General features: G+C 33.9%; 1 long non-coding RNA gene across 1 annotated transcript; it reads right to left on the bottom strand.

Annotated features, from left to right (window-relative positions):
- Nucleotides 1–17193: 17193 nt before the first annotated feature.
- Nucleotides 17194–91943, bottom strand: LOC149775270 (uncharacterized). Its single transcript, XR_016416517.1, has 3 exons — nucleotides 91794–91943; nucleotides 18703–18810; nucleotides 17194–17207 (listed from the first exon to the last, which is right to left on the bottom strand). It is a non-coding gene; the product is annotated as an uncharacterized LOC149775270 (long non-coding RNA).
- Between the last annotated feature and the right edge of the window lie 29420 nt (nucleotides 91944–121363).

The following is a 121363-nucleotide window of genomic DNA, read 5'->3' as shown; positions in this document are numbered from 1 at the left end:
ATGCTAATGAATTTATATTAAATGTAGAGAATTACCTTTTCTAATTCAGCTTGCATATCAACATGTATGTTCAGGTCACTGAGCAGTTGAATCATCAGATCAATCCAACTGTCTTTATCACCATCTACAACTCTCATGTCACCAGAATGTAAAAGCTTATTTCGAATATCTATCAACTGAAAAATAAAATATAAATCTAAGTCAGATTGATGTTTCTGGGTAGTTACTTTAGTGACAAAACTGACTATATGAGAATACTTAACCAATAGGAATATTACATTAGGAATATTAGCCTGCTATCTCGTGAATCCAGCCCTACTTAAAGATGAAAATTCATCTTTTCCTGTCTATATTGATAGACAAAGGGCAATAACTCTTGCCCATTACCTCCCCTATATATCATCTGGTTTTGCCAGTTTTTCTTTGAGTGAGATACTAATGGAAGGATTTTCAAGTAATGTGATTGGGTAAGTATTCTCGGAAAAGCATAATTAACTTTCTCCTTCAAATATGTTTCCCAATCACATTACATCAGGGGAATAAAGCAATACCTCGGAAATCCTTCTAGGGAAGAATGGCTGAATTCCTGATGCTAACAATAACCCGTTCTCCTAACTACATAAGCAACAATGCCTGGGGTAACATGACCTGTGACATTAACATATGTTTAAGAAAATGATTACTGAAATCTTGTTACCTACAAAATTTCACCAGCAAATCCAGCAAAGCTAACAGGCTATGTTGATGCTCAAGTTTGAGTCTGTTGGCTGTCTGTGCTGCCGCCACTGGACCCACCAGATTCTAGGCTGCTTCTGCGAGGCTCCAGAAGGTTGACTCTGCCTGCCAGCCAACAGCTTTTATAATATCTCAGTTTGTAACGTTTGCAGAGAGTGCTTGAAACTTCTGAGCAGTAATCTATCTGAGGCTACTCTGATCTGGTGAGACGTCAGAGTAAACCCAATGTACGACTCACTTTATCCATGAAGAAAGGGCTTGAAGCACAATATCCTGTGTTCTGGCTCAAATAGATTTCTTGAAACCTGAATCTTCATCATCCACCTTCACATGTGGTCCTTCCCTGCCTGGACCGTCCTCTTCTTCTACATGCTTGGCTCTTATCAGGACACCCTTGCAAGTCAAACAATTCAAACCTTAAATTTTGAAGAGAATCTCGAGAGCAACCACACCCTCCACTCTGAAGGCTCATTCGGAAAAGTGGCATGTTTTCAAGGACTGGTAAAATACTAACTACATCGTCCCTCTGCGTTCCTCTATCCGTCAACTGTCCAGCCTTTGTCTGCTTCTTTGAGGAGAAACAGTTGGATGCCAATCACTACCCAAGGTTATCACCACATGATATTGGACACATTCTGGCATCATGGCAAACATGTTTTGGGGTGGGTAATAGACCTAATGGATCTTTTAGACAAAAATGGTCTCATTAACCAATACCCATTTGAATCCCTTCAAATTTCTAGCCGACACATCGCTAAAGTCAATATCATACATACCATGTTAACTGATAGCTTTAGCTTCTGCACACAGGGTAAGAGAACTGCATGTCTAATGGAGAGGCGGATTGACCTCGCCGTCTCCATCTTGAGTTGGGTGAGGCAACTTCAATGATGGTGGTTCTCAACTTGCTGTTTGCCTTCCAAAAAAGAAACAGCCTTGAGTAAAACACTGGGAAATGTGTCCTTAAAAAGCTCCCGCACCTTTTGTTTAGATGTGGGATTGTATCTCCTGTAGAAAGGCATCCATTCCCGATCTGATGGTGTATTCGTGTAGAGGGGAGAGGAGAATGTTGATGAAGGAAACCCGAAGCCCCTCCGAATGACCTGGTTCAGCCCTCCCCATAGAGGTCCAGTGAGTTCAAAAATCGGTTTTATACTGCTACTGTCCGATTGCATCCTAGGGATAGATGTTGGTACATTTATGACTGAGGAGATCCCACCATCTTGATGCCTCTGAACATCCCTTCACACTGACGGTGACTGAGTGGTTCCAAACACCTGTACTGGTTCAGCGGCAAGATGGCAGGACAGTTCATGAACTGCCTGCCTCCAAACTTCCTTTTTCTCCAAAGCAATGGTGACTGAACAGGGTCATCCTGAAAGGAAGGGAATGACAAGGTAGGAGAGATATGGATCACACACATGCAACACGTCGTATCAAGAGTAGACTGGCCGAATCCGTCAAAGACTTGGCCATGGTATGGTGAGCAGCCCTGGTCAATGACATTAGCAATCCTGTCACCTCCCAAGCATGGCTACTGCCAGGTGTCTGCAATGACATTCCTAACCAGCTCTGATGGGATTGGAACAGATTTGTCTACCCTAAAAAACAGACAAGCATACATATGAACTGCAACTACATTCTTGTCAAGTGGCGGGACATCGGTTCTGAAGGCTTCTGTCGCCATAGGTCTGTTTCTCCCAGCTCAGCAAGATTTACCGATTATTCAGAGCAGTGGTAAGGATGGGGGCATTCTGAAGTAGCCAACAACCGAAAAATAAATTGTCCTCGATGGCAGCTTAAAAGCTAACTTCAGTCCATTCATGGTGGATTTGAAGAAGTTCCATTGTATGCACTGTGTGTCAAGGCCTAACTGGGTCTACTTACAGCACAAGAGAAGGTATACTAAGTGGTATGAGGACTCAATTCCATGTTCAGTAAAACTTCTCTAGCTCTCATTGTGGACCAGCAGAAGTCTTCCACTGCTGTCTGGTTTGCCCAGTGAATGGTTGGCCTGGAAGCTGTCTGTATAGAAGATGGTCTGGATATCACCAGTACCAGTCTCTCCAACGACCTTGCTGGACAGACATATTCCTCAGTGAAGTCTCTATAATAGAAAGGTCATGTTGCCGACAGTACAGTTGGATGAACCGATTTGTCACTAAGATCCCTGTAAATTTAAGTAATGATAAGATGCCGATGGCAAAGCAGTACGGATGGATCTATCATTAAGATCCATGTATCAACTATGTGGCTGGACCATTTCAACAAAAAGGTCCCCATGCTGGGATCGCTGGTCTGCCCATGTCAGCTGGACTGCTGGTGTCCACTGGACTGCTGGTATCAGCAAGACAGTTGATGTCGGGACGGCTGGCAATGGCATGGCATTATTAATAGTTAGATACAACAGATCCAGCATGAACCGCAATCGCCCGGACTTACAAGCCTGAAGGCTATGCTCGGACATGCAGGGGGACTTATGCCTTCTGGGCCATCTAAAATTGGGGAATACTTCCCAATGAATCGGTATCACCAACAAAGAACCGTATATTGTCTTCCTTGATTTATTCCATCTTTCCTTCCTTTCAGTGCCAAAAGGATGATCTCTCTGAACATGCATTTCAGTCATATAGTAAAAATTCCTCCTGAAATGACACAAGAAGAGAAAGCAAAACATTGATTAGCAAGTTAGCATGTGACTAGCTAGCTACTAGCATAATGGCAAACCATTACCGGGTATATCACAGATTACCTAAAACAGAAGCTCAGACTTCCACTGACTACATATTATAGATGCTGCATATCATAGTATAAACAAGAGTCATGGTAGTCTTCCACGCTCTGAAACTGCATATAAATCATTTAAACTGACATCTGCTGAAACAATACAAAACACATATTAAAGCAGAAACTAGTAATGTATTGAAATTACTAAGTCACTAATACGCTGTCTTAACTAACAGAACAGTGAACAGTGAAAGGGTCTTATGAGAAACCTATGGCCCTGTCATCAATTACGCACATTGCTTACTTAATAATTAAACCAAAATTCCATCAGAACAGTGTGAAATATGAATAAGCATAATTATTGAGCAGCACTTAAGAATTTCGCTAATACGAGATCTGTAACCAATGGAGTAAGTGAACAAAGTCAATGGTAAACCAACTCATGATGACCTTGTTATAAGGTTAACAATAGTGCGGTGGGGTTGTGACCTTACAATAAGAAGTGCCGACAAGTGACAAATCACCCAAAAATTGACAGAAATTGTAAAATAAAGCATACAACCTGCAGTAGATCAATTAATCCAATATGGACATTGGATGGGCCCATAGGAACACGACAAGTGCTGGATTGTTCCAGGATAAATTTTACGACATGTAGTCTGTACAGCAGTAAAGCTAAAAACTGGCAACACCTGGTCGTATCAAGGGGAGGTAATGGGAAAAAGTTATTGCCCTCTGTCTCTAATACAGACAGGGAAAACGAATTTTCATCTTTTAGTAGGGCTGGATTCGCAAGGTAGCAGGCTAATATTCATAATGTAATGTATCAATGGTATGTATGAATTGATGTATGAAATTGGGTCTTGTGTATGATCTGATGTGTGTAATTAGGTCTTCTGTATTAAATGAAGTATGTAATTCAGTCTTGCATATGAACTGCTGTATGTAATTAGGTCTTGTGTATGAACTGGTGTATGTAATTAGGTCTTGTGTATTAACTGATGTATGTAATTCGGTCTTGCGTATGAACTGGTGTATGTAATTAGGTCTTGTGTATTAAATGAAGTATGTAATTTGGTCTTGCATATGAACTGATGTATGCAATTAGGTCTTGTGTATGAACTGGTGTATGTAATTCGGTCTTGCATATGAACTGATGTATGCAATTAGGTCTTGTGTATGAACTGATGTATGTAATTCGGTCTTGTGTATGAACTGATTTATGTAATTAGGTCTTGTGTATGAACTGATGTATATAACACTGGTCAACAGTGAAATCATTACTGACTTGAAAAGGCCCTAATCTGTAGTATTTTGGTGTGCCGAACACGAATATAACCGTGAAAAATTTGTATTGGCTCTCGTTTTGAAGATATTCATATACCTCATTTTCTATGTTTCACTGTGTAAATTTCTCCAGTAGGACTGCAGCAACATCCGGAATAATGATGTAACATTGCATAATACCATCATGCTCACATCATCCACAGTTGATTGCATCATTTTCTGATGCAATGCAATACTAATGCCATGCGGCTGCTGAAGTAAGTTGACGTCAGCAGTGTACTATACATGTGTAGGCCTATTATACTAATGCCAGGCGGCTGCTGAAGCTGACGTAAGCAGTGTACTATATAAAGCCCAATCAGATAGGTTCAGCATTTAAAATATTTTAGACGTTGTGCGAGACAGTTCAAGCTACTGTTACATAAAACTTATTATTTTATCCATTTACGTACAATAAAGAACAGTAATGCCTCGAAAGTGTGTTAATACCGCGGACAATTTTTGCTATATTTGTGGGGAAGTGACATTTGCCAACCAGAAGAAAAGTATCAATTCTCAAGTGAAGAAGGCATATCATCTTTACTTCGGATGCAAGGTTGGTGACCAAGACAAGCCTTGGGCTCCGCATATATGCTGTGCTACATGTACAACACAGCTTTCACAGTGGTTGAATTGCAAAAGGTCATCAATGCCGTTTGCAGTCCCAATGGTGTGGAGAGAGCCAAGCAACCACCTAAATGACTGTTACTTCTGCTTGGTTCCTCCTCTTTCCGGCGGAATAACGAAGCGAAAGAAGTCGAGAATAGTCTACCCAAACATTCCGTCTGCATTGAAACCAGTTCCACATGGTGAGGGACTTCCTATTCCAGAACCTCCAGCAGAATATTCTCTTGATTCATCTGACGAAGACAAAGGTGAGTCGACCTGTTCTTCTCCTGGTCCATCAGCATGCAGTGATCCAGATTTTCACTGTGGTGCATCATCAACCCCACACAGAATAACACAGGAAGAACTAAATGACCTGATTCGTGATTTGGACTTATCAAAGAACAAGGCAGAATTGCTAGGATCAAGACTCCAACAATGGAATCTTCTAGAAGAAGATGTCACAATTACTGCATATCGAAAGCGCCACCAGCAATTGGAGCCTTTCTTCAGAAAGGAAAGTAATCTGATATTCTGTTCCGATATTGAGGGCCTCATGAATGCTTTAAAAATCACTCATGACCCACAAGAATGGAGACTATTTGTGGACTCTTCGAAACTGAGTCTCAAGGCTGTGCTTTTGCACAATGGAAACATTCTTCCATCTATTCCAGTAGCGTATGCTGTCCACATGAAAGAGACATACGATAACTTAAGGCAGCTACTGAATTCCATTGAGTATAACAAGTACAGCTGGCACCTCTGTGGTGATTTGAAGGTAGTTGCCCTTTTAATGGGACTGCAGCAAGGATATACAAAATACATGTGTTTCTTATGCGAGTGGGATAGCCGAGCAAGGGAAATGCACTACATGAGGAAGGAATGGACTCACAGGCAGAATGTAGCCATTGGAGAGAAGAATATCCAACACCCAGCTCTGGTTGAGGCTCAGAAAATCTTGCTACCACCCCTTCACATCAAACTAGGTTTGATGAAGAACTTCGTGAAAGCCATTGACCGGACTTTGCCAGCATTCCGATACCTGCATGAAAAATTCCCTCGACTCAGCGAAGCAAAGATTAAAGAGGGAGTTTTTGTGGGTCCTCAGATTCGAGAGCTTTTCAAAGATGACCGGTTCAACAACTTGCTGGAAGGTGACGCGAAACAAGCATGGAATGCTTTTCGCCTAGTTTCTACAAACTTCCTCGGAAATGTTAGGGCAGAAAACTATAAGGAACTAGTAGAAGACATGTTGATGAAGTATAAGAAACTTGGCTGCAATATGTCTCTAAAGATTCACTTCCTTCATTCCCATTTGGATTTCTTTCCTAGCAACTGTGGTATTGTTAGTGATGAACACGGCGAACGTTTTCATCAAGATATCGCAACAATGGAACAAAGATACCAGGGAAAATGGTCCATTACAATGCTGGCTGACTACTGCTGGACACTCCTCAGAGATGCTCCCGAACAGCTGTACAAGAGACAGGCGAAGAAATCTAAGATGTAGTCAATGACTTGATTTTTTATAGGTAGGCTATTACAGTTGACCTTTTACTATTGGAATGCATTTCGTTATGTAAACATTAATTTCTTGCAGATTACAAAAAAACTAGAGCCAATTTTGCAATTTGACTGTCATATTCGTGTTCAGCACATAAAAATTGATAAGAATTGACTAATTTTATTTCAGTAACATGACTTTTGTAAAAATTTGTTGTCCAGTGTAATTAGATGCTGTGTAAGAACTGATGTTGATAAAAAAACACAAATTACCATTTTTATTGAAAAAAATTGTTCCATATATGAAACCTTTACGGAAAATTCTACATTTTCATGGTGCTTTTTACTTATTATAATTCAACTCAGCCAGATTCTCTGAGATGACAGTGATCTGCATTGAAGGTTATAAATTGTACGGAATATGAATTAACTGAAATAAATTATCAACTAACAATCAGATAAGAATAAAGATACTGACCCACCATGTTGAAGCCTGCCATTATATTTATAATGGCACACCTTTGTCTCTGAATGATATCTAATATTTTTTAAACATGAAGTATATCGATGAATTCAACTTATAATTCAAAAACCGAGCAAAATGTTCACATTATTTATCACAAAAGAATGTTTTAGCATTACATGTATTTCAATCCATCAGAGAAACTGATAATTTCACTGACTTGGATAAAAATTTAAAAATTCCTTGTCCACACTGAGTCTATGTAATCCTTTTCTTGAGAATCTGGAAAAAAACTCTGGTCTACATTCTTTTATGGATTATACCCTGTATGCACATACAGGGTATAACCCAGAAAAAATGGGTAGACACTATTTACAAGTACAGTCTGCCACATTGCCCCTCATGCACTGCAACAGATTCAGTAAGGGTCTGTTTTGCCACCAGCTTTTGGTTCACTTGAGGATATAGTTGTATTCTAAGGGAACGATCTTATTCTAAGGGTGCAATTAATGAACAGAGGTTTCAAAAAAAGGTAACAGCATTTAATAAGACAATAGACGAGCCTAACAAATCAAGTTACTTACATGAAATGATTTTGTGAAACATAGCATGACTAATGTTAAGACCACATTATGAAATGCAATACATTATGATCCAGAGCATTGTTAGTGTAAGCTGAATTGGTTAGTAGCAAACAAACTTGTTTATAAACTTTGTTAACATAAGTTATGACTAACAGCAAGCAACAAGGAATTGCATTCGCTTTTCTGGCTGAAAAGTACTTTTAAATACAGATGTACAGTGTAGAAGCATGCAAGTGCATGAGAATGCAGTGCATCAAGCAACTAATTACCAATAAAGACTAAAATACTCATGTGTATCTTGTTATTTTTCATATGCAGGGTTAATATGGTAATAGTACTGAGTCATGCAAGCTATTGGTGTTCAGTATGTTTTCATGTATTCTTTATTCATTCATACAAGTGGGGTGGGGGGATTAAAAAAAAATAAAAGAACCTAGTCTATAGGTTAAAGGTCTACTCTTGCTGGTACACCATAGTCTTTGGTGCTTAAGGTTCTTATGGTTTTGGAGCAGATGCAAGTTTTGATAACTTTAGCATTTTTACCATAGCCACATCTGACTACAAATGTGGCTGGTCCATAGCGTATTGAGACAATAGACATATTTCTTGCATTTGACAAAGAGTGAAGGGTGACAAAGGTCGCACTGACTTACTTAAATTATAGTCGCATTTGCCCCTAGGCCATGCGCAACTGGTTAATTCCCACAAAGTGGGATATGTAATTGGTCATGAGTGGTGGAAATAAAGCCTCACCCCTCACGCATTTATGTGTGCATGGCACATTGTTTTATTATAATGTCAGAAAGTGGCAAGGCAGGTGGGTGGGACAGGAAGAGCCCATGCAAACAGAAAGCACCCTTGTTATCCTGGGTGTAATTTTGACCCCAATTGCCGAAAGACAGCTTGTTGTTTTGGCACAATTTTGATGATAATTCTGCGCTGCTTTGTAAGAAGATAGTACCAAAATGGTTCCCGCTTAGTGATTATCTAGTTATGGCTATTTTACTTAACCTGGTTGCTACCTTGTGTAGCTGGGTCTGATGATTCCAGGTGTTGGACCACCTTACATGTCTTATTGTTTTGGAACTTGTAGAGAATTCTTAAATATTTTTTGTGCAGCTGGGCCTGATGGTCCTGGGTATTAGACCACTTTATATATTTTGATTTTTGGGTCATACTTTAATTTTTTTAAGTTGTTTTTTTTTAATTAAAAAAATTAGACTATTTATTGTGATGTATTGTGCAGCTGGGCCTGATGGTCCTGGGTATTAGACCACCATATATATCTTAAAAGTTTTCCAAAGTCTTAGATAAGTTTCTAAATGGTAATTTGTATATATCTAATGATATAATCTCATATGCCTTTCTAATAACAATCTGCAGTCATCTTTGTGGCATAAAACATATTATCCTATTCTGTTTGGGCATATTACCATTGCATTACTAACAGCCTTGTTCTGTTAATTGTACTGTGAATATATGGTGTCACTTTTATTACTTCTACCTGCATTGCTTGTGTTCGATTATTTTATATATATATATATATATATATATATATATATATATATATATATATATATATATATATATATATATATATTGGAACATTAATTTGTGGGTTTGTTACTTATTGTTGTCCTTAATGTCCTAACATTTATGGTTGTTTATATAGGGCCTGTTACTACTGACATTGCTAGGTCAGGCAGATTTCCCATGACTGCAGTATGGCATGGGGAGGAAGGTCCATCTTTATCAATTGTTATAGGATCTGCTATATGCACACAGGCATAACACCACACCCTAAGCAGTTGGTCTCCAGCTTTTCCCATAGCTCTTGATATGTTTGGTCTGTTCCCCCACCCCCAAGACCCCTGTGTCGCATTCTACTGCCCTTTATATAATTTCTTACCACTGCATTTATTACTCATTGCTTAATATTGTCATGGTACTGTATATACTAAGGGTCTTGATAAAATAGATTTTTGGGGTTGTGCTCTTTTTTGAATTGATATTAGCTTAGGTGATAATTTGTTATTGGTAGTCTGGGGAATTTAGATTCATCCCTTTGTCCCCCATATCAGACTTTGCAAAGTAAACAAGGCATCATCAACTTAAGGCGTAAGTAGTCAAGCCGTGTGATCAAAATATCTGATCTGTTAAAAATACATCTCTTAAAAGTTACAACATCCATCGAAAACACATTATTAATGTAATTATAATAGCCACACCTGTGCTTCACATGAATGAATATTCAAATCATGTCTGCCGAAATAAGTGTATATATCTGTGAATTAAAGCTGGGACATTTTTAGCGTAACAATTACTTATAACTAATAATATCATTCATAACTGCATGGAATAGCTCACTTTATGAACAAAATACATGTTATAGCTCACTTTATGAACAAAATACATGTTATGTTGATGTAGTGAATGAGAAATGCCAAGCTGTAAACATGCCAAAGATGATGATGTGACCTAAGCCAGATTTTCAGGCATAACAAGTCATGCTGCTACTTATGACCTAATGACCTTTACCTAACCCCAGGAGCGGACACAATCTATCACAGGATGTCACTACAATTTTGTATTTAATGTAATTATACCCAAATATAATTGGAATGTTACTATAAAGCCAGAAGAAAAAAAACGTCATGCTCTTTGATTAACCTTAGCTGACTGACAGTTCACACTTGAGAATTAGTGCGTGTTAGCAAACAAATGTATTTGGCCTGCCAAATAATTTGCTCTTAAATTATATCTAAACACAACATTAAAAACATCTGCAGGCTGACATTAAAATCAGAACATATGAAATAAGAATCAATTAACTGATCAACTTGCTCTTCTTATATACACATTAAGGCCGTAGTATGGCTCTTAAGTTGCAATACTCCCTACATGATATTTGTCACAGTACCCAACACTGCAATAGAACCCACATGACTAAATCAGTCAATGGGAAATTACGCCAAACTTGTCAACCAGTGCATTATTACAATTAATTAGGAACATTTTCAACATCTATAATTCATATGCAATCTATATAGATGCACCAAAAGTGAAAACACAATATATACCTAAAACTACCCTAATAAAATTGTATGAAAAATTGTTGATTCTCTACTGCCATTTAATACACAATGCATATAAACATGAGAAAAATTATATGTTTAATCAAAATTAATATCAAGATTTCAAAAGCAACTTGAAACAAAATGTTATAACTGAAGGACAGCAAATTAAGATTTAATCCATTAACAATCTCAAAAGTTGCAGTAATATTCCAAAAATACTGACTGATGTCACAGACTAATTCTCCTTTACTGAGCAATTTTCTGTACGAAAAGGTGCATAGCCTTGGCACTGTGTACACAATCATATATCCAATTGTCCATATTTTAAACTCATGAAAAATTTAAAAGTTTACATGTAAATTCTACAGTAGGAACTTTAAAAGATGCCAAGTGTTTCATAACATGTTACTTCATTTTAGGTCCATATTATGGTTTTTATGTATGAAAAATAATTATCTGCAAATCAGTATGGTTCACAAGTAAAAGGTAGCCTGATGTGGTTTTCACTCCTTATCAACTTGAAAAATACAACTCTAACTTTATCTAGATAAATTTAAAGTAAACAAATTTTAATCAAAAGAGTGTTCTGGCCACCAGTAAAATCTCATCAAATTGCATGCAATCCAATGCTTGACTTTTGCCATCTTTGGTTCATCATCAGTGAAAGAGACTTATGTAAATGTCGGTACTTTCATTAACAATGACTCAGGCCTCTTAGTATATCTATAACAGCTGCACTCTGAAAAATAACCGACAACCAATGCCACTGCATACATGTGTAATGGACCCAATTGTTGCAAACTCACATCCATCTTCCCACTGTAGTGCATTTTAGCCTGAACTGGCTCCAAACATCAAAACATCATGATTTTGGAATGTCACTGGCAGTTCGCAGCTGATGTTTGATACCATACATAACCGAAAATGAAATATACCACTATTGTGACAAGAGAAGACCAAAACTAACAACTGTGATAATACTACTGTACCTGATAATGTTACAGTATTAACAACTGTGATAATACTACTGTACCTGATAATGTTACAGTATTAACAACTGTGATAATACTACTGTACCTGATGTTACAATATTAACAACTGTGATAATACTACTGTACCTGAAAATGTTACAGTATTAACAACTGTGATAATACTACTGTACCTGATAATGTTACATTATTAACAACTGTGATAATACTACTGTACCTGATAATGTTACAGTATTAACAACTGTGATAATACTACTGTACCTGATAATGTTACAGTATTAACTGTGATAATACTACTGTACCTGATAATGTTACAGTATTAACAACTGTGATAATACTACTGTACCTGATGTTACATTATTAACAACTGTGATAATACTACTGTACCTGATAATGTTACAGTATTAACAACTGTGATAATACTACTGTACCTGATAATGTTACAGTATTAACAACTGTGATAATACTACTGTACCTGATAATGTTACATTATTAACAACTGTGATAATACTACTGTACCTGATAATGTTACATTATTAACAACTGTGATAGTACTACTGTACCTGATACTGTTACAGTATTAACAACTGTGATAGCACTAGTGTACCTGATACTGTTACAGTATTAACAACTGTGATAGCACTACTGTACCTGATACTGTTACTGTATTAACAACTGTGATAATACTACTGTACCTGATAATGTTACTGTTTTAACAACTGTGATAATACTACTGTACCTGATAATGTTACTGTTTTAACAACTGTGATAATACTACTGTACCTGATAATGTTACAGAAAAAACTTTCAGATTTACACATGGCAGCAGATTACAAAACTAAATATCTTGACTGTGTAGACCTTTTACAGCTGTTCTCATATTAGCTGAACATTATAAGATGTATTATAAATAATTCCTAAAACATCTTGAGTTGTCAATAAAATTTTATCAAACTGTTTTTGGTCATAGATTACAGAATGCATTAATTATGCATCATTAAGTCAATCACAAACATAACTGATGTAATACTAGTGAATGCAATTTTCATTACATATAAAGCTGTAAAGAAGCCAACTGCTTTTTGTGTTTTTCTGTGGGAATGACCAAGAGCCTTGTAGGCTAAATACTTAAAACTGTGCTCAGCCAAACTAAACCAGGTTTTGAGCATATGTTTCTGACACACAAATACCAATAGCAATGTGCATACAGTTAGTATATTATTATTATGAAAAATCAAGACCACAAAATTTAGCAGAGGAACTGTCAAAAATATAATATTATTTAATATGAAATCACCCTAAATTTTGTTTTAAATCCATGGAAGACTCCTAACATTCTGAACATGTTTTATATTTTAAAAGACAAATTGATTTTTGTTTCATTTCTAGATGACGTAATTTTTAAAAAAAGACAGTCCACTTAAGTTAATGGCAAAACTGCAATCAGATTTTGTCAGTTATCTTTCACATGTAAAGTTACTTGTCATTATTTTTTCTAGCAGTAGGAATTCCATATACGTATTTATTCAAATACATGCCCCCCTTTTAATACCTGCCCCCATTTTTTACAACAAAAGAAATTCCAACCTACCTTATGTAATGGAATTGTGTACATTTATTGTCTATGAATACATGGAATAGAATGTACTTGGGTTTCGTTTCTGTGCACAAAGTTACCTGGTGGTGGTTTATCAATATCGTATATTTTTTCGATACAGTGAGTTCGGTTAACTCCATGCTGCATGAGTGAAGCGCTTATGATGAAAAACCAATGTAACTTGAGTGCACAGGCTGTGTATTGCAACACAGGCTGTGTAAATATAGACTCATGGTAGAGTCAAACATTATAAGATGTGATATTTCCAGCTGTAGAGGTATGTAAATTGTGAAATTATTTTCCTATTTGTATTATAGGATAGAATTGTTTCATTCTAATATTTATTATGTATTTTAGGTAGTCCCAACTTGTGTCATATAATGCAATGTTATTAGGTTTATTATAGTCTGATTTCTTGTTTAGCAGTATGTAACTGGACAGAATGATTGCATTCATATAAATGTTGCTTGTATTAAAGAGAAGAGAGAATGTTACTTTATGTTATGGAAGATTCTCATCAGATACAGGTTTCACTTATGAACCTAATTATGATAACTTTGTACAGTGGTCCGGATAATAAGATTTTTATAAAATCAACTATCATCATTGTGTTAAATATCCAATACTGGATTTGTTGTGCACCAGTCTGGTACAGGGTTTTTCTACCTTTAAATCATCTATACATAAACACCATATTTTTGTTACCATTCTTAGTGTCTTTATGATCTGACCCCAACCCAGTTCATCTTGTTACACCTTATGAGGCTTATAGATCTGTATACATTCATTATAGTATGTCCAAATAATTAAAACAGCACACTAGTAATTCAACAACTGTTAGAAAAATAAAAACAACTTGATATACAAATGTTTTCGGTCAAACGGTGATGTACAGTATTGAAAAAAGTCAATACAGACACCAATAACAGTACACACCTCTTCCCCTACGAAAATTGTACCGACGATGGAGCATCTATTACAATAACTATGGCAGATGTGTTTACATAAAAATATGTGAGATATCTTTCTTTCAACAATTTTCAAATGAGAAAATTTTGTGTTACTCCCCTTTGGTTCGATTTTATTAAGTAATGTCTTCGCATAAAAAACAATATAATTATTTTGCATGTATAATGGAATACAATTTCACCTTTATAATTTAAACAGGTTGATCACATTGCGTTCTTTGAAAAATGAATGCTGTTTATACTTCTATGAAAAATTCTGCCAATAAACTGTCATTAAAATATTATTTTCTTTCAATATCTGTAACATTATTTTTGGTCACCATGGCAACCAAAGTAAATTCTAGAAATATTTATCATATATCTATACGAGTTGTAGTGGTTAAATACCACACAACTATAAATAACAGAATCGAATTATAATTTATATGGAGACAATTTATGATTAATTGAACACCATAAAAATATTGCATTTAAATTCATTCAGGCCTACCATTTAATGTCGGATTGGTATCATTTTTGAAAATGTCAAAGGCCTTTATGCCCGAGTAGTTTCTGTCAAATTCTTACAATTATATTGTGCAGGTCTAGAAGAATTTGTTTAGTTTTGTTCTATTTTAAATTACAGCAGCCACAATGGACAGCTAATTTATATTATTTGTATAAACTTGATGGGCTAATGCCAATATATTTATAGTAAAATTTGGTCAAGTTCTGTTGATCCAGCTATCTTTCAAGTAGTAGTTATTTTAAGTAATTATGACCACTGTTGATGAAGGATGTGTATTATTTATATAGGCTATAAAGGTTGTCCAGCCAGTGTGCCTGTTTGGTTAAAAGCACTTTAAGGGTTTCTGGCCAGAAGCCATTTTATCGCATTTCTGGTTTTTGTAATGGTGACGACATCTGATGGCAGACTGGTATCATTTGGATACTTTGTGCAAAATATGGTCAAATTATGTTGATTGCTTTTTGAGAAGTTGCTTAAAAAATTGATTTCTTCTTCCTTTCAGTACTGATGGCCATATTTGATGGCCGATATATAACATTTAGCAACAATCTGAAAGACCTTTAGCTTTGGATGCTCCATACCAAATTTGGTTGAAATTGGTCTGACTAGTACTTTCTTTAAAGTTAAATAGAAAATGTAACAAAGAATGATAAAGCACAAATAAAGCATGGTGGTTGCTGGATGCAATGATGTATCACAAGTTCATCTGAGCTAAAAAGAAACAAGAGCCCCAGCCTGGCATGAGCTCACTTACCTGGCTAAATAATAGTCAAATACACAAGCAGCTAGCCAAGAATTATTGAATGGTAAGATACCTACTGTCAAGACTTCCTAAAATTCTGTTTATTTCTGATGAAAACAGCTCTTTGAAATTTTTATTCTCCATTTTTGTATTTTCATTCATATTTGACAATGGATCAGCAGCAATCAAATTTGGTTAAATTATGATAAGGAGTTTATTTCAAGGTTGTTTTCTATTTTTAGTAAACAGTTGCTAATAGAATTGCAGAGGAGCATTAGTTGTGCAAGGAAAGTTCATTATGAAAAGTTAAATTTTTATCTGTTTCTAAATGTTTAGTTGTTGGCACCATAGTCAGCAGCAGATGATCATCATTTGTACATAGTTCAGAGGCATTCATGTTAGGGTATTTTATGTCAAATTTGATCATATTCTGAAAAGTTGTTTTGCAAACAAAGTTGTTTACTTACAACTTCTTTTTGAGTAAAGACAGCCATATCTGTGGTGGATTGGTGTCATTTGTACAAATTACAAAGGCCTTCCGGACAGAACAATATCTACCAAATCTGAATCAAAATAACAAAGAACAATGGAGGCATGACACAATACAGGGGATGCATCACCAATTACATGAGATACCATGCCATAGCATAAGTGCAAGATGAGCAAGAAATGCAAAGTCTTAATTTTTACAGGAGAATAGAATAGTTAGTACATCTGAAATATATTTAATATGAATTTGCCAGAAAAGTTATACCTATGATGTGCCATTCATGGGCAAGGCAAATAGTAAGGGAGATTACTTATTTTTATTTGACTTTGCATATAATTAAAATTCAGTTCAAAGATGACTATTACTTACATCTGACAGTAACTGTGTATTGGGGAGATCTTTTCTGAACCAACTGCAGTATTTTAAAAGTGACAAAATCGCAGGAGCATCAAGGTCATCAGGCATCTTTACTGTTTTGTCTTGGCCTTTTGGCATGAAAATTTTGGCAACCTGATAGCAGTCAGTAGGCCACAGGCTTATGTCAGCATTTTTCCAGTTTATGGTGGGGTTTTGGGGATCATCATGAACAGCAAGAATCTCATGAAGCCATTTGTTACATATGCCGTTCTTGCAGTTTATGTACCAATTTCTATGTCTTCCCCCTGTTAGTTTGATATTTTTTGATGAGCAAGAGCCACACTGATTCCCAGTAAATGAACCACAAGGGATGCTGGAGACTTTTAGTGTAATGTCACCATGCAGATTTTTAACCTCATTATCTGTGTACTTGTGCAGGGCTTCCTTCAAGATAATCAAAGACTGGCTACATTTAAGCCAGTTCTTGTACTGTCTATCACTGAATCTGGTTGGTGTAGTCATGGCTTGAAAATTTCTGAAAGAACAGCAAGACAATGATATATGCAAGATGTATGAACTTGTATTATGTCCAGCATACTTTTCCAAGGATTCAGCTTCAAATGATTAGGATCACTCGAACCCATCTACTGTATTTAAGCTTGACATTAAACTGGCTCTGATTGTCATTTAAATTGTATGTGATTTATAGTGCTCCCCAATTAGTATGTAAGGACGGAAATTATGTCTGGGTGAATTCTGGATAATAACAAGTGGTGGATGAGAAGAACTGTGAAATAAATTCAAGTGCAATAAATACAACAGAAATAAGAAAACAAAATTTAAGCAATCCATCATCATACCCAGAGACCAATTTTGGTTCCCTCCAACATACCCATAGGGAACATAAAAAAGACTCAAGAAAACGAACAGAAAAAGTCATTAAGGTTGATTTTTGACTGAATCCAGCATATCCCAAACATACTGAATATACTGCTATCACTGCCAAAGAAGCATAAAAAATCAGCTGAAAGTAAATTTGCAATACTTAATATATACTGAATATATATTTTATGCATATACCACTGAACAAGACAACTCTGGGGTTCCTGCATACGTAGGGAAAATGCATTTTTATTGCCCTTTTTTCATTACCATAAGGAGAAACCACCCACAATGTTTGATCGAGGTCTGTGACATAGAATTAAATAAAAATGACATTATGCAGAAAAATATTGTTCTTTATTCAATGACCTTGCCTTTGACCTTTTTACTCCAAAATCATTAGCCTTCTTCCTTACCCCAAGTGCAGGTCATCGATAAAGTTTGTTCCAGGCATGCCAAATGGAACTAATGTTATTGTGCATCCAAACATTTTGTTATTTTTTCTGTCACAGAAGTCTTGAGCTTTCACCAAAATGTTTTGTAACCATAGATGATGGTGATTTGAAATTACTGTGCTGGGACCATTTTATTCTTTTCATCAGTGTGACCTTGATTTTTGATCTATCCACTCTGAATTGACAGGATGTTTCCTTGCACCTAGTGCAAGACATCAACAGAGTTAATAGCTGTCAGTGGTAAAGTGAAGTAATTTTTGTGACCTTAATCTTTGACCTTTCAATCCAAAATTGACTGCGATCTTCCACACCACAAATGCAAGTTATCCAGAAAGCTTAATAACTGTGAACGATGTTGATTACAAGTAATTGTGAGGGAAACTGTCCTCCTCTTTTGAGTTAAGTGTGACTTGATGTTTGAGCTTTGGAGTCCAAAATCAGTAGTGCTCTTCCTTATCCCATGTGCATGCCATCCACAGAGATTGGTAACTGTATCTAGTGGAAAATTGAATCTATGTACAGAAATTACATTGGTAACAGATGGATTGCAGATGGATAACACTGTAATACAACACACTGTTAAAAATTTTTTTTACAAATCACAAGCTTTACCATATACAGGTTAATAATATCGGTCAGAGCAAAGTTGACCTTTCACCTTCTGAACCTGAAATCAATGGACTTTTTTCTTACCTCAAGTGCTCGCTATCCACAAAGTTGAGTCCACATATGAAGAAGTAATGTTATTATACAGAAACCATTTTCCTGTCTTCAGTAGCCTTGACCTCTGATCTTCGGACACTGAAATTTAAAATTATTATGTTGAAATAATTTTTCTTTCCTCAGTCACAGTGACCGGAAGATTTAACCTTCTGACTCCCAAATCACTTGTGTTCTTAACCCCTTCCACCCCAGTACAATCAGTCACAAAGTCTTGTCCAGGCCTGTGATGCAGACACCATTTTTCTCTATATTCAGTGACATTGAACTGTGAACATGTGACCTCAAATTATTTAGGACCCTGAAAGGAAGAACAGTTTTCTAACTATAATGTTTAAGAGAATTAAAATGATATTGTAGCTGTTCAAATATCTTTGACCTTTAAAAACACTGTTGCTGTTCTTTAATGCAAGCTATATAGTCTCTGCAGGTAAAAGAATTAAGGCTTGTGCCCCAGCAGTGGATACAATGTGGAAAAACAAATGTACTGTACACTTGTCAGATAAACTGATACAACTTAAAACCTCTGATCAGAATCCTTCTTTTCTTTTCATATTTTTTTTATTATATAGTGTTTCATTTAGTGGTGTGACCAGGTGAAAATATGATAACTAAACATTGAACAGGTGCAGCAGTTTCAATATTTGTACTATTTACTTGGAAGCATAATGCTCTACATTTGACTGTAACAAATATATATCCCATACTTACCTGGGTAAATGCATGATTTTAGTTACAGATGACTTGAATGGACATGTCTAAATTTGCAAAGTGTAATTGATATAGTATATAGTACATGTACCGACTATATTCAGTATAAATGTATCATTCAAGGGTCTATGTGGTTTCGAAATTTCAGCCAAAGTAACTTCTCTCTCATCTCTAAATATGGATAAATCATGAGAAAATAGGGAGAAACAAGTCACAAGTCCAATTCTGTAATGGCAAAATTAATAACTTTTGCTTTTTCACTCAAATCATGAAGTTTCACTAAACGAAGACTTTGTAAAAGCAATAAGTGCCAAATGCAGTAAAGTAGAACCTGTCAATAATGAGGTTCATACAGAATTCTGAATGATAATTTCAGAGACTTTTCACAAACTTTTAAAGACCACAAACATAGATTTCCAAGACCTATGAATACAAAATACTACAATATTGTTTAATGATGAAATGAAACTGAACGGGTCATCAAAAGAAAGAAACCAGGAAAACTCTACTACATCTGAATCTAACTTTGACAATTTTGTTTGTGATTATGATAGGAAATTAAAATGTTTGGATTTATTTCAATTTTCAAAAGACTTTTAAAGACCTCAGGGTAATATGCTCGATTTTCCAAAACTTTCAAGGCCTTGAAAATGCTACCTCATTTTTCCAAACTGTCAAATACCATATGAACCCTGCTGAAAGACCACCTCTTGTGTCAAAAAATGATGGTTGCTGAAGACAGGTGGTCTCTCATAACCAGTCACAATGCTATATAATTAATAAATTTGTGCATTGAGAATATGGCTTCTCATGACAGGTGGTCTCACATAGAAGTGGTCTTTCAAGACAGGTTTTATTTCATCTAGTGCAGAGTTTTAATATAAACATGACAGATATTCAAGAGTATCAAAATATCTTATATGGGTCAAGCACATTTACAAAAAGAAATTAGGATTCTAAATTTTCTGACTACACCATATCTAAAATGAAATATTCTTAACTAAAGATGCCAATGGGTAACTGCCCATTGATAATAACTGGGTACCCCTTTAAAACAAAAGTTTCCAAGTTCAGACTAAGCCACAGAGTAATGAATGTTACATTTAGGCTCAAGTCCTGTGTGCATTTATTCATCGTCAAAGGGGCTCATATTGTTGCTTACAATTTACTTGTCATGCATGTACTATATAATAATACAAAGCATACCATTCTTCCATGTTACTGCTTGACATTGCCCACTTAATATACAAGTGCAACTCGCTGAATGGAATACTACCCTCTCACCGGCTAGAGGAAAATGACATACTAAACCTATTTACAACTTATTTTTTTATCAATATATAATACATATGTGACTGACTTTAAATTGGAAACAATGATACAAGCTGCTGTGTTCATCATTAAACCTCTGTCTACTTCCCTCATTTTCTATTTATAGTATCACCATGAAACAGCTCCAAGAAAAAAGAAAAAATTCTTGTGTGTGAAACCATGTGTCAAAGATTCATCCTATTTTGATACCCCATACACAGCGGACCAGTCTAAATTAAAAGTAAATGGTCGTAATAAATGGGCTTATTCATGTGACTAATGGATGTCATATGACTGAAAAATGTTAGTGGAGACAGAATCTGTTAAACTTAAAAACATGTTGCATCCAGAAAAGGACAAATCAGTTCCACTTTAAAAGCTTTGAAATAAGAATTTGACAGTGATGAAATACAACAGTCATCATTTGTGGCAACTATGACTATTCGCCAAAGTTACTATAGACATGTAGACTAGTTAAAGTGAGTTTTATGCATAAATAATTTATTAATTTCTTTTGAACTAGCTACTAATCCACATGGATTTAACCAATCTGTGACAAAAATTTTAACTGCAGATCCAAGTAAGTAGCAAAAATAAATGTATTTTATTCATACAATTTTCTGTAATCATGGCATGCATTACACTTTTTTGCCACTTATATTAGTAATAATTATGTTTATTGGGCCCTGAGTGGCCAAGTGGTCCAAAGCACTCACCGTTCCAGATCACTGCCATCTCACCTCTGTCTGCGTGGGTTTGAGTCTCAGGCTCGGCTAGCATGGGTACATGGTAAAGCCTGCCAGTAGCTTCTCATGGATAGTTGGTTCTTCCCTGGGTTTTCCAGGGTTCTTCCTCCACCAGTTATACTGGCCACCATGTATAGCCTATCATGTACTGAAAAATGGTGTTTAAACCCTAAAATAACAATTACGCTTATCTCTGGGGGTTGGCATGTATGAACATACAACAAAACAGATCAGGTTCACATATAATACAATTTCTATTTGATTGGGCACCCTGTTACATGTTTAGGCTCTAATAAACAGTAACAAAGAATGAGTGAAAACAACAAGCTTTGAAAAATTTAACAAATAATTTATTTCGCTGGAAAAACAATGGAAAAATAAGAACTTACAGTTATAAGAAATCAAATCCAGAAATAATCCAAGAATATTCCACAAATTAAAATTTAGAAGTCCTAGAAATGAAATATTCTAATGAATTCAAGCTCAAGTCCCGATGAAAAATCAAAAATGGAAGGTGATGACGTATAATATAGCCAGTATTGTGCTTTTGTGTCCACAGTTCTTTGTTGTTTCACAAACAATATTACAGTGTTTTAATTACTTAATAAAATTTCAAGAAATGTCTTTGTCCAAGAATTCTGTTTGTGCACTCAAATATTTCCAGGAAAAAGATTCTTTTTGAATCCAAATACAGTAAAACCTGTATTGAAAGACCACTGTTCTGTGAGACCACTCAAAAACTTAAAAACAGACAATTAAATCAAATATAAATTAAATCAAATATACATAACATACTTGGGTAACCGATCATTAGGATCAACAGGTACCCAGTAGAACTTTCCTTAAATTTTGACATCTCTATTCTTAAACATGAATACTCATAATTTATGCTAGATACAGCAGTGCTTTACAAAAATTATGTAAGTCAGCTGACTGGAGAAATGAACCTGCCATTAGGATGTCTGAACTTGTCCCAAAATACAACATAATATCACAAGTAAAGTTATGGTAGTAAGCAACAGAAAATAGCAAACTGAATTCCAATGGTATTCCAAATAAATCCAATACTGAATGTATTGATATGCCTGTAGATGCTAATGTGCCTGTGATCTGGAATGTGGAGATGTTCTAACAGTCTCTGATGCATTACAATGATATAATCCATGAGTGTGCTTGTCTGAATTCACTACAATTCCAAATTGTTTTTGTCCAAGAATATTACTGAACACTTTGTAATTCCAGAGAATAATTTAAAATAATTAAATACAAATAAATTAAAACTCTGAACACAATAATTTGATTGATTATGCTTCACCTGTTAAGGCAAGAATGAGTAATTTTCCAAGTAAACAACATTATATAAAAAAAACTAAGACACAATAATAGAGCCAGGATATAGGTCAGCCTTCTCTCTAAAACATTAAAAGTTGTCAACAAGTTTTGGAATTTCCAAGTGAAAACTATGTCCTACATTCAAAATTAAGTAAATATGTTTATAATAAAAATATAATTATCTGACCATTTATAGAGAAACACTAGCTATGTATTATGCTGATTACAAAAGAAATTTCACTAGTCATGTAGACTATAAACTTGCTTTTAGAGAAAGGTAAAGTACAAAATATATAATCATCAAAACAAAATCATCGAAACAATAAAAATTAAACACACATAACAGTTAAAACACTAGTTAAAAAATCTGGGTTGTTTTAAGGAAATCACGTAAGATTTATTTTACAAATGAAGAATTTTTGCTTGCTTTTTATCTTTGTTTGCACCTAATAACCATATGCCAATATTCGAGTTATAAAAAAAGATAGATGTAATGTGCTGATACATAGATGAGAAGACAGATAGAGTATGACACAGGCTGACAGAGAAATGGATCAGATTTTTGGAAATAGCTAGAGAAAAGTTCAAGTAAAAACAAAATGAATTGGGGAATGAAACATCATTTTTTCTTTGAAAAAAGATCAATTTGTGGAAACTGTATCAGGCTTCCTTACTTGCCTAGATATGCTTGCTGGCACACTCATCTCTTCAACTATATCAACGAAATAGACTACATATACATGTAACTATTTATTTATACTTACAACTGAATAATTTGTAAAGTACTTATCTTATCCACTTATTTAACAATGATCACCAGCCAGCTTGAAATTGGCAAAATGCATCAAAAGAATCTTTGAGAAGCTGACTTTTGACTGTAATTACAGCCTAAACAAAAGAGGATAAAAACTGCTTGAGGAAGGTGTTAGATTTTATTTATTGTACTTGCTGAGAAATCCAGTTGTCCATGCATAATAATAATAATAATAATAATAATGAGGACTAAATTGTATAGCGCCTAATCTTTAGAAGCTCTAAGTGCTTTACAACATTAGACAACACCTATAAGATAAAAAACATAATGATATTATTACAAAAACAAACAACATGAATTAGAAAAACATTAAAAATAAAAAACATGCTGGGAATATTTCAGGTAGGAAACATTATTAGGTCTTGAAGTTTGTTCTTGCAGTCGAAATAAGTTAGTCGCTGTGTCTTTGTGTCAAAGTTCAGTGGGCAATTCATTCCACATTGCTGGGCCCTGGTATGCAAAAGAACGCTGTCCATATGGCTTTGTTTTCATAGTGGGAATAATGAGTATACAATTGTCAGACGAGGAGCGTAAGTATCTTGGTGGTGTGTACACATGGGTGAGGTCAGATAGGTATGTTGGACTAGAGTCCGACAGTGAAATATAGCACAGAGAACAAATTCTGTGTTTGATTCTGGATCGAATGGATAGCCAGTGTAGGGTACAGAGCAGTGGGGAGGTGTGCTCTGATTGTGGTACTCTAAGTATGATCTGAGCCGCTGTGTTTTGAACTTTTTGAAGTTTCTGAAGTAGATATTGAGATGAACCAGACAGAATTGAGTTACAATAGTCCAGTCTTGAAAGTACTAATGAACACACAAGTGTTTTAGTGGCATCAACTGAAAGATATTTGCGAATTGAGCTGATACGTCTCAGCTGAAGATATGCAGCCTTGCATATGTTCATGACATGTTGGTGCAATGTGAGAGTACTGTCCAGAGTAACACCTAGGTTTCATACTGACTGTGTGAATTTAATGTTGGCATTGCTGATATTTATTGTTTTGAGGTAAAGGATGTGAATGAGAAAGTCTTTGTGCTGTGATCAGAATGGCCTCAGTTTTATCATCTTTCATCTGCTGCTTGTTACAAGTCATCCATGATTTCACATCAGAAATGCACCTCTCTACACCTTGGATGGTAGCATCAACATCAGTTGGGTGGCTAGATTTGTATATTTGGGTGTCATCAGTGTACAATTGGTCAGACACTGGATGATGATCTATGACACTTGAGAGCGAATGAGTGTAGAGAATGAATAGAACAGGTCCAAGAACAGACCCCTGTGGAACACCACAACATAGATCAACTGGGCTGGAGTGTATTCCATTTGCAGATACAATTTGTGTCCTGTTGACCTAGTAGGACTTGAACTGCAGTAAGGCTGTATCATGAATGCCAAAACATGCTAGAGATGGTGAAGTAATATATCATGGTCTATTGTGTCAAATGCTGCAGACAAATCAAGGAGGGTGAGGACTGTAATCTTTCCGCTATCCAATGCAAAGAGAATGTCATTAACTACTTTTAGAAGAGTAGTTTCAGTACTGTGGCAAGAACGCTATGCAGACTGTACATTGCTAAAAAGACTGCTTGAATTTTGATGAGATACAAGCTGGGATAGAACAACCTTTTCTAAGATTTTTGAAATGAATGGGAGATTAGAAACTGGGCGGTAGTTCTTTAAATCGTTATGGTCTAGTGTTGGTTTCTTCAGCAGAGGCTTTACAATAGCAGTTCTGAAAAATGATGGGAATTCCCCAGATGAGAGAGAGGTATTAATGACATCAGTTAGTGAAGGCAATACTGGATCTAAGCACTCAAGCAGCAGTGATGCTGGAATTGGATCAAATTCACATGACTTAGGTGCACTCTTCATCACGATTGTACGTACAAAATCCATAGAACCAGGTTCAAATGCTAATGGTTGCTGCTCAAATTCTGTATCCCAACTGTATGGTGACGACGAGTCAATTGAAATTGTGGTGTCAAGCTTATCTCTAACGGTTTGTACTTTGTCACGGAAGAAATTTGCAAACATGTCCGGAAGGACGACTGGAGATAAGGTAGTTGGAAGTGGTGCTGATTTGTTCCTTGACATTAGCTTGTTAGTAATATCGAACAGCTCTTTGCAGCTGGAACTTTCCATGATCTTAGTAGTGTAGTGGGCTGATTAAACAAGTGCCTATTATATCCAAACACATGTCAAAAGAAATTATATAGGTTATATTATAAACAATTATTACCTAGTTACTTTATTATAATCTGCAACTTGCATAAAAAGGCAATTTTCAGAGTAGGCAACCTCAGTATATATCAGAACTAACAAAATGCCTGTGGCTAGGTTAGGACTTGAAAGTCCCATATACCATTTACATATAAAATAATACTATAAAAAAGTAACTGATACATTAAAAATTATTCTGTCAAAACTTGTTTCATATAGTAAATATTCACACTGTCATATGCATAAGCAATTAGGAGACTGACCTTGACACAGACTACTAAATGGAACTGACCAACATTGACAGTACATGTATACTGTATGAAATAAAGGATCAATCAATGAAAGAAACTGTATGCAGTCATACAACAGAAGAATGTGGTACTGTATTAATGCTAAATAAATGTGCTGATATATGTACTGTGGCCTCTCTCTCTCTCTTCTGTAAACTTGTCATGTGACTTCAAGTCAGAAAATACTTCAACCTTACAAACTATTTTGACTACTGTATAAACTCACATTAGACTTAACTGGCTTAAAAATCAACACAAACTCTACCAGTGCTGTATCTAGGATTTAGTATTTTTTTAATGTCCCCCTTTAAGTTTAAAAATGGAGGACCAATCTTTTAGTTGGGGCTTCTTAAGTATGCATAAAAAGTAAAAAAGCCAAGAGTGTAAGTGTTATAATGTATCCCTTGGTTTAACTGGGAATGTAAATAAGACAATCAAAATCCTGAATCTCTTTCCTTAGCTAACATTTTAAAGTATTTTTTAATACAAAAAAGAACAAAATGACACAAATGATATGTTGCTAGTCTAGTACTATTAACATCAACCATGATGTGTATGATGTGATGGGCTTGAGGGGAAAGGATGGCGGCAGGGTCAACATCTTATTACCATAACAATCAGTACTGTAGAGTTGTGTTTGAACAGCCTAAAGAGGAAAACTGGAGGTAAAATTTTCAAGGATATCTGACAAAGCTGGCAGTTCATGCTGACACTGTTGCACAACTCAGAGTCTAATTACTTTAATGATACGTATTACTCTGACGCCTTTTACTTATTAAGAAAATCCTTGCACAACCTAGTAGTCAGATTTTGAATCCTATTGACTGCCTATTCACAACTTCAAGGCTAATGTATGGTATTTATCCCATAGGATTTGCTGAAAAGCATATTTTATGACACACACACACACACACACACACACACACACGTATATTGGTTTGAGTATGTTGATGCTTAGATTACCTTGTTCTTGTCTAAACAAACTGATCTGTGTAAGTGTTAATGCTTTGTTAAATTTATGAAGAATTTATGTTTATCTCTGCATTGCACTATATACTAATAGTAGTAAATAAAACTCATATATTAAAAAACTAAACTGGCATCTTGTACAATTTATGATTTACTTCCATGCAATATAATATGTCTATATTCTCCTAATTTTGTGGAACTTGTAAGATGAAATATATTAAAATAATCTGTTTAAAATATTTTTGTTAATTTTTTTTCTCTGAATTCACAAAGTACTATTTAATGTTCTGCAAAAATTACTAACACTGTAAATAAATGAGAACACAGTGGCCATGCTGCAGTTAGTTTATTTTTGTTTATACATACAGGCCTCTGTATGCTAATATTTTAGTTAGATTTTTTTTCGCCTACACTCATCTGAGTATTTTAACGTCTTATTTTAAACTGATTTATGAAGAATTTATTTGTATAGTAAATAAACTGTACATACTAAAACAATGAACACCCTAAATTATTTTCATTAGCTAAGCAATATACTGTATTATTTAATTGTACATTGCACATTCTGAATAAAAGTATATACTGCACAAAGATGAAACGTACATTCAAAATAATGATATAAGAGAGTAATGAGAAAACTAACAACTCCCATATATGCTGGCAGATAAAAAAAAAGTTATTTGGGTTAAAATATATCGAAATGCGATTATTATGTTTATTTTGTTCTGATTTCAACTTGAAATTTGCTAATAACTATCAGATGTAATTATAAAAGCTGAAAATCAACTACTAAAATAATCTTACTATGCAAGCGAAAACAGTAATAACTACTAAAATAAATCAGGTGTGTTTCATTGTTTTTCCTGTCTTTCTCATGGTTTGAATCGGCCTGCAAAAAACATAAACAATATGTGATGTGTCATACATTGTAGGACTAAGGTTGATGAAGTCTAAGCGACATGAGGTTACTGTCTTTACTTATAAAAGATACCCTTAAGAATCTGGGTCATAATGGGTGGGATTAGAGGGGAGGGCGATTGGTTGTATGTATTATTTATATAATACACCGCCCCATGCCAATCATGCTCCATACCAGCTTAGACTGATGCATCTGTCTCAATATGCGGCCTGTATAATGAGCCAGGAGACAGAACTTGTAAGCATACATTACGGCTCTGCTATAAAAACAAAATTGTAACAATCCAATCACAGGCTCACAAGAATTTGAATATTCCTTTTTATTATTCTGTGCTGATTATTAACACTTTTCAACATGCATCGCTTGCTGGATGCCATTTTTAAAAATTCTATAATCAACAGTTTGATCATGCAGATGCTTCTCATGAAAAAATATGTGCAATTTAAAGCATCTGAGGTACTGCTGCAAAGTTAGTCTGGTTCCCTGAGTAATTCCACTATTTCTTTTGAAACACAGATCCAAACCAAATACAGATGAACCAATTATCCAATTTTTTGGCACTGTCATTTTTTCCATAGTGCTTGTTTTTGTTCTATAAGTCTGTATTTTAAGGGTCATTTTTTTTAGGACTTACGGCAAAATCGTATAAGGTAGCAAGTATGGGGTTGCTGCTTTAAAAAAAAAAACAGCCTAGCAAACTTGAACGACCTTTCATCAAGATATACCTGTGTGTGTGTGTGATTTGGATTTTATACTGTAGCTTTAACAATTGATCAGTCATATCGCTACAATGTCTGCAGTGTGACAGTTTATAGTGATGTCTAGCACTGAGGCATCATGCTGCAGACATGTAGAATGATGTCCCATCCAATCACATTATCTTGACACCAGGCCGACTAGTCCAAATACTAACCTTTTAATGCTGAATGCCAAGCAAGTCTTTGGTTTGACTCAGCAGGGATCGAACCCATGACCTACTGCATCCAAGGCAGACACTCTAACCACTAGGCCACAGGAGTGGTTAGATATACCTGTATGAAATCGATAGGAATATGATTTTCTCAGAAAGTGTGAGCATAGCATTCGTTATATCTTTAATCTTCCGATAGATGAGACGAAACTACAGCGTTCATGATATTTTACCTGAATCTCGTCATTTGCATTCCTAGAATCACATTCCTACATAAATCTTGCAACCTCATGTCAATGACTTTGTAGGTCCAATAGTCACGTGATATCAATAATACACTAATTTTCAAAGCTGTTCTACATAGAATTCAAAAATATTACATGAAAGTCATGCAAGGTTTGTAAATAAATATAATGCACACTTAATTCTCAACATATTTATTCTAAGAGCAATGTCAGGAAACCTGTCGGTATTGCATCAAGGTGAAGAAAACCAGATTCATCAAGTATTGTCCATGTGATGTGTTTGTTGGTATCACGTGACAACTGCACTGACATGTGCTCTCTACATAGTGAATCTAGTTTTCTTTGATCTGCTGCAACATTTCCAGTTTTCTGTTCGTTGTTTTCAAAATAAATATTTTGGGAAGTTTATGTTCTTTCATTTTTCTATAAAATCCACGTGACTTTCATTTATATGTACGACTTGTTTTCCTACAGCAAAATTAGAAATAGTTTACTGGTGATATAACGTGAGCATTTGACCTCTGATATAACTGACCCATAGGTTGCGAGATTGCATAATCATGAGACTAGGAATGCAAATAGCAAGTTCCAGGTCAAACTTCATCAACACAAGTTTCGTCTTGTCTGTCAGTGGATTAAAGATATAGTGAATGTTATACTCACAATTTCTGAGAAAATAAATTATATTCCTATCGATTTCATGCAGGTGAAAGGTCATTAAAGTCTACTAGGCCGACAAGTTAGCAGCTGATACCAAATGTTGTCGGCAAATTCCAACTTTTTGATAGTCAATGGACTCTGACCCTACACCCCAACATTCATGTCCAAATATCAAAAATGGGATGTGAAGCGTCAGAGAAAACTGGCATTAACTTCTCTCCTTTCTCATGCGATCTATTTAAGAATCCACGCTGATATTTCAAGTTACATTTCGTGTAATCCGACTACATGTCAATGCGAGTCACATGATACCAGTAATAAAAAAGCAGCATCCCTGACTTATTCAGGTAGTGTTCACCAGTTTCGTATTTTGCAAAAAGGGTTTTAAAAAATTAAAAGTAAAGAATTTCCCCAGCTTTCCTCATTGGTTATACTGGCTTTTAAGGAAAGGACCTTGTATATCTTAGGTATCGTTCAAAGCACCTTTAATTCTCTTTATTTTGGTGTATGGTTGATGGGTGTAATATAGATTACAGAGTATACAGCTCGGCCTTACTTCAAATGTGCATCTCTCATAGAACTGCTAGCTCCGCTTGGTCATTTTCACTTTCTGAACTTCAGAGGTAAATAATCAAACAAAAAGCCAATAACTTTTTAAAAAAAATATTTTATATATTTTGCAGTTAATTCATTGCACTTTCAAAAGCTAGTATTGTCAAGTCTGGCAAAATTAATTTTCCCTAATTGCTAAACATGGTGAACTTTTAGACTAAGGTGGCGCTCACCAGATAATATGTACTTTTGAGAGAGTGACGTATGTAAGGTGAAGTAGTTCGCATTTAAAACATGCAGAGTAGAGGGAATGTTTGCATACCTCTATGCTACATTAATGTAATGTGGATGATATTTCTTTTGGATATTGTACTTTTGGAAATTTTACATGATTTAAGCACACTGCTAACTAAAATGACTGCTCCCTTGTGTTAAAAAATCAGTCTGAATTAGTCTAAAGTGCACTATACATAGCAGCTATTAAAATAGGGCAAATGAATTTTGCCAGACTAGACAATACCAGCTTCTGAAAGTGCAATGAATGAATTACCAAATATATAAAATGTAAAAAAAGTTATCGGCTCTTTTTTATACAATTGACCTCTGAAGTTCAGGAAGTGAAAATGACCAAGTAGAGCTAGCACTTTTTTGAAAGGTGCACATTTGAAGTAAGGCCAAGCTGTATACTCTATAACCCATAGTACACCCATCAATCATACACCAAAATAAAGGGAATTAAAGGTTCTTTGCATTATACCTAAGATATACAAGGTCTTTTTTAAATAGCCAGTATAACCAGTGAGGAAAGCCGGGGACATTCTTTTTCTTTAAAATCCTAACCCTATGCAAAATGCGAAACTGTATAGCGCCACCTTAAAGAAAATAAAAAAATGTTTGCAATTATTTTTTTTTATTTTCATATAATTATGTATGATGTTCTGAATAAAATGGTACATTCATATTGCATTTAAGCATGAAAATAAGCTAATTATGATCATTTTTCTCTTGCTTACATAATTTGCCATGAGGTATGTTTGTGTGAGTAGTGACCTTAATTATGGGGAAATTAGAAGACTTAGAATATGGGAATAGAGTCAACTTAAATTTAAAACTGTTGCAATAAGTGACAGAAATATATGATGAAAATGTTTCTTTTCATTTATTTGCAATGAAATAAAAAAAATGAATGAAGAGAAAGTGAATTCGCTTCTTCCATATTAAACAATAGGCAAATATGTTACACTTTGACCTTTGACCTTTATGAAGCTGATGAGTTACCTCCCTTTTTTAATTGTAAAATTCATTGTTGATATCTCAGAAATAATTCTGGCTAGTTTCATGTTCCTGTCATTCAGCATAACATTGGTTGCTATGTTTACAAAATGTAATGTGCATTCTTAAAATAGCTCACTTTTATCATGGGGGGGGGGGTAGGCTGGACTTGTTAGAGACTCTGACACTCATAAATACTGTTCTGTGCGGAAAAAGGCAGGAGAATTATTCATAAGGATTGTTTTGATGCTTGCGACTTAAATGTTTCAGCCATATAAACATAATTAAATCATAAAAAAATAATACCTACATCTTCTTTATGGTGGCGCTCACCAGATAATATGTACTTTTGAGAGAGTGACGTATGTAAGGTGAAGTAGTTCGCATTTAAAACATGCAGAGTAGAGGGAATGTTTGCATACCTCTATGCTACATTAATGTAATGTGGATGATATTTCTTTTGGATATTGTACTTTTGGAAATTTTACATGATTTAAGCACACTGCTAACTAAAATGACTGCTCCCTTGTGTTAAAAAATCAGTCTGAATTAGTCTAAAGTGCACTATACATAGCAGCTATTAAAATAGGGCAAATGAATTTTGCCAGACTAGACAATACCAGCTTCTGAAAGTGCAATGAATGAATTACCAAATATATAAAATGTAAAAAAAGTTATCGGCTCTTTTTTATACAATTGACCTCTGAAGTTCAGGAAGTGAAAATGACCAAGTAGAGCTAGCACTTTTTTGAAAGGTGCACATTTGAAGTAAGGCCAAGCTGTATACTCTATAACCCATAGTACACCCATCAATCATACACCAAAATAAAGGGAATTAAAGGTTCTTTGCATTATACCTAAGATATACAAGGTCTTTTTTAAATAGCCAGTATAACCAGTGAGGAAAGCCGGGGACATTCTTTTTCTTTAAAATCCTAACCCTATGCAAAATGCGAAACTGTATAGCGCCACCTTAAAGAAAATAAAAAAATGTTTGCAATTATTTTTTTTTATTTTCATATAATTATGTATGATGTTCTGAATAAAATGGTACATTCATATTGCATTTAAGCATGAAAATAAGCTAATTATGATCATTTTTCTCTTGCTTACATAATTTGCCATGAGGTATGTTTGTGTGAGTAGTGACCTTAATTATGGGGAAATTAGAAGACTTAGAATATGGGAATAGAGTCAACTTAAATTTAAAACTGTTGCAATAAGTGACAGAAATATATGATGAAAATGTTTCTTTTCATTTATTTGCAATGAAATAAAAAAAATGAATGAAGAGAAAGTGAATTCGCTTCTTCCATATTAAACAATAGGCAAATATGTTACACTTTGACCTTTGACCTTTATGAAGCTGATGAGTTACCTCCCTTTTTTAATTGTAAAATTCATTGTTGATATCTCAGAAATAATTCTGGCTAGTTTCATGTTCCTGTCATTCAGCATAACATTGGTTGCTATGTTTACAAAATGTAATGTGCATTCTTAAAATAGCTCACTTTTATCATGGGGGGGGGGTAGGCTGGACTTGTTAGAGACTCTGACACTCATAAATACTGTTCTGTGCGGAAAAAGGCAGGAGAATTATTCATAAGGATTGTTTTGATGCTTGCGACTTAAATGTTTCAGCCATATAAACATAATTAAATCATAAAAAAATAATACCTACATCTTCTTTATGGTGGCGCTCACCAGATAATATGTACTTTTGAGAGAGTGACGTATGTAAGGTGAAGTAGTTCGCATTTAAAACATGCAGAGTAGAGGGAATGTTTGCATACCTCTATGCTACATTAATGTAATGTGGATGATATTTCTTTTGGATATTGTACTTTTGGAAATTTTACATGATTTAAGCACACTGCTAACTAAAATGACTGCTCCCTTGTGTTAAAAAATCAGTCTGAATTAGTCTAAAGTGCACTATACATAGCAGCTATTAAAATAGGGCAAATGAATTTTGCCAGACTAGACAATACCAGCTTCTGAAAGTGCAATGAATGAATTACCAAATATATAAAATGTAAAAAAAGTTATCGGCTCTTTTTTATACAATTGACCTCTGAAGTTCAGGAAGTGAAAATGACCAAGTAGAGCTAGCACTTTTTTGAAAGGTGCACATTTGAAGTAAGGCCAAGCTGTATACTCTATAACCCATAGTACACCCATCAATCATACACCAAAATAAAGGGAATTAAAGGTTCTTTGCATTATACCTAAGATATACAAGGTCTTTTTTAAATAGCCAGTATAACCAGTGAGGAAAGCCGGGGACATTCTTTTTCTTTAAAATCCTAACCCTATGCAAAATGCGAAACTGTATAGCGCCACCTTAAAGAAAATAAAAAAATGTTTGCAATTATTTTTTTTTATTTTCATATAATTATGTATGATGTTCTGAATAAAATGGTACATTCATATTGCATTTAAGCATGAAAATAAGCTAATTATGATCATTTTTCTCTTGCTTACATAATTTGCCATGAGGTATGTTTGTGTGAGTAGTGACCTTAATTATGGGGAAATTAGAAGACTTAGAATATGGGAATAGAGTCAACTTAAATTTAAAACTGTTGCAATAAGTGACAGAAATATATGATGAAAATGTTTCTTTTCATTTATTTGCAATGAAATAAAAAAAATGAATGAAGAGAAAGTGAATTCGCTTCTTCCATATTAAACAATAGGCAAATATGTTACACTTTGACCTTTGACCTTTATGAAGCTGATGAGTTACCTCCCTTTTTTAATTGTAAAATTCATTGTTGATATCTCAGAAATAATTCTGGCTAGTTTCATGTTCCTGTCATTCAGCATAACATTGGTTGCTATGTTTACAAAATGTAATGTGCATTCTTAAAATAGCTCACTTTTATCATGGGGGGGGGGTAGGCTGGACTTGTTAGAGACTCTGACACTCATAAATACTGTTCTGTGCGGAAAAAGGCAGGAGAATTATTCATAAGGATTGTTTTGATGCTTGCGACTTAAATGTTTCAGCCATATAAACATAATTAAATCATAAAAAAATAATACCTACATCTTCTTTATGGTGGCGCTCACCAGATAATATGTACTTTTGAGAGAGTGACGTATGTAAGGTGAAGTAGTTCGCATTTAAAACATGCAGAGTAGAGGGAATGTTTGCATACCTCTATGCTACATTAATGTAATGTGGATGATATTTCTTTTGGATATTGTACTTTTGGAAATTTTACATGATTTAAGCACACTGCTAACTAAAATGACTGCTCCCTTGTGTTAAAAAATCAGTCTGAATTAGTCTAAAGTGCACTATACATAGCAGCTATTAAAATAGGGCAAATGAATTTTGCCAGACTAGACAATACCAGCTTCTGAAAGTGCAATGAATGAATTACCAAATATATAAAATGTAAAAAAAGTTATCGGCTCTTTTTTATACAATTGACCTCTGAAGTTCAGGAAGTGAAAATGACCAAGTAGAGCTAGCACTTTTTTGAAAGGTGCACATTTGAAGTAAGGCCAAGCTGTATACTCTATAACCCATAGTACACCCATCAATCATACACCAAAATAAAGGGAATTAAAGGTTCTTTGCATTATACCTAAGATATACAAGGTCTTTTTTAAATAGCCAGTATAACCAGTGAGGAAAGCCGGGGACATTCTTTTTCTTTAAAATCCTAACCCTATGCAAAATGCGAAACTGTATAGCGCCACCTTAAAGAAAATAAAAAAATGTTTGCAATTATTTTTTTTTATTTTCATATAATTATGTATGATGTTCTGAATAAAATGGTACATTCATATTGCATTTAAGCATGAAAATAAGCTAATTATGATCATTTTTCTCTTGCTTACATAATTTGCCATGAGGTATGTTTGTGTGAGTAGTGACCTTAATTATGGGGAAATTAGAAGACTTAGAATATGGGAATAGAGTCAACTTAAATTTAAAACTGTTGCAATAAGTGACAGAAATATATGATGAAAATGTTTCTTTTCATTTATTTGCAATGAAATAAAAAAAATGAATGAAGAGAAAGTGAATTCGCTTCTTCCATATTAAACAATAGGCAAATATGTTACACTTTGACCTTTGACCTTTATGAAGCTGATGAGTTACCTCCCTTTTTTAATTGTAAAATTCATTGTTGATATCTCAGAAATAATTCTGGCTAGTTTCATGTTCCTGTCATTCAGCATAACATTGGTTGCTATGTTTACAAAATGTAATGTGCATTCTTAAAATAGCTCACTTTTATCATGGGGGGGGGGGTAGGCTGGACTTGTTAGAGACTCTGACACTCATAAATACTGTTCTGTGCGGAAAAAGGCAGGAGAATTATTCATAAGGATTGTTTTGATGCTTGCGACTTAAATGTTTCAGCCATATAAACATAATTAAATCATAAAAAAATAATACCTACATCTTCTTTATGGTGGCGCTCACCAGATAATATGTACTTTTGAGAGAGTGACGTATGTAAGGTGAAGTAGTTCGCATTTAAAACATGCAGAGTAGAGGGAATGTTTGCATACCTCTATGCTACATTAATGTAATGTGGATGATATTTCTTTTGGATATTGTACTTTTGGAAATTTTACATGATTTAAGCACACTGCTAACTAAAATGACTGCTCCCTTGTGTTAAAAAATCAGTCTGAATTAGTCTAAAGTGCACTATACATAGCAGCTATTAAAATAGGGCAAATGAATTTTGCCAGACTAGACAATACCAGCTTCTGAAAGTGCAATGAATGAATTACCAAATATATAAAATGTAAAAAAAGTTATCGGCTCTTTTTTATACAATTGACCTCTGAAGTTCAGGAAGTGAAAATGACCAAGTAGAGCTAGCACTTTTTTGAAAGGTGCACATTTGAAGTAAGGCCAAGCTGTATACTCTATAACCCATAGTACACCCATCAATCATACACCAAAATAAAGGGAATTAAAGGTTCTTTGCATTATACCTAAGATATACAAGGTCTTTTTTAAATAGCCAGTATAACCAGTGAGGAAAGCCGGGGACATTCTTTTTCTTTAAAATCCTAACCCTATGCAAAATGCGAAACTGTATAGCGCCACCTTAAAGAAAATAAAAAAATGTTTGCAATTATTTTTTTTTATTTTCATATAATTATGTATGATGTTCTGAATAAAATGGTACATTCATATTGCATTTAAGCATGAAAATAAGCTAATTATGATCATTTTTCTCTTGCTTACATAATTTGCCATGAGGTATGTTTGTGTGAGTAGTGACCTTAATTATGGGGAAATTAGAAGACTTAGAATATGGGAATAGAGTCAACTTAAATTTAAAACTGTTGCAATAAGTGACAGAAATATATGATGAAAATGTTTCTTTTCATTTATTTGCAATGAAATAAAAAAAATGAATGAAGAGAAAGTGAATTCGCTTCTTCCATATTAAACAATAGGCAAATATGTTACACTTTGACCTTTGACCTTTATGAAGCTGATGAGTTACCTCCCTTTTTTAATTGTAAAATTCATTGTTGATATCTCAGAAATAATTCTGGCTAGTTTCATGTTCCTGTCATTCAGCATAACATTGGTTGCTATGTTTACAAAATGTAATGTGCATTCTTAAAATAGCTCACTTTTATCATGGGGGGGGGGGTAGGCTGGACTTGTTAGAGACTCTGACACTCATAAATACTGTTCTGTGCGGAAAAAGGCAGGAGAATTATTCATAAGGATTGTTTTGATGCTTGCGACTTAAATGTTTCAGCCATATAAACATAATTAAATCATAAAAAAATAATACCTACATCTTCTTTATGGTGGCGCTCACCAGATAATATGTACTTTTGAGAGAGTGACGTATGTAAGGTGAAGTAGTTCGCATTTAAAACATGCAGAGTAGAGGGAATGTTTGCATACCTCTATGCTACATTAATGTAATGTGGATGATATTTCTTTTGGATATTGTACTTTTGGAAATTTTACATGATTTAAGCACACTGCTAACTAAAATGACTGCTCCCTTGTGTTAAAAAATCAGTCTGAATTAGTCTAAAGTGCACTATACATAGCAGCTATTAAAATAGGGCAAATGAATTTTGCCAGACTAGACAATACCAGCTTCTGAAAGTGCAATGAATGAATTACCAAATATATAAAATGTAAAAAAAGTTATCGGCTCTTTTTTATACAATTGACCTCTGAAGTTCAGGAAGTGAAAATGACCAAGTAGAGCTAGCACTTTTTTGAAAGGTGCACATTTGAAGTAAGGCCAAGCTGTATACTCTATAACCCATAGTACACCCATCAATCATACACCAAAATAAAGGGAATTAAAGGTTCTTTGCATTATACCTAAGATATACAAGGTCTTTTTTAAATAGCCAGTATAACCAGTGAGGAAAGCCGGGGACATTCTTTTTCTTTAAAATCCTAACCCTATGCAAAATGCGAAACTGTATAGCGCCACCTTAAAGAAAATAAAAAAATGTTTGCAATTATTTTTTTTTATTTTCATATAATTATGTATGATGTTCTGAATAAAATGGTACATTCATATTGCATTTAAGCATGAAAATAAGCTAATTATGATCATTTTTCTCTTGCTTACATAATTTGCCATGAGGTATGTTTGTGTGAGTAGTGACCTTAATTATGGGGAAATTAGAAGACTTAGAATATGGGAATAGAGTCAACTTAAATTTAAAACTGTTGCAATAAGTGACAGAAATATATGATGAAAATGTTTCTTTTCATTTATTTGCAATGAAATAAAAAAAATGAATGAAGAGAAAGTGAATTCGCTTCTTCCATATTAAACAATAGGCAAATATGTTACACTTTGACCTTTGACCTTTATGAAGCTGATGAGTTACCTCCCTTTTTTAATTGTAAAATTCATTGTTGATATCTCAGAAATAATTCTGGCTAGTTTCATGTTCCTGTCATTCAGCATAACATTGGTTGCTATGTTTACAAAATGTAATGTGCATTCTTAAAATAGCTCACTTTTATCATGGGGGGGGGGGTAGGCTGGACTTGTTAGAGACTCTGACACTCATAAATACTGTTCTGTGCGGAAAAAGGCAGGAGAATTATTCATAAGGATTGTTTTGATGCTTGCGACTTAAATGTTTCAGCCATATAAACATAATTAAATCATAAAAAAATAATACCTACATCTTCTTTATGGTGGCGCTCACCAGATAATATGTACTTTTGAGAGAGTGACGTATGTAAGGTGAAGTAGTTCGCATTTAAAACATGCAGAGTAGAGGGAATGTTTGCATACCTCTATGCTACATTAATGTAACGTGGATGATATTTCTTTTGGATATTGTACTTTTGGAAATTTTACATGATTTAAGCACACTGCTAACTAAAATGACTGCTCCCTTGTGTTAAAAAATCAGTCTGAATTAGTCTAAAGTGCACTATACATAGCAGCTATTAAAATAGGGCAAATGAATTTTGCCAGACTAGACAATACCAGCTTCTGAAAGTGCAATGAATGAATTACCAAATATATAAAATGTAAAAAAAGTTATCGGCTCTTTTTTATACAATTGACCTCTGAAGTTCAGGAAGTGAAAATGACCAAGTAGAGCTAGCACTTTTTTGAAAGGTGCACATTTGAAGTAAGGCCAAGCTGTATACTCTATAACCCATAGTACACCCATCAATCATACACCAAAATAAAGGGAATTAAAGGTTCTTTGCATTATACCTAAGATATACAAGGTCTTTTTTAAATAGCCAGTATAACCAGTGAGGAAAGCCGGGGACATTCTTTTTCTTTAAAATCCTAACCCTATGCAAAATGCGAAACTGTATAGCGCCACCTTAAAGAAAATAAAAAAATGTTTGCAATTATTTTTTTTTATTTTCATATAATTATGTATGATGTTCTGAATAAAATGGTACATTCATATTGCATTTAAGCATGAAAATAAGCTAATTATGATCATTTTTCTCTTGCTTACATAATTTGCCATGAGGTATGTTTGTGTGAGTAGTGACCTTAATTATGGGGAAATTAGAAGACTTAGAATATGGGAATAGAGTCAACTTAAATTTAAAACTGTTGCAATAAGTGACAGAAATATATGATGAAAATGTTTCTTTTCATTTATTTGCAATGAAATAAAAAAAATGAATGAAGAGAAAGTGAATTCGCTTCTTCCATATTAAACAATAGGCAAATATGTTACACTTTGACCTTTGACCTTTATGAAGCTGATGAGTTACCTCCCTTTTTTAATTGTAAAATTCATTGTTGATATCTCAGAAATAATTCTGGCTAGTTTCATGTTCCTGTCATTCAGCATAACATTGGTTGCTATGTTTACAAAATGTAATGTGCATTCTTAAAATAGCTCACTTTTATCATGGGGGGGGGGGGGGGTAGGCTGGACTTGTTAGAGACTCTGACACTCATAAATACTGTTCTGTGCGGAAAAAGGCAGGAGAATTATTCATAAGGATTGTTTTGATGCTTGCGACTTAAATGTTTCAGCCATATAAACATAATTAAATCATAAAAAAATAATACCTACATCTTCTTTATGGTGGCGCTCACCAGATAATATGTACTTTTGAGAGAGTGACGTATGTAAGGTGAAGTAGTTCGCATTTAAAACATGCAGAGTAGAGGGAATGTTTGCATACCTCTATGCTACATTAATGTAATGTGGATGATATTTCTTTTGGATATTGTACTTTTGGAAATTTTACATGATTTAAGCACACTGCTAACTAAAATGACTGCTCCCTTGTGTTAAAAAATCAGTCTGAATTAGTCTAAAGTGCACTATACATAGCAGCTATTAAAATAGGGCAAATGAATTTTGCCAGACTAGACAATACCAGCTTCTGAAAGTGCAATGAATGAATTACCAAATATATAAAATGTAAAAAAAGTTATCGGCTCTTTTTTATACAATTGACCTCTGAAGTTCAGGAAGTGAAAATGACCAAGTAGAGCTAGCACTTTTTTGAAAGGTGCACATTTGAAGTAAGGCCAAGCTGTATACTCTATAACCCATAGTACACCCATCAATCATACACCAAAATAAAGGGAATTAAAGGTTCTTTGCATTATACCTAAGATATACAAGGTCTTTTTTAAATAGCCAGTATAACCAGTGAGGAAAGCCGGGGACATTCTTTTTCTTTAAAATCCTAACCCTATGCAAAATGCGAAACTGTATAGCGCCACCTTAAAGAAAATAAAAAAATGTTTGCAATTATTTTTTTTTATTTTCATATAATTATGTATGATGTTCTGAATAAAATGGTACATTCATATTGCATTTAAGCATGAAAATAAGCTAATTATGATCATTTTTCTCTTGCTTACATAATTTGCCATGAGGTATGTTTGTGTGAGTAGTGACCTTAATTATGGGGAAATTAGAAGACTTAGAATATGGGAATAGAGTCAACTTAAATTTAAAACTGTTGCAATAAGTGACAGAAATATATGATGAAAATGTTTCTTTTCATTTATTTGCAATGAAATAAAAAAAATGAATGAAGAGAAAGTGAATTCGCTTCTTCCATATTAAACAATAGGCAAATATGTTACACTTTGACCTTTGACCTTTATGAAGCTGATGAGTTACCTCCCTTTTTTAATTGTAAAATTCATTGTTGATATCTCAGAAATAATTCTGGCTAGTTTCATGTTCCTGTCATTCAGCATAACATTGGTTGCTATGTTTACAAAATGTAATGTGCATTCTTAAAATAGCTCACTTTTATCATGGGGGGGGGGTAGGCTGGACTTGTTAGAGACTCTGACACTCATAAATACTGTTCTGTGCGGAAAAAGGCAGGAGAATTATTCATAAGGATTGTTTTGATGCTTGCGACTTAAATGTTTCAGCCATATAAACATAATTAAATCATAAAAAAATAATACCTACATCTTCTTTATGGTGGCGCTCACCAGATAATATGTACTTTTGAGAGAGTGACGTATGTAAGGTGAAGTAGTTCGCATTTAAAACATGCAGAGTAGAGGGAATGTTTGCATACCTCTATGCTACATTAATGTAACGTGGATGATATTTCTTTTGGATATTGTACTTTTGGAAATTTTACATGATTTAAGCACACTGCTAACTAAAATGACTGCTCCCTTGTGTTAAAAAATCAGTCTGAATTAGTCTAAAGTGCACTATACATAGCAGCTATTAAAATAGGGCAAATGAATTTTGCCAGACTAGACAATACCAGCTTCTGAAAGTGCAATGAATGAATTACCAAATATATAAAATGTAAAAAAAGTTATCGGCTCTTTTTTATACAATTGACCTCTGAAGTTCAGGAAGTGAAAATGACCAAGTAGAGCTAGCACTTTTTTGAAAGGTGCACATTTGAAGTAAGGCCAAGCTGTATACTCTATAACCCATAGTACACCCATCAATCATACACCAAAATAAAGGGAATTAAAGGTTCTTTGCATTATACCTAAGATATACAAGGTCTTTTTTAAATAGCCAGTATAACCAGTGAGGAAAGCCGGGGACATTCTTTTTCTTTAAAATCCTAACCCTATGCAAAATGCGAAACTGTATAGCGCCACCTTAAAGAAAATAAAAAAATGTTTGCAATTATTTTTTTTTATTTTCATATAATTATGTATGATGTTCTGAATAAAATGGTACATTCATATTGCATTTAAGCATGAAAATAAGCTAATTATGATCATTTTTCTCTTGCTTACATAATTTGCCATGAGGTATGTTTGTGTGAGTAGTGACCTTAATTATGGGGAAATTAGAAGACTTAGAATATGGGAATAGAGTCAACTTAAATTTAAAACTGTTGCAATAAGTGACAGAAATATATGATGAAAATGTTTCTTTTCATTTATTTGCAATGAAATAAAAAAAATGAATGAAGAGAAAGTGAATTCGCTTCTTCCATATTAAACAATAGGCAAATATGTTACACTTTGACCTTTGACCTTTATGAAGCTGATGAGTTACCTCCCTTTTTTAATTGTAAAATTCATTGTTGATATCTCAGAAATAATTCTGGCTAGTTTCATGTTCCTGTCATTCAGCATAACATTGGTTGCTATGTTTACAAAATGTAATGTGCATTCTTAAAATAGCTCACTTTTATCATGGGGGGGGGGTAGGCTGGACTTGTTAGAGACTCTGACACTCATAAATACTGTTCTGTGCGGAAAAAGGCAGGAGAATTATTCATAAGGATTGTTTTGATGCTTGCGACTTAAATGTTTCAGCCATATAAACATAATTAAATCATAAAAAAATAATACCTACATCTTCTTTATGGTGGCGCTCACCAGATAATATGTACTTTTGAGAGAGTGACGTATGTAAGGTGAAGTAGTTCGCATTTAAAACATGCAGAGTAGAGGGAATGTTTGCATACCTCTATGCTACATTAATGTAACGTGGATGATATTTCTTTTGGATATTGTACTTTTGGAAATTTTACATGATTTAAGCACACTGCTAACTAAAATGACTGCTCCCTTGTGTTAAAAAATCAGTCTGAATTAGTCTAAAGTGCACTATACATAGCAGCTATTAAAATAGGGCAAATGAATTTTGCCAGACTAGACAATACCAGCTTCTGAAAGTGCAATGAATGAATTACCAAATATATAAAATGTAAAAAAAGTTATCGGCTCTTTTTTATACAATTGACCTCTGAAGTTCAGGAAGTGAAAATGACCAAGTAGAGCTAGCACTTTTTTGAAAGGTGCACATTTGAAGTAAGGCCAAGCTGTATACTCTATAACCCATAGTACACCCATCAATCATACACCAAAATAAAGGGAATTAAAGGTTCTTTGCATTATACCTAAGATATACAAGGTCTTTTTTAAATAGCCAGTATAACCAGTGAGGAAAGCCGGGGACATTCTTTTTCTTTAAAATCCTAACCCTATGCAAAATGCGAAACTGTATAGCGCCACCTTAAAGAAAATAAAAAAATGTTTGCAATTATTTTTTTTTATTTTCATATAATTATGTATGATGTTCTGAATAAAATGGTACATTCATATTGCATTTAAGCATGAAAATAAGCTAATTATGATCATTTTTCTCTTGCTTACATAATTTGCCATGAGGTATGTTTGTGTGAGTAGTGACCTTAATTATGGGGAAATTAGAAGACTTAGAATATGGGAATAGAGTCAACTTAAATTTAAAACTGTTGCAATAAGTGACAGAAATATATGATGAAAATGTTTCTTTTCATTTATTTGCAATGAAATAAAAAAAATGAATGAAGAGAAAGTGAATTCGCTTCTTCCATATTAAACAATAGGCAAATATGTTACACTTTGACCTTTGACCTTTATGAAGCTGATGAGTTACCTCCCTTTTTTAATTGTAAAATTCATTGTTGATATCTCAGAAATAATTCTGGCTAGTTTCATGTTCCTGTCATTCAGCATAACATTGGTTGCTATGTTTACAAAATGTAATGTGCATTCTTAAAATAGCTCACTTTTATCATGGGGGGGGGGGTAGGCTGGACTTGTTAGAGACTCTGACACTCATAAATACTGTTCTGTGCGGAAAAAGGCAGGAGAATTATTCATAAGGATTGTTTTGATGCTTGCGACTTAAATGTTTCAGCCATATAAACATAATTAAATCATAAAAAAATAATACCTACATCTTCTTTATGGTGGCGCTCACCAGATAATATGTACTTTTGAGAGAGTGACGTATGTAAGGTGAAGTAGTTCGCATTTAAAACATGCAGAGTAGAGGGAATGTTTGCATACCTCTATGCTACATTAATGTAATGTGGATGATATTTCTTTTGGATATTGTACTTTTGGAAATTTTACATGATTTAAGCACACTGCTAACTAAAATGACTGCTCCCTTGTGTTAAAAAATCAGTCTGAATTAGTCTAAAGTGCACTATACATAGCAGCTATTAAAATAGGGCAAATGAATTTTGCCAGACTAGACAATACCAGCTTCTGAAAGTGCAATGAATGAATTACCAAATATATAAAATGTAAAAAAAGTTATCGGCTCTTTTTTATACAATTGACCTCTGAAGTTCAGGAAGTGAAAATGACCAAGTAGAGCTAGCACTTTTTTGAAAGGTGCACATTTGAAGTAAGGCCAAGCTGTATACTCTATAACCCATAGTACACCCATCAATCATACACCAAAATAAAGGGAATTAAAGGTTCTTTGCATTATACCTAAGATATACAAGGTCTTTTTTAAATAGCCAGTATAACCAGTGAGGAAAGCCGGGGACATTCTTTTTCTTTAAAATCCTAACCCTATGCAAAATGCGAAACTGTATAGCGCCACCTTAAAGAAAATAAAAAAATGTTTGCAATTATTTTTTTTTATTTTCATATAATTATGTATGATGTTCTGAATAAAATGGTACATTCATATTGCATTTAAGCATGAAAATAAGCTAATTATGATCATTTTTCTCTTGCTTACATAATTTGCCATGAGGTATGTTTGTGTGAGTAGTGACCTTAATTATGGGGAAATTAGAAGACTTAGAATATGGGAATAGAGTCAACTTAAATTTAAAACTGTTGCAATAAGTGACAGAAATATATGATGAAAATGTTTCTTTTCATTTATTTGCAATGAAATAAAAAAAATGAATGAAGAGAAAGTGAATTCGCTTCTTCCATATTAAACAATAGGCAAATATGTTACACTTTGACCTTTGACCTTTATGAAGCTGATGAGTTACCTCCCTTTTTTAATTGTAAAATTCATTGTTGATATCTCAGAAATAATTCTGGCTAGTTTCATGTTCCTGTCATTCAGCATAACATTGGTTGCTATGTTTACAAAATGTAATGTGCATTCTTAAAATAGCTCACTTTTATCATGGGGGGGGGGGTAGGCTGGACTTGTTAGAGACTCTGACACTCATAAATACTGTTCTGTGCGGAAAAAGGCAGGAGAATTATTCATAAGGATTGTTTTGATGCTTGCGACTTAAATGTTTCAGCCATATAAACATAATTAAATCATAAAAAAATAATACCTACATCTTCTTTATGGTGGCGCTCACCAGATAATATGTACTTTTGAGAGAGTGACGTATGTAAGGTGAAGTAGTTCGCATTTAAAACATGCAGAGTAGAGGGAATGTTTGCATACCTCTATGCTACATTAATGTAACGTGGATGATATTTCTTTTGGATATTGTACTTTTGGAAATTTTACATGATTTAAGCACACTGCTAACTAAAATGACTGCTCCCTTGTGTTAAAAAATCAGTCTGAATTAGTCTAAAGTGCACTATACATAGCAGCTATTAAAATAGGGCAAATGAATTTTGCCAGACTAGACAATACCAGCTTCTGAAAGTGCAATGAATGAATTACCAAATATATAAAATGTAAAAAAAGTTATCGGCTCTTTTTTATACAATTGACCTCTGAAGTTCAGGAAGTGAAAATGACCAAGTAGAGCTAGCACTTTTTTGAAAGGTGCACATTTGAAGTAAGGCCAAGCTGTATACTCTATAACCCATAGTACACCCATCAATCATACACCAAAATAAAGGGAATTAAAGGTTCTTTGCATTATACCTAAGATATACAAGGTCTTTTTTAAATAGCCAGTATAACCAGTGAGGAAAGCCGGGGACATTCTTTTTCTTTAAAATCCTAACCCTATGCAAAATGCGAAACTGTATAGCGCCACCTTAAAGAAAATAAAAAAATGTTTGCAATTATTTTTTTTTATTTTCATATAATTATGTATGATGTTCTGAATAAAATGGTACATTCATATTGCATTTAAGCATGAAAATAAGCTAATTATGATCATTTTTCTCTTGCTTACATAATTTGCCATGAGGTATGTTTGTGTGAGTAGTGACCTTAATTATGGGGAAATTAGAAGACTTAGAATATGGGAATAGAGTCAACTTAAATTTAAAACTGTTGCAATAAGTGACAGAAATATATGATGAAAATGTTTCTTTTCATTTATTTGCAATGAAATAAAAAAAATGAATGAAGAGAAAGTGAATTCGCTTCTTCCATATTAAACAATAGGCAAATATGTTACACTTTGACCTTTGACCTTTATGAAGCTGATGAGTTACCTCCCTTTTTTAATTGTAAAATTCATTGTTGATATCTCAGAAATAATTCTGGCTAGTTTCATGTTCCTGTCATTCAGCATAACATTGGTTGCTATGTTTACAAAATGTAATGTGCATTCTTAAAATAGCTCACTTTTATCATGGGGGGGGGGGGGGGTAGGCTGGACTTGTTAGAGACTCTGACACTCATAAATACTGTTCTGTGCGGAAAAAGGCAGGAGAATTATTCATAAGGATTGTTTTGATGCTTGCGACTTAAATGTTTCAGCCATATAAACATAATTAAATCATAAAAAAATAATACCTACATCTTCTTTATGGTGGCGCTCACCAGATAATATGTACTTTTGAGAGAGTGACGTATGTAAGGTGAAGTAGTTCGCATTTAAAACATGCAGAGTAGAGGGAATGTTTGCATACCTCTATGCTACATTAATGTAATGTGGATGATATTTCTTTTGGATATTGTACTTTTGGAAATTTTACATGATTTAAGCACACTGCTAACTAAAATGACTGCTCCCTTGTGTTAAAAAATCAGTCTGAATTAGTCTAAAGTGCACTATACATAGCAGCTATTAAAATAGGGCAAATGAATTTTGCCAGACTAGACAATACCAGCTTCTGAAAGTGCAATGAATGAATTACCAAATATATAAAATGTAAAAAAAGTTATCGGCTCTTTTTTATACAATTGACCTCTGAAGTTCAGGAAGTGAAAATGACCAAGTAGAGCTAGCACTTTTTTGAAAGGTGCACATTTGAAGTAAGGCCAAGCTGTATACTCTATAACCCATAGTACACCCATCAATCATACACCAAAATAAAGGGAATTAAAGGTTCTTTGCATTATACCTAAGATATACAAGGTCTTTTTTAAATAGCCAGTATAACCAGTGAGGAAAGCCGGGGACATTCTTTTTCTTTAAAATCCTAACCCTATGCAAAATGCGAAACTGTATAGCGCCACCTTAAAGAAAATAAAAAAATGTTTGCAATTATTTTTTTTTATTTTCATATAATTATGTATGATGTTCTGAATAAAATGGTACATTCATATTGCATTTAAGCATGAAAATAAGCTAATTATGATCATTTTTCTCTTGCTTACATAATTTGCCATGAGGTATGTTTGTGTGAGTAGTGACCTTAATTATGGGGAAATTAGAAGACTTAGAATATGGGAATAGAGTCAACTTAAATTTAAAACTGTTGCAATAAGTGACAGAAATATATGATGAAAATGTTTCTTTTCATTTATTTGCAATGAAATAAAAAAAATGAATGAAGAGAAAGTGAATTCGCTTCTTCCATATTAAACAATAGGCAAATATGTTACACTTTGACCTTTGACCTTTATGAAGCTGATGAGTTACCTCCCTTTTTTAATTGTAAAATTCATTGTTGATATCTCAGAAATAATTCTGGCTAGTTTCATGTTCCTGTCATTCAGCATAACATTGGTTGCTATGTTTACAAAATGTAATGTGCATTCTTAAAATAGCTCACTTTTATCATGGGGGGGGGGTAGGCTGGACTTGTTAGAGACTCTGACACTCATAAATACTGTTCTGTGCGGAAAAAGGCAGGAGAATTATTCATAAGGATTGTTTTGATGCTTGCGACTTAAATGTTTCAGCCATATAAACATAATTAAATCATAAAAAAATAATACCTACATCTTCTTTATGGTGGCGCTCACCAGATAATATGTACTTTTGAGAGAGTGACGTATGTAAGGTGAAGTAGTTCGCATTTAAAACATGCAGAGTAGAGGGAATGTTTGCATACCTCTATGCTACATTAATGTAACGTGGATGATATTTCTTTTGGATATTGTACTTTTGGAAATTTTACATGATTTAAGCACACTGCTAACTAAAATGACTGCTCCCTTGTGTTAAAAAATCAGTCTGAATTAGTCTAAAGTGCACTATACATAGCAGCTATTAAAATAGGGCAAATGAATTTTGCCAGACTAGACAATACCAGCTTCTGAAAGTGCAATGAATGAATTACCAAATATATAAAATGTAAAAAAAGTTATCGGCTCTTTTTTATACAATTGACCTCTGAAGTTCAGGAAGTGAAAATGACCAAGTAGAGCTAGCACTTTTTTGAAAGGTGCACATTTGAAGTAAGGCCAAGCTGTATACTCTATAACCCATAGTACACCCATCAATCATACACCAAAATAAAGGGAATTAAAGGTTCTTTGCATTATACCTAAGATATACAAGGTCTTTTTTAAATAGCCAGTATAACCAGTGAGGAAAGCCGGGGACATTCTTTTTCTTTAAAATCCTAACCCTATGCAAAATGCGAAACTGTATAGCGCCACCTTAAAGAAAATAAAAAAATGTTTGCAATTATTTTTTTTTATTTTCATATAATTATGTATGATGTTCTGAATAAAATGGTACATTCATATTGCATTTAAGCATGAAAATAAGCTAATTATGATCATTTTTCTCTTGCTTACATAATTTGCCATGAGGTATGTTTGTGTGAGTAGTGACCTTAATTATGGGGAAATTAGAAGACTTAGAATATGGGAATAGAGTCAACTTAAATTTAAAACTGTTGCAATAAGTGACAGAAATATATGATGAAAATGTTTCTTTTCATTTATTTGCAATGAAATAAAAAAAATGAATGAAGAGAAAGTGAATTCGCTTCTTCCATATTAAACAATAGGCAAATATGTTACACTTTGACCTTTGACCTTTATGAAGCTGATGAGTTACCTCCCTTTTTTAATTGTAAAATTCATTGTTGATATCTCAGAAATAATTCTGGCTAGTTTCATGTTCCTGTCATTCAGCATAACATTGGTTGCTATGTTTACAAAATGTAATGTGCATTCTTAAAATAGCTCACTTTTATCATGGGGGGGGGGTAGGCTGGACTTGTTAGAGACTCTGACACTCATAAATACTGTTCTGTGCGGAAAAAGGCAGGAGAATTATTCATAAGGATTGTTTTGATGCTTGCGACTTAAATGTTTCAGCCATATAAACATAATTAAATCATAAAAAAATAATACCTACATCTTCTTTATGGTGGCGCTCACCAGATAATATGTACTTTTGAGAGAGTGACGTATGTAAGGTGAAGTAGTTCGCATTTAAAACATGCAGAGTAGAGGGAATGTTTGCATACCTCTATGCTACATTAATGTAACGTGGATGATATTTCTTTTGGATATTGTACTTTTGGAAATTTTACATGATTTAAGCACACTGCTAACTAAAATGACTGCTCCCTTGTGTTAAAAAATCAGTCTGAATTAGTCTAAAGTGCACTATACATAGCAGCTATTAAAATAGGGCAAATGAATTTTGCCAGACTAGACAATACCAGCTTCTGAAAGTGCAATGAATGAATTACCAAATATATAAAATGTAAAAAAAGTTATCGGCTCTTTTTTATACAATTGACCTCTGAAGTTCAGGAAGTGAAAATGACCAAGTAGAGCTAGCACTTTTTTGAAAGGTGCACATTTGAAGTAAGGCCAAGCTGTATACTCTATAACCCATAGTACACCCATCAATCATACACCAAAATAAAGGGAATTAAAGGTTCTTTGCATTATACCTAAGATATACAAGGTCTTTTTTAAATAGCCAGTATAACCAGTGAGGAAAGCCGGGGACATTCTTTTTCTTTAAAATCCTAACCCTATGCAAAATGCGAAACTGTATAGCGCCACCTTAAAGAAAATAAAAAAATGTTTGCAATTATTTTTTTTTATTTTCATATAATTATGTATGATGTTCTGAATAAAATGGTACATTCATATTGCATTTAAGCATGAAAATAAGCTAATTATGATCATTTTTCTCTTGCTTACATAATTTGCCATGAGGTATGTTTGTGTGAGTAGTGACCTTAATTATGGGGAAATTAGAAGACTTAGAATATGGGAATAGAGTCAACTTAAATTTAAAACTGTTGCAATAAGTGACAGAAATATATGATGAAAATGTTTCTTTTCATTTATTTGCAATGAAATAAAAAAAATGAATGAAGAGAAAGTGAATTCGCTTCTTCCATATTAAACAATAGGCAAATATGTTACACTTTGACCTTTGACCTTTATGAAGCTGATGAGTTACCTCCCTTTTTTAATTGTAAAATTCATTGTTGATATCTCAGAAATAATTCTGGCTAGTTTCATGTTCCTGTCATTCAGCATAACATTGGTTGCTATGTTTACAAAATGTAATGTGCATTCTTAAAATAGCTCACTTTTATCATGGGGGGGGGGGGGGTAGGCTGGACTTGTTAGAGACTCTGACACTCATAAATACTGTTCTGTGCGGAAAAAGGCAGGAGAATTATTCATAAGGATTGTTTTGATGCTTGCGACTTAAATGTTTCAGCCATATAAACATAATTAAATCATAAAAAAATAATACCTACATCTTCTTTATGGTGGCGCTCACCAGATAATATGTACTTTTGAGAGAGTGACGTATGTAAGGTGAAGTAGTTCGCATTTAAAACATGCAGAGTAGAGGGAATGTTTGCATACCTCTATGCTACATTAATGTAATGTGGATGATATTTCTTTTGGATATTGTACTTTTGGAAATTTTACATGATTTAAGCACACTGCTAACTAAAATGACTGCTCCCTTGTGTTAAAAAATCAGTCTGAATTAGTCTAAAGTGCACTATACATAGCAGCTATTAAAATAGGGCAAATGAATTTTGCCAGACTAGACAATACCAGCTTCTGAAAGTGCAATGAATGAATTACCAAATATATAAAATGTAAAAAAAGTTATCGGCTCTTTTTTATACAATTGACCTCTGAAGTTCAGGAAGTGAAAATGACCAAGTAGAGCTAGCACTTTTTTGAAAGGTGCACATTTGAAGTAAGGCCAAGCTGTATACTCTATAACCCATAGTACACCCATCAATCATACACCAAAATAAAGGGAATTAAAGGTTCTTTGCATTATACCTAAGATATACAAGGTCTTTTTTAAATAGCCAGTATAACCAGTGAGGAAAGCCGGGGACATTCTTTTTCTTTAAAATCCTAACCCTATGCAAAATGCGAAACTGTATAGCGCCACCTTAAAGAAAATAAAAAAATGTTTGCAATTATTTTTTTTTATTTTCATATAATTATGTATGATGTTCTGAATAAAATGGTACATTCATATTGCATTTAAGCATGAAAATAAGCTAATTATGATCATTTTTCTCTTGCTTACATAATTTGCCATGAGGTATGTTTGTGTGAGTAGTGACCTTAATTATGGGGAAATTAGAAGACTTAGAATATGGGAATAGAGTCAACTTAAATTTAAAACTGTTGCAATAAGTGACAGAAATATATGATGAAAATGTTTCTTTTCATTTATTTGCAATGAAATAAAAAAAATGAATGAAGAGAAAGTGAATTCGCTTCTTCCATATTAAACAATAGGCAAATATGTTACACTTTGACCTTTGACCTTTATGAAGCTGATGAGTTACCTCCCTTTTTTAATTGTAAAATTCATTGTTGATATCTCAGAAATAATTCTGGCTAGTTTCATGTTCCTGTCATTCAGCATAACATTGGTTGCTATGTTTACAAAATGTAATGTGCATTCTTAAAATAGCTCACTTTTATCATGGGGGGGGGTAGGCTGGACTTGTTAGAGACTCTGACACTCATAAATACTGTTCTGTGCGGAAAAAGGCAGGAGAATTATTCATAAGGATTGTTTTGATGCTTGCGACTTAAATGTTTCAGCCATATAAACATAATTAAATCATAAAAAAATAATACCTACATCTTCTTTATGGTGGCGCTCACCAGATAATATGTACTTTTGAGAGAGTGACGTACGTAAGGTGAAGTAGTTCGCATTTAAAACATGCAGAGTAGAGGGAATGTTTGCATACCTCTATGCTACATTAATGTAACGTGGATGATATTTCTTTTGGATATTGTACTTTTGGAAATTTTACATGATTTAAGCACACTGCTAACTAAAATGACTGCTCCCTTGTGTTAAAAAATCAGTCTGAATTAGTCTAAAGTGCACTATACATAGCAGCTATTAAAATAGGGCAAATGAATTTTGCCAGACTAGACAATACCAGCTTCTGAAAGTGCAATGAATGAATTACCAAATATATAAAATGTAAAAAAAGTTATCGGCTCTTTTTTATACAATTGACCTCTGAAGTTCAGGAAGTGAAAATGACCAAGTAGAGCTAGCACTTTTTTGAAAGGTGCACATTTGAAGTAAGGCCAAGCTGTATACTCTATAACCCATAGTACACCCATCAATCATACACCAAAATAAAGGGAATTAAAGGTTCTTTGCATTATACCTAAGATATACAAGGTCTTTTTTAAATAGCCAGTATAACCAGTGAGGAAAGCCGGGGACATTCTTTTTCTTTAAAATCCTAACCCTATGCAAAATGCGAAACTGTATAGCGCCACCTTAAAGAAAATAAAAAAATGTTTGCAATTATTTTTTTTTATTTTCATATAATTATGTATGATGTTCTGAATAAAATGGTACATTCATATTGCATTTAAGCATGAAAATAAGCTAATTATGATCATTTTTCTCTTGCTTACATAATTTGCCATGAGGTATGTTTGTGTGAGTAGTGACCTTAATTATGGGGAAATTAGAAGACTTAGAATATGGGAATAGAGTCAACTTAAATTTAAAACTGTTGCAATAAGTGACAGAAATATATGATGAAAATGTTTCTTTTCATTTATTTGCAATGAAATAAAAAAAATGAATGAAGAGAAAGTGAATTCGCTTCTTCCATATTAAACAATAGGCAAATATGTTACACTTTGACCTTTGACCTTTATGAAGCTGATGAGTTACCTCCCTTTTTTAATTGTAAAATTCATTGTTGATATCTCAGAAATAATTCTGGCTAGTTTCATGTTCCTGTCATTCAGCATAACATTGGTTGCTATGTTTACAAAATGTAATGTGCATTCTTAAAATAGCTCACTTTTATCATGGGGGGGGGGGTAGGCTGGACTTGTTAGAGACTCTGACACTCATAAATACTGTTCTGTGCGGAAAAAGGCAGGAGAATTATTCATAAGGATTGTTTTGATGCTTGCGACTTAAATGTTTCAGCCATATAAACATAATTAAATCATAAAAAAATAATACCTACATCTTCTTTATGGTGGCGCTCACCAGATAATATGTACTTTTGAGAGAGTGACGTATGTAAGGTGAAGTAGTTCGCATTTAAAACATGCAGAGTAGAGGGAATGTTTGCATACCTCTATGCTACATTAATGTAATGTGGATGATATTTCTTTTGGATATTGTACTTTTGGAAATTTTACATGATTTAAGCACACTGCTAACTAAAATGACTGCTCCCTTGTGTTAAAAAATCAGTCTGAATTAGTCTAAAGTGCACTATACATAGCAGCTATTAAAATAGGGCAAATGAATTTTGCCAGACTAGACAATACCAGCTTCTGAAAGTGCAATGAATGAATTACCAAATATATAAAATGTAAAAAAAGTTATCGGCTCTTTTTTATACAATTGACCTCTGAAGTTCAGGAAGTGAAAATGACCAAGTAGAGCTAGCACTTTTTTGAAAGGTGCACATTTGAAGTAAGGCCAAGCTGTATACTCTATAACCCATAGTACACCCATCAATCATACACCAAAATAAAGGGAATTAAAGGTTCTTTGCATTATACCTAAGATATACAAGGTCTTTTTTAAATAGCCAGTATAACCAGTGAGGAAAGCCGGGGACATTCTTTTTCTTTAAAATCCTAACCCTATGCAAAATGCGAAACTGTATAGCGCCACCTTAAAGAAAATAAAAAAATGTTTGCAATTATTTTTTTTTATTTTCATATAATTATGTATGATGTTCTGAATAAAATGGTACATTCATATTGCATTTAAGCATGAAAATAAGCTAATTATGATCATTTTTCTCTTGCTTACATAATTTGCCATGAGGTATGTTTGTGTGAGTAGTGACCTTAATTATGGGGAAATTAGAAGACTTAGAATATGGGAATAGAGTCAACTTAAATTTAAAACTGTTGCAATAAGTGACAGAAATATATGATGAAAATGTTTCTTTTCATTTATTTGCAATGAAATAAAAAAAATGAATGAAGAGAAAGTGAATTCGCTTCTTCCATATTAAACAATAGGCAAATATGTTACACTTTGACCTTTGACCTTTATGAAGCTGATGAGTTACCTCCCTTTTTTAATTGTAAAATTCATTGTTGATATCTCAGAAATAATTCTGGCTAGTTTCATGTTCCTGTCATTCAGCATAACATTGGTTGCTATGTTTACAAAATGTAATGTGCATTCTTAAAATAGCTCACTTTTATCATGGGGGGGGGGGTAGGCTGGACTTGTTAGAGACTCTGACACTCATAAATACTGTTCTGTGCGGAAAAAGGCAGGAGAATTATTCATAAGGATTGTTTTGATGCTTGCGACTTAAATGTTTCAGCCATATAAACATAATTAAATCATAAAAAAATAATACCTACATCTTCTTTATGGTGGCGCTCACCAGATAATATGTACTTTTGAGAGAGTGACGTATGTAAGGTGAAGTAGTTCGCATTTAAAACATGCAGAGTAGAGGGAATGTTTGCATACCTCTATGCTACATTAATGTAATGTGGATGATATTTCTTTTGGATATTGTACTTTTGGAAATTTTACATGATTTAAGCACACTGCTAACTAAAATGACTGCTCCCTTGTGTTAAAAAATCAGTCTGAATTAGTCTAAAGTGCACTATACATAGCAGCTATTAAAATAGGGCAAATGAATTTTGCCAGACTAGACAATACCAGCTTCTGAAAGTGCAATGAATGAATTACCAAATATATAAAATGTAAAAAAAGTTATCGGCTCTTTTTTATACAATTGACCTCTGAAGTTCAGGAAGTGAAAATGACCAAGTAGAGCTAGCACTTTTTTGAAAGGTGCACATTTGAAGTAAGGCCAAGCTGTATACTCTATAACCCATAGTACACCCATCAATCATACACCAAAATAAAGGGAATTAAAGGTTCTTTGCATTATACCTAAGATATACAAGGTCTTTTTTAAATAGCCAGTATAACCAGTGAGGAAAGCCGGGGACATTCTTTTTCTTTAAAATCCTAACCCTATGCAAAATGCGAAACTGTATAGCGCCACCTTAAAGAAAATAAAAAAATGTTTGCAATTATTTTTTTTTATTTTCATATAATTATGTATGATGTTCTGAATAAAATGGTACATTCATATTGCATTTAAGCATGAAAATAAGCTAATTATGATCATTTTTCTCTTGCTTACATAATTTGCCATGAGGTATGTTTGTGTGAGTAGTGACCTTAATTATGGGGAAATTAGAAGACTTAGAATATGGGAATAGAGTCAACTTAAATTTAAAACTGTTGCAATAAGTGACAGAAATATATGATGAAAATGTTTCTTTTCATTTATTTGCAATGAAATAAAAAAAATGAATGAAGAGAAAGTGAATTCGCTTCTTCCATATTAAACAATAGGCAAATATGTTACACTTTGACCTTTGACCTTTATGAAGCTGATGAGTTACCTCCCTTTTTTAATTGTAAAATTCATTGTTGATATCTCAGAAATAATTCTGGCTAGTTTCATGTTCCTGTCATTCAGCATAACATTGGTTGCTATGTTTACAAAATGTAATGTGCATTCTTAAAATAGCTCACTTTTATCATGGGGGGGGGGTAGGCTGGACTTGTTAGAGACTCTGACACTCATAAATACTGTTCTGTGCGGAAAAAGGCAGGAGAATTATTCATAAGGATTGTTTTGATGCTTGCGACTTAAATGTTTCAGCCATATAAACATAATTAAATCATAAAAAAATAATACCTACATCTTCTTTATGGTGGCGCTCACCAGATAATATGTACTTTTGAGAGAGTGACGTATGTAAGGTGAAGTAGTTCGCATTTAAAACATGCAGAGTAGAGGGAATGTTTGCATACCTCTATGCTACATTAATGTAATGTGGATGATATTTCTTTTGGATATTGTACTTTTGGAAATTTTACATGATTTAAGCACACTGCTAACTAAAATGACTGCTCCCTTGTGTTAAAAAATCAGTCTGAATTAGTCTAAAGTGCACTATACATAGCAGCTATTAAAATAGGGCAAATGAATTTTGCCAGACTAGACAATACCAGCTTCTGAAAGTGCAATGAATGAATTACCAAATATATAAAATGTAAAAAAAGTTATCGGCTCTTTTTTATACAATTGACCTCTGAAGTTCAGGAAGTGAAAATGACCAAGTAGAGCTAGCACTTTTTTGAAAGGTGCACATTTGAAGTAAGGCCAAGCTGTATACTCTATAACCCATAGTACACCCATCAATCATACACCAAAATAAAGGGAATTAAAGGTTCTTTGCATTATACCTAAGATATACAAGGTCTTTTTTAAATAGCCAGTATAACCAGTGAGGAAAGCCGGGGACATTCTTTTTCTTTAAAATCCTAACCCTATGCAAAATGCGAAACTGTATAGCGCCACCTTAAAGAAAATAAAAAAATGTTTGCAATTATTTTTTTTTATTTTCATATAATTATGTATGATGTTCTGAATAAAATGGTACATTCATATTGCATTTAAGCATGAAAATAAGCTAATTATGATCATTTTTCTCTTGCTTACATAATTTGCCATGAGGTATGTTTGTGTGAGTAGTGACCTTAATTATGGGGAAATTAGAAGACTTAGAATATGGGAATAGAGTCAACTTAAATTTAAAACTGTTGCAATAAGTGACAGAAATATATGATGAAAATGTTTCTTTTCATTTATTTGCAATGAAATAAAAAAAATGAATGAAGAGAAAGTGAATTCGCTTCTTCCATATTAAACAATAGGCAAATATGTTACACTTTGACCTTTGACCTTTATGAAGCTGATGAGTTACCTCCCTTTTTTAATTGTAAAATTCATTGTTGATATCTCAGAAATAATTCTGGCTAGTTTCATGTTCCTGTCATTCAGCATAACATTGGTTGCTATGTTTACAAAATGTAATGTGCATTCTTAAAATAGCTCACTTTTATCATGGGGGGGGGGTAGGCTGGACTTGTTAGAGACTCTGACACTCATAAATACTGTTCTGTGCGGAAAAAGGCAGGAGAATTATTCATAAGGATTGTTTTGATGCTTGCGACTTAAATGTTTCAGCCATATAAACATAATTAAATCATAAAAAAATAATACCTACATCTTCTTTATGGTGACGCTCACCGATAATATGTACTTTTGAGAGAGTGACGTATGTAAGGTGAAGTAGTTCGCATTTAAAACATGCAGAGTAGAGGGAATGTTTGCATACCTCTATGCTACATTAATGTAATGTGGATGATATTTCTTTTGGATATTGTACTTTTGGAAATTTTACATGATTTAAGCACACTGCTAACTAAAATGACTGCTCCCTTGTGTTAAAAAATCAGTCTGAATTAGTCTAAAGTGCACTATACATAGCAGCTATTAAAATAGGGCAAATGAATTTTGCCAGACTAGACAATACCAGCTTCTGAAAGTGCAATGAATGAATTACCAAATATATAAAATGTAAAAAAAGTTATCGGCTCTTTTTTATACAATTGACCTCTGAAGTTCAGGAAGTGAAAATGACCAAGTAGAGCTAGCACTTTTTTGAAAGGTGCACATTTGAAGTAAGGCCAAGCTGTATACTCTATAACCCATAGTACACCCATCAATCATACACCAAAATAAAGGGAATTAAAGGTTCTTTGCATTATACCTAAGATATACAAGGTCTTTTTTAAATAGCCAGTATAACCAGTGAGGAAAGCCGGGGACATTCTTTTTCTTTAAATCCTAACCCTATGCAAAATGCGAAACTGTATAGCGCCACCTTAAAGAAAATAAAAAAATGTTTGCAATTATTTTTTTTTATTTTCATATAATTATGTATGATGTTCTGAATAAAATGGTACATTCATATTGCATTTAAGCATGAAAATAAGCTAATTATGATCATTTTTCTCTTGCTTACATAATTTGCCATGAGGTATGTTTGTGTGAGTAGTGACCTTAATTATGGGGAAATTAGAAGACTTAGAATATGGGAATAGAGTCAACTTAAATTTAAAACTGTTGCAATAAGTGACAGAAATATATGATGAAAATGTTTCTTTTCATTTATTTGCAATGAAATAAAAAAAATGAATGAAGAGAAAGTGAATTCGCTTCTTCCATATTAAACAATAGGCAAATATGTTACACTTTGACCTTTGACCTTTATGAAGCTGATGAGTTACCTCCCTTTTTTAATTGTAAAATTCATTGTTGATATCTCAGAAATAATTCTGGCTAGTTTCATGTTCCTGTCATTCAGCATAACATTGGTTGCTATGTTTACAAATGTAATGTGCATTCTTAAAATAGCTCACTTTTATCATGGGGGGGGGGGGTAGGCTGGACTTGTTAGAGACTCTGACACTCATAAATACTGTTCTGTGCGGAAAAGGCAGGAGAATTATTCATAAGGATTGTTTTGATGCTTGCGACTTAAATGTTTCAGCCATATAAACATAATTAAATCATAAAAAAATAATACCTACATCTTCTTTATGGTGGCGCTCACCAGATAATATGTACTTTTGAGAGAGTGACGTATGTAAGGTGAAGTAGTTCGCATTTAAAACATGCAGAGTAGAGGGAATGTTTGCATACCTCTATGCTACATTAATGTAATGTGGATGATATTTCTTTTGGATATTGTACTTTTGGAAATTTTACATGATTTAAGCACACTGCTAACTAAAATGACTGCTCCCTTGTGTTTAAAAAATCAGTCTGAATTAGTCTAAAGTGCACTATACATAGCAGCTATTAAAATAGGGCAAATGAATTTTGCCAGACTAGACAATACCAGCTTCTGAAAGTGCAATGAATGAATTACCAAATATATAAAATGTAAAAAAAGTTATCGGCTCTTTTTTATACAATTGACCTCTGAAGTTCAGGAAGTGAAAATGACCAAGTAGAGCTAGCACTTTTTTGAAAGGTGCACATTTGAAGTAAGGCCAAGCTGTATACTCTATAACCCATAGTACACCCATCAATCATACACCAAAATAAAGGGAATTAAAGGTTCTTTGCATTATACCTAAGATATACAAGGTCTTTTTTAAATAGCCAGTATAACCAGTGAGGAAAGCCGGGGACATTCTTTTTCTTTAAAATCCTAACCCTATGCAAAATGCGAAACTGTATAGCGCCACCTTAAAGAAAATAAAAAAATGTTTGCAATTATTTTTTTTTATTTTCATATAATTATGTATGATGTTCTGAATAAAATGGTACATTCATATTGCATTTAAGCATGAAAATAAGCTAATTATGATCATTTTTCTCTTGCTTACATAATTTGCCATGAGGTATGTTTGTGTGAGTAGTGACCTTAATTATGGGGAAATTAGAAGACTTAGAATATGGGAATAGAGTCAACTTAAATTTAAAACTGTTGCAATAAGTGACAGAAATATATGATGAAAATGTTTCTTTTCATTTATTTGCAATGAAATAAAAAAAATGAATGAAGAGAAAGTGAATTCGCTTCTTCCATATTAAACAATAGGCAAATATGTTACACTTTGACCTTTGACCTTTATGAAGCTGATGAGTTACCTCCCTTTTTTAATTGTAAAATTCATTGTTGATATCTCAGAAATAATTCTGGCTAGTTTCATGTTCCTGTCATTCAGCATAACATTGGTTGCTATGTTTACAAAATGTAATGTGCATTCTTAAAATAGCTCACTTTTATCATGGGGGGGGGGGTAGGCTGGACTTGTTAGAGACTCTGACACTCATAAATACTGTTCTGTGCGGAAAAAGGCAGGAGAATTATTCATAAGGATTGTTTTGATGCTTGCGACTTAAATGTTTCAGCCATATAAACATAATTAAATCATAAAAAAATAATACCTACATCTTCTTTATGGTGGCGCTCACCAGATAATATGTACTTTTGAGAGAGTGACGTATGTAAGGTGAAGTAGTTCGCATTTAAAACATGCAGAGTAGAGGGAATGTTTGCATACCTCTATGCTACATTAATGTAATGTGGATGATATTTCTTTTGGATATTGTACTTTTGGAAATTTTACATGATTTAAGCACACTGCTAACTAAAATGACTGCTCCCTTGTGTTAAAAAATCAGTCTGAATTAGTCTAAAGTGCACTATACATAGCAGCTATTAAAATAGGGCAAATGAATTTTGCCAGACTAGACAATACCAGCTTCTGAAAGTGCAATGAATGAATTACCAAATATATAAAATGTAAAAAAAGTTATCGGCTCTTTTTTATACAATTGACCTCTGAAGTTCAGGAAGTGAAAATGACCAAGTAGAGCTAGCACTTTTTTGAAAGGTGCACATTTGAAGTAAGGCCAAGCTGTATACTCTATAACCCATAGTACACCCATCAATCATACACCAAAATAAAGGGAATTAAAGGTTCTTTGCATTATACCTAAGATATACAAGGTCTTTTTTAAATAGCCCAGTATAACCAGTGAGGAAAGCCGGGGACATTCTTTTTCTTTAAAATCCTAACCCTATGCAAAATGCGAAACTGTATAGCGCCACCTTAAAGAAAATAAAAAAATGTTTGCAATTATTTTTTTTTATTTTCATATAATTATGTATGATGTTCTGAATAAAATGGTACATTCATATTGCATTTAAGCATGAAAATAAGCTAATTATGATCATTTTTCTCTTGCTTACATAATTTGCCATGAGGTATGTTTGTGTGAGTAGTGACCTTAATTATGGGGAAATTAGAAGACTTAGAATATGGGAATAGAGTCAACTTAAATTTAAAACTGTTGCAATAAGTGACAGAAATATATGATGAAAATGTTTCTTTTCATTTATTTGCAATGAAATAAAAAAAATGAATGAAGAGAAAGTGAATTCGCTTCTTCCATATTAAACAATAGGCAAATATGTTACACTTTGACCTTTGACCTTTATGAAGCTGATGAGTTACCTCCCTTTTTTAATTGTAAAATTCATTGTTGATATCTCAGAAATAATTCTGGCTAGTTTCATGTTCCTGTCATTCAGCATAACATTGGTTGCTATGTTTACAAAATGTAATGTGCATTCTTAAAATAGCTCACTTTTATCATGGGGGGGGGGGGGGGGTAGGCTGGACTTGTTAGAGACTCTGACACTCATAAATACTGTTCTGTGCGGAAAAAGGCAGGAGAATTATTCATAAGGATTGTTTTGATGCTTGCGACTTAAATGTTTCAGCCATATAAACATAATTAATCATAAAAAAATAATACCTACATCTTCTTTATGGTGGCGCTCACCAGATAATATGTACTTTTGAGAGAGTGACGTATGTAAGGTGAAGTAGTTCGCATTTAATCATGCAGAGTAGAGGGAATGTTTGCATACCTCTATGCTACATTAATGTAATGTGGATGATATTTCTTTTGGATATTGTACTTTTGGAAATTTTACATGATTTAAGCACACTGCTAACTAAAATGACTGCTCCCTTGTGTTAAAAAATCAGTCTGAATTAGTCTAAAGTGCACTATACATAGCAGCTATTAAAATAGGGCAAATGAATTTTGCCAGACTAGACAATACCAGCTTCTGAAAGTGCAATGAATGAATTACCAAATATATAAAATGTAAAAAAAGTTATCGGCTCTTTTTTATACAATTGACCTCTGAAGTTCAGGAAGTGAAAATGACCAAGTAGAGCTAGCACTTTTTTGAAAGGTGCACATTTGAAGTAAGGCCAAGCTGTATACTCTATAACCCATAGTACACCCATCAATCATACACCAAAATAAAGGGAATTAAAGGTTCTTTGCATTATACCTAAGATATACAAGGTCTTTTTTAAATAGCCAGTATAACCAGTGAGGAAAGCCGGGGACATTCTTTTTCTTTAAAATCCTAACCCTATGCAAAATGCGAAACTGTATAGCGCCACCTTAAAGAAAATAAAAAAATGTTTGCAATTATTTTTTTTTATTTTCATATAATTATGTATGATGTTCTGAATAAAATGGTACATTCATATTGCATTTAAGCATGAAAATAAGCTAATTATGATCATTTTTCTCTTGCTTACATAATTTGCCATGAGGTATGTTTGTGTGAGTAGTGACCTTAATTATGGGAAATTAGAAGACTTAGAATATGGGAATAGAGTCAACTTAAATTTAAAACTGTTGCAATAAGTGACAGAAATATATGATGAAAATGTTTCTTTTCATTTATTTGCAATGAAATAAAAAAAATGAATGAAGAGAAAGTGAATTCGCTTCTTCCATATTAAACAATAGGCAAATATGTTACACTTTGACCTTTGACCTTTATGAAGCTGATGAGTTACCTCCCTTTTTTAATTGTAAAATTCATTGTTGATATCTCAGAAATAATTCTGGCTAGTTTCATGTTCCTGTCATTCAGCATAACATTGGTTGCTATGTTTACAAAATGTAATGTGCATTCTTAAAATAGCTCACTTTTATCATGGGGGGGGGGGGTAGGCTGGACTTGTTAGAGACTCTGACACTCATAAATACTGTTCTGTGCGGAAAAAGGCAGGAGAATTATTCATAAGGATTGTTTTGATGCTTGCGACTTAAATGTTTCAGCCATATAAACATAATTAAATCATAAAAAAATAATACCTACATCTTCTTTATGGTGGCGCTCACCAGATAATATGTACTTTTGAGAGAGTGACGTATGTAAGGTGAAGTAGTTCGCATTTAAAACATGCAGAGTAGAGGGAATGTTTGCATACCTCTATGCTACATTAATGTAATGTGGATGATATTTCTTTTGGATATTGTACTTTTGGAAATTTTACATGATTTAAGCACACTGCTAACTAAAATGACTGCTCCCTTGTGTTAAAAAATCAGTCTGAATTAGTCTAAAGTGCACTATACATAGCAGCTATTAAAATAGGGCAAATGAATTTTGCCAGACTAGACAATACCAGCTTCTGAAAGTGCAATGAATGAATTACCAAATATATAAAATGTAAAAAAAGTTATCGGCTCTTTTTTATACAATTGACCTCTGAAGTTCAGGAAGTGAAAATGACCAAGTAGAGCTAGCACTTTTTTGAAAGGTGCACATTTGAAGTAAGGCCAAGCTGTATACTCTATAACCCATAGTACACCCATCAATCATACACCAAAATAAAGGGAATTAAAGGTTCTTTGCATTATACCTAAGATATACAAGGTCTTTTTTAAATAGCCAGTATAACCAGTGAGGAAAGCCGGGGACATTCTTTTTCTTTAAAATCCTAACCCTATGCAAAATGCGAAACTGTATAGCGCCACCTTAAAGAAAATAAAAAAATGTTTGCAATTATTTTTTTTTATTTTCATATAATTATGTATGATGTTCTGAATAAAATGGTACATTCATATTGCATTTAAGCATGAAAATAAGCTAATTATGATCATTTTTCTCTTGCTTACATAATTTGCCATGAGGTATGTTTGTGTGAGTAGTGACCTTAATTATGGGGAAATTAGAAGACTTAGAATATGGGAATAGAGTCAACTTAAATTTAAAACTGTTGCAATAAGTGACAGAAATATATGATGAAAATGTTTCTTTTCATTTATTTGCAATGAAATAAAAAAAATGAATGAAGAGAAAGTGAATTCGCTTCTTCCATATTAAACAATAGGCAAATATGTTACACTTTGACCTTTGACCTTTATGAAGCTGATGAGTTACCTCCCTTTTTTAATTGTAAAATTCATTGTTGATATCTCAGAAATAATTCTGGCTAGTTTCATGTTCCTGTCATTCAGCATAACATTGGTTGCTATGTTTACAAAATGTAATGTGCATTCTTAAAATAGCTCACTTTTATCATGGGGGGGGGGGGTAGGCTGGACTTGTTAGAGACTCTGACACTCATAAATACTGTTCTGTGCGGAAAAAGGCAGGAGAATTATTCATAAGGATTGTTTTGATGCTTGCGACTTAAATGTTTCAGCCATATAAACATAATTAAATCATAAAAAAATAATACCTACATCTTCTTTATGGTGGCGCTCACCAGATAATATGTACTTTTGAGAGAGTGACGTATGTAAGGTGAAGTAGTTCGCATTTAAAACATGCAGAGTAGAGGGAATGTTTGCATACCTCTATGCTACATTAATGTAATGTGGATGATATTTCTTTTGGATATTGTACTTTTGGAAATTTTACATGATTTAAGCACACTGCTAACTAAAATGACTGCTCCCTTGTGTTAAAAAATCAGTCTGAATTAGTCTAAAGTGCACTATACATAGCAGCTATTAAAATAGGGCAAATGAATTTTGCCAGACTAGACAATACCAGCTTCTGAAAGTGCAATGAATGAATTACCAAATATATAAAATGTAAAAAAAGTTATCGGCTCTTTTTTATACAATTGACCTCTGAAGTTCAGGAAGTGAAAATGACCAAGTAGAGCTAGCACTTTTTTGAAAGGTGCACATTTGAAGTAAGGCCAAGCTGTATACTCTATAACCCATAGTACACCCATCAATCATACACCAAAATAAAGGGAATTAAAGGTTCTTTGCATTATACCTAAGATATACAAGGTCTTTTTTAAATAGCCAGTATAACCAGTGAGGAAAGCCGGGGACATTCTTTTTCTTTAAAATCCTAACCCTATGCAAAATGCGAAACTGTATAGCGCCACCTTAAAGAAAATAAAAAAATGTTTGCAATTATTTTTTTTTATTTTCATATAATTATGTATGATGTTCTGAATAAAATGGTACATTCATATTGCATTTAAGCATGAAAATAAGCTAATTATGATCATTTTTCTCTTGCTTACATAATTTGCCATGAGGTATGTTTGTGTGAGTAGTGACCTTAATTATGGGGAAATTAGAAGACTTAGAATATGGGAATAGAGTCAACTTAAATTTAAAACTGTTGCAATAAGTGACAGAAATATATGATGAAAATGTTTCTTTTCATTTATTTGCAATGAAATAAAAAAAATGAATGAAGAGAAAGTGAATTCGCTTCTTCCATATTAAACAATAGGCAAATATGTTACACTTTGACCTTTGACCTTTATGAAGCTGATGAGTTACCTCCCTTTTTTAATTGTAAAATTCATTGTTGATATCTCAGAAATAATTCTGGCTAGTTTCATGTTCCTGTCATTCAGCATAACATTGGTTGCTATGTTTACAAAATGTAATGTGCATTCTTAAAATAGCTCACTTTTATCATGGGGGGGGGGGTAGGCTGGACTTGTTAGAGACTCTGACACTCATAAATACTGTTCTGTGCGGAAAAAGGCAGGAGAATTATTCATAAGGATTGTTTTGATGCTTGCGACTTAAATGTTTCAGCCATATAAACATAATTAAATCATAAAAAAATAATACCTACATCTTCTTTATGGTGGCGCTCACCAGATAATATGTACTTTTGAGAGAGTGACGTATGTAAGGTGAAGTAGTTCGCATTTAAAACATGCAGAGTAGAGGGAATGTTTGCATACCTCTATGCTACATTAATGTAATGTGGATGATATTTCTTTTGGATATTGTACTTTTGGAAATTTTACATGATTTAAGCACACTGCTAACTAAAATGACTGCTCCCTTGTGTTAAAAAATCAGTCTGAATTAGTCTAAAGTGCACTATACATAGCAGCTATTAAAATAGGGCAAATGAATTTTGCCAGACTAGACAATACCAGCTTCTGAAAGTGCAATGAATGAATTACCAAATATATAAAATGTAAAAAAAGTTATCGGCTCTTTTTTATACAATTGACCTCTGAAGTTCAGGAAGTGAAAATGACCAAGTAGAGCTAGCACTTTTTTGAAAGGTGCACATTTGAAGTAAGGCCAAGCTGTATACTCTATAACCCATAGTACACCCATCAATCATACACCAAAATAAAGGGAATTAAAGGTTCTTTGCATTATACCTAAGATATACAAGGTCTTTTTTAAATAGCCAGTATAACCAGTGAGGAAAGCCGGGGACATTCTTTTTCTTTAAAATCCTAACCCTATGCAAAATGCGAAACTGTATAGCGCCACCTTAAAGAAAATAAAAAAATGTTTGCAATTATTTTTTTTTATTTTCATATAATTATGTATGATGTTCTGAATAAAATGGTACATTCATATTGCATTTAAGCATGAAAATAAGCTAATTATGATCATTTTTCTCTTGCTTACATAATTTGCCATGAGGTATGTTTGTGTGAGTAGTGACCTTAATTATGGGGAAATTAGAAGACTTAGAATATGGGAATAGAGTCAACTTAAATTTAAAACTGTTGCAATAAGTGACAGAAATATATGATGAAAATGTTTCTTTTCATTTATTTGCAATGAAATAAAAAAAATGAATGAAGAGAAAGTGAATTCGCTTCTTCCATATTAAACAATAGGCAAATATGTTACACTTTGACCTTTGACCTTTATGAAGCTGATGAGTTACCTCCCTTTTTTAATTGTAAAATTCATTGTTGATATCTCAGAAATAATTCTGGCTAGTTTCATGTTCCTGTCATTCAGCATAACATTGGTTGCTATGTTTACAAAATGTAATGTGCATTCTTAAAATAGCTCACTTTTATCATGGGGGGGGGGTAGGCTGGACTTGTTAGAGACTCTGACACTCATAAATACTGTTCTGTGCGGAAAAAGGCAGGAGAATTATTCATAAGGATTGTTTTGATGCTTGCGACTTAAATGTTTCAGCCATATAAACATAATTAAATCATAAAAAAATAATACCTACATCTTCTTTATGGTGGCGCTCACCAGATAATATGTACTTTTGAGAGAGTGACGTACGTAAGGTGAAGTAGTTCGCATTTAAAACATGCAGAGTAGAGGGAATGTTTGCATACCTCTATGCTACATTAATGTAATGTGGATGATATTTCTTTTGGATATTGTACTTTTGGAAATTTTACATGATTTAAGCACACTGCTAACTAAAATGACTGCTCCCTTGTGTTAAAAAATCAGTCTGAATTAGTCTAAAGTGCACTATACATAGCAGCTATTAAAATAGGGCAAATGAATTTTGCCAGACTAGACAATACCAGCTTCTGAAAGTGCAATGAATGAATTACCAAATATATAAAATGTAAAAATAAGTTATCGGCTCTTTTTTATACAATTGACCTCTGAAGTTCAGGAAGTGAAAATGACCAAGTAGAGCTAGCACTTTTTTGAAAGGTGCACATTTGAAGTAAGGCCAAGCTGTATACTCTATAACCCATAGTACACCCATCAATCATACACCAAAATAAAGGGAATTAAAGGTTCTTTGCATTATACCTAAGATATACAAGGTCTTTTTTAAATAGCCAGTATAACCAGTGAGGAAAGCCGGGGACATTCTTTTTCTTTAAAATCCTAACCCTATGCAAAATGCGAAACTGTATAGCGCCACCTTAAAGAAAATAAAAAAATGTTTGCAATTATTTTTTTTTATTTTCATATAATTATGTATGATGTTCTGAATAAAATGGTACATTCATATTGCATTTAAGCATGAAAATAAGCTAATTATGATCATTTTTCTCTTGCTTACATAATTTGCCATGAGGTATGTTTGTGTGAGTAGTGACCTTAATTATGGGGAAATTAGAAGACTTAGAATATGGGAATAGAGTCAACTTAAATTTAAAACTGTTGCAATAAGTGACAGAAATATATGATGAAAATGTTTCTTTTCATTTATTTGCAATGAAATAAAAAAAATGAATGAAGAGAAAGTGAATTCGCTTCTTCCATATTAAACAATAGGCAAATATGTTACACTTTGACCTTTGACCTTTATGAAGCTGATGAGTTACCTCCCTTTTTTAATTGTAAAATTCATTGTTGATATCTCAGAAATAATTCTGGCTAGTTTCATGTTCCTGTCATTCAGCATAACATTGGTTGCTATGTTTACAAAATGTAATGTGCATTCTTAAAATAGCTCACTTTTATCATGGGGGGGGGGTAGGCTGGACTTGTTAGAGACTCTGACACTCATAAATACTGTTCTGTGCGGAAAAAGGCAGGAGAATTATTCATAAGGATTGTTTTGATGCTTGCGACTTAAATGTTTCAGCCATATAAACATAATTAAATCATAAAAAAATAATACCTACATCTTCTTTATGGTGGCGCTCACCAGATAATATGTACTTTTGAGAGAGTGACGTATGTAAGGTGAAGTAGTTCGCATTTAAAACATGCAGAGTAGAGGGAATGTTTGCATACCTCTATGCTACATTAATGTAATGTGGATGATATTTCTTTTGGATATTGTACTTTTGGAAATTTTACATGATTTAAGCACACTGCTAACTAAAATGACTGCTCCCTTGTGTTAAAAAATCAGTCTGAATTAGTCTAAAGTGCACTATACATAGCAGCTATTAAAATAGGGCAAATGAATTTTGCCAGACTAGACAATACCAGCTTCTGAAAGTGCAATGAATGAATTACCAAATATATAAAATGTAAAAAAAGTTATCGGCTCTTTTTTATACAATTGACCTCTGAAGTTCAGGAAGTGAAAATGACCAAGTAGAGCTAGCACTTTTTTGAAAGGTGCACATTTGAAGTAAGGCCAAGCTGTATACTCTATAACCCATAGTACACCCATCAATCATACACCAAAATAAAGGGAATTAAAGGTTCTTTGCATTATACCTAAGATATACAAGGTCTTTTTTAAATAGCCAGTATAACCAGTGAGGAAAGCCGGGGACATTCTTTTTCTTTAAAATCCTAACCCTATGCAAAATGCGAAACTGTATAGCGCCACCTTAAAGAAAATAAAAAAATGTTTGCAATTATTTTTTTTTATTTTCATATAATTATGTATGATGTTCTGAATAAAATGGTACATTCATATTGCATTTAAGCATGAAAATAAGCTAATTATGATCATTTTTCTCTTGCTTACATAATTTGCCATGAGGTATGTTTGTGTGAGTAGTGACCTTAATTATGGGGAAATTAGAAGACTTAGAATATGGGAATAGAGTCAACTTAAATTTAAAACTGTTGCAATAAGTGACAGAAATATATGATGAAAATGTTTCTTTTCATTTATTTGCAATGAAATAAAAAAAATGAATGAAGAGAAAGTGAATTCGCTTCTTCCATATTAAACAATAGGCAAATATGTTACACTTTGACCTTTGACCTTTATGAAGCTGATGAGTTACCTCCCTTTTTTAATTGTAAAATTCATTGTTGATATCTCAGAAATAATTCTGGCTAGTTTCATGTTCCTGTCATTCAGCATAACATTGGTTGCTATGTTTACAAAATGTAATGTGCATTCTTAAAATAGCTCACTTTTATCATGGGGGGGGGGTAGGCTGGACTTGTTAGAGACTCTGACACTCATAAATACTGTTCTGTGCGGAAAAAGGCAGGAGAATTATTCATAAGGATTGTTTTGATGCTTGCGACTTAAATGTTTCAGCCATATAAACATAATTAAATCATAAAAAAATAATACCTACATCTTCTTTATGGTGGCGCTCACCAGATAATATGTACTTTTGAGAGAGTGACGTATGTAAGGTGAAGTAGTTCGCATTTAAAACATGCAGAGTAGAGGGAATGTTTGCATACCTCTATGCTACATTAATGTAATGTGGATGATATTTCTTTTGGATATTGTACTTTTGGAAATTTTACATGATTTAAGCACACTGCTAACTAAAATGACTGCTCCCTTGTGTTAAAAAATCAGTCTGAATTAGTCTAAAGTGCACTATACATAGCAGCTATTAAAATAGGGCAAATGAATTTTGCCAGACTAGACAATACCAGCTTCTGAAAGTGCAATGAATGAATTACCAAATATATAAAATGTAAAAAAAGTTATCGGCTCTTTTTTATACAATTGACCTCTGAAGTTCAGGAAGTGAAAATGACCAAGTAGAGCTAGCACTTTTTTGAAAGGTGCACATTTGAAGTAAGGCCAAGCTGTATACTCTATAACCCATAGTACACCCATCAATCATACACCAAAATAAAGGGAATTAAAGGTTCTTTGCATTATACCTAAGATATACAAGGTCTTTTTTAAATAGCCAGTATAACCAGTGAGGAAAGCCGGGGACATTCTTTTTCTTTAAAATCCTAACCCTATGCAAAATGCGAAACTGTATAGCGCCACCTTAAAGAAAATAAAAAAATGTTTGCAATTATTTTTTTTTATTTTCATATAATTATGTATGATGTTCTGAATAAAATGGTACATTCATATTGCATTTAAGCATGAAAATAAGCTAATTATGATCATTTTTCTCTTGCTTACATAATTTGCCATGAGGTATGTTTGTGTGAGTAGTGACCTTAATTATGGGGAAATTAGAAGACTTAGAATATGGGAATAGAGTCAACTTAAATTTAAAACTGTTGCAATAAGTGACAGAAATATATGATGAAAATGTTTCTTTTCATTTATTTGCAATGAAATAAAAAAAATGAATGAAGAGAAAGTGAATTCGCTTCTTCCATATTAAACAATAGGCAAATATGTTACACTTTGACCTTTGACCTTTATGAAGCTGATGAGTTACCTCCCTTTTTTAATTGTAAAATTCATTGTTGATATCTCAGAAATAATTCTGGCTAGTTTCATGTTCCTGTCATTCAGCATAACATTGGTTGCTATGTTTACAAAATGTAATGTGCATTCTTAAAATAGCTCACTTTTATCATGGGGGGGGGGGTAGGCTGGACTTGTTAGAGACTCTGACACTCATAAATACTGTTCTGTGCGGAAAAAGGCAGGAGAATTATTCATAAGGATTGTTTTGATGCTTGCGACTTAAATGTTTCAGCCATATAAACATAATTAAATCATAAAAAAATAATACCTACATCTTCTTTATGGTGGCGCTCACCAGATAATATGTACTTTTGAGAGAGTGACGTATGTAAGGTGAAGTAGTTCGCATTTAAAACATGCAGAGTAGAGGGAATGTTTGCATACCTCTATGCTACATTAATGTAATGTGGATGATATTTCTTTTGGATATTGTACTTTTGGAAATTTTACATGATTTAAGCACACTGCTAACTAAAATGACTGCTCCCTTGTGTTAAAAAATCAGTCTGAATTAGTCTAAAGTGCACTATACATAGCAGCTATTAAAATAGGGCAAATGAATTTTGCCAGACTAGACAATACCAGCTTCTGAAAGTGCAATGAATGAATTACCAAATATATAAAATGTAAAAAAAGTTATCGGCTCTTTTTTATACAATTGACCTCTGAAGTTCAGGAAGTGAAAATGACCAAGTAGAGCTAGCACTTTTTTGAAAGGTGCACATTTGAAGTAAGGCCAAGCTGTATACTCTATAACCCATAGTACACCCATCAATCATACACCAAAATAAAGGGAATTAAAGGTTCTTTGCATTATACCTAAGATATACAAGGTCTTTTTTAAATAGCCAGTATAACCAGTGAGGAAAGCCGGGGACATTCTTTTTCTTTAAAATCCTAACCCTATGCAAAATGCGAAACTGTATAGCGCCACCTTAAAGAAAATAAAAAAATGTTTGCAATTATTTTTTTTTATTTTCATATAATTATGTATGATGTTCTGAATAAAATGGTACATTCATATTGCATTTAAGCATGAAAATAAGCTAATTATGATCATTTTTCTCTTGCTTACATAATTTGCCATGAGGTATGTTTGTGTGAGTAGTGACCTTAATTATGGGGAAATTAGAAGACTTAGAATATGGGAATAGAGTCAACTTAAATTTAAAACTGTTGCAATAAGTGACAGAAATATATGATGAAAATGTTTCTTTTCATTTATTTGCAATGAAATAAAAAAAATGAATGAAGAGAAAGTGAATTCGCTTCTTCCATATTAAACAATAGGCAAATATGTTACACTTTGACCTTTGACCTTTATGAAGCTGATGAGTTACCTCCCTTTTTTAATTGTAAAATTCATTGTTGATATCTCAGAAATAATTCTGGCTAGTTTCATGTTCCTGTCATTCAGCATAACATTGGTTGCTATGTTTACAAAATGTAATGTGCATTCTTAAAATAGCTCACTTTTATCATGGGGGGGGGGGTAGGCTGGACTTGTTAGAGACTCTGACACTCATAAATACTGTTCTGTGCGGAAAAAGGCAGGAGAATTATTCATAAGGATTGTTTTGATGCTTGCGACTTAAATGTTTCAGCCATATAAACATAATTAAATCATAAAAAAATAATACCTACATCTTCTTTATGGTGGCGCTCACCAGATAATATGTACTTTTGAGAGAGTGACGTATGTAAGGTGAAGTAGTTCGCATTTAAAACATGCAGAGTAGAGGGAATGTTTGCATACCTCTATGCTACATTAATGTAATGTGGATGATATTTCTTTTGGATATTGTACTTTTGGAAATTTTACATGATTTAAGCACACTGCTAACTAAAATGACTGCTCCCTTGTGTTAAAAAATCAGTCTGAATTAGTCTAAAGTGCACTATACATAGCAGCTATTAAAATAGGGCAAATGAATTTTGCCAGACTAGACAATACCAGCTTCTGAAAGTGCAATGAATGAATTACCAAATATATAAAATGTAAAAAAAGTTATCGGCTCTTTTTTATACAATTGACCTCTGAAGTTCAGGAAGTGAAAATGACCAAGTAGAGCTAGCACTTTTTTGAAAGGTGCACATTTGAAGTAAGGCCAAGCTGTATACTCTATAACCCATAGTACACCCATCAATCATACACCAAAATAAAGGGAATTAAAGGTTCTTTGCATTATACCTAAGATATACAAGGTCTTTTTTAAATAGCCAGTATAACCAGTGAGGAAAGCCGGGGACATTCTTTTTCTTTAAAATCCTAACCCTATGCAAAATGCGAAACTGTATAGCGCCACCTTAAAGAAAATAAAAAAATGTTTGCAATTATTTTTTTTTATTTTCATATAATTATGTATGATGTTCTGAATAAAATGGTACATTCATATTGCATTTAAGCATGAAAATAAGCTAATTATGATCATTTTTCTCTTGCTTACATAATTTGCCATGAGGTATGTTTGTGTGAATAGTGACCTTAATTATGGGGAAATTAGAAGACTTAGAATATGGGAATAGAGTCAACTTAAATTTAAAACTGTTGCAATAAGTGACAGAAATATATGATGAAAATGTTTCTTTTCATTTATTTGCAATGAAATAAAAAAAATGAATGAAGAGAAAGTGAATTCGCTTCTTCCATATTAAACAATAGGCAAATATGTTACACTTTGACCTTTGACCTTTATGAAGCTGATGAGTTACCTCCCTTTTTTAATTGTAAAATTCATTGTTGATATCTCAGAAATAATTCTGGCTAGTTTCATGTTCCTGTCATTCAGCATAACATTGGTTGCTATGTTTACAAAATGTAATGTGCATTCTTAAAATAGCTCACTTTTATCATGGGGGGGGGGGGTAGGCTGGACTTGTTAGAGACTCTGACACTCATAAATACTGTTCTGTGCGGAAAAAGGCAGGAGAATTATTCATAAGGATTGTTTTGATGCTTGCGACTTAAATGTTTCAGCCATATAAACATAATTAAATCATAAAAAAATAATACCTACATCTTCTTTATGGTGGCGCTCACCAGATAATATGTACTTTTGAGAGAGTGACGTATGTAAGGTGAAGTAGTTCGCATTTAAAACATGCAGAGTAGAGGGAATGTTTGCATACCTCTATGCTACATTAATGTAATGTGGATGATATTTCTTTTGGATATTGTACTTTTGGAAATTTTACATGATTTAAGCACACTGCTAACTAAAATGACTGCTCCCTTGTGTTAAAAAATCAGTCTGAATTAGTCTAAAGTGCACTATACATAGCAGCTATTAAAATAGGGCAAATGAATTTTGCCAGACTAGACAATACCAGCTTCTGAAAGTGCAATGAATGAATTACCAAATATATAAAATGTAAAAAAAGTTATCGGCTCTTTTTTATACAATTGACCTCTGAAGTTCAGGAAGTGAAAATGACCAAGTAGAGCTAGCACTTTTTTGAAAGGTGCACATTTGAAGTAAGGCCAAGCTGTATACTCTATAACCCATAGTACACCCATCAATCATACACCAAAATAAAGGGAATTAAAGGTTCTTTGCATTATACCTAAGATATACAAGGTCTTTTTTAAATAGCCAGTATAACCAGTGAGGAAAGCCGGGGACATTCTTTTTCTTTAAAATCCTAACCCTATGCAAAATGCGAAACTGTATAGCGCCACCTTAAAGAAAATAAAAAAATGTTTGCAATTATTTTTTTTTATTTTCATATAATTATGTATGATGTTCTGAATAAAATGGTACATTCATATTGCATTTAAGCATGAAAATAAGCTAATTATGATCATTTTTCTCTTGCTTACATAATTTGCCATGAGGTATGTTTGTGTGAGTAGTGACCTTAATTATGGGGAAATTAGAAGACTTAGAATATGGGAATAGAGTCAACTTAAATTTAAAACTGTTGCAATAAGTGACAGAAATATATGATGAAAATGTTTCTTTTCATTTATTTGCAATGAAATAAAAAAAATGAATGAAGAGAAAGTGAATTCGCTTCTTCCATATTAAACAATAGGCAAATATGTTACACTTTGACCTTTGACCTTTATGAAGCTGATGAGTTACCTCCCTTTTTTAATTGTAAAATTCATTGTTGATATCTCAGAAATAATTCTGGCTAGTTTCATGTTCCTGTCATTCAGCATAACATTGGTTGCTATGTTTACAAAATGTAATGTGCATTCTTAAAATAGCTCACTTTTATCATGGGGGGGGGGGGGTAGGCTGGACTTGTTAGAGACTCTGACACTCATAAATACTGTTCTGTGCGGAAAAAGGCAGGAGAATTATTCATAAGGATTGTTTTGATGCTTGCGACTTAAATGTTTCAGCCATATAAACATAATTAAATCATAAAAAAATAATACCTACATCTTCTTTATGGTGGCGCTCACCAGATAATATGTACTTTTGAGAGAGTGACGTATGTAAGGTGAAGTAGTTCGCATTTAAAACATGCAGAGTAGAGGGAATGTTTGCATACCTCTATGCTACATTAATGTAATGTGGATGATATTTCTTTTGGATATTGTACTTTTGGAAATTTTACATGATTTAAGCACACTGCTAACTAAAATGACTGCTCCCTTGTGTTAAAAAATCAGTCTGAATTAGTCTAAAGTGCACTATACATAGCAGCTATTAAAATAGGGCAAATGAATTTTGCCAGACTAGACAATACCAGCTTCTGAAAGTGCAATGAATGAATTACCAAATATATAAAATGTAAAAAAAGTTATCGGCTCTTTTTTATACAATTGACCTCTGAAGTTCAGGAAGTGAAAATGACCAAGTAGAGCTAGCACTTTTTTGAAAGGTGCACATTTGAAGTAAGGCCAAGCTGTATACTCTATAACCCATAGTACACCCATCAATCATACACCAAAATAAAGGGAATTAAAGGTTCTTTGCATTATACCTAAGATATACAAGGTCTTTTTTAAATAGCCAGTATAACCAGTGAGGAAAGCCGGGGACATTCTTTTTCTTTAAAATCCTAACCCTATGCAAAATGCGAAACTGTATAGCGCCACCTTAAAGAAAATAAAAAAATGTTTGCAATTATTTTTTTTTATTTTCATATAATTATGTATGATGTTCTGAATAAAATGGTACATTCATATTGCATTTAAGCATGAAAATAAGCTAATTATGATCATTTTTCTCTTGCTTACATAATTTGCCATGAGGTATGTTTGTGTGAGTAGTGACCTTAATTATGGGGAAATTAGAAGACTTAGAATATGGGAATAGAGTCAACTTAAATTTAAAACTGTTGCAATAAGTGACAGAAATATATGATGAAAATGTTTCTTTTCATTTATTTGCAATGAAATAAAAAAAATGAATGAAGAGAAAGTGAATTCGCTTCTTCCATATTAAACAATAGGCAAATATGTTACACTTTGACCTTTGACCTTTATGAAGCTGATGAGTTACCTCCCTTTTTTAATTGTAAAATTCATTGTTGATATCTCAGAAATAATTCTGGCTAGTTTCATGTTCCTGTCATTCAGCATAACATTGGTTGCTATGTTTACAAAATGTAATGTGCATTCTTAAAATAGCTCACTTTTATCATGGGGGGGGGGGGGTAGGCTGGACTTGTTAGAGACTCTGACACTCATAAATACTGTTCTGTGCGGAAAAAGGCAGGAGAATTATTCATAAGGATTGTTTTGATGCTTGCGACTTAAATGTTTCAGCCATATAAACATAATTAAATCATAAAAAAATAATACCTACATCTTCTTTATGGTGGCGCTCACCAGATAATATGTACTTTTGAGAGAGTGACGTATGTAAGGTGAAGTAGTTCGCATTTAAAACATGCAGAGTAGAGGGAATGTTTGCATACCTCTATGCTACATTAATGTAATGTGGATGATATTTCTTTTGGATATTGTACTTTTGGAAATTTTACATGATTTAAGCACACTGCTAACTAAAATGACTGCTCCCTTGTGTTAAAAAATCAGTCTGAATTAGTCTAAAGTGCACTATACATAGCAGCTATTAAAATAGGGCAAATGAATTTTGCCAGACTAGACAATACCAGCTTCTGAAAGTGCAATGAATGAATTACCAAATATATAAAATGTAAAAAAAGTTATCGGCTCTTTTTTATACAATTGACCTCTGAAGTTCAGGAAGTGAAAATGACCAAGTAGAGCTAGCACTTTTTTGAAAGGTGCACATTTGAAGTAAGGCCAAGCTGTATACTCTATAACCCATAGTACACCCATCAATCATACACCAAAATAAAGGGAATTAAAGGTTCTTTGCATTATACCTAAGATATACAAGGTCTTTTTTAAATAGCCAGTATAACCAGTGAGGAAAGCCGGGGACATTCTTTTTCTTTAAAATCCTAACCCTATGCAAAATGCGAAACTGTATAGCGCCACCTTAAAGAAAATAAAAAAATGTTTGCAATTATTTTTTTTTATTTTCATATAATTATGTATGATGTTCTGAATAAAATGGTACATTCATATTGCATTTAAGCATGAAAATAAGCTAATTATGATCATTTTTCTCTTGCTTACATAATTTGCCATGAGGTATGTTTGTGTGAGTAGTGACCTTAATTATGGGGAAATTAGAAGACTTAGAATATGGGAATAGAGTCAACTTAAATTTAAAACTGTTGCAATAAGTGACAGAAATATATGATGAAAATGTTTCTTTTCATTTATTTGCAATGAAATAAAAAAAATGAATGAAGAGAAAGTGAATTCGCTTCTTCCATATTAAACAATAGGCAAATATGTTACACTTTGACCTTTGACCTTTATGAAGCTGATGAGTTACCTCCCTTTTTTAATTGTAAAATTCATTGTTGATATCTCAGAAATAATTCTGGCTAGTTTCATGTTCCTGTCATTCAGCATAACATTGGTTGCTATGTTTACAAAATGTAATGTGCATTCTTAAAATAGCTCACTTTTATCATGGGGGGGGGGTAGGCTGGACTTGTTAGAGACTCTGACACTCATAAATACTGTTCTGTGCGGAAAAAGGCAGGAGAATTATTCATAAGGATTGTTTTGATGCTTGCGACTTAAATGTTTCAGCCATATAAACATAATTAAATCATAAAAAAATAATACCTACATCTTCTTTATGGTGGCGCTCACCAGATAATATGTACTTTTGAGAGAGTGACGTATGTAAGGTGAAGTAGTTCGCATTTAAAACATGCAGAGTAGAGGGAATGTTTGCATACCTCTATGCTACATTAATGTAATGTGGATGATATTTCTTTTGGATATTGTACTTTTGGAAATTTTACATGATTTAAGCACACTGCTAACTAAAATGACTGCTCCCTTGTGTTAAAAAATCAGTCTGAATTAGTCTAAAGTGCACTATACATAGCAGCTATTAAAATAGGGCAAATGAATTTTGCCAGACTAGACAATACCAGCTTCTGAAAGTGCAATGAATGAATTACCAAATATATAAAATGTAAAAAAAGTTATCGGCTCTTTTTTATACAATTGACCTCTGAAGTTCAGGAAGTGAAAATGACCAAGTAGAGCTAGCACTTTTTTGAAAGGTGCACATTTGAAGTAAGGCCAAGCTGTATACTCTATAACCCATAGTACACCCATCAATCATACACCAAAATAAAGGGAATTAAAGGTTCTTTGCATTATACCTAAGATATACAAGGTCTTTTTTAAATAGCCAGTATAACCAGTGAGGAAAGCCGGGGACATTCTTTTTCTTTAAAATCCTAACCCTATGCAAAATGCGAAACTGTATAGCGCCACCTTAAAGAAAATAAAAAAATGTTTGCAATTATTTTTTTTTATTTTCATATAATTATGTATGATGTTCTGAATAAAATGGTACATTCATATTGCATTTAAGCATGAAAATAAGCTAATTATGATCATTTTTCTCTTGCTTACATAATTTGCCATGAGGTATGTTTGTGTGAGTAGTGACCTTAATTATGGGGAAATTAGAAGACTTAGAATATGGGAATAGAGTCAACTTAAATTTAAAACTGTTGCAATAAGTGACAGAAATATATGATGAAAATGTTTCTTTTCATTTATTTGCAATGAAATAAAAAAAATGAATGAAGAGAAAGTGAATTCGCTTCTTCCATATTAAACAATAGGCAAATATGTTACACTTTGACCTTTGACCTTTATGAAGCTGATGAGTTACCTCCCTTTTTTAATTGTAAAATTCATTGTTGATATCTCAGAAATAATTCTGGCTAGTTTCATGTTCCTGTCATTCAGCATAACATTGGTTGCTATGTTTACAAAATGTAATGTGCATTCTTAAAATAGCTCACTTTTATCATGGGGGGGGGGTAGGCTGGACTTGTTAGAGACTCTGACACTCATAAATACTGTTCTGTGCGGAAAAAGGCAGGAGAATTATTCATAAGGATTGTTTTGATGCTTGCGACTTAAATGTTTCAGCCATATAAACATAATTAATCATAAAAAAATAATACCTACATCTTCTTTATGGTGGCGCTCACCAGATAATATGTACTTTTGAGAGAGTGACGTATGTAAGGTGAAGTAGTTCGCATTTAAAACATGCAGAGTAGAGGGAATGTTTGCATACCTCTATGCTACATTAATGTAATGTGGATGATATTTCTTTTGGATATTGTACTTTTGGAAATTTTACATGATTTAAGCACACTGCTAACTAAAATGACTGCTCCCTTGTGTTAAAAAATCAGTCTGAATTAGTCTAAAGTGCACTATACATAGCAGCTATTAAAATAGGGCAAATGAATTTTGCCAGACTAGACAATACCAGCTTCTGAAAGTGCAATGAATGAATTACCAAATATATAAAATGTAAAAAAAGTTATCGGCTCTTTTTTATACAATTGACCTCTGAAGTTCAGGAAGTGAAAATGACCAAGTAGAGCTAGCACTTTTTTGAAAGGTGCACATTTGAAGTAAGGCCAAGCTGTATACTCTATAACCCATAGTACACCCATCAATCATACACCAAAATAAAGGGAATTAAAGGTTCTTTGCATTATACCTAAGATATACAAGGTCTTTTTTAAATAGCCAGTATAACCAGTGAGGAAAGCCGGGGACATTCTTTTTCTTTAAAATCCTAACCCTATGCAAAATGCGAAACTGTATAGCGCCACCTTAAAGAAAATAAAAAAATGTTTGCAATTATTTTTTTTTATTTTCATATAATTATGTATGATGTTCTGAATAAAATGGTACATTCATATTGCATTTAAGCATGAAAATAAGCTAATTATGATCATTTTTCTCTTGCTTACATAATTTGCCATGAGGTATGTTTGTGTGAGTAGTGACCTTAATTATGGGGAAATTAGAAGACTTAGAATATGGGAATAGAGTCAACTTAAATTTAAAACTGTTGCAATAAGTGACAGAAATATATGATGAAAATGTTTCTTTTCATTTATTTGCAATGAAATAAAAAAAATGAATGAAGAGAAAGTGAATTCGCTTCTTCCATATTAAACAATAGGCAAATATGTTACACTTTGACCTTTGACCTTTATGAAGCTGATGAGTTACCTCCCTTTTTTAATTGTAAAATTCATTGTTGATATCTCAGAAATAATTCTGGCTAGTTTCATGTTCCTGTCATTCAGCATAACATTGGTTGCTATGTTTACAAAATGTAATGTGCATTCTTAAAATAGCTCACTTTTATCATGGGGGGGGGGTAGGCTGGACTTGTTAGAGACTCTGACACTCATAAATACTGTTCTGTGCGGAAAAAGGCAGGAGAATTATTCATAAGGATTGTTTTGATGCTTGCGACTTAAATGTTTCAGCCATATAAACATAATTAAATCATAAAAAAATAATACCTACATCTTCTTTATGGTGGCGCTCACCAGATAATATGTACTTTTGAGAGAGTGACGTATGTAAGGTGAAGTAGTTCGCATTTAAAACATGCAGAGTAGAGGGAATGTTTGCATACCTCTATGCTACATTAATGTAATGTGGATGATATTTCTTTTGGATATTGTACTTTTGGAAATTTTACATGATTTAAGCACACTGCTAACTAAAATGACTGCTCCCTTGTGTTAAAAAATCAGTCTGAATTAGTCTAAAGTGCACTATACATAGCAGCTATTAAAATAGGGCAAATGAATTTTGCCAGACTAGACAATACCAGCTTCTGAAAGTGCAATGAATGAATTACCAAATATATAAAATGTAAAAAAAGTTATCGGCTCTTTTTTATACAATTGACCTCTGAAGTTCAGGAAGTGAAAATGACCAAGTAGAGCTAGCACTTTTTTGAAAGGTGCACATTTGAAGTAAGGCCAAGCTGTATACTCTATAACCCATAGTACACCCATCAATCATACACCAAAATAAAGGGAATTAAAGGTTCTTTGCATTATACCTAAGATATACAAGGTCTTTTTTAAATAGCCAGTATAACCAGTGAGGAAAGCCGGGGACATTCTTTTTCTTTAAAATCCTAACCCTATGCAAAATGCGAAACTGTATAGCGCCACCTTAAAGAAAATAAAAAAATGTTTGCAATTATTTTTTTTTATTTTCATATAATTATGTATGATGTTCTGAATAAAATGGTACATTCATATTGCATTTAAGCATGAAAATAAGCTAATTATGATCATTTTTCTCTTGCTTACATAATTTGCCATGAGGTATGTTTGTGTGAGTAGTGACCTTAATTATGGGGAAATTAGAAGACTTAGAATATGGGAATAGAGTCAACTTAAATTTAAAACTGTTGCAATAAGTGACAGAAATATATGATGAAAATGTTTCTTTTCATTTATTTGCAATGAAATAAAAAAAATGAATGAAGAGAAAGTGAATTCGCTTCTTCCATATTAAACAATAGGCAAATATGTTACACTTTGACCTTTGACCTTTATGAAGCTGATGAGTTACCTCCCTTTTTTAATTGTAAAATTCATTGTTGATATCTCAGAAATAATTCTGGCTAGTTTCATGTTCCTGTCATTCAGCATAACATTGGTTGCTATGTTTACAAAATGTAATGTGCATTCTTAAAATAGCTCACTTTTATCATGGGGGGGGGGTAGGCTGGACTTGTTAGAGACTCTGACACTCATAAATACTGTTCTGTGCGGAAAAAGGCAGGAGAATTATTCATAAGGATTGTTTTGATGCTTGCGACTTAAATGTTTCAGCCATATAAACATAATTAAATCATAAAAAAATAATACCTACATCTTCTTTATGGTGGCGCTCACCAGATAATATGTACTTTTGAGAGAGTGACGTATGTAAGGTGAAGTAGTTCGCATTTAAAACATGCAGAGTAGAGGGAATGTTTGCATACCTCTATGCTACATTAATGTAATGTGGATGATATTTCTTTTGGATATTGTACTTTTGGAAATTTTACATGATTTAAGCACACTGCTAACTAAAATGACTGCTCCCTTGTGTTAAAAAATCAGTCTGAATTAGTCTAAAGTGCACTATACATAGCAGCTATTAAAATAGGGCAAATGAATTTTGCCAGACTAGACAATACCAGCTTCTGAAAGTGCAATGAATGAATTACCAAATATATAAAATGTAAAAAAAGTTATCGGCTCTTTTTTATACAATTGACCTCTGAAGTTCAGGAAGTGAAAATGACCAAGTAGAGCTAGCACTTTTTTGAAAGGTGCACATTTGAAGTAAGGCCAAGCTGTATACTCTATAACCCATAGTACACCCATCAATCATACACCAAAATAAAGGGAATTAAAGGTTCTTTGCATTATACCTAAGATATACAAGGTCTTTTTTAAATAGCCAGTATAACCAGTGAGGAAAGCCGGGGACATTCTTTTTCTTTAAAATCCTAACCCTATGCAAAATGCGAAACTGTACAGCGCCACCTTAAAGAAAATAAAAAAATGTTTGCAATTATTTTTTTTATTTTCATATAATTATGTATGATGTTCTGAATAAAATGGTACATTCATATTGCATTTAAGCATGAAAATAAGCTAATTATGATCATTTTTCTCTTGCTTACATAATTTGCCATGAGGTATGTTTGTGTGAGTAGTGACCTTAATTATGGGGAAATTAGAAGACTTAGAATATGGGAATAGAGTCAACTTAAATTTAAAACTGTTGCAATAAGTGACAGAAATATATGATGAAAATGTTTCTTTTCATTTATTTGCAATGAAATAAAAAAAATGAATGAAGAGAAAGTGAATTCGCTTCTTCCATATTAAACAATAGGCAAATATGTTACACTTTGACCTTTGACCTTTATGAAGCTGATGAGTTACCTCCCTTTTTTAATTGTAAAATTCATTGTTGATATCTCAGAAATAATTCTGGCTAGTTTCATGTTCCTGTCATTCAGCATAACATTGGTTGCTATGTTTACAAAATGTAATGTGCATTCTTAAAATAGCTCACTTTTATCATGGGGGGGGGGTAGGCTGGACTTGTTAGAGACTCTAACACTCATAAATACTGTTCTGTGCGGAAAAAGGCAGGAGAATTATTCATAAGGATTGTTTTGATGCTTGCGACTTAAATGTTTCAGCCATATAAACATAATTAAATCATAAAAAAATAATACCTACATCTTCTTTATGGTGGCGCTCACCAGATAATATGTACTTTTGAGAGAGTGACGTATGTAAGGTGAAGTAGTTCGCATTTAAAACATGCAGAGTAGAGGGAATGTTTGCATACCTCTATGCTACATTAATGTAATGTGGATGATATTTCTTTTGGATATTGTACTTTTGGAAATTTTACATGATTTAAGCACACTGCTAACTAAAATGACTGCTCCCTTGTGTTAAAAAATCAGTCTGAATTAGTCTAAAGTGCACTATACATAGCAGCTATTAAAATAGGGCAAATGAATTTTGCCAGACTAGACAATACCAGCTTCTGAAAGTGCAATGAATGAATTACCAAATATATAAAATGTAAAAAAAGTTATCGGCTCTTTTTTATACAATTGACCTCTGAAGTTCAGGAAGTGAAAATGACCAAGTAGAGCTAGCACTTTTTTGAAAGGTGCACATTTGAAGTAAGGCCAAGCTGTATACTCTATAACCCATAGTACACCCATCAATCATACACCAAAATAAAGGGAATTAAAGGTTCTTTGCATTATACCTAAGATATACAAGGTCTTTTTTAAATAGCCAGTATAACCAGTGAGGAAAGCCGGGGACATTCTTTTTCTTTAAAATCCTAACCCTATGCAAAATGCGAAACTGTATAGCGCCACCTTAAAGAAAATAAAAAAATGTTTGCAATTATTTTTTTTTATTTTCATATAATTATGTATGATGTTCTGAATAAAATGGTACATTCATATTGCATTTAAGCATGAAAATAAGCTAATTATGATCATTTTTCTCTTGCTTACATAATTTGCCATGAGGTATGTTTGTGTGAGTAGTGACCTTAATTATGGGGAAATTAGAAGACTTAGAATATGGGAATAGAGTCAACTTAAATTTAAAACTGTTGCAATAAGTGACAGAAATATATGATGAAAATGTTTCTTTTCATTTATTTGCAATGAAATAAAAAAAATGAATGAAGAGAAAGTGAATTCGCTTCTTCCATATTAAACAATAGGCAAATATGTTACACTTTGACCTTTGACCTTTATGAAGCTGATGAGTTACCTCCCTTTTTTAATTGTAAAATTCATTGTTGATATCTCAGAAATAATTCTGGCTAGTTTCATGTTCCTGTCATTCAGCATAACATTGGTTGCTATGTTTACAAAATGTAATGTGCATTCTTAAAATAGCTCACTTTTATCATGGGGGGGGGGTAGGCTGGACTTGTTAGAGACTCTGACACTCATAAATACTGTTCTGTGCGGAAAAAGGCAGGAGAATTATTCATAAGGATTGTTTTGATGCTTGCGACTTAAATGTTTCAGCCATATAAACATAATTAAATCATAAAAAAATAATACCTACATCTTCTTTATGGTGGCGCTCACCAGATAATATGTACTTTTGAGAGAGTGACGTATGTAAGGTGAAGTAGTTCGCATTTAAAACATGCAGAGTAGAGGGAATGTTTGCATACCTCTATGCTACATTAATGTAATGTGGATGATATTTCTTTTGGATATTGTACTTTTGGAAATTTTACATGATTTAAGCACACTGCTAACTAAAATGACTGCTCCCTTGTGTTAAAAAATCAGTCTGAATTAGTCTAAAGTGCACTATACATAGCAGCTATTAAAATAGGGCAAATGAATTTTGCCAGACTAGACAATACCAGCTTCTGAAAGTGCAATGAATGAATTACCAAATATATAAAATGTAAAAAAAGTTATCGGCTCTTTTTTATACAATTGACCTCTGAAGTTCAGGAAGTGAAAATGACCAAGTAGAGCTAGCACTTTTTTGAAAGGTGCACATTTGAAGTAAGGCCAAGCTGTATACTCTATAACCCATAGTACACCCATCAATCATACACCAAAATAAAGGGAATTAAAGGTTCTTTGCATTATACCTAAGATATACAAGGTCTTTTTTAAATAGCCAGTATAACCAGTGAGGAAAGCCGGGGACATTCTTTTTCTTTAAAATCCTAACCCTATGCAAAATGCGAAACTGTACAGCGCCACCTTAAAGAAAATAAAAAAATGTTTGCAATTATTTTTTTTTATTTTCATATAATTATGTATGATGTTCTGAATAAAATGGTACATTCATATTGCATTTAAGCATGAAAATAAGCTAATTATGATCATTTTTCTCTTGCTTACATAATTTGCCATGAGGTATGTTTGTGTGAGTAGTGACCTTAATTATGGGGAAATTAGAAGACTTAGAATATGGGAATAGAGTCAACTTAAATTTAAAACTGTTGCAATAAGTGACAGAAATATATGATGAAAATGTTTCTTTTCATTTATTTGCAATGAAATAAAAAAAATGAATGAAGAGAAAGTGAATTCGCTTCTTCCATATTAAACAATAGGCAAATATGTTACACTTTGACCTTTGACCTTTATGAAGCTGATGAGTTACCTCCCTTTTTTAATTGTAAAATTCATTGTTGATATCTCAGAAATAATTCTGGCTAGTTTCATGTTCCTGTCATTCAGCATAACATTGGTTGCTATGTTTACAAAATGTAATGTGCATTCTTAAAATAGCTCACTTTTATCATGGGGGGGGGTAGGCTGGACTTGTTAGAGACTCTGACACTCATAAATACTGTTCTGTGCGGAAAAAGGCAGGAGAATTATTCATAAGGATTGTTTTGATGCTTGCGACTTAAATGTTTCAGCCATATAAACATAATTAAATCATAAAAAAATAATACCTACATCTTCTTTATGGTGGCGCTCACCAGATAATATGTACTTTTGAGAGAGTGACGTATGTAAGGTGAAGTAGTTCGCATTTAAAACATGCAGAGTAGAGGGAATGTTTGCATACCTCTATGCTACATTAATGTAATGTGGATGATATTTCTTTTGGATATTGTACTTTTGGAAATTTTACATGATTTAAGCACACTGCTAACTAAAATGACTGCTCCCTTGTGTTAAAAAATCAGTCTGAATTAGTCTAAAGTGCACTATACATAGCAGCTATTAAAATAGGGCAAATGAATTTTGCCAGACTAGACAATACCAGCTTCTGAAAGTGCAATGAATGAATTACCAAATATATAAAATGTAAAAAAAGTTATCGGCTCTTTTTTATACAATTGACCTCTGAAGTTCAGGAAGTGAAAATGACCAAGTAGAGCTAGCACTTTTTTGAAAGGTGCACATTTGAAGTAAGGCCAAGCTGTATACTCTATAACCCATAGTACACCCATCAATCATACACCAAAATAAAGGGAATTAAAGGTTCTTTGCATTATACCTAAGATATACAAGGTCTTTTTTAAATAGCCAGTATAACCAGTGAGGAAAGCCGGGGACATTCTTTTTCTTTAAAATCCTAACCCTATGCAAAATGCGAAACTGTATAGCGCCACCTTAAAGAAAATAAAAAAATGTTTGCAATTATTTTTTTTTATTTTCATATAATTATGTATGATGTTCTGAATAAAATGGTACATTCATATTGCATTTAAGCATGAAAATAAGCTAATTATGATCATTTTTCTCTTGCTTACATAATTTGCCATGAGGTATGTTTGTGTGAGTAGTGACCTTAATTATGGGGAAATTAGAAGACTTAGAATATGGGAATAGAGTCAACTTAAATTTAAAACTGTTGCAATAAGTGACAGAAATATATGATGAAAATGTTTCTTTTCATTTATTTGCAATGAAATAAAAAAAATGAATGAAGAGAAAGTGAATTCGCTTCTTCCATATTAAACAATAGGCAAATATGTTACACTTTGACCTTTGACCTTTATGAAGCTGATGAGTTACCTCCCTTTTTTAATTGTAAAATTCATTGTTGATATCTCAGAAATAATTCTGGCTAGTTTCATGTTCCTGTCATTCAGCATAACATTGGTTGCTATGTTTACAAAATGTAATGTGCATTCTTAAAATAGCTCACTTTTATCATGGGGGGGGGGTAGGCTGGACTTGTTAGAGACTCTGACACTCATAAATACTGTTCTGTGCGGAAAAAGGCAGGAGAATTATTCATAAGGATTGTTTTGATGCTTGCGACTTAAATGTTTCAGCCATATAAACATAATTAAATCATAAAAAAATAATACCTACATCTTCTTTATGGTGGCGCTCACCAGATAATATGTACTTTTGAGAGAGTGACGTATGTAAGGTGAAGTAGTTCGCATTTAAAACATGCAGAGTAGAGGGAATGTTTGCATACCTCTATGCTACATTAATGTAATGTGGATGATATTTCTTTTGGATATTGTACTTTTGGAAATTTTACATGATTTAAGCACACTGCTAACTAAAATGACTGCTCCCTTGTGTTAAAAAATCAGTCTGAATTAGTCTAAAGTGCACTATACATAGCAGCTATTAAAATAGGGCAAATGAATTTTGCCAGACTAGACAATACCAGCTTCTGAAAGTGCAATGAATGAATTACCAAATATATAAAATGTAAAAAAAGTTATCGGCTCTTTTTTATACAATTGACCTCTGAAGTTCAGGAAGTGAAAATGACCAAGTAGAGCTAGCACTTTTTTGAAAGGTGCACATTTGAAGTAAGGCCAAGCTGTATACTCTATAACCCATAGTACACCCATCAATCATACACCAAAATAAAGGGAATTAAAGGTTCTTTGCATTATACCTAAGATATACAAGGTCTTTTTTAAATAGCCAGTATAACCAGTGAGGAAAGCCGGGGACATTCTTTTTCTTTAAAATCCTAACCCTATGCAAAATGCGAAACTGTATAGCGCCACCTTAAAGAAAATAAAAAAATGTTTGCAATTATTTTTTTTTATTTTCATATAATTATGTATGATGTTCTGAATAAAATGGTACATTCATATTGCATTTAAGCATGAAAATAAGCTAATTATGATCATTTTTCTCTTGCTTACATAATTTGCCATGAGGTATGTTTGTGTGAGTAGTGACCTTAATTATGGGGAAATTAGAAGACTTAGAATATGGGAATAGAGTCAACTTAAATTTAAAACTGTTGCAATAAGTGACAGAAATATATGATGAAAATGTTTCTTTTCATTTATTTGCAATGAAATAAAAAAAATGAATGAAGAGAAAGTGAATTCGCTTCTTCCATATTAAACAATAGGCAAATATGTTACACTTTGACCTTTGACCTTTATGAAGCTGATGAGTTACCTCCCTTTTTTAATTGTAAAATTCATTGTTGATATCTCAGAAATAATTCTGGCTAGTTTCATGTTCCTGTCATTCAGCATAACATTGGTTGCTATGTTTACAAAATGTAATGTGCATTCTTAAAATAGCTCACTTTTATCATGGGGGGGGGGTAGGCTGGACTTGTTAGAGACTCTGACACTCATAAATACTGTTCTGTGCGGAAAAAGGCAGGAGAATTATTCATAAGGATTGTTTTGATGCTTGCGACTTAAATGTTTCAGCCATATAAACATAATTAAATCATAAAAAAATAATACCTACATCTTCTTTATGGTGGCGCTCACCAGATAATATGTACTTTTGAGAGAGTGACGTATGTAAGGTGAAGTAGTTCGCATTTAAAACATGCAGAGTAGAGGGAATGTTTGCATACCTCTATGCTACATTAATGTAATGTGGATGATATTTCTTTTGGATATTGTACTTTTGGAAATTTTACATGATTTAAGCACACTGCTAACTAAAATGACTGCTCCCTTGTGTTAAAAAATCAGTCTGAATTAGTCTAAAGTGCACTATACATAGCAGCTATTAAAATAGGGCAAATGAATTTTGCCAGACTAGACAATACCAGCTTCTGAAAGTGCAATGAATGAATTACCAAATATATAAAATGTAAAAAAAGTTATCGGCTCTTTTTTATACAATTGACCTCTGAAGTTCAGGAAGTGAAAATGACCAAGTAGAGCTAGCACTTTTTTGAAAGGTGCACATTTGAAGTAAGGCCAAGCTGTATACTCTATAACCCATAGTACACCCATCAATCATACACCAAAATAAAGGGAATTAAAGGTTCTTTGCATTATACCTAAGATATACAAGGTCTTTTTTAAATAGCCAGTATAACCAGTGAGGAAAGCCGGGGACATTCTTTTTCTTTAAAATCCTAACCCTATGCAAAATGCGAAACTGTATAGCGCCACCTTAAAGAAAATAAAAAAATGTTTGCAATTATTTTTTTTTATTTTCATATAATTATGTATGATGTTCTGAATAAAATGGTACATTCATATTGCATTTAAGCATGAAAATAAGCTAATTATGATCATTTTTCTCTTGCTTACATAATTTGCCATGAGGTATGTTTGTGTGAGTAGTGACCTTAATTATGGGGAAATTAGAAGACTTAGAATATGGGAATAGAGTCAACTTAAATTTAAAACTGTTGCAATAAGTGACAGAAATATATGATGAAAATGTTTCTTTTCATTTATTTGCAATGAAATAAAAAAAATGAATGAAGAGAAAGTGAATTCGCTTCTTCCATATTAAACAATAGGCAAATATGTTACACTTTGACCTTTGACCTTTATGAAGCTGATGAGTTACCTCCCTTTTTTAATTGTAAAATTCATTGTTGATATCTCAGAAATAATTCTGGCTAGTTTCATGTTCCTGTCATTCAGCATAACATTGGTTGCTATGTTTACAAAATGTAATGTGCATTCTTAAAATAGCTCACTTTTATCATGGGGGGGGGGTAGGCTGGACTTGTTAGAGACTCTGACACTCATAAATACTGTTCTGTGCGGAAAAAGGCAGGAGAATTATTCATAAGGATTGTTTTGATGCTTGCGACTTAAATGTTTCAGCCATATAAACATAATTAAATCATAAAAAAATAATACCTACATCTTCTTTATGGTGGCGCTCACCAGATAATATGTACTTTTGAGAGAGTGACGTATGTAAGGTGAAGTAGTTCGCATTTAAAACATGCAGAGTAGAGGGAATGTTTGCATACCTCTATGCTACATTAATGTAATGTGGATGATATTTCTTTTGGATATTGTACTTTTGGAAATTTTACATGATTTAAGCACACTGCTAACTAAAATGACTGCTCCCTTGTGTTAAAAAATCAGTCTGAATTAGTCTAAAGTGCACTATACATAGCAGCTATTAAAATAGGGCAAATGAATTTTGCCAGACTAGACAATACCAGCTTCTGAAAGTGCAATGAATGAATTACCAAATATATAAAATGTAAAAAAAGTTATCGGCTCTTTTTTATACAATTGACCTCTGAAGTTCAGGAAGTGAAAATGACCAAGTAGAGCTAGCACTTTTTTGAAAGGTGCACATTTGAAGTAAGGCCAAGCTGTATACTCTATAACCCATAGTACACCCATCAATCATACACCAAAATAAAGGGAATTAAAGGTTCTTTGCATTATACCTAAGATATACAAGGTCTTTTTTAAATAGCCAGTATAACCAGTGAGGAAAGCCGGGGACATTCTTTTTCTTTAAAATCCTAACCCTATGCAAAATGCGAAACTGTATAGCGCCACCTAAATGAGGCTGATCTTTTTTAGCACAAGGAAGCAGCCATTTTTGTAAGCAACAATACGAGCCGCTCTAGATCCAATCACTCCCGTCCACACGATACAAATAAAGACAGTCCCTGCTATGAACATCCATAAACGTTATACAAACCCATTTTGTACCATACAGTATTACTATAATATGACTGCCTCTGATTCGGATACAAAACTTTAATTTCTTCTTTATTCCGTTTTCTACCTCTTTCCCGGGAGTTGAACCTTCATACGTTTTAATAGTATGGTTCCCTGTTTCAAATTCTCATTGAACAGTAGTATTCAAAAGGGTACGGGACGTAGACCATTGACTCATCGCCCTTCACTTTGCACACGATCCTTAAGTTATTCCCGTAAGGTCCGACTTAAAGGAGACTAGAAATCAAAATTTTCCTTTTACGTATGTAATTCTCTACAGATTTTAATTCGACTGCAATGTTTATAAATTAAATATCGTAAGCGGGTAGTGATTATATTGCGTGGAAGATACCACGATTCCGTAAATTGCCGAGTTTTTCCGAGTTTTGATGAGACGACAGATCACGTGGTACCGTGACGCTATACTAGGTAGTCCTCGAATACAAACATAAACATTGGCGAGCGAGGCAGACAGGAGACCTCATTTGGGTTGCACATTCAACAGTTGAATCTGCAATCTGATATAATAGTTTATGTACTGTACTTATAAGTGCTAAAATAAATTTGTTAGGCACCGGCCCCGGGCTGGTGACTTAAATAAACTAAAAGTCCTGAATGAAATTCCACAAGCCCGGACGGTTCATACCTGTCAACTCTCAAGCCGGGAGAAAAACCTCCCGATTTTGGGGGTATTTCCTCTTCTACCTCCCGATCTCGTTATATCTCTCAATTTTGCGCAGCGAAGTCCCGATTATTACATTATGTCTGTCAATTTTCATTTGTCAGAAGAAAAAAAAAACAACCCCAAACCAGTTTTAAATATAACGTATGCAATCCACAGTCTATGCAATCCACAGTCTAAACTGCCACACTGCAGATATCGTAGCGATATGACTGAAAAATTGTTTAAGCTACGTTAAAAATTCAAATCACACGCACACACGTCTAAACCGGCACTAGACGAAATAATTAATATCATACAACAGTTTTTTCTTCTTTTTTTCTTCTTCAGTAAATAGAACGTGAAGATTAAACATTATTCAAGTAAATTTCAGATTTTTTTAAACAACTACAACAGTACTATAGTATCAAAAAATATTAAAAGAATAAAATTGTCACCAATTAGCTTAAATGAATGATCACTTTGAAATTTTCTCTGCAAACAAAATCGCATCTCCATTTCCGCCAAAGAAACTCGGCCAGTTAACACCTGACATTCCTCTACCGTATATGAAAAGTTTAATTATCATGATTAAATTACAAGGAATAAAACAAAATATACCATGCAGTATATGTGGCCCTAAAGAACTAATTCTGAATAAATATTTTATTCAGCAAACAGTGTTACATGCATTAAGACTTATACCTAAGGAAATAAGGTGGGGCATAAAACGTGAGAAAAACAGTTGCCACAAGTACGGTAACTTGTGACTGCAGATTTGAACTGTTAAAATTAAGTCCATGGCATTGTAAGTAACAACAAAATAGGCATCGTTTATTTGGTAATCAAGTGCTGGTGCTTACGCATACACACACTGTCGAACATGGTTTCTTTGAAGTATGTCCGAAGGGCAGTCTTTTTCACAAGATCAATGCAAGGATAAGGATTATGTTCATTAGTCACACCGGCTTTATCGTTTGCGTACTTAAATCAAAACTTTAGCTATTTTGCAATTTAGCCAGAACTGACCAGAATATGCAAAAGGGGCTTGTCATGGGGGAATAATAAGGCGTATCACAGGGAGAAAAGGCACGTCAAATGGGCGGTCGCACATTGGGGCAAAGGGGGGGGGGGGTAATAGTCCCCCCCCCCGTTCTATTGTCAGACAGTTAATGTGAAACTTTGACCTCTTTTTTTTTAATCGCTGCTTTTTAAACTTCCCAAGGAATAGTTTTATATCAGTTCCAATTATTACAGATTACCGTTTATGCATACTACATGTATACAATGCATTTTTTTTTTATTTTTTAATTTTTATAAGATTACTGAAAATTGTCTTTTCTCGAAACACGACAGGTTTAGAATCTTATTTTTAGAAAAGTTTCCATTCGATTAAAATCAAATCTAAATTTCACCTAGGACAGTGGTGATTTGATTTAGATTGTGCCGTGTTAAGGCATGTATGTCAACATCTTGAAAATACATTCACTCATTTCACCAGCGCAATCAAAGTTTCCTCAGGCGAACAATTTTTGTTTCGACAAGCCTGACGGACACCTCACTTTGAATACAGGATGGGACGGAACTAAAACCAGAAGGGGCCCAGGGTGTCGGGCTATCAGATTTGTTTTAAGCACTGCTGTTTTTAGATAAAAGATGTGTGGATTGATTGTTTGCATTTTATGGTCACTTAGTCGTCCTTCTGCCTGTTTTCGTAACTCACACATTTAACACTTTTCCCAGGATTTAAAATGTCCAAAGGTATGTCTGGAACAGCGCCAACTTTTAGTCTAGGCCTAGCATTTGCGTATCTTTGAGCTGCTATTTTTTCATGATCCCTCTCGTAACATTCCTTTGAGAAATGTAACAAGCACATAGTGCTGTATGGTGTTGCTTTGAAATCGACTCGTTTGTAATAATGTACCCATTCTTTCATTATGCCTTTATCTTTCGGAAAAGATCTTTTTTTTTATGTCAACAGGCTTTTCTTAATGTTCTATTACACCCGTAAGCAACGCAAAACGGTATTGTCTTTTACTCTGGCAACTCCCACTTGGGCTGCTGGAGTCGCTACTATGACGTCACATCCCGAAAGTAACCGAATAGGCGCGGACAATTTGCATACGAGGTCACGGAAATTCAGCTCCTAGAAGATAGGCCAATATTTAAATATTGGCATTACGGTCGCAGATGATACTTCAGAATAAGGTTTTCTGCTATAGTACTTTTATTATTATTCTATATTTCCATTGGTTTCTGGTCTCCTTTAAGTTCTCACTGGGCAGCTTTGGTGAATTTTCATCTGACGATGACGTATTACAGAAAAATGAGAATATTTTTACATTAAATATACAAATAAAAACTAACGATTTTTGTAGAAAGCATGCTTGCAAGATTTTGACTGAGGCAATCAGGTTAATTCCTTATACAACTGGTGGCTTTTATACTGAACCGATTGCATGGTCCTGTCAGCAAGATCAAAGTTATGCGTGAGGTGCACTCGTTTTTTGTTGTAAGACTATACACTAAAGTCAATGAAAGTAGTTTAATTAATCATATGTTTAAATTATAACTTCTGCATCTTTACATCCTGACTTTAGCCACAAAGTTATGGTCACATTGACCTAAAAGGCAGTGGCGTCACTAGGGTTGGTGTCACCCAGTGCGGTAACTCATGATGTCACCCCCATGGACCTCCTTCCTGCATAAAAATTCTAATTTTTTATAGACAGTCATGTACAGTAACTCATGGTGTCACCCCCATGGAACACTTCCTGCACAAAAATTCTAAATTTTTATAGACAGTCATGTACAGTAACTCATGGTGTCACCCTCATGGAACACTTCCTGCACAAAAGTTGAAAATTTTATTGACAGTCATTTGGGTGTCACCCCCTCTGATGGTGTCACCCAGTGCGGTCCGCACCCCCCCCCCCCAGTGACGCCACTGATAAAAGGGATAATTTGTAAGTTTAACATCGAAAGTATGCATATGTACTAGCTACGATGTCGTAGCCTCAACTTGATTTGTTGTGGTTGAGGCTACGAACTGATCCCATATCATGTAATGGGGCAAAAACAAATCATCACTAAAGTCAGAAAAACAAACAGTGTAGAAATCAACTACATAAGTATAATCATGTTGTGAAAGAAGTTTGGCTTATTTTGACTTCATTAAGCCCTTACACGATAAAATAAATTGGCATGATTATTCTAACCTTATCCTGTCCACCATGACAGACAACGCGAGACTCTCGCCGTGACCCCATTTCTACGTAAGTCTTGCCAGACCATATTTTGGATATTCTACGCTATATTATCATCAATCAAGTGCGAATAATCGCTTCTTGGTGAATTTCAAAGTTGCCGATAAACCGTATTTACTTTTAATGCGCAGATTTTCTGACCCAAACGGCGCCAAATTTTTACTACGATTTGTTTACATTTCCAAATAAGGCGTCAATGTCCTAATATGGCACACAAACAAACGAGGTTGAGAACGGAAGTAATCATTATTTGAAATAACATGGCGGACGATCTAAACGAAAATATCGGCTGACAAAAGTAAACGAGATTTTACAACTATTTCTACAATGATTTTCGATACTTCCGGTATTAAATAAGAGGACTACTCTATTTATTGGATTATGTGCAAGGAATGTGTTTAAAGTGTTATTTTTGGGCTAAAAGAGCGCCGGGTGTGATTCACACCCGGCTTGCTCCATTAACACGTATATGCTCATGTTAGTACCCTGTCCACGAGGTACGAGTAAGGGTACTAATATTAGTACTAGCATATGTACCAGAGGAAAACTATTACAGGTGTATCTAAGTGAAAAATATTTGTGCAAACACGGACCGGCAATGAAAAATAGCTTATTTATTAGTCCATTCAAGTTGTGTGCTGCCCTTATCTTGATCATGTAGGAAAAGTGTTCAAATTTGGAAAACTTCATTTTTGCGGTTCCAGTGAAATTCACAGAAATATCTGTTCGATACGCCAAAGTGTAGATAGGATCATCATATCGGAAGTTTGGCTAGCGAAGACGATCAATGAAAGGGAAAATGTATTTTTGTTTGCTTATTTTCTGTAGGATAACGTTTAAACTATTGAAGAGTTTATTTTTTAAACTTGAACCAGTTATATATCGTAACCCGAGATACCATAGCCATGACTTCAGTCTAAGTCCTTAAGATCAAAGCCAGAGACAATACAAATCAGTTACTTCCATCTCTGCATGAATGTGTGTGTGTGTGTGTGTGTGTGTGTGATTTGGATTTTTTAACGTAGCTTTATTGCTACGATGTTTACAGTGTGTCAGTTTATAGTGATGTCGAGCACTGGGGCATCATGCCACAGACACGCAGCATGATGTCCCACCCAGTCACATTATCCTTACACCAGGCCGACCATTCCTAACACTAACCTCTTAATGCTGAGCGCCAAGCAAGGCAGCTGTTAGTACCATTTTTGTAATTCTTTGGTATGACTCGGCCGTGGATCGAACCCACGACCTCCCACATCCACTAGGCCACCATTGCGGTATGCACATGAATAATGTAAACGATGCATATCTGGACTTGATAGTGTCTCATGTATTATAATGAATATGACGCAACTTCGCGACTGGGATTTCCTTGTCTTGGTGCAAACCCTAACGTAGATTATATTTTCCTTTAAAGTGAAAATAACTCTTCAATGTTTCAATATAGTTAACGCGCAAATCTTTACATGCGGTGCATTAATACAAATACGTTAAAGAGGTCTGTGGCGTGACTATTCCATTCAAAGTACATAATTTTTACGCGTGAACAAAAACTAACATAAAACATTTGATAGTATTATCACATTTAATATATGGGTATTATATGAAATTAACAATAAGTAATTAAAAATATTAATTACAAGAAAATGTTTCGCTTGCATCAGGTCCAATTTAGAAAAGTTATATTATAAATAATGAAACGACACAGGGTACACATCTCTATATAGTCCATAACGAAGAGTAAAATGTAGCATGAGTGATTAGATTCTTCATGGGTAAGTAAGATATATGTGTCACTATCGTACATAACTCTCCTTTTCTCTGGAGAATGTGATACAGTTTGGGCATACTGATGTTGTAATTAATATTGATTGCAAAATCACCACGTGTATTAAAGACCCTAAAATACAGATCCTAGCGGATAACCATGTGCAGAACTTTCAAGTTCACGGTTTCCTGGAAAATTTATATTTTCGTCTTGGAAATATGGCAAGAGTTGCTATTAGTAGTGGAGGGATATGCTACATGGAAATCTGCACGTGGGATAGCGTGTGGTCGGATAAATGATTATTCTGACTGGTAAGTGCATTCGTTGTCATTAGTCATGACTACAGGTACATGTTTGATTCAGCTGAGACACAATGGGGTAAACATTTAAGAATTTTGCTCCCCTGCCTGTAAGAAACAAGGTGTTACCTAGTTTGTTGTCCATTTTCTTTTTGTCTAATCTTTATCGTTTTTTTTTTTTAAATCTTCTCTTTGTAAATTATTTGTTTCCAGGGCCGGCGCCAGACCCGGCCAGACTATCTGGCGCGCTAGGCAAGGCTAGATTCTGGCGCCACCCCCACCCCCCCGGAAAATATCAATTTTCAAATTTATAAACAATAAAAAAAATTAAAAATGCGCCCCCTGAAATCAGCGCCCTAGGCGGCTGCCTAGTTTGCCTATATGGTAGCGCCGGCCCTGTTTGTTTCTCTCCTCCAGAAACTATATTGGTAAATTTCACAAAGTATCGGCGTATGGGTGATCGGAAAACAACTCCATCAGGACAAGCAGAGGACAACAATGGTTGCGTCCCTTGATTAAGTAGTCCCAAGCGCGTGGACACCATGACTGAGACGACTAGTCTGAGATAACCAGATTGAGAAAGGAAAGGTATGGTTAGAAAAACAGGTAGATTTCTCTGTCGCATGGGTGATAAACATAATTATCACACCTTGTTCAAAACTAATTCATCTAACGTTAAAGAAATGTTCCATGTGACACGTTTTAGATCAATTATCACATAAATTAATGCGAATTCATCAACATCCACTCTCACTCCATTTACGCCTTAAATAACTATTCTGATTTGTCGCACGATCATATTACTTGTAGTCGAGCTCTAATTTTAGACAACGAGGAAAGCCCTAAGTAGGTAAGTTTGAACGTCTTTAAACGCAACTCTTTGCCATATTAATTTCAAAAGAAGCTTAATTTCAGCATTTGTCAACATTTGGAATTAAACTGAGAAAAGGAATGCAAAGTACATTGTTTTTAACCCTTTTACAATAGTGCTCCTTTAAATACTGGAGACTGGATTCGTACTATATTTGACAAAGTTATTTACCCAGCTGGACAATCGAATTTTTGGGTGTCACTGGACAAACACATGAACGTGATCCTCCTGTCTTTAAATTGGAAGACACGAACGGAGAAGTAATACAAGCCACATACTTGCCTGAGTTGCAACGAGTGATCAGAAAGGAAGCCAAAGTCAACGATATCGAAAGCATTATCGATTGAAGAATACCTAAAGTAGGAAATAAGTAAAACTGAGTTGATACGAATATATCTCCTGTTTTATTCTTGGATTGCTGCGTCAGGACGAAATGTAGGTGTGGCGTTGAGAACCTATTCTTTAAGTTAGATCGTCTTTTTCTCCAATCTTTGTGGTTTATTGTGCCATTGGAGCGCCGATTACTAATTTGACTTTGCAACAAGAAGACAAACAATGGTGAACATTTTTACTCGACAGTTGCATTGGTTATCTTCTTCCTAGTCTTTCTTTGAAATATACTATGGACATAGACAATTACGGCAACTTTGCGGCCAAGCCAGTTACCAAAAACAATTCTTTCAGTAGCTACGATCTTCTTTCGGAACATTTGGAAAATCATTTTCCTTTCAAATGGAGTGGTTCTTCTCGGAAGCAAGAACCATCGAACTGTGAATAACCAATTTTTTGTATCCTTTCCGAGCGACATTCATATGGATGTTTTTCTCAACAAGATTTCATGTTGTTTCATAACCAATTACCCCAAGCTATATATTTGGCTCATAAAGCTCATTAGAAATCCGCCCGCTAGAAATCAGTCTTCCTACTCCAGCCCTCGATATCGGTGAAGGTCAAACACTTCTATCAAATATACCATGAAGGAACACGTTAAGAACATTTGGACAAAAATGGTCATCTCCTTTAAGAATCTAAAAAGCATCACCATTCAATTCTTAGTGGACAACCTTTGCCATAAGAAATCCTGTTGAGTGTCATTTTAATGCCCAACATATGAGTAAAACGATTGGAGCTATTTTTAACGATCGGTTGGGCAAAGCCCTGAAGAAAGATTGTAAAAGTATACTGATTGAGGACGATAAAATTGCCCATCGTCTTAAAACACATATTCTGACGGCAGATTAATGTCTTTTACTTTTTGTCCTGGTTTGTTTTTTGTTCTGAGTGCCTACATTGCTCCTGATCCCGTAAAACACGTTTGCAAGAACGATCGGTTCTTCAAGTATATTAACTGCACTGCGGAGTGATTCTTTCAAACTGAATTCAGGCGTCGCTACTAACGAGGAAGTTGTAAACACGTATCACGTTCACCGCGAATTTGTATATCATCATTATCTTGCTGTAAGTAGATTGTGTTTTGACAGTGTCAACGTGAGAATAAAAGGAGATCTTGAACAAATTAATAGATTCTCGAAAGCAAAGTCACTGTGAAATTCCTTTGGATCTCGAATCTTCAGTGAATTGTAATAAACGATGTATCGTGACTATCAAGGAATCGTTCGACAGCGAGGACATGGTTTAGGATATACATTAAAATCAGCTCTTCGCACGGTAACACCCATTATAAAATCAGGGGATACTAGAGGATTGCAAGTATTAAAAGATGCCGAGTTGGCGAAAGGAAAAGATGTCTTGAAAACGGCGTCATGGACAAAGACCAACAGAAGTCGTCATAAGAGCAGGTAAACTGTGTTGTTCCACCTAAAAAAGATCTTATGGGTTGCCAAGACGTATTTGTTTCTCACTTTCAGGCAAGACAGTACTTCTTTTTGGACGCCACAACACGGTCGAGTCAGAAATAGACGTCAAAACCCATTCGGCTCTCATAAACATGTTTAAAAAAAAAAGAATAAGAAAAGAAGAACAGGACCAGTCAGAAAATATGGCGTGTTTCATTGCCAACTGTACACAGGAAAAAAAGAGATTCTTGTGAATGTTCAAAGTCAGAACTCGATTATGACGATGCACGAATTCCAGTGTGTGGTTGCAAGACAAGCATTTGTTGAATGGACTGGATGTACGCCTGGAACCGAATCGAAGTAGAACCGCGATCGATTTGATGACTTATGCAAATATTGAATACACAACTATCATTGAAGAAGCCAGACGTTACGTGCGTCGTGTAGAACTTATAACTAAAGTGGGAAGGGACATCGGTTTCACGTTGCGAAGAACTAAAGCCAAGTATTCGATACAATGAATGGAAGTGAAAACCGTAACTTCAATTCAGTTCAAGATTGAAGATACTGCTTTCCAAGGGGAGCTACTAAAACGTTTGCTCATTTTCATCGTCAGTAATGAATTCCTGAATGAAGCCATGGATCAAAATCCATTTGAGTTTTAACACTTCATCGTGTCGAAGATCGAATTGACTCGAGATGTCCGTATGTTGTGTACCAAACCGTTTGAACCTAACTTTGAAAGAAAAAAAAACCACTTATGATCTTACTTGACACAGTTTGAAGCCACGTGATAGTTTTGTAGCAACATCAGCCACGGTATTTTGTAAGACGATTATGGGAGGATATTCGTTGTGGGGCTTTGATTTCACTACTGACCAAGGCAGCGACGAAGTACATTTCCACCTTATAAACTCGGGACAACTTTCTTTCTAAGTTCATTTTGCAATAGCTCTGAACAACACAATGAACGACGTATTTTATGACGAATTTTACTCTACTCTGGAAATCAATAATTTAAGAGAAAAAAAGATGGAACTAGGACAACCAATGGTGGTAGACGATGATAATGTTTTTCATCCAGACAAGAAGATAAAAATACAATCATGATGTAATGTTGGAAAGAACAAGAACAACGTTTAGTCTCCTGCTTTGCTCGTGACTAGGCTAAAAAGAATAGAGATCTTTCCATGAAACTTTGTTATGAATTTCAAATCGATCATCATAGTCAGAAATAACACGAAACATAGATGATAATGAGTCAAGTATATAGGTTGGAAGAGCATCTGGAAGAAGCATGGATTCTCATCCCAGAAGAAAGTGGCATGAAGTCTCTCATGACCACTACTTACCTGCATTGACTTCTCTGGTGACGAAAAACATCGAAGATCTCTTGCAGCAGAGTAAAGAAACTAAACATTGTTCATCAACTTGACAGGACTTTTCAACGAAATAGTGTGGTGTTATTTGATGAAAACAAACGAAAAAGAGTGAATATGCGTGAACTTCATCACCTTCTATCACATAATTCGTAAAAAGCGTCTTCAAATCCTGCGGTGTGTACTGAAGATAAAATTTCCAATCACAACCTAAAAATTATCCAGCCTATGTCATCAACACAGAAGACAATCATCGAACAGAAACCCACTGTGTAGCCGTCTACCTTCCCAACGACCACTGTATGGAATATTTTCCTTTTTATGGACTACCTTCTCTGGAAGATATCATTTACTTTATGCAGAATAAATGCTGCATCGACTGAATTCCATAATGTGAGTTGAAATGAATCATATTAAATGGTTTGTATGCATTATTGTGCTTATCTTCGTCATCAACGCAATCTTTGATTTCCCTTAGAATGTTTAGTGATCTGTTTTGATCTTGAATACTCTAGAAATAATGATAAACTAGAACGATGGTTTTGTCGACGTTATGGTTATAATGATTATTTTGGTTATCTAATTTCTTTAGCTCACAAACGAAGTGTTAATCAATGGCAACGTGGCAGTGCCTCAGCTCACTAGAAGTCAAATTGACTTCACAATCTTGTCAGCATTGTAAAAACTTTTATGTTCAATATTGACTTTTTGTTCATATTTCTATTTTGAGTTAGCCACGGTTGTTAGTCTTATTAAAATGCTCAGTTTTGAAAATGCAATGGTGTTGTCTTTGTTGATATTGAAAAAGATATCGATATTCTCTTTCATATTCTCTGTATTGTTCTTCGTCATAACTTCTTTCACGTCGGAACAAAGAATCAGAGGGATGTTTTTTTCTTCTTCACGTATGTGCTTTTTTCCATATATAGCGGTACGTTCAACAGTCTTGTCACCTTACGCGGACTCATCAACAAAATGTATTCGACGATTGCCAGATTGAGCGAAGCCACGGTTCACATACACCGCATCAGACAAAACCTCATCCAGACAAGCAATGACAGGAAGAACGTCATATTCTTAGAAATGGCGCAGGACTTTGTAGAAAATGTAATGTGCGACGAAATCATTAAAGAGAAAGAAGATTGGTATTATAGATAAAAGGCTACTGTAAGCAGAGGGAACAACAGCATCAGCAGCTCGAGGGAGGAGAAAAGGTGGAGTGCAGGAAGGAGTCGAAGCACTTCTCGTTCTATTTGTGCTACGGTGAGGCCTATGACAAGACGGTGGAGTCCTTCGATGCGTTAAAACATAAGACCACTCACAGAAACAAAACTCCCAGTTTGAGGGCCGCCCCCATCTCTAGAAATGAGTGAAACTAATTCTGTTTGACAGTAAATTATGTTTAATGTTTTCTGAATGTCCTTGCCTTCTTCTATCACCATCATTGAAACATAAAAACACCTTCCCTTAAAATTGTACTTCTTGGGTATAGTATATGTTTGTGGTGATAAATCAATGTTGTTGTTGTTGTTGTTGTAGGGTTTAACGCCATTTTTCAGCACAAGAAGGCTATGCATGGTGGCCAGTATAAATGGTGGAGGAAGAACCCAGGAAAACCCCGGAAAGAACCACCGACCCACGAGAAGCTACTGGCAAGCTTTCTCACATAACCACATTAGCCGGATCCGAGACTCGAACTCACGCAGATAGAAGTGAGATGGCAGTGATCCGTAACGGTGAGCGCTTTAGACCACTCGTGGCCCCGACGGTGAGAAGTCAAAGAATTTCAATTAAAATTGTAACCTTTCTTTCTATTTTTAGCCATTTCGCTAGTATCTGTACATGGTATTTTAAGTTGTGAATGTGTTGTTTTAATCTTTACTATAGAAGAGGACCGTTGCACGAATAATCGGATCAATTTTGAAAACAGTACATTATTCATATTTCCACAATTTATTTTAGCAAAGAAGCATATTTTTATACACTAACACATGATCTAATACACGCAGGTAAGTTCAGAGTAGCGCTATAGTTTCTTGTCTACGGAAATATTGCCACAAATGGCATAGCCGAGGTAGTTCAACTGATGGAACGTAAGACTGGTTCGATACCTGCCCGGATTGATAGCCTCGACGCGTCCTTGGGAAAGGTACTTAGTTCATATTTTACGGTCGTGATATGGCCAACAATGTATTGAAAGTACCGTTAATAGCTAACCAAACATCTAAATGTCAAAGGTGACTAGTAGCTAATCAATAGGGTTGTATTGTTCCTCTAGCTCATGCTACCATTTTCGTCAAGTGATAAATGCCAAACTGATTTACAAATAATTCAATCTTGATAACCACCGCCCCATATAATTCAAGTTCCAACAATGTCCTATCTACAAATCGACCTGCTGTTGGTAATAAAATTGCCCACTTATTTTTTATTTAATCTGACAAATCGACACCTAAGACGATAACCAACTGTTCTTTTTTGCTATAACACAATACATCTATCCATCTGTCTGTCTGTCTGTCTGTCTGCCTGCCTGTCTCTGTCTGTCTGTCTGTCTCTGTCTATCTCTTTTCTCTCTCTCTCTCTCTCTCTCTCTCTCTCCCTCTCTCTCTCTCTCTCTTTCTCTCTCTCTCTCTCTCTCTCTCTCTCTCTCTCTCTCTCTATATATGAATAACTGTTATTGACCTATCGTAAGCAATTAGTGAATACAGTAATCGGAAAATATAAATGTAATTATGATACATTTAGCTGAAGTAGACAATGCACATTTTAGGCACTAATAGGTCGCTAATTGAGTTCCATGTCTGGCTAATAGGTGTTACAAAAAGCAATATCCTACGAATCATTAGTGAGGACTCGGGGTTTAAGGTTGCTTATGGATATTACAAAAGAAATGGAATAAATACAACCTGGTTAAAAGTATTACTGCCGCGTGGGTTTATGAATACTACTGTAAGGATAATTTGAGAACTTGATTCCAGTCGAATTTACTCCCTCTAATTCCATTCACGCTTGATATGCTTTAAGACAAAGGACACAAATCTTGGTACTTATTTGGATAAATCTCAATGTAATTAGTGTTTTGAGAAATATCTATATTTGTTCATGTCATGTAGAAAAAAATTGTTTCTTCAATACTGAAAATTCATGTTTATGTTAGTAATTAATGCAGTGGCTGTGTTAACGTTTTTGCTGTAGTTGTGAAATAGAATAGCCTTTAGATATAAATTCTTACACCATCATTTTGAAGTATAACATTTCAAAATTACAGAAATAATTATTTGTTAAAGACAAGAATACTGATCGGTTTGCTTCTGTTTCATGAAAGGCACAGGAGTGTGATTCAATATTTGGTAATTGTGCTTGATACACACTAAATGTGTCACGTAATAATGCGCTTCGAAGGATTCATCCTCGCACTCAGTTAAGCAAGGATGTAGATGTACACACAGTTTCTGTGTCCAAGCGATTTGGACGCAATTGATGATTATCTCGTGGTGAGATCAGACAGAAACGTGCCCACATAGGTTATGTCAATCTGAAGTGATCAAAAATTAGTTTTTATACAGTTTTTTGGTTTGAACAGGACATCTTCTGCAACACATTATTTGAATATGACCATTTCTGCAAGCGAGACCCAATTTATTTCTCAGAGTTATACAATGATAATTTAAAAAAAGAATCTTACAGTTTTGTGATTTAAATCCCAAATATTCCTTAATGTGTTATCACAAATCCAAACGTACAGAATGCTCCGAATGAATTTCAATAGTCTTCAGTGTCAGGATGTACCACAATAATGCAATCCAGAATGTCTTTGAACGAGTTCACGGTAATTCCAAGATAACGTGTTTATCCAAAGCCAACGAGTAGTTAGTAATTCCTATAAATAATTTAAAAACATGATTCCTGTCGAATTATATTGATAACAAATGTTTGAATTTCAGCAGAATGATCTTAAAATGGTAATGAATTATTTGTTTACCAAGGTTCCTATATAGAGCTTTTCACTTCACCTATAACGTAAAAGAATGTGAAGACTTTACAATGGAAAAACCTAATCTAAGTGTAAACAAGACTGACATTGAACTCTTGTTACGCAAACATGTTGTCTTCAACTTTCACTAATGGACAAACGTTAACTTTGTTTATCTTACGTGCAATCAACAACCATGGACGAAATTTAGTGATGCAATATAGATACACATAATAAATCCCTTAATAAAGAAAAGAAATAATTGCCATTAAAACCTTCTTTTACAGATTTCTTAAATAATCATATCGTCCTATAATAATAATTAACATTCTATAGGAAAATGTTTTATGAATGACACTCTGGTTAATTACACAAAATATGCATAAAATAAAACATAATTCTTCTTTACTCGCACGAGTATATCAGCGATCACATTATCGCTGATTCTTTTTTATTTCATATTGTTAATGAAAATAGGGGAGATGTGATCACTGAGTAGTATAATCGGAGAAAGAGCTGACTAATATGCACTTGAACATGTTGCAAAGCTAATAACAAAGATAAACATTCATTCCCGATTGTAAAATAACTTGTTCTTGTACATGTTAACTTTTTTTAAATAGAAATCCAGCGCACTGGATGATCCATACCATTTTTATCTTCATGAATCAATACTCCGCCAAACTCCCCCATCCCCCAAGATCACTCTGCAAGTGATGCACAACAAACATTTAAACGATTGATTGAAATTTGGAGCTGAAAGACCTGGTACACCTTAAAATATGGCCCTTAATCATTCAAAGTAATTTTGTCACTAGAGAGAGGAACGAAACTTGGATTTCATACTCAGCAAATTTGTCAGAGGCAGTCATGGGGATATTTCAAAACTTTCCGAAAGTATATATCCATACCTAAGGATCGCATCAAATGCTTTTTTAAACAATAGGCATTGAAAACTGAGAAATAGCCTTGGCCTTAACATTTACAGGTTTAAATTGACCTTGTCCCACAATAGGTCCTAACAATGCAACACACGAACGGAATAACTCAATTTTGAATACATTGACTATCAGATTTGCATGACTGAGTCACTTAAAGAGTTTCAAAGTGGTTTCCAAATGATCTTTACCTGTAAAATTATAGATTATGACGCTATCAATGTACACGTCACAATTATCTAGGCTAAATGTTATCGTGTTCGTTAAACACAGCAGTGTTGACGGAGAATGTTTAACTCCAAAGAGAAATCACTTTATACTGATAAATTACATGTAGAGTTGCAAATGCAAAATTTTATTTGGTTCTTTCTGTGGGTCCAATTTGCAGAATCCTATAAAAGGTTCAAAACTTGGTGACAGATTTCGCATTTGCAATTTTGATAATGCAATCATCTATTCTTGGCTTGAAAATAAATCCGTTTTGGTAATGCTTCAGACTTTTCTATAATCTCTACATATGCGGAATGTATAATCTGGTTTAAGAACACGAATACTTGGTAAAGTCCAGTTACCATAACTTGGGTCTATAAAGTAATTCACCAGTAAATAATGAATTTCTTGTTTTTCTTCAAGGATTCATGTTGAGAGGACTCATCATGTAGGGATGAAGCATCTACAATGTCAAACCCAATGTTGATTTTATTTGCTCGTGTTGGAACACTAGGAAACATGTACTAGCTGTTTTAGTTCACTCCTCTCCTGTTCATGTAGATGCGACAGTTTCTGGTCCAAATTGTTCAATATTCGGAATTATGATGTTTGGTTAGACTGTATCCCATTTTTTAAATCCTCGCTGTGTGCGACAGGTACAACACAATTGATTGATTGATTGAATAATTGACTTTGCTATCTCTATCAAAATACTCATTTAACATATTTATTCGACAAAGTTTTTTTTCATTTCCGCCTCCAATACACATATTAATGACATAATTTAAATAATGTATTTACTTTTTAATTGTATAGGAAGCATACAATCTAGCCCGAAGAGGACTTGGAGATATGGGCTAGAGAGCCAGAACTTTATCAACAGGCTGAAAACTCCTTTCCTGTGTATTTCTATCATACGATAATTTCAATTTTGACTGAGTAGAGTGAAGATTAATTCTTTTTACTTTACAAGTCTTTAGGACGTTATTTTTTAAATCAGATATATAGACAAGAAGATTAATCTTTGAGTCTTCATGTAATATAGGTTTCTTGTGGTACACGGACAGTATGTCCAAAGACTACTTCAAAAGGACTAAAATCCAATTGTTCTTGAACGGATTCACTAACAGCAAACAATAACAAATGATCGCCCCCATCAAAATCCTTTCCTGAATCAAAGCAATATGATCGAACAATTTTCTTCAAAGTTGGTTGAAAATCTTTCGAGAGCCTCTTGACTTGGAAGGTTAAAAGCAGACGATTTAAACAGTTGGTTGCCTAATTCATGCATAACTGGCTGGAAAAAGTCGAAATATAAAAGTTGACCATTGATTAGAGTGGACAGATTTTGGAAGACCAATAATTGTAAAAAGAACTTTATCCAAGTTTCAACGATGATTTTATATTAATATTTCTGAAAAGAATTGCATCTGGACAGCTTGTGGACACATATATTATGACCAACAAGTATTGGTTGCCTGGCCTGGCCTTGGGTGAAGGACCGACACAGTCTACCATTATTCTGCCAAGTGGTTCATTAGTTGGAAGAATAGGTTGCAGATGGTTATTGGTATCTATTAATTTGGTTTATTTTCCTACCATTTGACAAGTGTGAGAAGATCTACAGTATTTAGAAACACGTTTAACTAATACAAACGATTCGTAATCATGTGATACGTCATACTGAAACATTAATGCTCCGCAAGATAGTTTCATGGGCTAGATTAAGAATTTCTTATCTAAGTGACACTAGAACAAAAACTGCATAGCTCGCTTTCCACATATCACCAGTGAGCACCTGGTGTGGTAAGTATTTTCTCATAAGGACCTCATTTGTCATAAACTCGCAAACTTGGATTTGATTTCTGAAAGTTGTGCCAGATTGAGATTTATAAGTTCATAAACGTACCGACACATGAAACTATGTTAGTCAAGGAATAATCATCATATGTGCGAGTAACATCTTCCTAAGTTTCCACATTTTGCTCAGTAAGATAGGTAATGCCATCACTATGAATGCAATTCCCGAACTCTTAAATAAGATGAACTGTCTGAGGTTATGGTAATATTATTCAACCTTCTTGGTTGAGTACCACCAAAACGTTTTGTTAATTTCACTTGCAAAGTCGACATGGATTCATTCAGTTTCTTTTTAAACATTCCTAAACAATTATTGACATGTCTCAAGTACCAGCTCATAACCCATCTCAAGATATTTTAACCACGTGATGTAACGAGAGTGAAGCGTAGATTTCGAGAGCTTATAAACTCCAATGCTCTCTTGGCCATGTCAAGTTTTCAGCCGTGTTCTCAAATTGTAGAAAATATGCATCTTCTTCTTTTTTTCCTGAACGGAGGTACAAACCTAATATTTCCAGTAACACCAAAACCTGAACTTGTTGGTAAAGTGGTTGGGGGTGGGAGTGTTTCGCCGACATGTTCTAATTCTCTTAATCCATATTACATTTCCCTTTCGTCTCTCTGCATCTGCATTTGCTTCACGTTCTCTGTGCCGCTCTCTTTCCTTTATCCTCTCACTCTTTTCTCTATATCTATCTGAATTTACCTCTCCTCTATCTCTCCCAGGATTTTCTTTTCTTTCTCTTCTCTTTCTCTTTCTGCATCTGTATCTCCTTTTTTGCGCAATTGCAGTTACATTAGTTCTTTCTCAAACTAAAGCTTTCTTCCTTATAATGCCGTCAGGTGTTTAGCAATAACGTCTTTAATTTCCTATCAAAACCAGGCACAAAATTTCCAATCGAACCCAAGGCATTATCATCCAAAATTTCCTTTCACACCACATTATGAATATTCTGTATTTTTCCATTAGATAAAGATGCTTTAGCTTCAGAAAGATCATAATGCCCGACAAGATCAAACAACTTATCCATTGGAATAGACTTTAACCCACCCTTGGTAGGATTTGATACAAAGTTATCGACATTAGATGACATTGTGTATACTTGCTGTTTTCAGCAAAGATTTCTGGAACGTGTTAAAATCTTTACTATGGACAACGAAATTTCCCAACCAAAGTCAAATTAAATTCTATGGACAATTTTTATTATCTCTCAAATGTTTACAAGAATTTCACATCGCGGTCTCTTACCACTTTTTGTCTTAAAATTTGTAACAGAAAGAAGGAATGTATACAGCAATTTAAATGAATCAGCAAACAATTTGTTTCTCCAATGGAATATTTATGGGACAGGTACAGTATTGTGAATTAATTCCAAAATGATCCTCAATGTTCTATTGCACGTCCAATCGAATAAAATGTTCCGAATGACGTCCAATAGTCTTGAATTGCCTGATGTATTTAATGATGCAATACATAATTCTTTCAATGAGTTGACACAATTTTACAAACAGTTGTTTGCAATGGCCATTGTGAAATGAGGGATCGATAAGAAGACTTTGTTTCATTGTACTTTGAAGAACGTATTGCGAAACCATGATGGTATTTACAAAGCTACAGTAATCAAGGGCTGGTTCAACGTTCTATAACTCTTTTGCTATGCTGTGTGCTTCCAGGATGACATTCTTGTTTAAATTATTACAATGTTATTTGTGAAATATACAATTGCTTTGCGTTGCCATTTGTTTGACCTTTGTACCTAAATATTTGTTTTTCTCCTGATTTCACTTTATGGTTGCTAACGCACTACTTATAGTTATGACATCAGCCGACATCAGCAGAAAAACTTACATTTGAGACGTAGTATACCTCAGACGTAATGGCTGAAGTACGCGGACTGTTATCATCCGACAGTTAACCACAGCAACGTATCATCCGATGTGTAAAGGTCTGGTACATAATTTAAACGGTACGTTGAAACGAATATTGCATCACATGTATGATGAACATTGATCGCTCTTCTGTTCGCGAACGGTGAAGTACCACAATTATCCGTCTGAGTTATACTGCCAATGTCGGTTTGATGAGGTACATGTATCCCATGCACGATTACCAGGTACGTCCTAGATTAACGATAAAGGTTGGAAGGTACATATTAGAGGACACACGGTAATAATTTAGTTCCCATTATAAACCTATCCAAACACCATGATATTAAAAATTCAATAACTTTAAATTTCTGGGTGTTCATGATCAAACCTATATTCATTAGTATAGATGAAACCAAGATGACAGCTTCTGTGTATATAAAAGGATATGGGCCGTGGCATTTTATGTACCTAAATGTGTTTGAAATATGTGATTTCCATTCCGCACCAAAGAGTCAGATGCTAATTCCAGTAATGAGTGTTTCAAGCTCAAGCTCAAAACTGTTAAAGGACTGATTCCAAAGATAAAAGCAATATCTCTGGGTTTTTTTCTTCCAGTTAATGCTAGGATAAGCTCTCAAAAGATTCTTCTTCTTACAAAATAACTTTCATGATCAACCAGTCCTGGCCACCCAAACCCATATATATATATATATATATATATATATATATATATATATATATATATATATATATATATATATATATATATATACACTATTTTATGTTCAACCATTTCCAGGCTGGTTATAGTTTTTCCATACAATTAGTACCGTGTGTCATAGATGTCACACGATGAACTCGCTGAGTCAGGTAAATTATACGCCAAGTATTATAAGCACAAGGTGTTGGAAATTTGAAGAACCGGACTGGGTGTTAGTATTTTTCAACACCATTTAGAGTAAATTGCTGGTCCAACGGACCGATGCAACCAGGAAGAAAATTAAATTCACTTGAAGATTGAGAATGAGGGAAGTCTGAAAATATTTCATGTGAACATGTTGAAACGATAAGTCGAAAGGACAGGGATGATATTAAATTGAGGGGAGCTGAATGTAGTCAGTCCTGCAGTTATATAAAATTGGCTTTTTGATAAGTTAAGACCCTAGTATGATAATTCCTTACAGTATCCCATGGGAATGGGTCCAGGAAGTGCAATAGATGTACAGTATCCCATGGGAATGGGTTTGAGTGAAATAGATGTACAGTATCTCATGTGAATGGGTTCTGTTAGTGCAATAGATGTACAGTATCTCATGGGAATGGGTCTTGAGTTAAATAGATGTACAGTATCCCATGTGAATTGGTCCTGGGAGTGCAAATGATATAGAGACCTTCTCGCAGTTTCTAATTTATTTTCCTCTATAAGGCAATATCCTTCCAATTGGTCAACGCCAGGCGACATATTATCACCTCGAATACATTATTAAAGGGAACGGAATCATGTATATAGGATGTTTGTGAACATTATACGTGGTTTTAATCAGTTAAAACCACACCCAGACTCAGGTCCAAAATCAAGCGGAATGTTGTCATTACCTTAGAGAAAAAGCTCATGAGCTCACCAGTCTTGAAGCTACCAAAGTTACACAAACAAGTTTTATTGAAGACTGACGTTTTAGAAACCCGTTTGAGGGTTTGTGAGTTGTTTCATAACAAGAACAACACGGGTCTAGCTATTTGTAGTTGACGCAAGTAGGAAACTATTACCCACTGACAAAACTATTTGATTCAAACAAAATCTGTCCACACATTCCTATTTGAAAAGAATTCTAGAGATTGATCAGCAGCTTATCGCTTGTACGAGTAAACCAAAGTTACAAATGCAAAAGCGATACATTGAGCTGTCAACGCTACCGAATCGGTTAGTTATTAAGGCAATTAGAAGATCAGAAACGTACGTGTACATGTAAGTAGCATGCACTATGGCAGCGTGATTAAGCCAGATTTTCTTTTTGTCCATTGGTAAAGTGAAAAATATTTGTTTACATCTCCAAAATTTTAAAAAGGGCATCCACCTCTAGTGGGTGGGGGCCTCTATGTCGCCGATATTTTTTTAAACTTTTGGTCACAAAGAACAACTTAGAAAAAAATTTCAATATTAGGAACATTGTCACATAATATGGATATAGAAACCAGTGGCAATTATTAAATCCTAATCCAGTTTAACGTAGATTCTTTCTTTTCTGCAGTATGCTTAAAGGTGAATATCGCTGTATCTTGACTGTGCAAAGTATCCTTTGCTTCCCCACTTCTAAGTTTTCTTCATGCCTAAATTCGAGATAATTAGAAGCATCTGAGTATTTTTTTTCCTTCGATCTGATACTGCAGTAGTCAGGTGATTATCAATATGTGAACATGCAGTCGTGTTCAATGATAAGAAAATAATTCGTCTCCAAGCAGATGCTTACCACGTGAAACCTTTAACTGTTCCCTTCAATACGCGCAAAAATGGGTCCCGAATCTAAAGCGCTCCCCTTTACCGATCACAGCCATTGCACCTATCTGCGTGGGGTTGTCTCGCCACCTTTCTTTGTCGGATTTTGGTCAAAGCCACGGATTGGATGCGTAGGTATGGAACGCATTGGGCTTGAGTCTCCGGGTCGACCAGTATTGGTATGTGTAAAAGCTTGCCAGTAGCTTCCCTTGGGTCGATGGTTCTTGCCGATGTTTTCCCAGGTTCAACCTCCACCACTTACACTGACCGATATATATAACCTATCTTGCGCTGAAAAATGGCGCTAAACCCAAAACAAAACATCACCTCAACAAAACAACTTAGAATATTCATAATAATAATCCTCCACATATACGTTTCGTATGCTTACAGTACTTATGTCGACTGTGCCCTGGTTACATGTTTCAGATACGGTTTAATAACTGTGCCTTTCTGACTACATGGGAGATGTAAAGTATCACACATGTATAAGCTGCTGGCTAATAGGTCCAATATATAATTAAAGGATTACATTCTCAGGATAATAATGACAACGATAATGTTTATGATTATATGATCAATGTATGTCATGCAGACTACATATGTATCTATCAATACGTATACAGATGGGGATATTTCATATTGGATAGTAAAGATAAAAAAGAATATGGACGCATTTTCACACAGCATTTATATTGCTGAAGTTAACCAAATAAAAAAATTAGAAACTAATGAACGTAAAAGTTGAAGATATTACACACAAAAACTTTTAAAACTTGAGAAAACATAATGCTTTAACAAATTTATTTCGCTTTGATAGACATGATAGTGTGAGGCAATAAATATAAATACATGATTGACTTCTGCATCGCTGAATTTATTCGCGTTTATCTAAAGTAGAAAATGTTTTCTAGTATCAATAATTTTGTATTTCCGCTTTTGTTATATGTTCGCTATTTCAAAATGAAAGCTTTTTGTTTAAAACATTTGCCGAACACTACCGTTGAAATTGATGATGTCAACCTGGTACATCTTCAAGCAAGTTTAATAACGTGAAATAAGAGCTTCATTATTCCAAATGAATTAGCTAAATTTGTAAATTATAAATAGGTGTTGTACAGGTCAGCTTCTATACCGCAAGAGACATGAAATATCAATTGATCATTAGTTGCTCCCTGTTTGAAAACGAAAATTGGCTAATATATCACACCCTAGTATAATATTTCTCGTATTTTCAGTCAATCCGTCATTAGCCTGTTTTAGTATTGACGTATGTATGTATGAGACAAGACCACGGGAAAACAGTTTTGTTTTCTTTCGAATTTGCTATATATCTTCCTTGCGTATTCATGAACAAACCTTTTGCTTTCCGTTTTTCTTAAGATTGCATACACTGCATCAAAACACAAATCTTTAAACTGCTTGTACAAGATAATAATTGCAATGCCAGTAGCTGGTACAAGAAAGTATCATTTCCATTGGTCAGAATGTTACCACATGATCAAAATGAATTGCGTTCATTTCTGCATGAACTGTAAGAAGAACTACTTTTCCACTTCTATAAATAGAGTCACTTGTACAGCTTAAGATAAACACTGCCAGTGAAGGCAGACACGAAGTAAGCTTTAAAGGAAAACAACATTCTTACATATTTTTTTTTAAAATAATTGAATAAATTTGGCTTCCATTGGTTGAAAGACTGGTATTATGATGACCTTATTACGATCAAGCAGGACAATCTCAAGTGCTATATATAGCTACGTAACAGAAAAAAACCAAACATGTATTACTACGCTCAATTGAGATTTCTATTTTTTAATGATGCAAACAAAATAACATAACAATTCATTGAAATTTCAATTATAAGAGTTTAACGTTGTTTTTTCTGAGTTTATCGTGGCATAAACTGTCAGATGCTGACTCACACGGCTTACATAACGCCCTTCGAGCGTTATTTTCTGTGTGAATCGGCAACTGACAGATTATACCACGATAAACTCAGAAAAAACAACGTTAAACTCTTACTTGATGGAAACATTCGATACATGTAAAATGTATGGTGTGACATAGTCGTTCCGATGCAAATCCAATTTAATAACGATACATTGGTAATTCACTTGATAACAATGTGTCTGGTTCAATTAATGTTCCCTTAAATAAGTATGTATCGACAATTTGTACTTTTTATAATGCATAAAATGTTAACAATTTCTGCCGTCAAGTTAATCGCAAAATTAAAACAAATTAGGCCCAAAAAGCCAAAAACATTACGAAATAAATAACGTTATTATGGTATTTTTAATGGAAGATTTAACACGAACCACAAACTTATTCAATAATACCTCGTTAGCAAATGACAATATCATAATGTATCATTCATATGATAAAGCAATTATCAAATTTATATGCATAGTATAAATAAATAATTATGAGAATCAATTTTTAGTTTTTTTTTCTTCTTCTATTTATGACATTTGCTGTACAATATAAAACAAATCCTTCATTTTCTGGTTAACAATCAAATCAACTAAGGTTGTACTAAGGTTGATGCCATTCTGTTTCGGTGTTATTTTCATGTCCTTTCAGGTAGAAGTGTTCAATAATTGATAATATATATTGGTTATTATAACGCAGTGGATTAACTCCTAGTGACCGAACCGGTCAGAAATCCACGTTGAAGGTTCTAATTAGCGAGTGTGGTCAGTGCCCGAAATAGTGAACTAATAGTCACTGTTGTTGAATATGTGCCAATAGCCCGTATAATGCCGTGCCGTTGTAAGGACACTTGGGCCTAGCTCACCGTTAGACATTCCTGTTTATGCTATATCTTCTTTTTTATTGGTTAGAATTGTGCATGCTCGATTTGCATGTACCATTAGAACTATGAACTATGGCAGTTCAGCAAGGTACAAATTCAAATGTAATTACAGCATTGCTATCATTTATAAATACTGTACAGAGTAAAACACATCAAAAATAAATATAGGCCTCGTTCAGAGGACAATTTACCGAATTAAAAACTGTATATTAGAAGAAGTCATGGCTCAGAATGTTCAATGTTCGGAAGAGACAGACCGTATGGATAGTACTTGTATAAATTCCAAGCAGGATTGGTCCGCTGGCGGAAAACATTTGAATGATATAGCCATGAAATTACGGTTTATTGGAGATGAAATGAACGAAAAATATTCCTTTAGAATCAAGATGGTGATGGTGCATAAATTCTTTAAGAAATTGCTTCTGGTCAAGACAATTCCAGAAGACTCTAAATAACGATAGGTAAGCGATGTTTATTCAGACAATTGTCTCCTAAAAACAAATATAAAAGAGAAACAACATCTACGGTATCCATTGCTAACGTATTTTGTGTGTTGTTTTTAAATTCCAATTTTTAATCTGATTTTTTCGCGAAATTTTGTATTCTTACATGTACATTATTCGATGTAGCATATTTATACACAATGTCATATATATTGTATTTATACACAATGCCATACATATTTTATTTATACACAATGTCATCCATATTGTATTTATACACATTGTCATAATATTGTATTTATACACAATGTCATATATATTGTATTTATATGCGATGTCATACATATTTTATTTATACACAATGTCATACATATTTTATTTATACACAGTGTCCTACACGTTTTATTGATACACAGTGTCCTTCACGTTTTATATACACATACTGTCTCAAACGTTTTATTTATATACATTATCCTACACGTTTCATTTATACACAATGTCCTACACGTTTTATTTATACACAGTATCATACACATTTTATTTATACACAGTCTCCTACACGTTTTATTTAAAAACAATGTCCTACACATTTTTATGAACTCTATCACCTTGTAGCTTCTTTCATTTAATTATCCTCGTCTATTACCAACGCCGTCGTTGTTATTCTTCGTGCTTTGCATACTTTGACTAAACGCTAATATTTTAATAATAGACTCTTAACATTGACAATTCAAACAATTTATAATGTTTTTGTCATTAAAACTCAATATCATCTGTCATATATCCACATATAGCTACAGTTTTTACAATGTCAGAAAGAAAATCACATTATATACCAAAGTCTTTCCTTTTAATCCCATATATTATATAATGAGATTTGTTCTTCTATACGGGGATTTTTTACAAATAGATGTAATATTGTAGAGTATGTTACGGTTATGAATGTATAACACATGTAAAAAGAGCTACAAGGAAACAAAGGTCAATTAAATTAATAAAAACATAAAAACATCTATAATAGATTAGATTTCATAAAAAAAAAATTTGTACAGACTGATATATGATTCCTTAATTTGATTTATAATTTGTATCATTGTCATATTCAACTTCATAGAAGTAATGTACATGTATATTTTTCGTGTTTCAACAGAAATTCTGGTACAGCTAACTCGCCTATGTGAGAATCAGTTTACGGAATTATGGGATATTTAAGCAACTACTTGTCTGTAGTGCCTTATGGCTGTTTACATCTGACAGCGGTCATTTCCCAGGGATTCCATATGTGCAAGTTATAACAGATATAAATATCTTTATTCTTTAGCTGTTTGTAGAGCAGATAATTAGAAGATGCGAATACGTGACTGAATATATACTCTGAGCAGTACAGTGGCAATCCGATGACTGAACACTTATCTATGTGAGCAGTACTCCGATGACTGACTACTGATATGTGTGAATAGTACTTCGATGACTGACTACGGATCTGTGTTAGCTGTACTCCGATGACTGACAACTGATCTGTGTGAGCAGTACTCTGATGACTGACTACTGATCTGTGTGAGACAGGCGAGATCGTATACTACGCATCAGATTAACAACCCTTCGCAATTGAGAAACCATATTTGTAATCCAAATATTGATCCAACTAATGATGGACTTACGGCAACTGTTATATTATTTAGACAATATGAACATGTAAATGCTACATTTAGCGTCCCCATTTACTACCACCTTCAAGCACTTGGGACGAACTTTGTTTTTACTCCAATTAATTATGGTTGTGCTGTTGTTATATATTACATATTTGGATTCCTTTCTATTGCCCAAGATGAATCTAAAATATAACTGAAAGTGCTAGAATGATAGCGCATATCTGTAAACAATTGCTCCGAAACGTTACCATTTTGTGTGTTTGATTCAAACGTTCCCATCTGGTTTGTTTGATTCAAATCTTCATGGAAATTCATATCGGGTCTAGAGGGAATTACTCAGTGTTTAACAGGCAAAAAAAAACTTATCAACATTTCAAATGGGTATTATTCTTACACTTTTATTTGGTTGCGTAACATTTCTGCATTTCTAAGCGCACCTTGCAAGCTTGCGCAAGATATAAACGCCCTAAATTTCTGTCATAGATGCTATCCTTTGTTGTATGTCGCCAGTCCATTATAAATTGTTTATTTTTGTATACCTTGATGTCCTGTATGAGTTTGACTTTTTATATACGAGATATTATTCTGCAAAAGTTATTTTATTCCAGAATAATTTATATCAGATTCGCACCAATAAAACCATATCATATTTTATTGTAGTCTGTGTACGTATATTTTATTTTGAATAAATAAAACACTCAGATCAAAAAGATAAAATGTTATGAATCATTTTTTATTCATCCAGTGGTTGAGGGTAAATTGTCAAATTCTGCTCCAAATGAACTTTAACTGCTGTCATTAAAGGCCTTATACTTTAAGACAAGAGAGGTATAAAGTTTCTTTGCATGCAGCTGAAGGAGAATCAAGAAAACGGAACAAAATGTGCGCATAATATGGCTCGTTTAGAACGTCCTTTTTTGGTGCAAATTGTATTTAAACAAACAACCTATACAAACGATAATGCAAGGAAATTGTGGTTGAGATAGTGTTGAAAGTGTATGCGTACCTTTGAGTATTTCATGAAATTTGTTTCAATGGACCAATACGATTCGGGATGATCTTCATCAATCCCGGTAAGATATACCTAAACTTACATGTTGACTCTTGTTCCCTTTTCATTTTATTAGTTTCTAGCCATAGTTAGCAAACATACAACTATTCTGGAGATTTCCTTGACAATATTGCTATTTTATATAAATACAAAGGCTTGGATAACACTTGTATCCATAATGACGGCAGTTTATTCATGATATTATTATAAGATCTAATTTATATTGAATCAGTACTTTTGCATATGACTGTTTTTATTACTGGCCATTTACCTAATGAATTACGCTACGCTGAAGTTGCTGCAGTGTTCGACGCAAAGAGCGAGCTTTTAGATGCGGTGGATGTGTCTTGTATTTTAGATTTCTTGAGGGAAGTTAACAGTTTTGGGCTTGGGTGCAACCCTATTTTTTTTGGAGTGTTTTTGAGCAACATGTTTGCTGTTGGCTCGTCCTAATTTGTCTTTTATTATCTAGTTACCCTTTTATACACACGATTTGCGCCCCCTTTGACAGGGATCCTTCATGCGTTGTCCTCACGGTCTCGTCGCTTTTTTTTTTTAAAATCTTCTTTTTTCTACTTTTGTTGGAGGTTGACCTTTTTCAGGGTTCTTTATAGCCATCCAATGATGCTGCGCTTTAAATCTCCAATCAATAAACCAACCAAGCTAGCAACCAACTACTGCAGCATACATGTTTGTTTGATATATGGGAAATCCAGTAAAATAAACGCATTGGTAGATTTTAGTTATCCCTACATAAATCGGTAACCTTTTTAAATTATCCGTTCATGAACTTCTTTTAAAACACATGCTCGATTTATGATTTATACACGTTATATATGCCGAAATGTATAATATATGCTATAGTCATTTATGAGGTAAAGGCTGGGGATAACATTCCGGAAGGTTCCATCAAAGGGCCATACCTTCATGCATACCTTCATGCATAAACAACACGTTCTCGGTACAATCATATGGGGCTGTATCGACATGCATTCTGGGTACAATGATACTTCCTGTAATATTGGTAGAATTTCTAAATTAGCTTATTATAGATCACGATGCTCTAGCATTAAGACAGAACTCACAATTTGTGTGATTTGGAATTTTTAACGTAGCTTTAAAAATTTTCAATTATATTGCTACATTGTCTGCAATGTGGCAGTTTATAGTGATGTCTAGCACTGGGGCATCATGTAGACATGTATCATGATGTCCGACCCAGTCACATTATCCAGACACCAGGCCGACCAGTTCTAACACTAACCTCTTAATGCTGAGCGCCAAGCGAGGTAGCTGTTAGTACCATTTTTGTAAGCCTTTGGTATGACTCAGACGGGGATCGAATCCACGAGCTCCCGCATCCGAGTCGGACACTCTACTCACTAAGCCACCGGAGTGGTCACACTCATAAATGTATGTATGTATGTATGTATGTATGTATGGAGAACTGCCATTGTAAAGCCGCTGCTGAAGAAACCAACACTGGACAATAACGATTTAAAGAACTACCGCCCAGTTTCTAATGCATGCATGTATGACTGACTGACTGACTGACTTTAGTTTCCCTTCAACAGTGATTACATCAGATTAATCAAATTCAGGATAATGCAAGACAATGAAATAGACAGAAAAAAAGAGAAGAAAAAAAAATTCACCAGTAGTACCGTGTCAGCTACCATATTGACAAAACGAAATATCTCAATACCTGCAATAATGCAAATCTGTTATCAAAGCTAATTAGCATTTGCCTTACATGGCACTGATCTTGTACCAATTGCTTGATGATGAGACTATTTCGAAAATGTCAGTACGTCTATATTATTATGTGCTTAACATTAACTTTCAAATAGTAACGAAAAGGAAATGGAATACTTTTAACAGTGTAATTATATATGTAGTTTTTACTGCATGACACATGTTATATATATATATATATATATATATATATATATATATATATATATATATATATATATATATATATACTTGTTTGCACGTATGCATGCGTGCATGCATTTATGTATGACTAACTGTCTAACTGACTTCATTACATCTTCCACAAAGATTATATCAGGTTGCTAAGATACATATTATACATGTCATAAGATTATGAGACACATCATAGACGAGAACGCAAGCAAGAGAAATACATCGTCAATGCATTTACAAGATATGATATATAAATACATAAAGCCATAT

The sequence above is a fragment of the Sinohyriopsis cumingii genome, chromosome 19 (genome assembly GCF_028554795.1).
Source record: "Sinohyriopsis cumingii isolate HCF-2022 chromosome 19, ASM2855479v2, whole genome shotgun sequence".
Classification (NCBI taxonomy): Eukaryota; Metazoa; Mollusca; class Bivalvia; order Unionida; family Unionidae; genus Sinohyriopsis; species Sinohyriopsis cumingii.
Note: the sequence above shows the minus strand (reverse complement) of the source record. Positions and strands in the feature narration are given on the sequence as shown.